Source organism: Oncorhynchus nerka, linkage group LG13, assembly GCF_034236695.1.
Source record: "Oncorhynchus nerka isolate Pitt River linkage group LG13, Oner_Uvic_2.0, whole genome shotgun sequence".
Lineage (NCBI taxonomy): Eukaryota > Metazoa > Chordata > Actinopteri > Salmoniformes > Salmonidae > Oncorhynchus > Oncorhynchus nerka.
The window spans coordinates 39,553,514-39,689,946 of record NC_088408.1 but is presented as its reverse complement, the minus strand read 5'-3'; the positions used below and the strand labels follow the sequence as shown (position 1 = coordinate 39,689,946).

The window sequence follows — 136,433 nt, the reverse complement described above, 5'->3', positions numbered from 1 at the left end:
TAGAGAACATAACACATACACACATCCACCCAAGGCAACAGCAGATAATATTCAATCATATATATGGTAATGGCTATAATGTAAAATAACCCCAAGGGTGTGAAATTTAAGTCCCCCTTTTGACACTCATTATCCTTTATTTCAGTAGTCATAGCATTTCATGAAAATAATAAAAAGTTTATTATTAATAACAAGTGATATATGTCTATTGTTATATGCGTTTCCCCCTTTTGACACCCACAAGGGTGTCACTTATCAAAAACAGGATAAAACTTTATTGTTATTGACATGTAAGATGTAGGATAAAACTTTGGTCATGGAAAACAGAGGAAAGAATTATTAGAAACCATCTGGTCCTCTCAGCTACTCCTATCCTGTATCAGGTGGGCTCATTGCCACCCAGGGACTCTAAACCTTTACAACAGGGAGAACAAACATACTGGAAAGAAAACCTATCATAAAAATTTATAACAAGGAACTGTGGTGGTGTAAAATTATTCTACTACCTCACCCACAGCATACCATGGGTCATCCTCAGTCAGTCCCATCCTCTCCTGAAAGCATGCTTCCGTATCGGCATCTCCAACTGGAGCATCAAGCAAAGGCAACATGCCTGAAGCCTTCACCATATCTGTAACATATTTCTTAGAACACGGTATGATGCAAGCAGCACATCACATCAATAACAAATAATACAAGAATTAGGGTCAGAAATCCAGTAACCATCATATCAGTGTACTTACCAAACCAGGCCAAGAGAACAGACTCCTCCACCCCCCCTGTGGACCTCATCTTATCAGATAGTGCATCAAGCCCGCCCTAGATATCATCTGGACTGGTATTATTAGGAATATACGTGCAACATTGTTTACCAAACATCTTGCAAACGTCCCCCTGACTGGCAAGAAGCATATCCAAGGCAAGTCTATTCTGTCTGGAAACCCCAAATGTGGCCTCAAGCTGTTCAGACATACCAGTGAGTGCATCACGGGAGTAATTCACAAACCGCTGTTGATTATAGTAGATATAATTAATCCATGCAGTCTGTCTAGCATCCACCATGGCTGGACCCATAGTAGGTAGTAAGTGCCAGAGTCCATCATTCCTACCCAAGGCCTGAAACTCATGAGGAACCCCCACTGGCACACCCAACAGGTTAGTGTTTATGTCAACTACATTCTCTGAGCGCTACGTCTATGTCTCCCATGGGATGGAATGTTTTCAGGTCCCTTGGATACAGAACCCAACAGCTGTTCAGCAGTAACATCAACAATGGTCAGTGGAATTATCAAACTGGTCAGAGCACACATACCTTGCCATTCTCCTCTAAGAATGGGTCTCAGCACTCTTGGCTCCACTCATCCACCTCACATCAGCCTGTAACTGGCCAAGTGGAATTAATGGTTATGTTACTACTGCAATCAGCTTCAGGCAATCCCCAATAATCAATGCAATTACCTGTGCCCGTGATGCACTCTTAATTGCCCCCATATGCCTCAACACCCCAAGAGGCCCGATGAGGAGGTACTGCAGGAAACACAAGGCTCAAAGAGGAACAGAGGGTTGAATTGGGCTTAACCTGGTAAAAACTTCTCAGAACACACAACCACCCCTCTCCTTCTCCTACAGCAAATGGGTGTGTAGCCAGAACAGGTCTAGCATGACTACAAATAATGCAGTCCTTTCCTCTCAGGGTTTTAGCTGTGTACCTCATATAAGACAGCCACAAATTGTCCCTACTATCAAAACCAGTCTCAGTTCCTAATTGATCAATAGCCGAATAGTCTCTAACATTAATTACCTGAATGGTATTTTTAACACAGTGGTGGTAGAGGAGTGTGTCCGGTTACCTCTGGTCTTGGCAGTACCTTAATAGAAAACACACCCATCATGTCTGTCCTCGTCCTTTGTAGTCCGAGGGTGTGAGTGCCTGCATCAGAGAGCTTAATAGTTTTGATGGTTAGTAGGATTTCATCACCTTTACAAAGTTCAACATTGCTCCCAGGTTTCCCCATATCATGGAAAACCTATCCACCCTTGTGGGATCCCCCATGCTATAAGGATACCCTCTTCTCCAATCCTAGAACTGTCCGAAGTCGGTTATCATGTAATCTCTACTCTAACTTCTTGTCTATATTTACATTTACATTTAAGTCATTTAGCAGACGCTCTTATCCAGAGCGACTTACAAATACCCAGATCTAGGGATCTCTTATGCCTATTTTGGAACAAAATACACATCACTTAGCCAGAGCCAGACACATCTTCACTTCTATGAACAAAAACAGGGGTGATAGGACAGGTAGGGTTACTTCATTCGAGAGTTGGCCCCCGGAATTCTGTTAATTCCAGTTCTTCTCCCGAACACTGTTTTAATGTCCGACAGTGAAAAAGTGTCTTACCCTTCCGCCGTGCGATATGAATCTGGGTAGCTCTTTCAGCTAGCTGTCACCAGGGGTCATCTATGGTCCCCAAGCCTCTGGGACTGGATTGAGTGACTTCACCTGTAGTTCACCTGTAATGCATAAAATCCTGGACATACAGGCTTGGTTAACAAACAATTTCTCATATGTTTTATCTGATTATATCTTTAACTTCTATGCCCAATTGTTAGCTTACATATTTTTTTATTTTTTATTATTAGTTTCTTATCCAATCGGCCCCATCCTATCCTAGACCACATTTACCCATCCCCCTTTTGATACCTGGCTCTGCCCAGGTAACAACCTTACCTACTCTAAATCATGACTTAGGTAAGATTAGTATATTATCCTTATGTCTGACATCATCATGAAGGAGCGCCCCCATCATTTTCCACATGTCTAACTCTCTCCCCTGTCTCCACTCAGCAACTGTTATCTTTGCCTGTCCTGCCCCCCCTTTTCCAAAACCTCTCCTCTGCTCTCTCCAACTTTCAAGGTCTCTGCAGTGCGGGGGAGGGCCCCTCCGTCTGCCTTTTCCCCTATCTGTAAAATACCATGTCTCTGGGAACGTGAAAATCCCCTTAACCCAAACGTTTACTACAAAAACAAAACCTAATAATTATGATAATCCCCTCAAACTCAAATAATTTGTCTCTGTGTTTCATGTTTTATTCGTGTTTCTCCAAATTGTCTCCCCAAAAATACTTCTTAGATACCCAGCCATTAGACACACAAACAACTGTGATAAACGTGCACTGTCCCTTTAACATAAAAACCTCAGCCTGCAATCCCCTCTGCGGGCCTTTCATTGTTCCCCATAATGAAAACAGATTCTAATGTTAGTCTACCTTAACCTCCTGTTTAATTTCAGTGGTTTTATCTGAACAATCAAACCAAAATCAATAACCGGGAAGAACTTGTGTAAACTAATTAAAAGAACAAAATAAATCTACCTTATTTCTCAGCACTTGGTTAGAACACCACTCCCGTCTTACATCGACCACGCCCGTCGCCCCTTACCTAGTGTATATCTTATCTATTACTCAGTGGCTCAATTAATGTTTATCGTAAGTATGTTCAGATGTTGATTATGTAATTCTACAATATTAGTATAGTTCAAACCTCATAATATAACTCTACACACAGAATTTTACGTTAATAGAGTTGAACACCTTTTCCAACAGTCATGCACACCCCCTCAATATTCTATGATATAACTCTCATCAGCAAGCCTGCGACTTTTTCAACATTCTCACCGGTACCAGCTCCACAAATCTTCATTCTCCCCAGCAAGCAGACCAGTAGGAGATGCAATAGCCCCACCTTCTGTCCATTCTCTGTACAGCTTCTCACCCCGTCTCCTCCACTCCTTGCCCTCTCTGCCTTTATTTAATCCTAGAGTGGACTTCAGCGCTCTCAACACCTTTTCCATTTCCAACGACATTCCATGTACACTACAATACTGCCAACAGCCCATGCCTTTACTGAAACCCAAGTGATACCCTTTCCCTACGGCTAAATCGGCCCCCAATTAGTTGGTGATCACTCGTTACCCACCACTCATACATGTAGTCCCAGACTATCCATTCAAGCTTTGGTGGCCACCCGTTACCCATCATTCATACATGTAGTAAGTGTTCTCTGTTACCACCTACCAGCCAGGCATACTAGTACATCCCATACACAATGCACCATTAAGTATGGTTGATCAATAATAAAATTGCAGTTGCCAATGGAGATATTACTTTCTCAACTATTTTCCAATCTCACACATCATTGTAGTTTAAATTTAGTAACTTACATCAAACATGTATCTCACAAAACTAAATTTGGATAACTCCAATGTGCAGAACTTTAGTTTTTCACAACAGGTGTCTGCTTACCCTTTTTATTTGACCGGTCAAGATTTGTGAGACACACCGTCCGACGACAGTACTGGCCAATCGGCTGGCACACCAATGTCCAGCGATGTCCTTTTACCAGACCACGTCGGGGTCACCATTTGTCATTTATTGTATATTTTAGTAAATATATATGTATATTTTGACCAATTGAAATATATATTCAGACTATCTGAGTATACTTAGCCCGTCACTGGTAAATACCCGTGATGAATTCCTGGAGCCACGTACTCTGCCTTATCTCAGAGCTGCTCCCTCGCACACTCAGAATTTTATATGCGTTGTTTAATTTACACGGCGTTGTGGAATGCGCAACCAATAGATTATATGGCAACACAACTAAAACATTGTTTAAACATTCACTCGATATAGGCAGTACATCTAAAACATCGTTTGAACATTCAGTCAATAAAGTCGACACATCTAAAACATTTTCTAAGCATTCGTTCAATTTATCATTCAGTAGACACTTAACACTTATGCACATACATTTGAGAATTCTCGAACACCCCGAATCTATCAGTTACCGATCTCAGTCGGACCTGTCACAGCAGGACTTATTGAATAGAATTATCACTTAACATTAATTCTATCAGTTACCGATCTCAGTCGGACCTGTCACAGCAGGACTTATTGAATAGAATTATCACTTACAAATTAATTCTATCAGTTACCGATCTCAGTCGGACCTGTCACAGCAGGACTTATTGAATAGAATTATCACTTAACATAGTACAAATTAGTTCTATCAGTTACCGATCTCAGTCGGACCTGTCACAGCAGGACTTGTTGAATAGAATTATCACTTAACATTTAATTCTATCAGTTACCGATCTCAGTCGGACCTGTCACAGCAGGACTTATTGAATAGAATTATCACTTACAAATTAATTCTATCAGTTACCGATCTCAGTCGGACCTGTCACAGCAGGACTTATTGAATAGAATTACGACCACATATGTTTACTTCACTGTCATTCTCATGTCATTTATGCATATAAATTTAAACAAGAATTCATACTCACACCCGGTAATACTGATCAAATTTGGATAGACTATGCGACAATATGCAAAGTTTGATTTAACAGGTTTTGCTTACCTTGTTTATGGTCGACCTTGTGATCAGTTTCCCGAGTTGAGCAGAATTGTTGTCCTCCCCCGAATGTCTTCACCTGTCCTCCGCGAACCGTCCTTTCACCAATTCGCCCCCTCACACCCACACCAACCACTCTGGACTGGGTCGTTAGTTAACCATCCTCTTGCTACCATTTCTGTTGATAATTGGATATGTTAGGGCGAGTCGGTCAAGGATCGATTCGGACAAGGTGGTCAATTATATGACAAGCGACAGTTTATTCAGAGTAAAGATATCTGGTACAACGTATACGGGCTCATTCATTTGGCTACCAAGGAACCAGCAGAACGAAGCCCCGATAACAGATTGTAAGCATGTTATGTACAGTACAAAAAGTGGGTTGAGTCTGAAAGTCCCTGGCTTTTGATTGGCCACAGTTGAGGTGTTGTCTTCTTGGATTGGTCCTGTTGAGCCGTCCGTCGTTCCTCCGGGTCTCGTCGTGTCGTTCTCAGTCACACAATGTTCGGCTAGGAAGGAGATTGTGTGTGTGTGTGCTTGTGTCTGCAAGTCAAGGCTGTCTCTTCCTCCCAATGTGTGGGTGTATGTCTTATCTTTGTGTCCTCGGCAGTTAGTGTGTGTAATGTGTGTGTGGGTGTGGGAGCTATCCTGTATGGGACCTAACATGTTTTACTGTGAAAATACGTTGTCTCAGTTATAGCAATGTGATAGCAGTAAGCTGGTCATTTGCATAAGAAATAGCACTTCCTTACAAGTGGAGAACAGGAGGGTTTCTTAAAGAAAAACTAACAGGTCTGTGAGAGCCGGAATTCTTACTGGTTGGTAGGTGATCAAATACTTATGTCATGCAATAAAATGTAAATTAATTACTTAAAACTCATACAATGTGATTTTCAGGATTTTTGTTTTAGATTCCGTCTCTCACAGTTGAAGTGTACCTATGATAAAAATTACACACCTCTACATGCTTTGTAAGTAGGAAAACCTGCAAAGTCGGCAGTGTGTCAAATACTTGTTCTCCCCACTGTATATGAAATACAAATGGTATAGAGAGAAATAGTCTTATAATTCCTATAATAACTACAACCTAAAACTTTTTACCCGGGAATATTGAAGACTCATGTTAAAAGGAACCACCAGCTTTCATATGTGCTTATGTTCTGAGCAAGGAACTTCACTTTTTTACATAGCACATATTGCCCTTTTACTTTCTTCTCCAACACTTTGTTTTTGCATTATTTAAACCAAATTGAACATGTTTCATTATTTGAGGCTAAATGTATTTTATTGATGTATTACAGTAAGTTAAAATAAGTGTTCATTCAGTATTGTTGTAATTGTCATTGTTCCAAATAAATTTTAAAAAATCGGTATCGGCTTTATTTGGCCCTCCAATAATCGGTATCGGCATCGGCGTTGAAAAATCATAATCGGTCAAGCTCTAATTTCTACCAATCTGTGTGTCAGTTATGATTTTCATATGCACATTTTTGTGGAACAATTTAATTTAATTTATAATAGTGTCTCAAAATGATTGTCTGTGATTAATCTACATTCTATCTAAATCTAAATGAAAATTATACAAATCTAAAAGTAACTTTTATTGCCAATGCCAACTATGTAATTAAAAAAATTGCCTACATAAAACCAGCACAGAAAAACATTGCATTCTGTAGGTAGAAAATATCCTGATAAAAATAAATATCCTAGAAATCACATTGGCTGCACATGGCCTGTCTACAACAAACTTGAAACATTGTATCAACTATCAACTGGGTCAGCGAAACTCGGATAGCAAGCTTGCAACATTGTATAAAATATTCTAGGCCCTCTGTTTCCTGCTCCAGTGAGTTCTGGACAGACACAGCTGTAGGCTATTTATGCAAAGGATAAGAAGTAATCAGCTATTTTATGACATTTCCACTGGATCAGAGCATTACATTTTTCCCCTTTTATGCCGAGTGGTTATCGAAAGGGTGAGAGATGGAAATATTTTACGAAAATACTTTGAGGAACTATTGTCATTCGCAATTGATTTTGATTAGACTTTGTTTACTTGCTGTTTGGAGGTGAAGAAAAAAATACTTTGAAAAGCTCCACAACTCATTAGTGGTGCAGCGTTAAGACAATGGGAAATACTATCAGACATCCCCAAATGGGCACATTTATAGGCCTACATTTGTGTGCAGGCCAGGTAGATTACTTCTATATGGGTAATCAGTTGTGCGTCCTTACTTAACATTGACAGGAGTGTTTCAAACAAAAGACAATGAATAAATTGACAAAACTGACGCATCTTGTAGGGTGAGGGCTGGGTGGTCTGCCAGGGGCCGTTTCATTTAGTATCCGTTTGGCTCGGTTGAGGAATGATTTTATTTCCCCATAGTATGTTGTACCGAAGTTGATCTCTGAAATGCACTCTAACTACATAACATTAAGTGTCTCCTTATGTTACGCTGGGAAAACATTATTCATGGGCACAGAAATCATAGATCATTTCAGAGTTTGCTAAATCCAATGGATCTGAGTCACCTTAACTTTATTGACAACACCCAAATCGATACTGTCATTAAAAAGGTTGATCAATAATTACACATAATTCTTAACACTGTAGCTGTTTAGTTACAGTCACATGTTCCAACTATCATCAGCTGATCCAGGAAATCATCATTTTCTGAATGATGGTAAAAAGACAAACATCACGACATGCAACAACAACCAAAGTGCTTCTTCATGCATTACGTTGGTAAAGACAGTTATGCCGTGCTCCATGTTGGATCCAACATCCCTAACAATATTATTGTCTGCTTGATTTACAGTAGGGTCTCGTTAGTCTGTTTGGACACAGAGATACTTTGCTCATAATGTGTAGAGAACTGTTCCTTGATGGATAGGCTATTATACAACACACAGAGCTATTGTCCTTTATTCAGGACATTTAGAATGACAACACTTTACAGAGTAGCCTAGTGAGATTATTCACAAAATGATCTGGCGATCAGGTTATGAAATGTCATGAAAGACATTTTAGTTTCCATTTTTCACCTGAAATATGAAATGATGTATAGTCCTATGTCTATAATATTGTTAGGTGAATTTATGGGTCCTACAGTAGGTCTATGTTATTGTTACGTGAAGTTATGGGTCCTACAGTAGGTCTATGTTATTGTTTGGGGAAGTTATGGGCCAATTTGTTACCTTCTTTGGGCTAGGGGGCGGTGTTCGGAAGTTCGGAGAGTCTGGCGTGCCCAAAGTAAACTGCCTTTTACTCCGGCCCAGAAGCTAGGATATGCATATAATTGGTTTTATTTGATAGAAAACACTTTGACCTGTTTCTAAAACTGTTAACTGTTAAAATAATGTCTGTGACATAACAGAACTGATATGGCAGGCGAATACCCGAGGATAATCCACTCAGATTTTTTGGGGGGCCATTCCTATGCTTTGCTATTGAAATTTCAGCCAAAAAGCTCCCAGATTGCAGTATCTATGGCTTCCACTGGATGTCAGCAGTCTTTATAAAAGGTTTCAGGCTTGTTTTTTGAAAAATGAAGAAGTAGTTGTAGTTTTTCCAAGGTGTCTCTCATAGAGACTGTAGTCTTGTGGCGCGCTTGACTGAGGGAGCGCTCTTAGTTATTTATCTCCGGTATTGAACATACTACTTTCCGCCTTAAATTTGATAGTTTATTTACATTTTAGGGTACTTTCGCGCTTTGCAATTTCACCAGATGTTGTCTAGGTGGGACGCTAGCGGGACACTGATCCGTAAGAGGTTTTAAACACTTCGTGTACAAACCCTCATTGTCAGGCTAATGGCAAAGCTAGCCAAAGAGCATTTTACTGGTTGAATTGTTTAAAAAAAAAAGAAAGTATAAAGCAGTTGATTTGCGGCAATAACACAATAACACACAGGACATTCAAACAAGCCTTACAATTATTATCCAAAGGTTGTGTGAAATACATTCATAAGCAACCTGGAAATGGAGGCTATTTTTGCTGTCAGGCTATGAGAACTCCCCTGAGTTTTCTCCCACAGTGGTGAATTAGTAAATAGTGTTGGTGTTTCATACTGGAGAGGGAATGCAAAACAACGACGCTGGACAGAGTGGAATCAGGTGTATCAAAAAGGCTGTTTATTGGTCAAAGATATCTTGTCCTGCCGTTTATCGTGCACGGACCTAAGGAATGTGACTCCTGTGAGGAGTCAGAATAGTTAGGCTGCTCAGCCAGAGTTTACAGCAGAATGTATACACAGAATAATGTAGGTGGAGTCTCGTCGTTTTGGTCTTCTGACTGGTCCTGAAGAGTTGGAGGCGGGCCTTGCTCTAGCCAGAGCGGGCCCCCTTGGTGCACAGCAAAGTCCATTGCTCTTGGCACCCGACCAGTAGGGGGGGGGGGTAGAGTGTGTGTGTACAGTGCTTCATGAAATGTGTGTGTGTGTCAAGGAAACGTGGATATTGGTAATGTCTGCTTTAGGCTCAGGTGTTTCCTGTCTTTGCAGGCGTGCATGCAGGGTTCAATGCCAGCGAGATAGCTTGGCACTTCTAAGCTCGTTAGTGTTGCAGGATGCTCTTTGTAGTTTTACAGGGGAGTAATATTTGCGTGATGGCAGCTGTGTGTCCTTCGGATAATCATGTTATTGCACACAGGCTCTAGACTTGGCTGAAGACACTGGGCCCAGAGTTATCTGAGGGCATCCGGTTTAACCAGAGCTTTGGTCTGCTAGTAACGCTTTATATTAGATTATTTATATAACAATAGCGACAGAGCTTAATAACCTCTCTGCGCACCGAACCCGTTAGATTAAATTCGACAACATACGGTGATCGCCACGTAAATAGTCATATTAAACATTCATGAAAATACAAGTGTCTCACATGGGTCGAAAGCCTAGAATCTTGCTAATCCAACTGCGTTGTCAGATTTAAAAAAGGATTTACTGCGAAACAATACGATGCGATTATCTGAGAACAAAACCCCATAAAAAACTATTTCAACCAGCACAGGCGTAATAACATCACAAATTGCAATAAAATAAATTGTTTACCTTTGACGATCTTCCTCTGTTTGCAATCACAATGCTCATTGTTACACAATGAATGGTCTTTTGTTTGATAAAATCCATTTTTATAGCCTAACATGAAACATTTTGTGAACCGCTTGTGTCGGGAATTCCGTCTCATTCCATTTTCGACGACACATTCAATATAAATACACACACTCAACGTGACTTTTCCAGTCATGTTTGGTTTCATTGCAATCAACTGGTTTGTTTGTAACACAACCAAACGTGATGGGTCATTTTGCGGGACGTATTGACTGAAAGAAACCGATTTGAAGACAACAAGTAATGACATCATTGTGCACCAATGATATGACCGCTGTTTCGTTGATTGACTGCATTTTAACCCAATGACCACTGATCGTCTTGAAATCTAGCTGGGTAGATAGCCAATGAGCTGAGGTAAATGGCAATATGTAATGTTTATGTGTTGGAAGACCAACCCATGTAGTAAACTACAGCGTAAAGAGGGTCATTCGCCATTGTAGATTCATACCGGAAGGATCCACGCATGTTACGCACAGCATTGTTTTGGTAAAGGGCATCTTCAGCTGTTTATATATCAATCAGTATGGCGACTAAGTCAGGGAAAGCTAAATCTAAGTCTAGATATACAGATGTTCACACAATTTTAGAAGAAATTGATCTGGAAAGTGAGACAGAGATTGTTGGAGGACGATTCATTTAGCGATTCCCAAATGGAGGAATATTTTTTGAACGGAGAGGACATCGTTTTGGATTGGTAAGTTCTTCTCATGCTAATGCCGTTGTTTGAAATTAATAATATAAAATGTTATTTGTGATTTATTTTAATTTTAATAGCAATATATAAAAATGTAATCTAACGAAATGTGAGATGCGTGTGTCTGCCGCCCCACCCCACCCCCACATGAAATAGCCTATTTGAGGCTGTTGAGGGGAGGGCAGGCCCACAACAATGGCCAAAGTGAAATGGAGACAGTAGATACAGCTGGTCTGTTGTAATATAATAAAGACAGTAGATCTAGCTGGTCTGTCATAATATAATAGAGACAGTAGATCTAGCTGAAATGTCATAATATAAAATAGACAGTAGATCTATCTGGTCTGTCATAATATAAATGAGACAGTAGATCTAGCAGGTCTATAATAATATATTCAACCTTATGTTCCCTGTACTCTATATATATCTCTTTATTATACCTGTTGATACAGGGCTCATATGTGAAACTATTCTAACTGAACATTTTCTTTCACAGTGACACTGACCTTGAATGGGAGCCCCCAGTGCCAAGGTGTCCATCCCCCACTAAAGCTGGTTCATCCAGCTCCTGCCACAAGTGGTGTTCATCTGCCCAAATGTATTTCTGCAGGCATGGATGTGCCTCAGGGCCAAAAGGGCACAGCATGGAGGCGTCGCTGTGTTCTTTGCCAAATGAAGTCCCCCATCACCTGCACCACATGCTTGGTGACCCTCTGCTTTACAGCAGAAAGAGACTGCTATGGCACCTGGCATCAGCAGCACAATATTGTGTAGAGGACTGAGGGTCTTCCAAATATTGAAAGTATTCTTTTGTAAATGTATATATATTTTTTTCATGTTTTTTCTCCATGTTTTGGGATGTGTGTTAGAAAACCATTTTGGTATTTTGTAAATAGTTATTCCATTCAAAATGTATAACTTCGCCAATTTGGCCTCTTGGGTACATTTGGGCTACTTGTGTGGGACACCTGGGTGACACTCATTTTGGAAGTTATCATTCTGAAACTTTGCATAAGTACTGTTGCCCTCTTATGTTTTTCACTGAAATTGTCCCCATCATCCTATCTGAATGCTTGTTTTGTCTTGTTCATTTTAAAGATGATGATATAAAAATGAAAAAACGTATGTTTTTTTCCTTGTATTATCTAAACCAGATCTATTGTGTTATATTCTCCTACATTCAATTCACATTTACACAAACTTCAGAGTGTTTTCTTTCAAATGAAACCAAGAATATGCATATCCTTGGTCCTGGGCCTGAACTGCAGGCAGTTAGATTTGGGTATGTCTTCAGGCGGAAATTGAAAAAAATAGGGGGGTAGCTGTAAGAGGTTTAATGTGAGTTTCCTTGAGTAGCACTCCTGATCTTACGCTGTAATATTCAGAAAACATTGTGAAAAACTCAAATCTTCACTCACCATTTTTGCTCCAGGCAGATATTACTCATCCATAACTAGCGGTTTCCTCATTACCAGGGTGGAGTTTCCTCAGCCAGATATGCTTCGTCCATATCTAGCGGTTTCCTCATTAGCAGGGAGGAGTTTCTGCAACCAGATGTACAGTCGTGGTCAAAGGTTTTGAGAATGACACAAATATACATTTTCACAAAGTCTGCTGCCTCGGTTTATATGATGGCAATTTGCATATACTCCAGAATGTTATGAAGAGTGATCAGATGAATTGCAATTAATTGCAAAGTCCCTATTTGCCATGCAAATGAACTGAATACCTCAAAACATTTCCACTGCATTTCAGCCCTGCCACAAAAGGACCAGCTGACATCATGTCAGTGATTCTCTCGTTACACAGGTGTGAGTGTTGACGAGGACAAGGCTGGAGATCACTCTGTCATGCTGATTGAGTTTTAATAACAGACTGGAAGCTTCAAAAGGAGGGTGGTGCTTGGAATCATTGTTCTTCCGCTGTCATCCATTGGTTACCTGCAAGGAAACGGGTGCCCCCAAAAAGGGCTTCACAGGCAAGGATATTGTTGCCAGTAAGATTACTCCTCAATCTACCATTTATCGGACCATCAAGAACTTCAAGGAGAGCTGTACAATAGCTGTACAATTGTTGTGAAGAAGGCTTCAGGGCACCCAAGAAAGTCCAGCAAGCGCCAGGACCATCTCGTAAAGTTTGTTCAGCTGCGGGATCGGGGCACCACCAGTACAGAGCTTGCTCAGGAATGGCAGCAGGCAGGTGTGAGTGCATCTGCACGCACAGTGAGGTGAAGACTTTTGGAGGATGGCCTGGTTTCAAGAAGGGCAGCAAAGAAGCCACTTCTCTCCAGGAAAAACATCAGGGACAGACTGATATTCTGCAAACGGTACAGGGATTGGACTGCTGAGGACGGGGGTAAAGTCATTTTCTCTGATGAATCCCCTTTCCGATTGTTTGAGGCATCCGGAAAAAAGCTTGTCCAGAGAAGACTAGGTGAGCGCAACCATCAGTCCTGTGTCATGCCAACAGTAAAGCATCCTGAATGTGTGGGGCTGCTTCTCAGCCAAGGGAGTGGGCTCACTCACAATTTTGCCTAAGAACTGTTATGGAATGGACAGGAATTCCCTGTTACACGGAGACAGATTCCACCCTGCACCCCTAAAAAAGATCCTCCCCATCATCCAATAAAGTCGCAAACACAAGATTTGTAGTACACAGAGTGACTATGACAAACATGCCGACTGTCTGGATGAGCATTTCAGACAGCGGGGTTACCAAGAGGAATGGCTGCATGAGTGTTTCAGACAGCGGGGTTACCCAGAGGAATGGCTGGATGAGTGTTTCAGACAGCGAGGTCACCCAGAGGAATGGCTGGATGAGTGTTTCAGACAGCGGGGTTACCAAGAGGAATGGCTGGATGAGTGTTTCAGACAGCGGGGTTACCCAGAGGAATGGCTGGATGAGTGTTTCAGACAGCGGGGTTACCCAGAGGAATGGCTGGATGAGTGTTTCAGACAGCGGGGTTACCCAGAGGAATGGCTGCATGACACAAGGGATTGTTATAAAAATACAATGGTGGAAAAAGTACCCAATTGTCATACTTGAGTAAAGAAAACATTTAAAATGTCATTTCAATTTTGTAAATTTAAAACAAAAACGTAACTGTTTGTACTCATAGGTAACCAAATCGTGGCTACAACTAAGTTACTAAGTCTTTAACCACACTGTGTTGTTACACTGGTGAGTAAAAACTCATGCTCCATTTTGTCTGTCATAGTTGAAATGTACCTATGATGAAAATTACAGGCCTCTCTCATCTTTTTAAGTGGGAGAACTTGCACAATTGGTGGCTGACTAAATACTTTTTTGCCCCACTGTACGTATGGCCTTGGTTAATGTAGTCTATAGAGTATAGAGTATAGCCTGGGTGTCATATGGCCTGGGTGTCATCTTCTCTTAATGTGCATGTCCTTGCTTCTTCAGCCTGGCAACTAGACCTATTTATATTTAATGCTTAGCTCTCCTTAATGCTTAGCTCCAACAGTCCCGACGTGGATAACAATGTCTCTATACTCTCTACACTCGCGAGTTTTAGCTTTAGCCAGCACCATCTTCAGATTAGCCTTAACGTAGGTAGCCCTGCCCCCTGGTAAACAGTGTATGATCACTGGATGATTCATTTTAAGTCTAATACTGCGGGTAATGGAGTCGCCAATGACTAGGGTTTTCAATTTGTCAGAGCTAATGGTGGGAAGCTTCGGCATCTCAGACCCCGAGTAGAAACCAGAGAAGGCTCGGCCTCAGACTCTGACTCGCTGCTTAATGGGGAAAACCGATTGAAAGTTTCTGTCGGCTGCATGAGCGACACCGGTTGAGCGTTCCTACAGCATTTCCCTCCAGAAGCCATGAGAAAGTTGTCCGGCTGCAGGGACCGTGCGAGGGGATTTGTACTAACGTTACTATCTGTACTTACTGGTGGCACAGACACCGTTTCATCCTTTCCTACACTGAAATTACCCTTGCCTAACGATTGCGCCTGAAGCTGGGCTTGCAGCACAGCTATCGTCGCCGTAAGGCGATCGTTCTCCTGTATATTATGAGTACAGCGACTGCAATTAGAAGGCATCATGTTAATGTTACTACTTAGCTTCGGCTGTTGGAGGTCCTGACGAACCATGTCCAGATAAAGCATCCGGAGTGAAAAAGTTGAATGAAAAAAAGTAATCTAACCTCCTTGATCTGTCAGTAAACTGTGTTTACATGGGCATTGGGATCTGACCTCATTAATCTGTCAGTAAGCAATGTTTACATGGGTTTTGGGCTCTGACCTCATTGATCTGTCAGTAAACTATGTGTACATGGGTATAGTGATCTGACCTCTGTCATTTCTTTGGCTATGCTGGATTAAGTGATATGACATGCTATTCTATAAAATAATTTATCGAAAATTAATATCACCTGATTGAGCTAATCATGTCAATGTAATTAACTAGAAAGTCGGGGCACCACAAAATAATATTTATAGAGCAGTTATCTTCCGCATAAACTCTTAAAGACCTAGTAATATTTTACATCAATAGCAGTCAATATTAATCGTCACTTTATTTCAGTCTCATCTGAAAGTTGTAAATTCTTGGTTATCTTCACGAACCCTGGCTAACAAGTTGAATCAGCAATGCAAAATTGGGTTTAATTATTTATTTACTAAATACCTAACTAATTACACAGAATTACATATACACAGAATGAATCATACCTTGATTACAAATTACGTCATAAAGGAAAAGGTCCCTTGCGGATGGAACAGATACGACAGCTGTTTACACAAAGAAAAGGGGGGGTTGGGTTTGAGTGAAAGAGCAGGAAGACTGAAGAACAAAGGAAGAAGCGATGTCTCTATCATAAATACAGTATCTTATGCATTCTAAATTACCGCCCATTTGGAAAAGGAAAATGCAATAAATATTTACTCTGAGCTGCGCTTCGGTAGTTTGGTGGTAGATGGAAGGCCGTGTTGCCCAACAGAGTCCTTTGAAGAATGTCTCTGGTGGTAAATTGGATACATTGTAGTACCGTCGTTGTGTGGTAGATGGGATACTCTGTCTGTTCTTTCCTAGCCCACGTTTGCATATGCTGTTGCTAACTCAACGGCTAGGAGGTATCACTTCTGTAGTGAATAAGAGTTCAAAGTTCATACCATTCGCAACCAAAGCTCACGCGGAGGTTATCTTCGTTCTGTAGTTATTATCTGAACCATTCTGACATCGGACCTACGTCCTCACATCCTCAGAACAGGAGGTTACAAGGCTTTTTATCGTGGAGGGAGAAGGGTGTGTTTGAAAAGTTTTATAACCCATGTCTCTTCACAGGGGCGGGCCACTGATTGAGCAGAGCCCCAACCTTATGAAAACCCAAATCTCTCATTTGGAAGCTAAATTTACATTTAATCTTTTCACCAATAATTTTATATTCAAACATTTAAATTGAACAACAATTCCATGTGAATCCGATAACTACAATGTGCAGACTTTCCACTGTAGAGTTTGTCATCCTATCATCGATGAGAATGTCTCAGATGACAACCGAACTGACATCATATTCATTAAGTACCACCGCATATGTTCAATTGGTCGGATTACCAGAATATAGTTCATTTCCCCCCACCTTCTGATGTTCCCAGAATCTCTATGTTAACCAAAGGATTTTCAAATGTCACATCAGTAGGGTAGAGAGAGGAAAAAGGCCAACGTCATGACACCTCATTAATCTGTCAGTAAGCTATGTTTACATGGGTATTGGGATTTAACCTCATTGATCTGTCAGTAAACTGTGTTTACATGAGTATTGGGATCTGACCTCATTGATCTGTCAGTAAGCTAAGGTTACATGGGATCTAAACCTCATTGATCTGTCAGCAAGCTATGTCTACATGGGTATTGGGATCTGACCTCATTGATCTGTCAGTGAGCTATGTTTAAATGGGATCTAAACCACATTGATCTGTCAGTAAGCTATGTTTACATGGGATCTAAACCACATTGATCTGTCAGTAAGCTATGTTTACATGGGTATTGGAATCTAACCTCATTGATCTGTCAGTAAGCTGTGTTTACATGGGTATTGAGATCTCAGCTGTAGTATAATCCAGCGAAGCAGTCCTACTAGTTTTGAAAGTAATAAGGCAGGCTAGTGGGACACAGCCCAGCTATCAGTAATAAGGCAGGGTAGTGGGACACAGCCCAGTTAGCAGTGAAATTAACCTGGTCCGCTAGCCAATCAACCGTGTCCCGAGCCTGTCGCCTGCAGTCTGCAGAGAAAAGTTGCGAGTTCTTTGGGCGTTTTGAAGAATCTTCTCTGTCCTCCATTGGTGATTCTCATCGTCAGAGGTTGAAGCAGCTCAAAGGGCAAGTACTTTGAAGTAATTTTTTCACCTGGTCAAAATCCTTCCTACATTTGACAATCCCAGGATTCATGCCTGGAAAAAAATGTATTTGCCTCCCCGTTGTGTCGGATCACTCCTTTCTCCTTGAAATGTTTGGCCGCGGTTCTAAGAACTTTCTCTCTGTCCTGGTACCTCAGGAACCGAATGAGGAAGGGATGTGTGTTCTGATCAGGGGATGGGCGAGGGCCAAGTGACCTGTGTGCCCGTTCGATAACCAGAGGTTCAGCTAAATGTTCAGTAGGGAGGGGATAATGGCAGCAGATAAATCAATGGGGTCCATCCCCTCGCAGCCCTCGTGGAGGACGATCATTCTAATGTTGCTTCGCCTACTGTAGTTTTCCAAATGGTCGACCTTATTCATTAGGTATTCGCTGTTTTTGCACAGTTTCTGTAGTTCTGTCCCCATTCAGCAGTGCTGATGCGCTCTTCAGCTTCTTTCATTCGTGATCCTAGCGTGTTGATAGTCGTTGTAAACCTGAGATGGAGTTTTTGATTTCAGCCAACTGTTCTGAGATGGAGCAGCTGAACTCAGCCGTTTTCAAGTTAAATTGTGTTGTGAGGGAGTCATTTCCTTCTTTGATCACTTTGAGGATGTGAGCTAGCCTAGCTTCTTAGCTTCTTCCTGAGATGTCATGGTGCGGTCTTGTGTTTCCAAGGAGGCCATGGTCAGAGGTTCATTCTTTGTCGTTTCTGGGTCTGTTTCGGTGCCTCCCTTGCCTTGTTTTTGTCTCGTAGGCATATCACCACACTTGGCTACAGTGTAATAATCAGTATGTTGTTTTTGTCTTGTAGACATATGAATACACTTGGCTACAGTGTAGTAATCAGTATGTTGTTTTTGTCTCCTAGGCATATCCCCACACTTGGCTACAGTGTAGTAATCAGTATGGGGGAAGTTATCAAGTTTTAGGATAAGTTTGTTAACTTCTTATGGCTGCAGGGGCAGTATTGAGTAGCTTGGATGAAAGGTGCCCATATCAAATGACCTGCTCCTCAGTGATAGTTGCTGATATTTGCATATTATTATTAGTATTGGATAGAAAACACTCTGAAGTTTCTCAAACTGTTTGAATGATGTCTGTGAGTATAACAGAACTCATATTGGCAGGCAAAATCCTGAGTTGAAATCTAAACAGGAGGTCAGAAATCTGAGCTTGTATGTATTCACCAGAGTCCCCAATGAAATCCCCTTGAGATATGAATGATGTTGCACTGCCTGGGGGTTCCACTAGATGTCAACCATCAATAGAAATTATAATGAGGCTTCTATGTTTTTGTGGGAGTGAATGAGAGCAGAATATTTCAGATGTCCATCAAGAAGCCATTTTGTGATCCCACTTTTTCCTCATGGTATTCACTTGCGTTCCATTGCTCACGAAGACAAGGAAGAATACTCCGGTTGGAACTTTATTGAAGCTATATGTTAAAAACATCCTAATGATTGATTCTGTACGTCGTTTGAAATGTTCTTTCGACCGGTAATATCACTTTTTGTCCGATATAACGCTGACCATAATTAGCGTTTGGATATGTATAACAAATGCTCTAACAAAAGAAGGTATTTGGACATAACGGACATTTTCGAACATAACAAACATTTATTGTGGACCTGGGATTCCTGGAGTGCTTTCTGATGTAGATCATCAAAGGTTAAGGGAATATTTATCATGTAATTTGTTGTTTATGTTGACGCCATCTTTGCGGCTGTGGTGTTTTTAAATTGAGCTCCGTCTCAGATTATTGCATGCATTTCTTTTTCCGTAAAGTTTTTTATATTTTTATCTGACACAGCGGTTGCATTAAGGAGAGGTATATCTATAATTCCATGTGTATAACTATATTATCTACATTTATGATAAGTATTTCTGCTGAATGTTGTGGCTATGCAAAATCACTTGATGTTTTTGGAACTAGTGAATCTAACGCGCCAATGTAAACTCAGATTTAAAAAAATATAAATATGAACTTTATCAAACAAAACATGCATGTATTGTGTAACATGAAGTCCTATGAGTGTCATCTGATGAAGATAATTCAAGGTTAATGATTCATTTGATCTTTATTTCAGCTTTTTGTGAATGCTATATTTTGCTGGAAAATGGCAGTGTTTATTGTGGTTTGGTGGAGACCTAACATAATCTTTTGTAGTGCTTTCGCTGAAAAGCCTATTTGAAAACGGACAGTTTGGTGGGATTAACAACGAGAAAAGCTTTAAAATGATATAAAACACATGTATGTTTTAGGAATTGTAATTATGGGATTTCTGTGGTTTGAATTTGGCGCCCTCTATTTTCACTGGTAGTTGTCATATCGATTCCGGTATCAGGATTGCAGCCATAACAGGTTAAAGATTTATCAGGAGCTCTCGGTCACAGCCATAACAGGCTAGCTTCGCTGCATCACGTAACCCCCCCTGTAGGTCTGTGCTATAAAGCCACCCCCCTCCCTCTTAATCAAAAAGTCCAGATAACTTATTTCATGCACATGAAAGGTGAGGGTGAATTTCAGATGTTCACTGCTTGTATTGAAGGAGTGGAATCGATTAAATTCCTCTGCTGTCCCCTGGAATAGATGGAACACGTCATCAATGAAGACTTTTTCAGAGCCTGATAAGCTGCTAGAATGTATTGTTAGGGCTGACAATCATGCTATTTTTTAAACTACAATGACCATAATGACCTGAGCGCCTACTTGTCTTGTCTGTGTTTCTTTTACACCTGCTACGTAAAAGAGACCGAAGAATGTGTAACAGTATAGCTTCCGTTCCTCTCCTCGCCCATGGCCCGAACCAGGGACTCTGCACACATCAACAACTGCCTCCTCCCACGAAAAATCGTTACCATCGCTATTAGCGCGCACCCCGCTAACTAGCTAGCCATTTCACATTGGTTACAAATCCACAATGGTCAATGCTATCTGGGATTCTTGAGACATCCTTAACCCCTACCTTAACCATTTTAAATGTCAACTTCAATGGGCTAGGGAAGTCCCAAGGATGTATCTCTACCTGAAAATACACAATCTAAGTGATTGATAGTTGGTACTCAGCAGTCATAAAACCTTATTTACTTTAATGAACTACTAAAATAGTGATTTGGTCAGACAGCAGCTCTACACTTCATTGACTGACTGATCCATCCCTCAGCCTTCCTCTCCTCTGATGACCCAGTGAGGGTGGAGCTCAGTCAGAGAGCTGTTGAGGGACTGGTTAGGAAGAACACTTCTACAGCCAGAGAGGTGAGAGGTCACAGATGGTTTAGATGGTAAATATTTATGTCCCCTTAGTGGTTCATCACATCAACAAAAGGGAATATGTTCATTTACATTAGTGCAAATTGTCCACTGATATTGGTGTAATTTCTCACCCGTTTTGGCTGTATGAAAGTTAATTTCCCCTCAGGCACACACATTTGTTCTTTGATATTATGAAGGTCATTTGTGTATAATGTACTTTTCCCCCACATCTTTACATTGCTTATGCATATTTGGAGGCCTGACTGCATCCAGACTATGTCAAAGGCCCATCCTGATAGATCTGAACCTCATGCAGCTTGGAGTGATCAGATGACAGAAGTCACATTTAGGTGCCAGGTGTAACTGAGGCCGTAGATAATCCATATCCATTACTTTGAGTGTTTTATATAATATGACTAAATGTGTTTATTTCTGTGTTGCAGGGGCAGTCAAGAAATGGAACAGCAAGGCCACAGAACATGACATAAGCAGAGCTGTGGGAGACCAACTCAAGCCCCTGGTATAGCCGGGGGTGGTGTTCACCACTCCAGCAGGCTGGAAAATTGCGATTGATACTTTTTTTCATACTAAGATGGACCAAGAGTCTATCGATTGGCCGGTCATTGGGTTCATTTGACTTACAATATGTTCAAATCAAGCTTTATTAATTCAGCACATTTCAGACATGGATGCAACCCAATGGAAACAAGAAAAGAAAAAGAAAAACCCACACCAAACTTAAAGACCGGAAGCAAACCAAAATGGTAGCGCAACTAAAGGTGTTGACTCTCCACATCTATCAAGACAACTGGAGCACTGGGCCAGACACTCTTAAATAGAACCTGGACCAGCTCAGGTGAAATACCTTCCCACTTACAAGATGGACAAGCCAGCACAGGTGTAACACATACTGACTAACGGTGACACCAATCAGTGCGGCCTAAGTGCTAACGAGCTAAAGTCCAACCTCAAAACAGAAATGGAAAAACCAAAACCTGTAACACCTTCCCCCTTAAGACAACAAATATATCCTATATTTGTTGGACACGTTTGCTCACCACCAACAGAAAACAACTTCCATTTCACATTATAATCAACTACAATGCTTCACCTTCACCAATATAAACATTGTCTACTGGCTGTCAACAAGAAAACACACGTATTTCTAAATAATAATATACAATCATATCTTTCCTCCTTTTTCTTTCTATAGAATGCTAAAACTCACTAGCTTCTAGAACTCTCATCCCCTTGGAACAAGCACAAAACAAAACTCATCTCCAATACGGAAAATCAAAACTCAAATCAAATTGTATTAGTCACATGCGCCAAATACAACAGTGAAATGCTTACTTACGAGCCCCTAACCAACAATGCAGTTTCAATACGGAAAAGAATAAGAGATCAAACTCATCTCCAACACGGAAAAACGTGCCAAAATAAATTGCGATCCATGATAACACACCGATTAAATGCAAAACAAAAATATTTTTGACTGCCAACCCTTGAGACAATCAGAAACCAAGTTGTCCTTACCACAGACATGTCTGATTTCAAGAGGAAACTCCTGCGATATCCATAGTAACTTTCCACCTCACCGCAGAGCTTCTCTCTCTTTTCAGGGTTCACTAGATAGGCATGTTGTTGGATCGAGACCCAGTCCCCAATGTCATGCTCTAGTACATTTGGGTTGGCACATCTATGAATGATCCCTGATATTCTAAAAGCAGGGCAACAATCTCAATATAATTGTACCCCAAAATTGTCAGTTGGTTACATAAAAAATGATGATATCAAAACCAAATGTACACCCCTTTGTTAATATGTATTGGCAATAACTCACTTAATGGTGTGGCGTGGAATTATAAAACATATCTTTTGTCTGGCTGAATGTTTGAAATATGAGGTGATTTGAGACATGCTTCTTCAGTAGTGGAATAAAGACAATTAGCACTTGAATGTTGTAAAGAAATACTGTAGTGAAGTAGGATTGTTAATAAAAATGATTACAAATGTATTATACTGCGTCCGTATGTATAGGCTGCAAGTAAGTTGAAATTAAGTTGTTTTCAAGTCATTGAAAAAACAACCCGAAAATACATGTTTTCAACTTTCATATATTGGATGTCGGGCATAGTCTTATTTTCAATGTCTTTTCAATTACATTTTGCTAAATGGGAATATCGCAATGTAAAAACACAGTTTTATCATGTCCAAATCAACCAATATGCAGAAACCGTTTGGGAAATATTGAAAACCTAAATAATTTATAGTGTTGCATTTTGATTCAAGTGGGTCACCAACGTGGTAAGTGTAGTAACACAACTAATTTTTTGTTAGTCACTTTCTGTTAAATCTCAGAAGTACTCTTTCAATTCAGAGCCTGGATTTTTCCCCTGAGGCTAATATCAATTGAACAGGGGGCAAACGTTTAGGGTTCTACATTCTAACATTCATTCAAATACTGCAACTACAATGTTAAAACATTCAATATTGTGACATTATTTCATTATCATGAAACAACTCCTTCATGTATTTTCTGATGTTTAATCAGAGATCTTTTATCATAGTATCTCTTCCCACATTGATCACAGCCAAAAGGTTTTTCTCCAGTGTGTATTCTCTGGTGTGATTTCAGGGATTGTAGCCGAATAAAACTCTTCCCACAGTGATCACAGCCAAAAGGTTTCTCTCCTGTGTGTGTTCTCTGGTGTACAGTTAGATAGTTAGATGTAGTAAAACTCTTCCCACATTGATCACAGGTATAAGGTTTCTCTCCTGTGTGTCCCCACTGGTGTACTATCATGCTGTTTAGATGAGTAAAACTCTTCCCACATTGATCACAGCCATAAGGTTTCTCTCCAGTGTGTGTTCTCTGGTGTGTAGTTCGAGAGCTAGATGTAGTAAAACTCTTCCCACATTGATCACAACTATAAGGTTTCTCTCCTGTGTGTCCCCGCCGGTGTACTATCAGGCTGCCTAGCTGAGTAAAACTATTCCCACATTGATCACAGCTGTAAGGTTTCTCTCCAGTGTGAATTCTTTGATGCATTTTAAGGTCTGATGAACTGTTGAATATTTTCCCACAGTCAGAGCAGCAGTGAGATTTCTTCCCTGTGGGTCTCTGCTGGTGTTTCTTGAGGTGTTCTGATCTGGAGAGACTCTTCTCTCCCTCTTCAGCATCATGATGTTGAGGCTCCCCAGAGGATCCACAGTAGTCCTGTGTCTCTCCTGTGTGTACGACAAAGTCAGACAGACGGTTAAAGGCCCACAACAGCAGAAATCCACTGTTTATTTGAGGTAAAAGGTGATGCCCAGAACATACCCGTGAAGTTGCACAACAATTGTCGTCTTAAATTTTACAATTAAGACAGTCAAGCTTGCAACAATAGTCATATTTTGTCTTGTTCTCACATTAGCAGTAACATCAATGATTGTAGGTTAGAAATAAGTTGTTGAGAACCTTTGGTCTCCAATATAGGCTACTTTCTGTGTTTGCTAAAATTGCGGGACGAGGGCGATGCACACGCAATCTGGTTGTAGAAACTCCTCCCTGCTAACGAGGAAACCACTAGTTATGGATGTAGTATATCTGCCTGGAGCAAAAATGGTGAGCGAAGATTTTAGTTTTTCACAATGTATTCTGAATATTACAGTGCAATATCAGGAGTGCTACCCAAGGAAACTCGCTTAAGCTCTGTGTCTATTCACTAATTCACCACCATGGGGAAACCTCATGGGAGTTCTCATAGGCTGACAGCAAAAATAGCCTCCATTTACAGGTTGCTTATGAGTGCATTTCACATTACTTTTGGATTATAATTGCAAGGCTCGTTTGAATGTCCTGCTTAATATAATGTTTGTGTTACTGTTGCAAATCAACTGCTTTATACTTTTTTTTAAACACTTAAAATGCAATTTGGCTAGCTTTGCCCAGTAAGTGTTTGCCAAATTGGACCACAACTTCCCCTAACAACAGACTATATATCAATTTATATTTCAGGTGAAACATGGAAACTAAAATGTCTTTGTCATGACATTACATAACCTGATCACCAGATCATTTTGTGAATAATCCCACTAGCCTACTCTGTAATGTGTTGTCATTCTAAATGTCCTGAATAAAGGAAAATAGCTCTGTGTGTTGTATAATAGCCTATCCATCAAGGAACAGTTCTCTACACATTATGAGCTAAGTATCTCTTTGTGCAAATAGACTAACGAGACCCTACAGTAAATCAAGCAGACAATAACACATTATAAACATCAATTTATTTGAGATATTGGATCCAACGTGGAGCACGGCATAACTTGCTTTACTATGTAATGAATGAAGAAGCACTTTGGTTGTTGTTGCATGTCGTGATGTTTGTCATTTGACTGGCACGCAGAAAATGATTACGGATCAGCTGATGATAGCTGAACATGTGACAAACTAAACAGCTACAGTAATATGTGTAATTATTGAAGAACCGCATTAATGACCGTATCCTTTTGGGTGTTGTGAATCAACTTTAAGTGACTCTCGCTTAGAACCACTGGATTTAGCAAACTCTGAAATGTTATGACTACAACTACTGTTCCCTGAAGGAGGGAAACGAGGCACAACATACTATTAAATCCACACACGTTATGACTACAACTACTGTTCCCTGAAGCAGGGAAATGAGGTACAACATACTATTAAATCCACGCCTCTCTGGAAGCCCCGCCTTTCACAGGTGGATGAGCGTGAGCCTCGGATTTATTCCTTAAATTTAATACCGCAATTCACCGACCCAGGAAGTGGCGGGGCCAAACAGGTGTTGTAACTCGTTCATAACTGGCACGAAGATCGGTAGAAATTGTAAGATAAATTGGCGCTCCAAATGGAAAAGTTTGCCAATTTTATCGGAAACTTCAGCAGCAGAACGTCAGAATTTAGGAAGGCCAGCAGCAGGTCGGGAATATGTTATTTTCTTCTGGTTATATTGATCTGTGGCTTCCTCAAGTCATTTGTGTTATTTATTTAATCAAACGCTTGAAGCATCAGTTCAGTTCAAGTTCCGCACATACAGTTGATTTGATTAAACACATGCCAGTAGCCTATAGTAGGTTGTATCTCTCTAGGGCATGCCAGTAGGCTATTGTAGGTTGTAACTCTCTTGGTCATGCTAGTAGGTTGTAACTCTCTAGTTCATGCCAGTAGGTTACAGTAGGTTGTAACTATCTAGGTCAGGCCAGTAGGCTACAGTAGGCTGTAACTCTCTAGGTCATGCCAGTAGGCTGTAACTATCCAGGTCATGCCAGTAGGTTGTAACTATCCAGGTCATGCCAGTAGGTTGTAACTATCTAGGTCATGCCAGTAGGCTACAGTAGGCTGTAACTCTCTAGGTCATGCCAGTAGGTTACAGTAGGTTGTAACTCTCTAGGTCATGCCAGTAGTCTACAGTAGGTTGTATCTCTCTAGGTCATGCCAGTAGGCTACAGTAGGTTGTAACTCTCTAGGTCATGCCAGTAGGCTACAGTAGGTTGTAACTCTCTAGGTCATGCCAGTAGGTTACAGTAGGTTGTAACTCTCTAGGTCATGCCAGTAGGCTACAGTAGGTTGTATCTCTCTAGATCATGCCAGTAGGTTACAGTAGGTTGTATCTCTCTAGGTCATGCCAGTAGGTTACAGTAGGTTGTATCTCTCTAGGTCATGCCAGTAGGCTCCAGTAGGTTGTAACTCTCTAGGTCATGCCAGTAGGTTACAGTAACTTGTATCTCTCTAGGTCATGCCAGTAGGTTACAGTAGGTTGTATCTCTCTAGGTCATGCCAGTAGGTTACAGTAGGTTGTATCCAAGTGGAAACAATTATCAACCTAATGTAATAAGTGTCGAATTTGGTAAACAACCAAATTAATGGCTTATTTGTTATGTGAGATTTACTTGATCCAACAGAAGTTTCGTAATGCTTAAGTTATGTGGACACGAGACATACAGACAACTTTGATAACACTATAGGAGTTGTCTCCAGATCCCTATGCATATTCATGCTAGTAGCATAGCATCTCTCTCCATTGAATACAGTCGGTTGACGTCAACAACCCTCATAGAATATAAAATATAGATTACAATAATACGATCTATCCACCAATCCAAAGACAGGATAGGCGGGGGCTAGACAACCCGCAGTGCCGCTTTGTGGACAACGACTCCCCTTAGGGCAGAGAGACATCTTGTCAGGGTAGCCTAGTGGTAGGTTGTATCTCTCTAGGGCGTTGGACTAGTAACCGGAAGGTTGCAAGTTCAAACCCCCGAGATGACAAGGTACAATGTCGTTCTGCCCCTGAACAGGCAGTTAACCAACTGTTCCTAGGCCGTCATTGAATATAATAATTTGTTCTTAACTGACTTGCCTAATCTTCGGTGTAGCCAACCCAACTCTCGCATGGCACTATTGGGGGGGCACGGTGTGTAGTAAATCATCACTACATGAAAATCACTATAGGCCGTGCCACGCAGTCTGCAGTAAGGAGATAGACCCTTCTCAAATAAGGGTCTAGTCACTTTTTGGAAACGGAACGGAGAAAACAAGGGGTAGCTTGCTCGCTACGTCTGATTCTAGACATATCAGTCATCATCCTAGGGCCCTCCGTTGAGGTATTGACGAGCGAACTCCGAATATCCAAAGTTAAAAACCAATTGAAGGCGGTACTTACTGGTGTTAATCAGATCTATCTCCACCTCTTCATCCTTCAATGTGACAGTAATCTCCCCTTCCTTCTTTACTTCAAAAACTTCATCCTCCTTTTTCTCTTCTTTCACAGTTACATCCATCTCCTCTTTCACTCTGAATGCGTATTTCTCTTCTTTCACAGTAACATCGTCATCCTCTTCTTTCACTCTGAACGTGTCTTCCTCATCTTTCACTGTGACAGCCTCACCCTCTACTTCTTGTTTTACTGTGACATCTTCCTCTTCCTTCTCCTCTTTCACGACAATGTTCAGCCCCAGAGCTTCTTTCTCCGTCCAGCAGACCTCTCCTTTAACAGGAGGGGAGAAGTTTAGTGAGCTCATGGTCGGGGATATTAGCTAGCTAGCTATCATTAGCGACTAGGCTAGTGCTAACTTAACCAGCCAGCTACTCTAGCTGACTTGTAAAAATAACGTAAGGTTAACAAGTAGATACGACAGAGGTGTCTAAAACACAGTAGGTAATATATACCGAAAGCGTAAAATAGCTTGAATCTTTCCGCTATGTTGGCTAGCAAGCTACGGAGGTGGTTAACGAGCTGTTTATGAAGAACCGTCCACTAGATAATACGTCACGCTAGCAGTATTGCCTGAAAGACGCACATCGCCGTCTGCTGACTGGAGTGAGAAACGCAGTTGAGGATCACATTTTATTTTCAGACAGAGATTCTTTAAAATGGATTTAATTAAATAATACTATTATATTGAGACATACAAAGACAGTAATGTGTTGATTGATTAGTGCAAACAAAAATGTTTTACTACAGCACATTTAAGGCAGTTTCATTCAGTCAAAGTACATTTAAATAAGTACCCAGCTACTGTTGGTTTATACTGCTCCGATATGGTTTATACTGCTCCTACATGGTGTAACAATACATCATGTAGATGTATATAATGAACTGACTAGGTCTATATTGCTCCTACATGGTGTAACAATACATCACGTATATCATGAACAGACTAGGTCTATACTGCTCCTACATGGTGTAACAATACATCATGTAGATGTATATAATGAACAGACTAGGTCTATACTGCTCTTACATGGTGTAACAATACATCATGTAGATGTATATAATGAATAGACTAGGTCTATACTGCTCCTACATGGTGTAACAATACATCATGTAGATGTATATAATGAATAGACTAGGTCTATACTGATCCTACATTTCTTTTAATTCTTTTTTAAAATTTCATCTTTATTTAACCAGGTAGGCCAGTTGAGAACAAGTTCTCATTTACAACTGCCACCTGGCCAAGATAAAGCAAAGCAGTGCGACAAAAACAACAACACAGAGTTACACAAACAAACAACACAGAGCTACACATCAACAAATGTTCAGTCAATAACACAATAGAAGATTGAGATTCTTTTTTTGTTTAGGAATATTGTGAAACACTATCATTCAAGAAAAAAATGGGGGCAATAAACAGCAGGCAAAGTGACAGTGTCAGGACAAAATTAACTCAAATGTTTTACCATTGGAACACTTGATGTAATTAAATCAAACGTTTTACCATTGTCGTAGCTGAATCAGAATTAGTTAGGTAACATTGATAACTAAGATGTTTTATCTACTTTCATAATATGCTTATGTGGGAAAAGTCACTGGGGGCCCAGAGAGGGGAGAGGTCAGGATTGTCTTCATATGTGAGGGTATCTGTTAAACCATGTGAAGGGCTCCATAATGTCTGTACTCCAGTCACTCCCTCCTTTTCCCATTGGGGGGAGGAGTATGGCAGTGTCTGGAACCATTGTATGTCCCCTCTGATGTTGCCCTTATCTTGATCTTGTATATGACCTAGAGGCTCACTACTCTCCGGGAGTTTGTCCAGGGGGGGGGGGGGGGGTGTATTTGAGATGGGAGTCTCTAGAATTGACAATTTATATATGCCATTGGATGAGGTAATGTTTTGGTACTATGTGGTGCCAAGAACGAGATTAGAACCTCGTTTAGGAGACCAAACTGAACGATAATTTATAGCTAATGCTGTCTGGCTATGGGATACTCCTCTCTCAAGTAAAAGTCTTTCTTTGTGAAGTTACTATTATCTGTGGTTTGTCATGTCAACTAGGAGGTAGATCTTTGCTATAAAAAAATCTCAGTTGCCATTATGTTGACACTCTCGGAGAATTAATTTATAGACACTGAATTGATCTGAGAGTCACAGGGCTATGGTGAAGCTCATATTATAAAAAAATGAAGTTTAAGTATAACTCTGACTAGTGTGTGGCTTGTAACTCTCCTTATTTAGTAATACAGGAAATTACCACGACACCATTGGAACACTTGATGTATCCTGCATTCACATTCTCCATGGTTGTCTCCAGCATGCTAAAGCGTTCACAGCTTGCAATCCCTCATTGTGATTGGTTATTCCCCACCATTTGCAACAACGTCACTGAGCACCTTCACTATCTTTCCTTCATGGATCTCCTGCATGTTTACATATCTGGCATTACTCATCTCATATGTATATACTGTATTATATCCTATTCAACTGTATCTTAGTCTATGCATTACTCATCTCATATGTATATACTGTATTCTATACTATTCTACTGTATCTTAGTCTATGCCGCTCTGACATCACTGGTCCAACTATTTATATATTCTTAATTCCCTTCCTTTAGATTGTGTGTATTGTTAGATATTACTTGTTAGATATTACTGGACTGTTGGAGCTAAAAACACAAAAATGTCGCTACACCCGCAATAACATCTGCTAAACAAGTGTATGTGACAAATAAAATGTGATTTGATGTATAGAACACTCTGTGTTTTACTACCCAGGTCTGGTGTGGGTCATTCTACACTCCGTAGACATGGTAGAGCGAAAAGAAAGAAAGAGATACTGCCTGGTGATAATTGACAGGTTCACCAGGTGGGTGGAACCATCCCACTACCAACTGCGTTGTGTGTACAGTTGCAAAATTGCTAGTTAGGGAAATTATACTCGGTTTCGGAGTAGAGGTCGACCGATTAATTGGAGTGATTTCAAGTTTTCATAACAATCGGTAATCTGCATTTTTGGATACCGATTGTGGCAGATTTAAAAAAAAAAAACTTTATTTAACTAGGCAAGTCAGTTAAGAACACATTCTTATTTTCAATGACGGCCTTGGAATGGTGGGTTAACTGCCTTGTTCAGGGGCAGAACGACCGATGTTTACCTTGTCAGCTCGGGATTCAATCTTGCAACCTTCCGGTACTAGTCCAACGCTCTAACCACCTGCCTTACATTGCGCTCCACGAGGAGACTGTGTGGCAGGCTGACTACCTGTTACGCAGGTGCAGCAAGAAGCCAAGGTAAGGTGCTAGCTAGCATTAAACTTATCTTATAAAAAACAATCAATCTTAACATAATCACTAGTTAACTAAACATGGTTGATGATATTACTAGTTTATCTAGCGAGTCCTGCGTTGCATATAATCGATGCGGTGCCTGTTAATTTCTCATAGAATCACAGCCTACTTCGCCAAACGGGTGATGATTTAACAAGCGCATTCGAGAAAAAAGCACTGTCTTGGAACCAATGTACCTAACCATAAACATCAATGCCTTTCTTTAAAATCAATACACAAGTATATATTTTTAAACCTGCATATTTAGTTAATATTGCCTGCTAACATGAATTCCTTATAACTAGGGAAATTGTGTCACTTCTCTTGCGTTCCGTGCAAGCAGTCAGGGTATATGCAGCAGTTTGGGCAGCCTGGCTCGTTGCGAAATGTGTGAAGACCATTTATTCCTAACAAAGACCGTAATTAATTTCCCAGAATTGTACATAATTATGACATAACATTGAAGGTTGTACAATGTAACAGCAATATTAATACTTAGGGATGCCACCCGTTAGATAAAATACGGAATGGTTCCGTATTTCACTGAAAGAATAAACGTTTTGTTTTCGAAATGATAGTTTCTGGATTCAACCATATATAATGACCTAAGGCTTGTATTTCTGTGTATTATGTTATAATTAAGTCTATGATTTGATATTTGACTGAGCGGTGGTTGGCAGCAGCAGGCTCGTAAGCATTCATTCAAATAGCACTTTCGTGCGTTTGCCAGGAGCTCTTCGCTGTGCTTTAAGCATTGAGCTGTTTATGACTTCAAGCCTATCAACTCCCGAGATTAGGCTGGTGTAACCGATGTGAAATCGCTAGCTAGTTAGTGGGGTGCGCACTAATAGCGTTTAAATCGGTGACATCACTCAAACTGAGACCTTGCTCTGCAAGGGTAGCGGCTTTTGTGGAGCGATGGGTAATGATCCTTCGAGGGTGGCTGTTGTCGGTGTGTTCCTGGTTCGAGCCCAGGTAGGGGCGAGGAGAGGGACAGAAGCTATACTGTTACACTGGCAATACTAAAGTGCCTATAAGAACATCCAATAGTTAAAGGTATAGGAAATACAAATGGTACAGAGAGAAATAGTCCTACTAACTACAACCTAAAACTTCTTACCTGGTAATATTGAAGACTCATGTTAAAAGAAACCACCAGCTTTCATATGTTCTCATGTTCTAAGCAAGGAACATAAACATGAGCTTTTTCACATGGCACATATTGCACTTTTACTTTCTTCTCCAACACTGTGTCTTTGCATTATTTAAACCAAATTGAACATGTTTCATTATTTATTTGAGGCTAAATTGATTTTATTGATGTATTATATTATGTTAAAATAAGTGTTCATTCAGTATTGTTGTAATTGTCATTATTACAAATGAATCGGCAGATTAATCGGTATCGGCTTTTGTTGGTCCTCCAATAATTGTATCGGCGTTGAAAAATCATAATCGGTCGACCTCTAGTTCGGAGTGCCTGAGGTTTGTCTGCAGACAATGGGAACCATCTCATAGGAAATATGGTTGCCCATGTGGCCAAAATGATGGGTGTTGACCAGAAGTTTTGTCCATCTATCACCCGTGGAGTAATGGGATTACAGGGTTAGAGGGTTAATTAAATTATCAAAGGGGGGCATAAGCCTGCCATTCCACAAAAATGAGCTGGGTGGAATGCTTGCCCCTTGTCCTCATGAAAATGCCCAACAGCCTTAACAAAGGTATTGGGTGTACACCTTATGAGATGTTAACAAGATTACCAATGAACATACCCTCCTGGGGTGTGGCTGTCCTGGGAAAGTGGGTGAATAATTTAACCTATTCTTTACAGGCCCATATGAATTTAACAATCCGAGGATTTAGCCAACTCTCATTAGATGTCCAAAATCTGAAAGCTGTCGTCGGCCACTAAGAGTTGGCTTTAGATTATCTTTTGGCGAAGGAAGGACACTGTAACGTACTAGGTGTTATTGATCCTGATAATTGTGTTATGCTCCTCCCTGACTTCTCTGAGAATATGACTGCGATAATTGATAAGATTGCTGATCTTAGAAAACTCTCTCTCTCACCCCACCCCACCACCATTCCAGGAACCTCAGGAGTTGTTTCTCCCTGTAGCAGCCCATCCCTGGGAACAAATGGATCCTGGGGTTTTGCCAACTCTGTTTGATTTCAGAGGAGAATATAATGATTGAACCTATGAGACTTATTAGTCTCGGAGGGGGGAATGTAGGAGTGGGTGCCAAAGACCCTCCCCATTATTAATTAAGGGGACTTTAAGATCCATATGTTTTGCTGCAGGCCTTATAATAAGATACTATTGCTATGTGTCTAAAAACTGCCACTATACGTTGCACAAGCATCTATATTAGTCTTTGTGGTTAAGCCCTGGCTGTTGTGAGAGTGTGCCTGCAGGCTGGGTCCGAGTCAGACCGAAACTAGATGAAGAGAAGTAACCACTGTCTGGTTTTGACATTTTGATCTTGTGTGACAGTGGACAATCCTAAGAAATTCAGAGAAGCTACTGTACTAGGTTGTCTTATAAGGTAACCTCAGCTTATTGATACACACATACATTGAAGTAGGTGATCAGACCACCAGGGAGTGATCACGTGTATAAAATCAGCTGTGCCCTTAGGTGGGGTACAGAACTTACTGGGAAACATATGTTATGTTCCTGTTGTCAACTACTGTCTGCAATTGCATTAAATAAAGGTTTGATTGGTTTACTTAAAGAAGATATTGTCTGACTGCTGATTTCACCAATAAGCCAAAGAGGGACAAGGAACCTACCTCGACAACACTAATACGGAAACCGCTAGTTTTGGACGAAGGTTTTGGTTTTCACACAATGTGTTCTGAATATTACAACTATTATTATTATTATAATAATTATAATTGTAAGGCTCGTTTGAATCTCCTGCTTAATATAATGTTTGTGTTATTGCCACAAATCAACTGCTTTATACTTCAACAAGTAAAATGCTCTTTAGCTAGCTTTTCCATCAACCTTACAATGAGTGTCTGTACACTTTGTGTATGCCAAATTGACACATAACTTCACGTAACAACAACTACTTACTGTAGGACCCATAACTTCACCTAACTACAGACCTATAGTAGGAACCACAACTTCCCCTAACAATAACATAGACCTACTGTAGGACCCATAACTTTACCTAACAATAACATAGACCTACTGTATGACACATAACTTCATCTAACAACAACATAGACCTACTTGTCCTGATGACTCCTTGCTGTCCCCAGTCCACCTGGTCGTGCTGCTGCTCCAGTTTCAACTGTTTTACCTCCGGCTATGGAACCCTGACATGTTCACCGGACGTGCTACCTTGTCACGGATCTGCTGTTTTCAACTCTCTCTCTATCGCACCTGCTGTCTCTAACTCTGAATGCTCGGCTATGAAAAGCCAACTGACATTTACTAATGAGGTGCTGACCTGTTGCACCCTCTACAACCACTGTCATATTATTATTATTTGACCCTGCTGGTCATCTATGAACTTTTGAACATCTTGGCCATGTACTGTTATAATCTCAACCTGGCAAAGCAAGAACAGGACTGGCCACCCCTCAAAGCCTGGTTCCTCTCTAGGTTTCTTCCTAGGTTCCTAACTTTATAGGGAGTTTTTAGGCTGGATTTCTGTATAGAGCACTTCGTGACATCAGCTGATGTAAAATGGCTTTAAAAATACATTTGATTGATTACAATGAGCCAATGAGTGTTTGTACACTTTGTCTATGCCAAATTGACCCATAATTTCACCTAACAACAACATAGACCTACTGTAGGACCCATAATTTCACTTAACTACAGACCTACTGTAGGAGCCATAACTTCACCTAACAATAACATAGACCTACTGTAGGACCCATAACTTCACCTAACAATAACATAGACCTAGGACTATAAATAATTTAATATTGCAGGTGCAACATGGAAACCAAAATGTCTTTGTCATGACATTTCATAACCTGATCACAAGAAAATTTTGTGAATAATCCCACTAGTCTACTCTGTAATATGTTGTCATTTTAAATGTCCTGAATAAAGGAAAATAGCTCTGTGTGTTGTACAATAGCCTATCCATCAAGGAACAGTTCGCTACACTCTATGAGCTAAGTATCTCTGTGTCCAATCAGACTAACGAGACCCGACAGTAAATCAAGCAGACAATAACACATTATAAACATCAATTTGTTAAGGATGTTGGGTCCAACGTGGAGCACGGCCTAACTGTATTTACCAGAGTAATGAATGAAGAAGCACTTTGGTTGTTGTTGCATGTCATGATGTTTGTCATTTGACTGTCACTCAGAAAATGATTTCCTGGATCAGCTGATGATAGTTGAACATGTGACTAACTAAACAGCTAAAGTATCAAGAATAATGTGTAATTATTGAAGAACCGTGTTAATGACAGTATCGATTTGGGTGTTGTCAATAAAGTTAATGTGACTCTCGGTTAGAACTAGGGTTGCAAAGGGTCAGAAACGTTCCGGTAAATTGCCAGAATGTTTTCGGAAATTTTCCATGGGAAATTAAGCTCGGGAATTTTGATTACATTCATTTAAAAAGTTAGCTTAGAACCTTTTTTGTGGGATACACATAAAGCAATTCAAGATTCTGTCTGTAGCCCAGACACGCCACAGCATGTTGGACCCCAAGTATGCTAGCAAGAGCTATGGTGTCATCACTACCACGTCTTGCCACCGTGGCCTGGATGAGGGCAAGGTTCTGGGCAGTCTGGCCAAGTACACTTCCAAGCAAGGGCTTTGGGATGGAGATGAAATATGGCAGTTGTGCCAACAAACCAGTTGTTATGTTTACGGTACTCCTCGGCATCAGGAGTTGATGGTAAACCAGTTGTTATGGTTACGTTACTCCTCCGCATCAGTTGACGGAAAACCAGTTGTTATGGTTGCAGTACTCCTCAGCATCAGGAGTTGATGGAAAACCAGCTGTTATGGTTACGGTGTTCCTCAGCATCAGGAGTTGATGGACACTTGATGGGAACATGACATCCATCTAACCAGCCAATCACTCCGGGGAACTGCCCATATTCATAGAATTGCACTTATAGTTGGCTTGGCCAGCAGCATCAGGAAACTTGATGTAAAGACTCCTCAGATCACAAATGGCCCTGCAGACTTTGTGAACGATTAAACACACGGTTGCTTCACTGGCACCACACAAATAAGCCAGTTTCACAATAAAAGACTCCAGATGCCAAAAACCTCAAAGTGATCAGAACTTCGAGAGAATTGGGTAAAGGCCTTCCTCTTTGAGACAGAGAGGAAAGTCTAGGCTCAAGCAGAGATATTATCTCCAATGCATTTTCTTTGTGCATACGAAAGTGGTCTCAAAGTAATTTAATGGATTACTCCTATCCACAAGTACTGGTCTGGCTGGACTCTGTAGTGCATGTTGGCCTTCATTTAGACATTGCAAATAGTCCTTGCTCCCTCACAAACAGCGCGAAGCAGAAGTTAAACCTGCCTCTTTGAAAGATTCATTGAAACTTCCATTTAGACCTAAAGTAGCTCTAATCTGCCCACTTGCAATCGGCTATGTTTAGTCCAGAACAGGCAACATATACCACTATTTTAAGGTAAGTCTGTGCAAGTTGCTTTGAGTTAAGACAGCTCAAACAAGCATTTTGGCCTGGGACTAAGCTTAAGCCTTGTATGTGAAACCGGCCCTAAATTATTTATATAATATGACTAAATGTGTTTCAGGGGCAGTCAAGAAATGGAACAGCAAGGCCACAGAACATGACATAAGCAGAGCTGTGGGAGACCACCTCAAGCCTCTGGTAGAGCCGGGGGTGGTGTTTACCACTCCACCACGCCTTCAGCAGGCTTGAAAAGTGATCGTTTTTCATATTAAGATGGACCAAGAAATGTGTTGCTTTTACACATATTTGTTCATTGGTTTGGCAAGAGTCTTGATTGATCAGTCATTGGGTTCATTTGTTTGTTCAAATCAAGCTTTATTTATACAGCACATTTCAGACATGGATGGAACGCGATGACTTCACAGGAGAAAAACAATGAAAATATACAATATTTAGTACACAACAAACATGAGGATAAAAAAAACAGAAGACTAACAACTGAAAGACTAATGAACATTCTAAGGAAATGCCATTGATTAACAAAAAAAAAATTATGCAATATCCAACCCAAAATATAAGCTTGTTTTACTACATTGTTTTTACGTTCCCCATAAAACAAATCTAAAATGTTGCTCAAACAGAAAAGGGAACTAACAAAGAGTCACTAACAACCACAACTAAACAGGTGGGTTTTTTGGAGGGGTTCTGAAAGACACTATGGGGGTGTCCACTGAAAGTTGACTAGTAACAACAACTGGGACCTAAAAGACACCCACTAAATCTGCCCAAGAAGAGGCATACAAAATAAAAACCCACACCACACTTAAAGACAGGAAGCAAACCAAAAAGGTGGTGGTTAAAATCATTTATTTACAATCAATACCATTCACACTTTACAAAATCATATCTCTCATTCATTCTTAATAAAATTCTATTTACAAAAACATCAAACAAAAACAAACCTCAGGGGAGCATCGTCCCTCCCAGTCATACCTAACCAATACCTAACCCTTTCCCTATCTCCCCTTCCCTAATCTATCCCCTTACCAAACTCACTCTAACACTCCCAGCCCTAAACCCCCTTTCCACCTCTCCCGTGCCGCATGCTTCCCCCACTTCCTCTCCTCCCTCTTCATCCTCCCCCTCAAATCACCTTCCACCCTTCTCACTATCCCTTCCACCCCCAATCTCTCCCTGTCTTGACTAAATTCTTCCTGGCTTCCCACAGTCCCTTTTTAAAGAGACTCATGAGAAGCCAGAACAGAAACCTGTCCCTATCCGTTCCCTTTGCTCTCCCTACGCCTCTCTCTAGCCTATGTCAAAACAAAATCACTCCTAACCACACCTAGCATCACCCGTGCCCTAGCCCATACTAGTCCGGCAAAGGCACAGTCCCAGAAGGCATGGCGCACAGTCTCCTCCCTGCCACAAGCAGATCTTGGACAGGTGGGGGATCGCACCAAACTATACCGGTACAAGATGGAAAGTACCGGCAAACGCTTATGAAGGCTCAACCAATTCAGGTCCTTGAGCCCGTTGTCCAGGCCCCGCGCCTGCACTCCCTCCCAGACCACTGACGAGATGCCCGCTACGGGCGCAGGACTCCCTGCCTGCCTGACCTCCTCGTACAGGTGCCTGTGGTCTAAACCTACTCGGGCAACTTCAACCTCGGGGTGCGCGCACGCAGCCACTTGGCCGCATGACCAAAGTGCCACGGCAGCTGTTCCGCCCGAGGACCCGTGTTAGACCACACCATTACGCTTCTCGCCTGATACGAGAAGAACACCCGCAGGAGGTAACCGGACGGGTGTATCACTGGCTGAGCAAGCTCCGCTAACAAGAAAGAAACAAAAATTTAGTCCAGCTTGAGGGGGAAATGTGGTACCCCCCTACCTCCCACCCCGATGGGACAGATCATGCGTGCCCTGCCACTCCACATAAACTGAAACACAAGCCTCACTAGAGGCCTCCTCAGACAAGCCGGCAATTTGTAGATATATGCCAAATACAAAAGAGACGGCAACACATCCACCTTTAGGACCAGGACTTTGCCCATAAAAGACAAATACCTAGCCTTCCACATTGCTAGCTTCCTCTGTACCACTGCGATACGCATGTTCCAGTTTAGCGTCGCTGAGCCGGAGGTCTCAAAATGAACCCCGAGAATCCTCAGGGCCCCTTCACAGAGAGATAACCCCCAGGCACATCCGTTCTACCGCGCCATCTTCCCGAAAAACTTGACGGAAGACTTTGCATGGTTCAGAACTGCTCCCGACGCCGGGTGAAATCCCCAAAGATGGCAAGGGACCTTGTCAGGCACGAGTCCTTGCACAACAGCAAGGAAGTGTCGTCGGCGTACTGCGTCATCTTAACACGCAGCCCACCACTTCCAGGGATCAACAAGCCTTCCACCCGTGTCTGCCCTAATGGCAGCCCCCAGAGGCTCCATGTACAGAACGAAGAGGAGAGCCGAGAGTGGGCATCCCTGCCTGACCACAGACGAGAGGTCAAAAACGTCACCTAAGTGACTATTTACACTAACTCGACACCCCGCTCCGACATTTAAAGTACGGATCCATCCTATAAACTTCTCCCCAAATCCTAATCTACCTAACACCCTGAATAGAAAATATCTATTCACGCGATCAAAAGCTTTCGCCTGATCTAGCGCTGCTACCATTAAAGGCAGCCCTCTATCTTCAACCCAAGCGATGGAATCCCTGATCAACTGTAGGTTCCATCTTATAGAGCGGCCCTCTACCCCGCACGTCTGATCCTCGTGGACGACGTAGGGAAGGGCTGTCTTTGCGCAACCGGTCTGCTAAAACCTTGCAAGAATCTTGTAATCTACGCACAGCATGGTCAATGGCCGCCAGTTGCCAAGGTCAGTTGCTTCCCCCTTCTTATAAAGAAGTGACAGCACACCAACAGCCATTGATCCCCCCGGGACCCCCGTCTCAAGGATGGCCTTCAAGACTTTGAGAACCACTGGTCCAAGTATACCCCAAAACTTGAGGTAAAACTCAGCCGGCAGCCCATCCATCCCAGGCACCTTCCCTTTTCCCATCCTCCTAAGAGCGCTCTCAACCTCTTCTAGTGAGATCTGGGCCTCCATCACGTCTCTAATGTCCTCTGGCAACCGCCGGGACAAGTGTTCTAAAAACATGTTTCCCTGCTCTACATCTATTTCCCTTTCCTTAAATAAACCTTGGAAATGATCAGTTGTCACCCTGACCATTTCCTCTGGTTTACTTACTATACTACCATTTTCTTCCCTAACTCCATGCATTACCTTCCTACTCTGCCTGGCCCTAACCGACTTAAAGAACATAGAGGAACAAGTCTCATTATGTTCTAGAAAGCCACTATGCGCACGCTCCAGGAAAGCTCGAGCCTTCTGCTCCTGCAGCTCCCTGAGCTGCTCCTTTAGGGCTGCGAATCTCTCACAGTCAATCGACCCGCCGAGGTTGCCTGCCTCGTACTCGAGTTCAATTAACCTTTGGATACGATCCACCTCCCTCCTTTCCTCCCTTTTTTTCCTTCTACAATATCCTATTATAAAAGCCCTAATCCTCACCTTAACTAAATCCCACCACTCTAACACCCCCTCGCACATGGACTGGAGGCCGTCAAGCCTCCGAAAGAAACAAAAGAATGCGTCAACGAAAGCTTGCTCCTCCAGTATATCCCGATCTAACTTCCAGTACCCCCTACCGAAGAGGCAGACTGGCGACCCCACCTGCAGGAACACCCTGTCGTGATCCGTGAAGAAAACAGGCAACAGCCGCCCAGACAACTGACCCAAAGACCTGGATATAAAAATGTAGTCGAGCCTCCGCGCAACCCCCCTGGAGTTGCGCCATGTAGGACCGACCATTCCCGGAGTAGTGTGCAGGCCACCATCAACCAGACCATGGCAAGCCATTAGCCCAGAGATGGCACCTGCACTGCTATCACCGCCTACCCCTAAATATATATTAAAGTCCCCTCCTATCACCAAGTGCCTGTTTGTAACACACAGGGGCGCCAGACAGTCCACCATCTCCCTCCTGTCTGCCGCCACCTGTGGCCCATACACCCCAATTAACCTATATCTAGCTTCTCTAAACTTAACATCTATCCCCAAAACTCTACCCTGCATTATTACAAAAGTGTTCTCTATTTTAACCTCTCTATGCCCACACAAAACCCTACTCCTGTTGAGTGCACCCCTCCTATGCCCCAAAAAGATTCCCCCTTATCCCACTCCCTCTTAAATCTACACACATCCCCACCATCCCTCAGGTGAACCTACTGTAAAAAACAGAAATCAAACCCCACACCCTCTAAATAACAAAAAAACGCCCTCCTTTTAACATTATTCCTTAACCCCCTAACATTTAGACTAAAAAAAGAAACAGAACTATTCATTTAATTATTAACAACAAATAAAACCCCCCAAAACCAAAAAAAAAACAGGAGACTCACCCGATGCTCCCCTGGTCCATCTCCACCGGCGGGGACGTCCTCTCCTCTCCTGACGCCCCCCCCGTCCTCCATCCCAACCCATGACCCAGGCACTGACGCCCCCCCCAGCTGCAGACGCGTATGACCTGTGACGAGCCGGGCAATCACGCCACAGGTGTGCTCTTGAGCCACACCCGTGGCAAGCCTTGGGCTCGTCACATTCCTTGGCCTCGTGCTCTTCCGACCCACAAAATCGACACCTCTTGGCGCTGCACGAGGTCAGGATATGGCCGTAGGCCATACAACGCCTGCAAAATGGAGGCTGACGGGCATAGTATAGGGTTCCCCTGTCAGCCCCCAGGGAGAACATCGCCGGAGGATGGAGGTAGCCATCCTCACTCTTCGGGGACTCCCTGAGTAACGCCTGGAAACCTCTTCTCCCGTCCCAGAAACCCAGGGAGTCCCTGAGGTACCTCGCTGAGGAGACATTGTCCATGTATCTCCCCAGAAAGGCCCTCACTTCTTCATCCTTCACATGCGGATTGTACATGTTTACGGTGACCACCCTGAAGTTGTTCTTTGCCAGGCTGGTCACCGCATAATGGCACAGGGGTCCTTTTTTTCCCGCTTCCTTTGCCATCTTCAATACGTCATCATGTTTCTCTTCCTTGTAAAATGTCACATCAAAACCTTTTTCATTTGGGTTGCCTTGGAGGCAGAGCACTTCCTTCACCTCTATCTTGAGGCATCTCATCAATATGGTCCTTCCAAAAGTTTCCCTGCCCCAAGGCACCATCTCCTTTTCAGTCCATGAAAATCTTACAGTATTTGCTATACCAGTCCCCGGAACCGACCTGGTTTGCTTGTTTGGATTCATTTTTTTTTCTTCTTCAAAATAAAGCTCTCTTCAGTACGAAAACTTCAACCTGAAAAGAAAACATCTTTGACCAAAAAGGTGGTTAAAATAATTTATTTACAATCAATACCATTCACACTTTACAAAATCATATCTCTCATTCATTCTTAATTACTTACTTATATTTACAAAACCAAATCACTAAACACCAAACAAAAACAAACCTCAGGGGAGCATCGTCCCTCCCCGTCATACCTAACCAATACCTAACCCTTTCCCTATCTCCCCTTCCCTAATCTATCCCCTTACCAAACTCACTCTAACACTCCCAGCCCTAAACCCCCTTTCCACCTCTCCCGTGCCGCATGCTTCCCCCACTTCCTCTCCTCCCTCTTCATCCTCCCCCTCAAATCACCTTCCACCCTTCTCACTATCCCTTCCACCCCCCAATCTCTCCCTGTCTTGACAAAATTCTTCCTGGCTTCCCACAGTCCCTTTTTAAAGAGACTCATGAGAAGCCAGAGCAGAAACCTGTCCCTATCCGTTCCCTTTGCTCTCCCTACGCCTCTCTCTAGCCTAGCCCATGTCAAAACAAAATCACTCCTAACCACACCTAGCATCACCCGTGCCCTAGCCCAGACTAGTCCGGCAAAGGCACAGTCCCAAAAGACATGGCGCACAGTCTCCTCCCTGCCACAAGAGGATCTTGGACAGGTGGGGGATTGCACCAAACTATACCGGTACAAGATGGAACGTACCGGCAAGCGCTTATGAAGGCTCAACCAATTCAGGTCCTTGAGCCCGTTGTCCAGGCCCCGCGCCTGCACTCCCTCCCAGACCACTGACGAGATGCCCGCTACTGGCGCAGGACTCCCTGCCTGCCTGACCTCCTCGTACAGGTGCCTGTGGTCTAAACCTACTCGGGCAACTTCAACCTCGGGGTGCGCGCACGCAGCCACTTGGCCGCATGACCAAAGTGCCACGGCAGCTGTTCCGCCCGAGGACCCGTGTTAGACCACACCATTACGCTTCTCGCCTGATACGAGAAGAACACCCGCAGGAGGTAACCGGACGGGTGTATCACTGGCTGAGCAAGCTCCGCTAACAAGAAAGAAACAAAAATTGAGTCCAGCTTGAGGGGGAAATGTGGTACCCCCCTACCTCCCACCCCGATGGGACAGATCATGCGTGCCCTGCCACTCCACATAAACTGAAACACAAGCCTCACTAGAGGCCTCCTCAGACAAGCCGGCAATTTGTAGATATATGCCAAATACAAAAGAGACGGCAACACATCCACCTTTAGGACCAGGACTTTGCCCATAAAAGACAAATACCTAGCCTTCCACATTGCTAGCTTCCTCTGTACCACTGCGATACGCATGTTCCAGTTTAGCGTCGCTGAGCCGGAGGTCTCAAAATGAACCCCGAGAATCCTCAGGGCCCCTTCACAGAGAGATAACCCCCCAGGCACATCCGTTCTACCGCGCCATCTTCCGAAAAACTTGACGGAAGACTTTGCATGGTTCAGAACTGCTCCCGACGCTCGGGTGAAATCCCCAAAGATGGCAAGGGACCTTGTCAGGCACGAGTCCTTGCACAACAGCAAGGAAGTGTCGTCGGCGTACTGCGTCATCTTAACACGCAGCCCACCACTTCCAGGGATCAACAAGCCTTCCACCCGTGTCTGCCCTAATGGCAGCCCCCAGAGGCTCCATGTACAGAACGAAGAGGAGAGCCGAGAGTGGGCATCCCTGCCTGACCACAGACGAGAGGTCAAAAACGTCACCTAAGTGACTATTTACACTAACTCGACACCCCGCTCCGACATTTAAAGTACGGATCCATCCTATAAACTTCTCCCCAAATCCTAATCTACCTAACACCCTGAATAGAAAATATCTATTCACGCGATCAAAAGCTTTCGCCTGATCTAGCGCTGCTACCATTAAAGGCAGCCCTCTATCTTCAACCCAAGCGATGGAATCCCTGATCAACTGTAGGTTCCATCTTATAGAGCGGCCCTCTACCCCGCACGTCTGATCCTCGTGGACGACGTAGGGAAGGGCTGTGCGCAACCGGTCTGCTAAAACCTTTGCAAGAATCTTGTAATCTACGCACAGCATGGTCAATGGCCGCCAGTTGCCAAGGTCAGTTGCTTCCCACTTCTTATAAAGAAGTGACAGCACACCAACAGCCATTGATCCCCGGGACCCCGTCTCAAGGATGGCCTTCAAGACTTTGAGAACCACTGGTCCAAGTATACCCCAAAACTTGAGGTAAAACTCAGCCGGCAGCCCATCCATCCCAGGCACCTTCCCTTTTCCCATCCTCCTAAGAGCGCTCTCAACCTCTTCTAGTGAGATCTGGGCCTCCATCACGTCTCTAATGTCCTCTGGCAACCGCCGGGACAAGTGTTCTAAAAACATGTTTCCCTGCTCTACATCTATTTCCCTTTCCTTAAATAAACCTTGGAAATGATCAGTTGTCACCCTGACCATTTCCTCTGGTTTACTTACTATACTACCATTTTCTTCCCTAACTCCATGCATTACCTTCCTACTCTGCCTGGCCCTAACCGACTTAAAGAACATAGAGGAACAAGTCTCATTATGTTCTAGAAAGCCACTATGCGCACGCTCCAGGAAAGCTCGAGCCTTCTGCTCCTGCAGCTCCCTGAGCTGCTCCTTTAGGGCTGCGAATCTCTCACAGTCAATCGACCCGCCGAGGTTGCCTGCCTCGTACTCGAGTTCAATTAACCTTTGGATACGATCCACCTCCCTCCTTTCCTCCCTTTTTTTCCTTCTACAATATCCTATTATAAAAGCCCTAATCCTCACCTTAACTAAATCCCACCACTCTAACACCCCTCGCACATGGACTGGAGGCCGTCAAGCCTCCGAAAGAAACAAAAAGAATGCGTCAACGAAAGCTTGCTCCTCCAGTATATCCCGATCTAACTTCCAGTACCCCCTACCGAAGAGGCAGACTGGCGACCCCACCTGCAGGAACACCCTGTCGTGATCCGTGAAGAAAACAGGCAACAGCCGCCCAGACAACTGACCCAAAGACCTGGATATAAAAATGTAGTCGAGCCTCCGCGCAACCCCCCTGGAGTTGCGCCATGTAGGACCGACCATTCCCGGAGTAGTGTGCAGGCCACCATCAACCAGACCATGGCAAGCCATTAGCCCAGAGATGGCACCTGCACTGCTATCACCGCCTACCCCTAAATATATATTAAAGTCCCCTCCTATCACCAAGTGCCTGTTTGTAACACACAGGGGCGCCAGACAGTCCACCATCTCCCTCCTGTCTGCCGCCACCTGTGGCCCATACACCCCAATTAACCTATATCTAGCTTCTCTAAACTTAACATCTATCCCCAAAACTCTACCCTGCATTATTACAAAAGTGTTCTCTATTTTAACCTCTCTATGCCCACACAAAACCCTACTCCTGTTGAGTGCACCCCTCCTATGCCCCAAAAAGATTCCCCCTTATCCCACTCCCTCTTAAATCTACACACATCCCCACCATCCCTCAGGTGAACCTACTGTAAAAAACAGAAATCAAACCCCACACCCTCTAAATAACAAAAAAACGCCCTCCTTTTAACATTATTCCTTAACCCCTAACATTTAGACTAAAAAAGAAACAGAACTATTCATTTAATTATTAACAACAAATAAAACCCCCCAAAACCAAAAAAAAAAAGGAGACTCACCCGATGCTCCCCTGGTCCATCTCCACCGGCGGCGGGGACGTCCTCTCCTCTCCTGACGCCCCCCGTCCTCCATCCCAACCCATGACCCAGGCACTGACGCCCCCCCCAGCTGCAGACGCGTATGACCTGTGACGAGCCGGGCAATCACGCCACAGGTGTGCTCTTGAGCCACACCCGTGGCAAGCCTTGGGCTCGTCACATTCCTTGGCCTCGTGCTCTTCCGACCCACAAAATCGACACCTCTTGGCGCTGCACGAGGTCAGGATATGGCCGTAGGCCATACAACGCCTGCAAAATGGAGGCTGACGGGCATAGTATAGGGTTCCCCTGTCAGCCCCCAGGGAGAACATCGCCGGAGGATGGAGGTAGCCATCCTCACTCTTCGGGGACTCCCTGAGTAACGCCTGGAAACCTCTTCTCCCGTCCCAGAAACCCAGGGAGTCCCTGAGGTACCTCGCTGAGGAGACATTGTCCATGTATCTCCCCAGAAAGGCCCTCACTTCTTCATCCTTCACATGCGGATTGTACATGTTTACGGTGACCACCCTGAAGTTGTTCTTTGCCAGGCTGGTCACCGCATAATGGCACAGGGGTCCTTTTTTTCCCGCTTCCTTTGCCATCTTCAATACGTCATCATGTTTCTCTTCCTTGTAAAATGTCACATCAAAACCTTTTTCATTTGGGTTGCCTTGGAGGCAGAGCACTTCCTTCACCTCTATCTTGAGGCATCTCATCAATATGGTCCTTCCAAAAGTTTCCCTGCCCCAAGGCACCATCTCCTTTTCAGTCCATGAAAATCTTACAGTATTTGCTATACCAGTCCCCGGAACCGACCTGGTTTGCTTGTTTGGATTCATTTTTTTTTCTTCTTCAAAATAAAGCTCTCTTCAGTACGAAAACTTCAACCTGAAAAGAAAACATCTTTGACCAAAAAGGTAGCGCAACTAAAGATGTTGCCTCTCCACTTCTATCAAGACAACTGGAGCACTGGGCCAGACACTCTTACATAGAACCTGGACCAGCTCAGGTGAAACACCTTCCCACTAATGAGATGGACAAGCCAGCACAGGTGTAACACATACTGACTAACGAGGTGAAACCAATCAATGCACCGAAGACACATTTCAGTTGAATGCATTCAGTTGTACAACTGACTAGGTATCCCCCTTTCCTATGTGCTAAAGTCCAACCTCAAAACATAAATGGAAAAACCAAAGCCTGTAACACCTTCCCCCTTAAGACAACAAATATATCCTATATTTTTGTTGGAAATGTTTGCTCACCACCAACAGAAAACAACTTCCATTTCACATTATAATCAACTACAATGCTTCACCAATATAAACATGGTGTCTACGGAAGGCAACAATTAAAAACAAGCAAAAACACATTTTAAATATATTTTTTCTACAATCTTTTTTTCTCCTTTTTCTTTCTGAAACTCACAAGTTTTGAAAAACTCACTAGCTTCTAGAACTCTCGTGTTCCTAGAACTCTCGTGTTCCTAAAACTCACTAGCTTCTAGAACTCTCATCTTCCTAAAACTCACTAGCTTCTAGAACTCTGTCAAAATAACGTGCAGTCAAAATCAATTGGGATCCATGGCAACGCAATGGCTAAACGCAAAACACAAACCTTTTTGACTGCCCACCCTTTAGACAATCAGCAACCAAGTTGTCCTTACAACAGACATGTCTGATTTCAAGAGGAAACTCCTGCAATATCCGTAGTAACTTTCCACCTCACTGCGGAGCTTCTCTCTCTCTTTTCAGGGTTCACTAGATAGACATGTTGTTGGATCGGGGCCCAGTCCCCAATGTCATGCTCTAGTACATTTGGGTTGGCACATGTGAGAATGAACCCTGATATTATAAAAGTAGGGCAACAATGTCAATATAATTGTACCCAAAAATGGTCAGTTGATTGCATAAATAATTATGATTATTAAATTGTAAATATGAAATATCAAGTAATTGAAAAAACGACCAGAAAATACATCTTTCAACCGATTGGTCTTCTTTCAACATCTTTTCAATTATATTTTGCTAGGTGGGACAGCCCCAATGACAAAACACAGTTTTAACATGTCCAAATCAATAACCAATATGCAGAAACAGTTTGTGATATATTGAAAACATAACATGTGCTATATACACAAACATCTGCCACAATAATCATATTACTTTTTCTTTTTAACTGCACAAGCACCAGAAACACTGTTGTTTTGACAAGTAGCAATAAATCACTGATATCAATTAGGGGGGAAATCAGGTTGTACCTGATGTTGAAAATAACACAATTAAAAAAAACAAATGGAAGGAGAAATCTTTCACCTCACTGGTTAAAGGACAACCTGCATAAGACAGTCAGCTACATTTTGGAGTGATGCATTTAAATGTAGGGGTCGCTAAACAAAGGAACGCAACACTTATCAGTCATAATTGATTTCAACATGACATCGATGAGTTAAGAGCTTAAAAACCACACAGAATCTGAGAATAATGTGTACAGCATTGGTTAGAGGACAATTTGTAGAAAACAGCTCGCTACATTTTGAAGTGTTGCATTTTAATTAAAGTGGGTCACCAACGTGGTAAGTGTAACACAACTAATTTTTTGTTAGTCAGTTTTTGTTAAAGCTTATAAATAGTACTTTATCAATTCAGAGCCTGGATTTGTCCCGATGCTAATATCCATATCATGCTGAAATCAATAGAACAGGGGGCAAACGTTTAGGTTCTACATTGAGACATCATTTCATTGATATCATGAAACAACTCCATGTATTTTCTGATGTTTAATCAGTGATCTTTTATCAGAGTATCTCTTCCCACATTGATTACAGCTAAGAGATTTCTCTCCTGTGTGTGTTCTCTGGTGTGTCGTCAGACTGCTAGATGTAGCAAAACTCTTCCCACATTGATCACAGTTAAAAGGTTTCTCTCCAGTGTGTGTCCGCTGGTGTACTATCAGGCTGTTTAGCTGAGTAAAACTCTTCCCACATTGATTACAGCTATATGGTTTCTCTCCTGTGTGTGTTCTCTGGTGTATAGTTACATAGCTAGATGTGGAAAAACTCTTCCCACATTGATTACAGCTATACGGTTTCTCTCCTGTGTGTGTCCGCTGGTGTACTATCAGGCTTTTGATGTGTGTAAAACACTTCCCACATTGACTACAGCTATATGGTTTCTCTCCTGTGTGTGTTCTCTGGTGTATAATTTGATAGCTAGATGTAGAAAAACTCTTCTCACAGTGATCACAGCCAAAAGGTTTTTCTCCAGTATGTATTCTATGGTGTGCTTTCAGGGTTTGTAGCCGTATAAAACTCTTCCCACATTGACTACAGACATATGGTTTCTCTCCTGTGTGTGTTCTCTGGTGTATAGTTACATAGCTAGATGTAGTAAAACACTTCCCACAGTGATCACAGCCATAAGGTTTTTCTCCAGTGTGAATTCGTTGATGTATTTTAAGGTCTGATGAAGAGTTGAATCTTTTCCCACAGTCAGAGCAGCAGTGAGATTTCTTCCCTATAAATCTCTGCTGGTGTTTCTTGAGGAGTTCTGATCTGGAGAGACTCTCTGCCTCATCAGCATCATGATATTGTTGAGGATCCCCAGAGGATCCACGATAGTCCCGTCTCTCTCCTGTATGAATGACAAAGTCAGACAGATGGATAAAGTCCCACAACAGCAGAAATCCACTGTTTATTTGAGGTAAAAGATGATGCCCAGAGCATACCCATGAAGTTGTACAACAATTGACGTCTGTTAAATTATTTGACAAGACTGTCAAGATAGCAACAATAGTTATATTTAGTCTTGTTTTCACATTAGTAGTAACCAGAAATAAGTTATTAAAGTTTTTGAAATCCTAAGCAGTGTGCCAGATTACTTTTGGTCTCCAATACAGGCCCCTTTCTGTGTTGGGTAAAATTGCGGCACAGGGGCGATGCACACACAATTTGATTGCAGAAACTCCTCCATGGTAATGAGGAAACCACTAGTTATGGATGTAGTATATCTGGTAATGAGGAAACCACTAGTTATGGATGTAGTATATCTGGTAATGAGGAAACCACTAGTTATAGATGTAGTATATCTAGTAATGAGGAAACCACTAGTTATGGATGTAGTATATCTGGTGATGAGGAAACCACTAGTTACGGATGTAGTATATCTGCATGGAGCAAAAATGTTGAGCAAAGACTTTAGTTTCCACAATGTATTCTGAATATTACAGCTCACTATTATCGCAAGATCAGGAGTGCTACTCAAGTAAGCTCACATTAAGCTCTGTGTCTATTCACTAATTCACTACCGTGGGGGAAAACTCACTGGAGTTCTCATAGGCTGACAACAAAATAGGCCTCCATTTCCAGGTTGCTTATGAGTGCATTTCACATTACTTTTGGATTAGAATTGTAAGGCTCGTTTGAATGTCCTGCTTAATATAATGTTTGTGTTATTGCTGCAAATCAACTGCTTTATACTTATTATTTTTTAAACACTTAAAATGCAATTTGGCTAGCTTTGCCAAAAGCCTGACAATAAGGGTTTGTCCACTAAGTGTTTGCCAAATTGTACCATAACTTCACCTAACAGCAACATAGACCTACTGTAGAACCCATAACTTCACCTAACAACAGGACTATAAATCATTTAATATTTCAGGTGAAACATGGAAACTAAAATGTCTTTGTCATGACATTTCATAACCTGATCACCAGATAATTTTGTGAATAATCCCACTAAATTACTCTGTAATGTGTTGTCATTCTAAATGTCCTGAATTAAGGAAAATAGCTATGTGTGTGGTTCTATAGTCCTGGAGACTTACATTTCCCTCACTAACTTTAAACATCTGCTATCTGAGCAGCTAACCGATCACTGCAGCTGTACATAGTCCATCTGTAAATAGCCCACCCAATCTACCTACCTCATCCCCATGTTGTTTTTATTTACTTTGCTGCTCTTTTGCACACGAGTAGCACTACTTACACACCATCATCTGCTCATCATTATCTGCTCATCTATCACTCCAGTGTTAATCTGCTAAATTGTAATTACTTTGCTACTATGGCCTATTTATTGCCATACCTCCTCATGCCATTTGCACACACTGTATATAGACTTTCTTTCTTTTCTATTGTGTTATTGACTGTACACTTGTTAATTCCATGTGTAACTCTCTGTTGTTGTTTCTGTTGCACTGCTTTCCTTTATCTTGGCCAGGTCGCAGTTGTAAATGAGAACTTGTTCTCAACTAGCTTACCTGGTTAAATAAAAATAAAATAAATATAGCCTATCCATCAAGGAACAGTTCTCTACACATTATGAGCTAAGTATCTCCGTGTCCAAACAGACTAACGAGACCCTACTGTAAATCAAGCAGACAATAACACGTTATAAACATCAATTGGTTGGGGATGTTGGATCCAACATGGAGCACGGCATAACTGTCTTTACCAGAGTAATGAATGAAGAAGCACTTTTGTTGTTGTTCCATGTCATGATGTTTGTCATTCAACTGGCATTCAGAAAATGATTTCCTCGATCAGCTGATGATAGTTGAACATATGACTAGCTAAATACAGTGGGGAGAACTGTATTTGATACACTGCCAATTGTGCAGGTCTGTAATTTTCATCATAGGTACACTTCAACTGTGAGAGACGGAATCTAAAACAAAAATCCAGAAAAATCACATTGCATGATTTAAGTAATTAATTAGCATTTTATTGCATGACATAAGTATTTGATACATCAGAAAAGCAGAACTTAATAATTGGTACAGAAACCTTTGTTTGCAATTACAGAGATTATACGTTTCCTGTAGTTCTTGACCAGGTTCGCACACACTGCAGCAGGGATTTTGGCCCACTCCTCCATACAGACCTTCTCCAGATCTTTCAGGTTTCGGGGCTGTCGCTGGGCAATACGGACTTTCAGCTCTCTTCAAAGATTCTCTATTGTGATCAGATCTGGAGACTGGCTAGGCCACTCTAGGACCTTGAGATGCATCTTACGGAGCCACTTCGTAGTTGCCCGAGCTGTGTGTTTTGGGTCGTGGTCATGCTGGAAGACCCAGCCACGACCCATCTTCAATGGGAAGGAGGTTGTTGGCCAAGATCTCACGATACATGGCCCCATCCATCCTCCCCTCAATACGGTGCAGTCGTCCTGTCCCCTTTGCAGAAAAGCATCACCAAAGAATGATATTTCCACCTCCATGCTTCATGGTTGGGATGGTGTTCTTGGGGTTGTACTCATCCTTCTTCCTCCAAACACGGCGAGTGGGGTTTAGACCAAAAAGCTCAATTTTTGTCTCATCAGACCACATGACCTTCTCCCATTCCTCCTCTGGATTATCCAGATAGTCATTGGCAAACTTCAGACGGGCCTGGACATGCACTGGCTTGAGCATGGGGACCTTGTGTGCGCTGCAGGATTTTAATCCATGACGGCGTAGTGTGTTACTAATGGTTTTCTTTGAGACTGTGGTCCCAGCTTTCTTCAGGTCATTGACCAGGTCCTGCCGTGTAGTTCCGGGCTGATCCCTCACCTTCCTCATGATCATTGATGCCCCACGAGTTGAGATCTTGCATGGAGCCTCAGACCGTGGGTGATTGACCTTCATCTTGAACTTCTTCCATTTTCTAATAATTGCGCCAACAGTTGTTGCCTTCTGACCAAGCTGCTTGTCTATTGTCCTGTAGCCCATCCCAGCCTTGTGTAGGTCTACAATTTTAACCCTGATGTCCTTACACAGCTCTCTGGTCTTGGCCATTGTGGAGAGGTTGGAGTCTGTTTGATTGAATGTGTGGACAGGTGTCTTTTATACAGGTCAAGATTTCAAACAGGTGCAGTTAATGTAGGTAATGAGTGGAGAACAGGGGGGCTTCTTAAAGAAAGACTAACAGTTCTGTGAGAGCCAGAATTCCTACTGGTTGGTAGGTGATCAAATACTTATGTCATGCAATAAAATGCAATGAATTACTTAAAAATCATACAATGTGATTTTCTGAATTTTTGTTTTAGATTCCGTCTCTCACAGCTGAAGTGTGCCTATGATAACAATTACAGACCTCTACATGCTCTGTAAGTAGGAAAACCTGCAAAATCGGCAGTGTATCATACTCCCCACTGTAGCTACAGTATTAAGAATGTCTAATTATTGAAGACCCGCGTTGAGGACAGTATCCATTTGGGTGTTGTGAATACAGTTACGGTGACTCTTGGTTAGAACCATTTAATTTTGCGAACTCTGAATGATTTAGGATTTCTGTGCCCATGAAAACTGTTTTCCCAGCTTAACATAAGGAGACACTAAATGTTACGTAGTTAGAGAGTATTTCAGAGATCTGAATACAAAAAACTGTACTAACAGGACAATAACCTGAACCAGTTACAGTTTGGACATAAATCGTCTTGAAAGTCTATGGCAAGAATTGAAAATAGCTTTCTAGTAATGATCAACAACTAACTTGACAGAACAGTTAGGATTTGAAAAAGAATAATGAATATTCACATTAAGATCTGTCGCCTATTGGATGACATCACGATTTCCCATTAAGCCAACTCCTTGAAGGCCTTACTATGACATCACTCACTCCTTCAAGTTTGCAGTTGTCTAAAAAAAAACACTATTTTGCTCAAAACATTTATTTGTTTCCCTTTAGTGTGTTTATACTTTACTGTATTTATATATCACTTTTCAACAGGAAAAGTTAAAAATCACTGGAGGACGTCATGAACAATTCCGACAGTACAAAAACATATTCAAGTGTGGAATGCCCCTTTAAAAATCACACATTAGTTCAACAACTGCAGAGTTTGTGTCCCTGTTTGATAAGATAGTACTCACTGTATTTACTGGTGTTAATCAGATCAATGTCCCTGTTTTATAAGATAGTACTCACTGTATTTACTGGTGTTAATCAGTTCTCCAGTCTTCTCTTCTTCGTCCTCCTCTAATGTGACAGTAATCTCCCCCTCTTCATCCTCCATTCCAAAAACGTCTTCATCTTCTTTCACTTCATCCTCCATTCCAAAAACTGCATCTTCCTCCTTTTCTTTCACCATAACAGCCCCTTCCTCTTTCACTCTGAAGGCGTCTTTCTCTGTAACGTCTTTCTCTTCTTCTTTCACTGTAACAGCCTCACCCTCTACTTGTTTTTGTATTGTAACAGCCTCTTCTTCTTCCTCCTCTTTCACGAGAACTTCTTTCTCCGTCCAGCAGATCCTCTCTTCTTTAGCAGGAGGAGAGTAGCTTAGTGAACTCATGTTCGGGGATGTTAGCTAGTTAGCATTAGCGACTAGACTAGTGCTAACTTAACCAGCCAGCTAGTTGACTTACAACTTAAATATTAAATTAAATGGGGTAGCTAGTAGTTTCCACATAAGTATGTTTAAATCATTGTGGAAAATGAACCACGAAATTGTCTAAAGAACTTGACTGTTCCGACTTTGTTGGCTAGCGAGCTACCGAGGTGGCTGCAGGTGTTGAAGAAGCGTTCCGTCCACTAGATTATACGTCACACTAGAAACATCGCCTGAAAGAAACATATCGCCATCTGCTGTCTGGAAGGAGTAAACGCAGTTGAGGAGGGATTTTTTTTTCTTCTTCTTCATTGAATTATAATATTATAAAGCAGTTTAGGGAAACGTTTTTTTCTCTCTATTAAATATGAATATTATATCTACACATACAACGAGCAACAAGTGTTGTTTGATTAGTTATGATAATTTAAAACAAACTCTACATCTACTCCACATCTGTATTTCTGATTCAGTCAAATAACTAGATATCAAAATAAGCACCTAGTTATTGATACCCTTGATAAAGATGATTAAAAATGTATGTATAAAATAGATAAATGAACTTTACCCACTACCAGGATATTTTAGCCCAAAACCTGGTTACCTCTCTGCTAGGAGGCTGAAACTTGGCCATAAGTGGATCTTCCAGCAAGACACATCAACATTCACAAATAAATTGTTAATTGGGCACAAAATCAACATTTTCAATGGCCATCTCAGTCTTCGGACTTGAACCCCATTGAAAACCTGTGGTTTGAAATGAACAGGGCAGTCCACAAGCGTAGAAAAAATAAACCAGAGATTATGTATGGAGGAACGGTCTAAGATCCCACCCAATGTGTTCTCTAATCTCATAAAACGTGTCAGTGTAGTTATCCTCCCAAGGGGAGGGTGCTGGAGTATTGAAAACAAGGGTGGCAATAATTCAGACCCCTACCTTTTGAGAATTACATGTTAAACTAAATCTATTTCTCTGAGCAATTGTATCCGTACAAAATAATATAATTTCCTTTTTTTTTGGTGTAACAATACATCATGTAGATGTATATAATGGACAGACTAGGTCTATACTGCTCCTACATGGTGTAACAATACATCATGTAAATGTATATAATGAACAGACTAGGTCTATACTGCTCCTACATGGTGTAACAATACATCATGTAGATGTATATAATGAACAGACTAGGTCTATACTGCTCCTACATGGTGTAACAATACATCATGTAGATGTATATAATGAACAGACTAGGTCTATACTGATCCTACATGGTGTAACAATACATCATATAGATGTAAATAATGAACAGACTAGGTCTATACTGCTCCGACATGGTGTAACAATACATTATGTAGATGTATATAATGGACAGACTAGGTCTATACTGCTCAGAAATGGTGTAACAATACATCATGTAGATGTACAGTTGTGGCCAAAAGTTTTGAGAATGACACAAATATTAATTTCCACAATGTTTTCTGCTTCAGTGTCTTAAGATATTTTTGTCAGATGTTACTATGGAATACTGAAGTATAATTACCACCATTTCATAAGCGTCAAAGGATTTTATTGACAATTACATGAAGTTGATGCAAAGAGTCAATATTTGCAGTGTTGACCCTTCTTTTTCAAGACTTCTGCAATCCGCCCAGGCATGCTGTCAATTAACTTCTGGGCCACAACCTGACTGATGGCAGCCCATTCTTACATTATCAATGCTTGGATTTTGTCAGAATCTGTGGGCTTTTGTTTGTTCACCCGGCTCTTGAGGATTGACATGAATAATTAGACAAATGTAACTATTAGTAATTATTAGATTATGTAACATGTATAATGAATAATTAGAGTGATAAACTTAAGTCCAATAAGGTTTGGTCGAGACAAGTAAGGGAGATAAATGTGTGTGTGTGACTAAGAAAATACAGAGGACAATTAAACTATGCATGACCTGACCTGGTTGGAACTTTGAAAAACTTACGACAGGAAAGAGACCTTGTCAAGGTCCCTCTAATCTAGGGAGGGAGGAAACGGCATGGAACTGCCAGCTTGGTAGTGATAAACGAGGAATGTGGACGTTGGGGAAAGATACATCACACACTACTGTGTGTGTATGTGCATGTAAGTAGGTGGGGGTGGGAGTTATAAAATGACATGTCTTTGCATATTTAACTTATTCAGAACGTTCTCTGAATAAACCTTACGGACCTTTTGCAGAATCAGAGTCTTTGCCTAATTAATATTAAACCCAGGTTCTTACAAACCTCGGGGATTGGTCAAAGCTTAAATAATTGTTTAGTTATCATCATTGGGATTGAAGATTCTCGTGACAGTACCAGTGCCCCCTGTATATAGCTTCCTCATTAACTCGGTACCGGTGCTCCCTGTATATAGCCTCCACACTGACTCAGTACCGGTGCCCCCTGTATATAGTCTCCACACTGACTCGGTACCGGTGCCCCCTGTATATAGCCTCGTTATTGTTTTTCCGCACTGTGTTACTTTTTATTATTACTTTTTATTTGTGTCTACTTTGTAAACGTTTTCTTCTTCTTGAACTGCACGGTTGGTTAAGTTCTTGTAAGTAAAGCATTTCACAGTAAAGTCTAAGTTGGTGTCTTGACGGATTTGTAAAAAACAGTTTGTCATAAAACACTATATGTCACGCGAGACTAGGTGGGTGAAGGAATCAGGCGCAGAGAGTTCCACTGGGGAAAAGTGCTCTTTAATACGGCACACAAAAATGACAAGCCCAACAACACAGGGCGCGGAAAACAAAGTGACTACCCAAAAACACAGGGTGCCAAGTCCGTAACACGTAACAAAAACGTAACAAAAAGACAATCCCACACAAAACAAAGGCGGGACACGTACGTAAAATAGGGAAGCTCATTAAGCCATACAACAGAACACAGGTGAAACTAATAAGACAAAACAAACAGACAAACGAAAAAGAGATCGGTGGCGGCTAGTAGGACGGTGACGACGACCGCCGAGCACAGCCCGAACAGGCATGGGAGCCAACTTCGGCGGAAGTCGTGACAGTACGCGCGGCTCCCGCAGCGCGAGGACGACCCGGAGGGTGATGCGCCGGGCGATCCGGGTGGAGGCGGTGGAAGTCTCTCAGCAGAGAAGGGTCCAAAATGTCCCCCACCGGAACCCAGCATCTATCCTCCGGACCGTACCCCTCCCAGTTCACGAGGTACTGTAGGCCCCTCACCCGGCGTCTCGAGTCCAGAATGCCACGTACTGTGCACGCCGGGGACCCATCGATGTCCAGAAGGGGCGGAGGGACCTCAGGCACCTCACCTTCCTGCAGGGGACCAGGAGAGACACATGAAACGAGGGGACAATCCTGAAACCTTGGAAAGTGTAACCTGTAACACACCTCGTTTATTCTCCTCAGGACTTTAAATGGCCCCACACACTGCGGCCCCAGCTTCCGGCAGGGCAGGTGGAGGGGCAGGTGGAGGGTCGAGAGCCAGACCCGGTCCCCCGGTGCGAACATGGGGGCCTCACTGCGGTGCTGGTCAGCGCTCCTCTTCTGCCTTTCTCCCGCTAGTCATAGCGACTCCTGGACGGCTTTCCAGGTGACCTTGGAGCGCTGTACCCATTCCTCTACTGCAGGAGCCTCGGTCTGGCTCTGAAGCCATGGGGCCAGGACCGGCTGGTAACCCAACACACACTCAAAAGGGGACATGTTCGTTGAGGAGTGGCGGAGGGAGTTCTGAGCGAGCTCAGCCCAAGGAACATACCTCGCCCACTCACCAGGCCGGTCCCGGCAATATGACTGCAGAAACCTGCCCACATCCTGGTTTACGCGCTCCACCTGCCCATTACTCTCGGGGTGAAAACATGAGGTCAAGCTGACCCAGACCCCCAGTCTCTCCACAAACGCCCTCCAAACTCTGGACGTGAATTGGGGGCCCCGATCAGAAACGATGTCCTCAGGCACCCCATAGTGCCGGAAGACATGCATAAACAAGGCCTCCGCAGTCTGCAGGGCCGTAGGGAGACCGGGCAACGGGATGAGACGGCAGGACTTAGAAAACATAAAATAGGAGACATAAAATCTCACGTCCTTAGCCAACGTGGGCCACCAGTATCTCCCTCACCACCTTCCGGAGACACCTGAAACCCCACCTCTTTAAGGAATACCTAGGATAGGATAAAGTAATCCTTCTCACCCCCCTTAGATGCACTATTGTAAAGTGGCTGCTCCACTGGATGTCATAAGGTGAATGCACCAATTTGTAAGTCGCTCTGGATAAGAGCGTCTGCTAAATGACTTAAATGTAAATGTAAATGTAAGACTCAGCACTGTCCTCTCGATGCCAGGATGACCCGAGGAGGGTAGAGTATGAGCCCAACTGATTAGCTTATCCCGGACACCACTCGGGACTAATTGAGCCCCCGCTGGACGGTTAGGGGGGGCCGGCCCTCTCTATCTCCGCGTGTCCACCTCCCATACTACCGGTGCCACGAGACATGAAGGTGGAATGATGGGAGTTGGCTCAACGGACCGCTCCTCGGTATCATAAAGGCGGGACAACGCGTCGGCTTTGGTGTTTTGGGAGCCTTGCCAGTACGAGATGGTGAACCGAAACCGGGATTTAGTCTCCTCGCTGCCCGGATATACTCGAGATTACCGGTACAATGGTCAGTCTAGATGAGAAAAGGGTGTTTCGCCCCCTCAAGCCAATGTCTCCACACCTTCAGAGCCTTGACTACAGCTAACAACTCCTGGTCCCCCACGTCATAGTTCCTCTCCGCCGGACCGAGCTTCCTCGAAAAGAAGGCACAAGGGCTTGGGTGGGTGGCACGCCCGAGCGCTGGGGCAGCACTGCCCCGACCCCCACCTCGGACGCGTCCACCTCCACTATGAACGCTAAAGAGGGGTCCGGATGCGCCAACACGGGCGCATTGGTGAACAGCTCTTTCAGACGACTGAAAGCTCTGCCCGCCTCTGCTGACCAACGCAAGCGCACCGGTCCTCCCTTCAGCAGTGAGGTAATGGGAGCAGCCACCTGACAAAACCCCGGATAAACCTCTGGTAGTAATTCGCAAACCCTAAAAACCCCTGCACCTCTTTGACCGTGGTCGGAGTCGGCCAATTACACACGGCTGTAACGCGGTCACACTCCATCACCACCCCGGAGGTGGAAATACGATAACCCAGGAAGGAAACGGCCTGTTTGAAGAACACACATTTCTGTTCTTGCAATATGGGTCATGCCCCAGCAGTCCCCCAAGTACCTTACGCACCAGAGACACGTGTGGCAGAATAGATCAAGATGTCATCGATGTACACTACCACTCCCTGCCCGAGCAGGTCTCGGAGAATCTCATCTACGAAGGATTGGAAGACGGCTGGAGCATTTTTCAACCCATATGGCATGACGCGGTACTCATAATGGCCAGATGTAGTACTAAATGGGGTTTTCCACTCATCTCCTCCCCAGATACGCACCAGATTATACGCACTCCACAGGTCCTGTTTTGTGAAGAAGCGCACCCGGTGAAATGATTCCACCACCGTAGCGATGAGAGGTAGTGGGTAACTAAACCCCACTGTGATGGAATTTAGACCTCGATAATCAATGCACGGACGCAGACCTCCCTCCTTCTTCTTCACAAAAAAAGAAGCTTGAGGAGACAGGTGATGCGGAGGACCGAATGTACCCCTGTCCCAGCGATTCAGCAACATATGTCTTCATAGCTACTGTCTCCTCCTGGGACAATGGGTACACGTGACTCCTAGGAAGTGCAGTGTTCTCCAGCGTTCTCCAGGAGGTATATCCCCTCAACGATGGGGTGGTAATTGGGTCGCCTTCCTTTTACTGAAGGCGATAGCCAAATCGGCATATTCAGAGGGAATGCGCATGGTGGAAACCTGGTCTGGACTCTCCAGCGTAGTTGCACCAACGGCAACCCCTATACACCTGCCTTAACACTCCTCTGATCACCCCTTAATAGCCCCCTATCGCCAGGAAATCACTGGGTTGTGCTGAGCTAGCTAGGGAATTCCCAACACCACTGGAAACGCAGGTGAATCGATAAGGAACAGACTAATCTGCTCCTTATGACTCCCATGAGTTACCATGTCCAGCGGCACCGTGGCCTCCCTGACCACTCCTGACCCTAATGGTCGGCTATCTAAGGAGTGCACGGGGAAAGGTAGGTCTAACGACACAAGGAGAATCCCTAGCCTTAACGCGAGCCCCCGATCCATGAAATTCCCAGCTGCGCCTGAATCGACTAGCGCCTTATGCTGTAGAGAGGGAGAAAACCCAGGGAATGAAGGTAACACATACATATGACCGACAGGAAGCTCTGGGTGAGTCTGGTGCTGACTCACCTGGGGTGATCGAGTAGTGCTCCGCCTGCCCTCCCAACTCCCAGACGAGTTCTTCCAGCACCGGTCGGCCGTGTGTCAACGCCGACCACAACTGGTGCAGGAGGAAACTCCTCCTCCGGTCCCCCTCGAAGCCGCCCCCATCCAGCGTGAGGGTGGTGTCCCGACACGCTAGCTCCCTGCGGACGTCCTCCCTGAGGTTACATCGGAAATGGTCTATCAAGGCCCTGTTGTTCCACCCCGCTCCTGCGGCCAAAGTCCTGAACTCCAGGGCAAAGTCCTGCTCGCTCCTCGTCTCCTGACGCAGGTGGACCAGCCGTTCACCCGCCGCACGACCCTCTGGTGGGTGATCAAATACAGCTCGGAATCGGCGGGTGAACTCGGGGTAGTGATCCCTCGCCGAGTCTGGGCCATTCCACACTGCGTTTGCCCACTCTAGGGCTCGTCCAGTCAGACAGGAGACGAGGGCGCTCACGCTCTCCTCTCCGGAGGGAGTAGGACGAACGGTCACCATCTCCCCAAAGGAACTTTGGAGCTCTGTCAGAGTGACCATCAGGTTTTTGGGTCACCTCCCTGACCAAGGCCCTTCTCCCCCAATCACTCAGTTTGGCCAGGTGACCAGCTCTAGGAAGAGTATTCCATTTAAGAATGATGGAGGCCACTGTGTTCTTGGGGACCTTCAATGCTGCAGAATTTGATTTGGTACCCTTCCCCAGATCTGTGCCTCGACACAATCCTGTCTTGGAGCTCTACGGACAGTTCCTTCTACCTCATGGCTTGTTTTTTGCTCTGACATGCTCTGTCAACTCTAAATAAGGTTTCTCAGTTTTTTGCCTGTTTTCACATTTTCATTATTGTGTGTAGATTAATGAGGATTCTCTTAAAAAAAACAATTGTAATATAAATCTGTAACGTAACAAAATGTGGAAAAACGGAAGGGGTCTGAACTTCCTGAATTAACTGTTTTATTTCATTTAAAAAAATGTAACCTTGATTTAACTCCAAATCACATCCGGTTGTGGACTCAAACTGGGGTGTCTGTGGTGACGCCTCAAGCACTAAGATGCAGTGTCTTAGACCGCTGCGCCACTCAGGATCCCCAAAATAATGCTCTAGTGCTGTCCCCACCTAAAATAAATCTTGGTCAACCAAGAGTCGTCTGTTCATTCTACCAATCGATTGGTTGAAATGTTATGTGTGGTTTTCCATATATAAACACACTCCATGTGTTTTAATAAATCAACTATATGTACTGAACTGGTCTGATGCTTTAAGCACACTATTTGATTAAATAATTAAGACACACAAATGACTTGAGGGAGCCAGAGATCAAGATAACTTAACCAGAAGGAGAAAAATTCTGCCGTTATGCTCCTGAAGTTTCCGGTAATGGGCTACACCAGCGGTCGGCAACCTTTTCCATTTGGAGTGCCAAGTTATCTTACCATTTCTACCTATCTGCGTGCCAGTTAGGATTTTCATATGCACATTTTCATGGAACTGTTTCATGTCATTTATAATAGTATCTCAAAATCATTCTATCTAAATCTAAATGAAAATTATACAAATCTAAAAGTAACTTTTATTGCCATTGCCAACAATGTAAAAATTGCCTACATAAGGCCAACAAATAAAAACATTGCAGCCTGCAGGTAGAAAATATCCTACAAATCACATTTGCTGCACACTTGAAACACTGCATCAACTATCAACTGGGTCGGCCCAAAACTCGAGAGAGCAAGCTTGCAACATTGTATAAAATATTTTGGACCCTCAAAGTTTCCCACACCAGTGAGTTTGGGACAGACACAGCTCTAGGCTATTTGTGCAAAGAATAAGAAATAATCAGGTATCTTATGACATTTCCACTGGATCAGAGCATTATATTTTCCCCTTTTATGACAAGTGGTTATCGAAAGGGCGAGAGCTGGAAATATTTTACGAAAATACTTTGAGGAACTATTGTCATTTGCAATTGATTTTGATTAGACTGAAGAAAAAATGACTTTGAGAAGCTCCACAACTCATTAGTGGTGGTGCGTTAAGACAATCAGAAATTCTATCAGACATCCCCAAATGGGCACATTTATAGGCCTACAGTTGCGCGCAGGCCAGGGAGACTAGTCCTACTTCTATATGCGTAATCAGGTGTGCATCCTTACTCAACATTGACAGGAGTGTTTCAAACAAAAGACATTGAATACATTTACAAAATGTATTACGCATCTTGCGGGGTCAGGTCTGGGTGGTCTTCCATAGGCTGTTTCATTCAGTATCCGTTTGGGTCGGCAATGATTCTATTTCTCCATAGTATGTTGTACTGAAGTTGACCGACTGAAAGGGAGTGTAACTTTAATTATAATTACTCTTCCCTGAAGGAGGGAAACAAGGTATAACATCTGTTTGGCCCCGCCCTTTCCTGGGTCAGTGAAGAGCGATATTAAATTGAAGGAGTGAATCAAAGCCTCACGATCATTACCTGTGGAATGCGGGGCTTCCAGCGAGGCACGGATTTGAATAGTATGTTGTACCTAGTTTCCCTCCTTTAGGGAATAGTATTTATAGTCATAACGTGTGGATTTAGTAGTATGTTGCACCCAGTTTCCCTCCTTCAGGGAACAGTAGTTATAGTCATAACATGTTGATTTAATAGTATGTTGGACCTCGTTTCCCTCCTTCAGGGAACAGTAGTTATAGTCATAACATGTGGCTTTAATAGTATGTTGTACCTCGTTTCTCTCCTTCAGGGAACAGTAGTTATAGTCATAACGTTAAGCTTGTCATATGATGAACTACATCTTAAATATTGGATCTTGCTGTCGGACAGTTTTTTGTATTCAGATCTCTGAAATGCACTCTACCTACGTAACATTTAGTGTCTCCTTATATTAAGCTGGGAAATCAGTTTTCATGGGCACAGAAATTAAAAATAATTTCAGAGTTTGCAAAATCCAATGGTTTTAACTGAGTCCCCTTAACTTTACTTAACTTTACTTTACTTAACTTAACCCTTAACTTTATTGACAACACCCAAATGGGTACTGTCATTAACGCGCTTCTTCAATAATTACACATAATTCTTAATACTGTGGCAATTTAGTTACAGTCACATGTTCAACTATCATCAGCTGATCTAGGAAATAATTTTCTGGATGCCAGTCGAATGACTAACATCAATACATGCAACAACAACCAAAGTGCTTCTTCATTCATTACTCTGGTAAAGACAGTTATGCTGTGCTCCACGTTGGATCCAACATCCCTAACAAATTGATGTTTATAATGTTATTGTCTGCTTGATTTACTGTCGGGTCTCGTTAGTCAGTTTGGACACAGAGATACTTAGCTCATAATGTGTAGAGAACTGTTCCTTGATGGATAGGCTATTATACAACACACAGAGCTATTTTCCTTTATTCAGGACATTTAGAATGACAACACATTACAGAGTAGCCTAGTGGGATTATACACAAAATTATCTGGTGATCAGGTTATGAAATGTCACGACAAAGACATTTTAGTTTACATGTTTCACCTGAAATATTAAATGATTTATAGTCCTGCTGTTAGGTGAAGTTATGGGTCCTACAGTAGGTATATGTTGTTGTTTGGTGAAGTTATGGGTCCTACAGTAGGTATATGTTATTGTTTGGTGAAGTTATGGGTCCTACATTAGGTCTATGGTATTGGTATAACTAGTGTTTTCCGCATTAGCAGGGAGGAGTTTCTACAACCAAATTGCGTGACCATCGCCATCGTGCCGCAATTTTAGCAAACACAGAAGGGAGCCTATATTGGAGACCAAAAGTCGTCTGGGACACTGCTTAGGATTTCAACAACTTTAATGACATATTTCTAGCCTACAATCGTCAATGTTACTACTAATGTGAAAACAAGACAAATATGACTATTGTTTCTCATTTGACTGTCTTAAGACAATTCAACATTTGTATTTGAATTTAAGACAGCAATTGTTGTACAACTTCATGGGTACGCTCTGGACATCACCTTTTACCTAAAAAAACTGTGGATTTATGCTTTTGTGGGCCTTTAATCATCTGTCTGACTTTGTTGTTCACACAGGAGAGAGAAGTGACTATTATGCAACCTCTGGGGAGCCTCAACAACATCATGAAGCTGAAGAGGCAGAGAAGAGTCTCTCCAGATCAGGACACCTCAAGAAACACCATCAGAGACCCACAGGAAAGAAATCTCACTGCTGCTCTCACTGTGGGAAACGTTTCAAATCTTCATCAGAACTTAAAAAACACCAGCAAATACACACAGGAGAAAAGCCTTATAGCTGTAATCAATGTGGGAAGAGTTTTACTCAGTCAAGCAAGCTGGTATCATACCAGAGAACACACACAGGAGAGTAGCCATATAGCTGTGAGCAATGTGGGAAATGCTTTTCTCGGATAGACCACCTTAAAGGACACCAGAGGACACACACAGGATATAAATCTTACAGCTGTAATCAGTGAGGGAAGAATTTTATTCAGTCAAACAGCCTGAATCGACACCAGAGAACACACACAGGAGAGAAATCTTATAGCTGTGATCAATGTGGGAAAAGCTTTGGTTGAACTTATTATCTGACTGAACATAAGCAAACACACCCAGGAGAGAAACCTTACCACTGCTCTGACGGTGGGAAGAGCTTTGCTTCCCTGAGGAACCTGACACAACACCATATGTGTCCTCTTTGGACACATGGAAAAAAGAAGGAGCAGACATTTCTGAACTCTTAACCAACAGGCCTTTACACCTATGAAGGAGTATCAATAATGAGACACTATTTCTGAGGCTACATGATGTATCGTTCAGCAGATTTACTTTGTAATATTATTTTTGTTTGTTTTTATCACTTAATTTACTTGACAGATTGCCAATAGTCTTAAAACGTATTTTCTTCTGTTTAAGCTATTCTGATGTTAATTTACTTCTGTGTTTTGGGTCGTTGTCCTGTTGCATCACCCAACTTGACCTTCAATTGGCGGACAAATAGCCTTACATTCTCCTTTAAAATGTCTTGATAAACTCGGGAATTCATTTTTCCCTAGATGATAGCAAGCTGTCCAGGCCCTGAGGCAGCAAAGCAGCCACAAACCATGATGCTCCCTCCACCATACTTTACAGTTGGGAGGAGGTTTTGATGTTGGTGTGCTGTGCCTTTTTTCCCCCCACACATAGTGTTGTGTTTTCCTTCCAAACAACTCAACTTTAGTTTAATGTATCCACAAAATATTTTGCCAGTGGAGCTGTGGAACATCCAGGTGCACTTTTGCAAACTTCAGACTTGCAGCAATGTTTTTTTTGGACAGCAGTGGCTTCTTCCTTGGTGTCCTCCCATGAACACAATTCTTGTTTAATGTTTTACATATTGTAGACTCGTCAACAGAGATGTTAGCATGTTCCAGAGATTTCTGTAAGTCTTTAGCTGACACTCTAGGATTCTTCTTAACCTCATTGAGCATTCTGTGTTGTGCTCTTGTAGTCATCTTTGCAGGACGGCCACTCCTAGGGAGAGTAGCAACAGTGCTGAACTTTATCCATTTATAGACATTTTGTCTTACCGTGGACTGATGAACATCAAGGCTTTTAGAGATACTTCTGTAACCCTTTCCAGCTTTATGCAAGTCAACAAGAGATCTCTTTTGTTCGAGGCATGGTTCACATCAGGCAATGCTTCTTGTGAATAGCAAATTCACATTTTGTGAGTATTATTTATAGGGCAAGGCAGCTGTAACCAACATCTCCAATCTCGTCTTGATTGGACTCCATGTAAGCTCACTCCAGACTCCAATTAGCTTTCAATATAGACAAGAAAAATACAATAGTGTGTGTGTTATTAGTTGAAGCACACTATGTTTGTCCATTGTTGTGACTTAGATGAAGATCAGATCAAATGTGATGACCAATTTATGCAGAAATCCAGGTCATTCCAAAGGGTTCACATACTTTTTCTTGCCACTGTAGATGTCATGTATTGTCATGTTATGTTATGCTCTCTATAATGAAACATCACCAAGTGAAATAAAGTTGATAAAATACTCTTAATAGTCATTAAATAAAAAATGGTTGTTCAGAAATCATTATTTATCATGTTGCTCTCATGAAATGAACAAAATATTTTACAATCATTACCACTACTGATATTCACATAGAATAATATAATTACAAGGATCATATTTCTCAGTTGCAATGACCTGCAGACATCAGACACTCTCCCGTATGCACATATGACTGAAATGTAACCAATCACAAAAATCACTAAGACAGCTTTGATGGCTCAATAAAAATTAAACTGCATGTTTCTGCCAGCCAATGGGATAATTCCAGTGCAGTACATGTATAAAGAGATAATTCCATTGCAGTACATGTTTAAAGGGATAATTCCAGTGAAGGACATGTGTAAAGGGATAATTCCAGTGCAGGACATGTGTAAAGGGATAATTCCAGTGCAGTACATGTGTAAAGGGATAATTCCAGTGCAGTACATGTGTAAATGAATAATTCCAGTGCAGTACATGTGTAAAGGGATAATTCCAGTGCAGTACATGTGTAAAGGAATAATTCCAGTGCAGTACATGTGTAAAGGGATAATTCCAGTGCAGTACATGTGTAAAGGAATAATTCCAGTGCAGTACATGTGTAAAGGGATAATTCCAGTGCAGTACATGTGTAAAGGGATAATTCCAGTGCAGTACATGTGTAAAGGGTGTAGAGGGATAATTCCAATTCAGGAAGTTCCTACCCCCTTCAACTTTTTGCCTGAACATTATAATATACATTTTGCTCAACTGCGTTACCCACTCCAGTCAGCAGATGGTGGTGTGGGATTTTAAGGTTATGCTGCTAGTGTGACATATAATCTAGTGGACGTAATGCTCCTTTCAACAGCAGCAACAGTTAGTCAGCCACCTCGGTAGTTTGCTAGCCAAAATTGATGAACCAATAAAGCTCTTTAGACGCTTTAGTGTATATTAGACTCTGTCTTTTAAAACCACTTAAGTCGTCTAGTTAGTTATCCAAATAAATTTCATATTTACTGTGTTGTTGTTATTAGTCAGCTAGCGGACTAAGTTAAGTTAAGTTAGCATTAGCCTAGATAGCTAACGTCTCCAACCATGAGGTCACTAAGCTACTCTCCTCCTGCTAAAGAAGAGGGGGTCTGCTGGACGGAGAAAGAAGCTCTCGTGAAAGAGGAGGAGGAAGAGGAGGCTGTTACAGTAAAAAAAAGTAGTAAGTGAGGCTGTTAGAGTTTTTTAAAAAAGAAGAGAAAGATGTTTCAGTGAAAGAAGAGGAAGATACGTTCAGAGTGAAAGACGAGGAGGGTAATTACAGTAAAAGGAGACGAGGATTCAGTTTTTGGAGTGAAAGAGGAGGAGGGGGAGATGACTGTCACATCGAAAAAGGAGGAGGAAGAAGATGAGGAAACTGGATATCTGGGCCTGGTTTCTCAAACGCATCTTAAGGCATCCAATGGTTCTAACGGTGAACTTTTGAGAAACCGGCCCTGATTAAAACTAGTATGTACGGTCTTAAATACAGAGGCACAAACTCTGCAGTTGTTGAACTGATGTGTGGTGTTAAAGAGAAAATACGCAATTGCTACATCAATTTTTGGACTTTAAAATGATTTATTCATTGCTATTGATTCTTGAAGAATATAACACATGCCTCATGAGCTTAGTTCAACTCTTGTACCCCATCAGAACCCCAAATAAGCTTTTTTTACTCCAATGTTTAGAAGCAATGTAAATCAACACTGTATAGCCTCAACATGGTTAAAACTATAATGTTGATATCATGGATGGTCAGGCCTTGCATTCGTAGGTCTGTCTATGAATTTGAAAGTAGTTACATTTCTCCAGCCCCATCCATCCCCATCCATCATCTTATTACCAAAACAGTATTTGAACTGCAGATTGGTTGATTGATTGATGTGAGTTTTTTTTTAAACAGCAACAAAATGGCTGCCCAGAGACTTGGTTTGGTAAACAGCTGAGGGATGGGGGCTGGAGAAATGTAACCACTCTCAAATTCATAGAGAAAGCTATTGTATCAACCTTAACCCAACACCTAGCGACCTCGTCAAGAAGTTCAGACATCTTGGTCTAACAGTTATAAGGTCTCGGCGAAACATACCTAGATTCAGTTACATTCATGAATTGGTTGGAAACGTTTGTTTTAAACCCTTCTCAAAGTTGGGTCCTTGACTGATTTGTAAAAAACTATTTGCCATTAAACAATATTTGTTATTTATTTTAAATGTAACCTTTGATTAACTAGGCAAGTCAGTTAAGAATAAAATCGTATTTACAATGACTGCCTACCCCAGACGACAGGGAGCCAATTGTACGCCACCCTATGGGACTCCCAATCACTGCCGGTTGTGATCAAATCAAAGTTTATTTGTCAAGTGTGCCGAATACAACAGACCTTACAGTGTAATGCTTACTTACAGGCTCTAACCAACAGTGCAAGAAAAGGTATTAGGTGAAAAATAGCAGTAGCGAGGCTATATACAGTAGCAAGGCTATAACAGTAGCGAGGCTACATACAGGCACTGGTTCGTCGGGCTGATTGAGGTACTATGTACATGTAGTAGATATGGTTAAAGTGACTATGCATATATGATGAACAGAGAGTAGCAGTAGTGTAAAAGAGGGGTTGGCGGGTGGCAGGACACGATGCAGATAGCCTGGTTAGCCAATGTGCGGGGGCACTGGTTGGTCAGACCAATTGAGGTAGTATGTACAGTTAAAGTGACTATGCATATATGATAAACAGAGAGTAGCAGCAGCGTAAAATAGGGTTTTGGGGGGCACACAATGCAAATAGGCCGGGGTAGCCATTTGATTACCTGTTCAGGTAATAGCCACCGTGCTTCTACACCTGCATTGCTTGCTGTTTGGGGTTTAAGGCTGGGTTTCTGTACAGCACTTTGAGATATCAGCTGATGTACGAAGGGCTATATAAAAAATATTTAAAATAAAAAAATATATATATATTTTTTATTTGATTTAATTCAGGAGTCTTATGGCTTGGGGGTAAAAAAATATTGAGAACCCTTTTTGTTTTAGACTTGGCACTTCGGTTCCGCATGCCATGTGGTAGTAGAGAGAACAATCTATGACTGGGGTGGCTGAGGTCTTTGACAATTTTTAGGGCCTTCCTCTGACACCGCCTGGTGTAGAGGTCCTGGATGGCAGGCAGCTTAGCCCCAGTGATGTACTGGACCGTACACACTACCCTCTGTAGTGCCTTGCTGCCGGAGGTCTAGCAATTGCCGTACCAGGTAGTGATGCAACCAGTCAGGATGTTGCAGCTGTAGAACCTTTTGAGGATCTGAGGACCCATGCCAAATCTATTTAGTTTCCTGAAGGGGAATAGGCTTTGTCGTGCCCTCTTCACGATTGTCTTGGTGTGTTTGGACCATTTAGTTTGTTGTTGATGTGGACACCAAGGAGCTTGAGGCCCTCAACCTGCTCCACTACAGCGCCGTCGATGAGAACGGGGGCGTACTCAGTCTTCCTTTTCCTGTAGTCCACAATCATCTCCTTAGTTTTGGTTACGTTGAGGGATATGTTATTATTCTGGCACCACCCGACCAGGTCTCTTACCTCCTCCCTATAGGCTGTCTCGTCGTTGTCGGTGATCAGGCCAACCACTGTTGTGTCGTCTGCAAACTTAATGATGGTGTGGGAGTTGTGCCTGGCCATGCAGTCATGGGTGAACAGGGTATACAGGAGGGGACTGAGCACGCACCCCTGGGGGGCTCCAATGTTGAGGATCAGCATGGCAGATGTGTTGCTACCTACCCTCACCACCTGGGGGCGGCCCGTCAGGAAGTCCAGGATCCAGTTGCAGAGGGAGGTGTTTAGTCCCAGGATCCTTAGCTTAGTGATCAGCTTTGAGGGTACTATGTTGTTGAATGCTGAGCTGTAGTCAATGAATAGCATTCTCACATAGGTGTTCCTTTTGTCCAGGTGAGAGAGGGCAGTGTGAAGTGCAATAGAGATTGCATCTGGATAAGAGCGTCTGCTAAATGACTTAAATGTAATGTAAATGCATCATCTGTGGATATGTTTGGGTGGTATGCCAATTGGTGTGGGTCTAGGGTTTCTGGGATAATGGTGTTGATGTGAGCCATTACCAGCCTTTCAAAGCACTTCATGGCTATGGACGTGAGTGCTACGGGTCTGTAGTCATTTAGGCAGGTTGCCTTCGTGTTCTTGGGCACAGGGACTATGGTGGTCTGCTTGAAACATGTTGTTACAGCCTGGATTCGAACCAGGGTGTCTGTAGTGGCGCCTCAATCACCAATATTTTCTTTTTTACCTTTATTTAACTAGGCAAGTCAGTTAAGAACTAATTCTTATGTTCAATGATGGCCTAGGAACAGTGGGTTAACTGCCTGTTCAGGGGCAGAACGACAGATTTGTACCTTGTCGGCTCGGGGATTTGAACTTGCAACCTTCCGGTTACTAGTCCAACGCTCTAACCACTAGGCTACGCTGCCAACCTAACCTGACTAGAGGGAGCCAGTCATCAACATAACCTGACTAGAGGGAGCCGGTCATCAATATAACCTGACTAGAGGGAGCCGGTCATCAATATAACCTGACTAGAGGGAGCCGGTCATCAATATAACCTGACTAGAGGGAGCCGGTCATCAATATAACCTGACTAGAGGGAGAAAAACTCTTCCTGACTGCCGTTCTGCTCCAGGCAGTTTTCAGTAATAGACTACACCAGCGGTCGTCAACCTTTTTCCATTTGGAGTGCCAAGTTATCTGACCATTTCTACCAATCTGTGTGCCAGTTATGATTTTCATATGCACATTTTCGGGGAACAGTTTAATTTAATTTATAATAGTATCTCAAAATTATTGTCTGTGACTAAGCTACATTCTATCTAAATCTAAAGGAAAATTATACAACTTTAAAAGTAACTTTTATTGCCATTGCCAACTATGTAAAAATAGCCTACATAAAGCCAACAAATAAACATTGCAGACAGCAGGTAGAAAATATCCTATAAATCACATTTGCTGCACATGGCCTGTCTACAACATGAAACATTGTATCAACTATCAACTGGGTCTTCTGAAACGTGATAGCAAGCATGCAACATTGTATAAAATATTTTAGGCCCTCAGAGTTTCCCACGCCAGTGAGGTCGGGACAGACACAGCTGTCGGCTATTTGTGCAAAGGATAAAAAGTAATCAGGTATTTTATGACTTTTCCATTGGATCAGAGCATTACAGTTTTCCCTTTCATGCCGAGTGGAAATATTTAACGAAATTGCTTTGAGGAACTATTGTCGTATGTAATTGATTTTGATTAGACTTAGTTTACTTGCTGTTTGAGGTGAAGAAATATTTACTTTGAGAAACTCCACAACTCATTACTGATGGTGCATTAAGACAATTAGAAATACTATCAGACATCCCCAAATGGGCACATTTATAGGCCTAGATTTGCACACAGGCCAGGTAGACTAGTCCTACTTCTATATACGTAATTAGGTGTGCGTCCTTACTCAACATTGACAGGGGTGTTTCAAACAAAAGACAAAACTGGCGCATCTTGCAGGGTAAGGTCTGGGTGGTCTGCCAGGGGCCGTTTCATTTAGTATCCGATTGGGTCGGAATGGGGAATGATTGTATTTTCCCATAGTATGTTTTACAGAAGTTGACCGACTGAAAGGGAGTGTAACTTTATGACTATTGTTGGATTCTAAACATTGACATTGAGATATTAAAGACATGCTAGTTCAGAGTATATAAAGGAGTGAGATCTGTAGAAAGATCGAGTGGCTGTGGAATGTGCTGGGTGGACGGGAGGAGATCACAGGATTGCTATAAGGGAAGGGGATGGACATCCTGTGGATAAGGCGAAGGAGGGGTTGAGGTCAGGAGGTCAGGTCAGATCCCCTAAAGGGAGTAATAAGGGTTTAGTGTCTTGTTACCCTCTTCCTCTGGAACCAGGAGATGTAAGGATTGGAGAGAAGGAGTGTCCAAAGTTTGGTATATATACAGTGCCTTGCGAAAGTATTCGGCCCCCTTGAACTTTGTGACCTTTTGCCACATTTCAGGCTATATATAAGATATAAAACTGTATTTTTTTGTGAAGAATCAACAACAAGTGGGACACAATCATGAAGTGGAACGACATTTATTGGATATTTCAAACTTTTTAACAAATCAAAAGCTGAATAATTGGGCGTGCAAAATTATTCAGCCCCCTTAAGTTAATACTTTGTAGCGCCACCTTTTGCTGCGATTACAGCTGTAAGTCGCTTGGGGTATGTCTCTATCAGTTTTGCACATCGAGAGACTGAAATTTTTTCCCATTCCTCCTTGCAAAACAGCTCGAGCTCAGTGAGGTTGGATGGAGAGCATTTGTGAACAGCAGTTTTCAGTTCTTTCCACAGATTCTCGATTGGATTCAGGTCTGGACTTTGACTTGGCCATTCTAACACCCGGATATGTTTATTTTTGAACCATTCCATTGTAAATTTTGCTTTATGTTTTGGATCATTGTCTTGTTGGAAGACAAATCTCCGTCCCAGTCTCAGGTCTTTTGCAGACTCCATCAGGTTTTCTTCCAGAATGGTCCTGTATTTGGCTCCATCCATCTTCCCATCAATTTTAACCATCTTCCCTGTCCCTGCTGAAGAAAAGCAGGCCCAAACCATGATGCTGCCACCACCATGTTTGACAGTGGGGATGGTGTGTTCAGGGTGATGAGCTGTGTTGCTTTTACGCCAAACATAACGTTTTGTATTGTTGCCAAAAAGTTCAATTGCGGTTTCATCTGACCAGAGCACCTTCTTCCACATGTTTGGTGTGTCTCCCAGGTGGCTTGTGGCAAACTTTAAACAACACTTTTTATGGATATCTTTAAGAAATGGCTTTCTTCTTGCCACTCTTCCATAAAGGCCAGATTTGTGCAATATATGACTGATTGTTGTCCTATGGACAGAGTCTCCCACCTCAGCTGTAGATCTCTGCAGTTCATCCAGAGTGATCATGGGCCTCTTGGCTGCATCTCTGATCAGTCTTCTCCTTGTATGAGCTGAAAGTTTAGAGGGACGGCCAGGTCTTGGTAGATTTGCAGTGGTCTGATACTCCTTCCATTTCAATATTATCGCTTGCACAGTGCTCCTTGGGATGTTTAAAGCTTGGGAAATCGTTTTGTATCCAAATCCGGCTTTAAACTTCTTCACAACAATATCTCGGACCTGCCTGGTGTGTTCCTTGTTCTTCATGATGCTCTCTGCGCTTTTAACGGACCTCTGAGACTATCACAGTGCAGGTGCATTCATACGGAGACTTGATTACACACAGGTGGATTGTATTTATCATCATTAGTCATTTAGGTCAACATTGGATCATTCAGTGATCCTCACTGAACTTCTGGAGAGAGTTTGCTGCACTGAAAGTAAAGGGGCTGAATAATTTTGCACGCCCAATTTTTCAGTTTTTGATTTGTTAAAAAAGTTTGAAATATCCAATAAATGTCGTTTCACTTCATGATTATGTCCCATTTGTTGTTGATTCTTCACAAAAAAATACCGTTTTATATATTTATGTTTGAAGCCTGAAATGTGGCAAAAGGTCGCAAAGTTCAAGGGGGCCGAATACTTTCGCAAGGCACTGTACTTGTGATGGTGAGAACATATCAGAAGTCAGAAATACACTCAATTAGTATTTGGTAGCATTGCCTTTAAATTGTTTAACTTGGGTTAAATGTTTTGGGTAGCCTTCCACAAGCTTCCCACAATAAGTTGGGTGAATTTTGGCCCATTCCTCCTGACAGAGCTGGTGTAACTGAGTCAAGATGTCAGCCTCCTTGCTTGCACACGCTTTTTCAGTTCTGTCCACAAATGTTCTATAGGATTGAGGTCAGGACCCTATGATCACTCGGCTACACATTTGATGCCTCCCAGACTCTTCACCAAGACGACTAGAAGCCACTACATCACCGGATTCCTGCCTCGTTTTATGTCTCTCTAATGTCAAAATGCCTTGTATACTGTTTTTTATGGTAGTTATCATTGTTTTATTTTACTACGGAGCCCCTAGTCCCACTCAACATGCCTCAGAGAGCTCTTTTGTCCCACCTCCCACACATGCCGTGACCTCAACTAGCATAGCTGGTGCCTCCAGAGATGCAACCTCTCTTATCATCACTCAATGCCTAGATTTACCTCCACTGTACCCGCACCCTACCATACCAGTCTGTACATTATGCCTTGAATCTATCCTACCACGCCCAGAAGTCTGCTCCTTTTATTCTCTGTTTACAACGCACTAGACGACCAGTTCTGATAGCCTTTAGCCGAACCCTCATCCTACTCCTCTGTTCCTTGGGTGATGTAGAGGTTAACCCAGGCCCTGTGTCCCCCCAGGTGCTCTCATTTGTGGACTTCTGTAACCATAAAAGTCTTGGTTTCATGCATGTTAACATCAGAAGCCTCCTCCCTAAGTTTGTTTTACTCACTGCTTTAGCACTCTGCCAACCTTGATGTCCTTGTCATGTCTGAATCCTGACTTTGGAAGGCCACCAAAAATTCTGAAATTTCCATCCCCATCTATAACATTTTCCATCAAGATAGAAATAACAAAGGGGGAGGAGTTGCAATCTACTGCGGAGATGGCCTGCAAAGTTCTGTCATACTTTCCAGGTCCATGCCCAAACAATTCGAGCTTCTAATTTTGAAAAAACAAATCTCTCCAGAAATAAGTCTCTCACTGTTGCTGCCTGTTATAGACCCCCCTCAGCTCCCAGCTGTAGCCTGGACACCACATGTGAATCGATTGCCCTGCATCTATCTTCAGAGTTCATTCTATTAGGTGACCTAAACTGGGATATGCTTAAAAAACTTATTGGTGCACCCATCCCGTTAGCGGGATCTTTTTCGTCAACATCCGCTGAATTGTAGAGCGACAAATTCAATTTAAATTACTAAAAATATTTAATTTTCATGAAATCACAAGTGCAATATAGCAAAACACAGCTTCGCTTGTTGTTAATCCACCTGGCTTGTCAGATTTCAAAAAAGCTTTAAAGCAAAAGCAAACCAAGCATGTATGTAAGGACCTCTCTCAGCAGACAAAACATTACAAACAGCTAGCAGAAAAGTAGATTGGTCATGAAAGTCAGAAAAGCAATAAAATGAATCGTTTACCTTTGATGATCTTCAGATGTTTGCACTCACGAGACTCCCAGTTACACAATAAATGTTCCTTTTGTTCCATAAAGATTATTTTTATATCCAAAACACCTCCATTTGGTTGGCGCGTTATGTTCAGTAATCCACAGGCTCGAGCGGTCACGACGGGGCAGACGAAAATTCCAAATAGTATCCGTAATGTTCGTAGAAACATGTCAAACGTTTTTTTATAATCAATCCTCAGGTTGTTTTTACAATAAATAATTGATAATATTTCAACCGGACCGTAGCTTTTTCAATAGGAGAGAGAAAATGTCTGCTTCAGGCTGTTGGCGCATGCAAAACTCTGCTGGCACCCAGCCATCCACTGACGAGATGTGATCGTTCTCGCTCATTTTTCAGAATAAAAGGCTGAAACTATGTCTAAAGACTGTTCACACCATGTGGAAGCCATAGGGTAAGGAATCTGGTTGATATCCCTTTAAATGGAGGGAAGGCATGCAATGAAACATGGAGATTCGTTTCTCTTAGGCACTTCCTGGTTGGATTTTCCTCAGGTTTTCGCCTGCAATATCAGTTCTGTTATACTCACAGACAATATTTTGACAGTTTTTGAAACTGTAGAGTGTTTTCTATCCTAATATGACAAATATATGCATATTCCAGCTTCTGGGCCTGAGAAATAGGCAGTTTCATTTGAGTACGTTTTTCATCCAGACATCAAAATACTGCCCCCTACACTCAACAGTTTAACACCCCGGCCATCCTACAATCCAAGCTAGATGCCTTCAATCTCACACAAATTATCAAGGAACCCGGCCAGGTACAACCCTAAATCCGTAAACATGGGCACCCTCATAGATATTATCCTGACCAACTTGCACTTTAAATACCTCTGTTGTTTTCAATCAGGATCTCAGCGATCACTGCCTCATTGCCTGCATCCGTTATGGGTTCGCGGTCAAACGACCACCCCTCATCACTGCCAAACGCTCCCTAAAACACTTCTGCGAGCAGGCCTTTCTAATCGACCTGGCCCGGGTATCCTGGAAGGATATTGACCTCATCCCATCAATAGAGGATGCTTGGTTGTTCTTTAAAAGTGATTTCCTCACTATCTTAAATAAGCATGCCCCTTTCAAAAAATGTAGAACTAAGAACAGATATAGCCCTTGGTTCACTCCAGACCTGACTGCCCTCGACCAGCACAAAAACATATTGTGGCACACTTAAAATGGTTAATGAAGGGTTTAGGGTAGGGATGTCCCAAGGATCCCAGAATAGCATTAACCATTGTGCATTCTTCTGTCTCTTTTACATAGCAGGTGAAGGGTTCTGACTTCTGAACTTGACAAAATGAAAAATCTTTATTATGTGAAATTGAATGAAAAAAAAATGTATGTTGATGTTCTTTATTTTGATAGTTTATAGTTTATTCGCCGTTAGTCAGCACCTCCACACAAACTACTTTCTGGGTGTGTGCCAGCTCATGTTTTTTAAGGGTAGGTAACAACATATCCGCCACACTGATCCTCAATTCAGGGGTGCGTGCTCAGCCCCCTCCTGTACTTCCTGTTCACTCATGACTGCACGGCCAGGCACCACTCCAACACCATCATTAAGTTTGCCGATGCCACAACAGTGGTAGGCCTGATCACCAACAACGACGAGACAGCCTATAGGGAGGAGGTCAGAGACCTGGCCGTATGGTGCGAAGAAAACAACCTCTCCCTCAACGTGATCAAGACAAAGGAGATGATTGTGGACTACAGGAAAAGGAAGATCGAGCACGCCCCCCATTCTCATCGACGGGGCTGTAGAGGAGCAGGTTGAGAGCTTCAAGATCCTTGGTGTCCACATCACTAACAAACTTTCATGGTCCAAGCACACCAAGACAGTCATGAAGAGGGCACGACAAAATCTATTCCCCCTCGGGAGACTGAAAATATTTAGCATGGGTCCTCAGATCCTCAAAAGGTTCTACAGCTGCACCATCGAGAGCATCCTGTATGGTTGCATCCGGGCCTGGTATGGAAACTGCTCTACCTCCGACCGCAAGGCATTACAGAGGGTAGCGCGTACAGCCCAGTACATTACTTGGGCCAAGCTTCCTGCCATCCAGGACCTCTATACCAGGCGGTGTCAGAGGAAGGCTCCGCCCCACTCTCTGTCATAATCTATGCATAGTCACTTTAACAACTCTACCTACATGTACATATTACGTCAATTACCTCGACTAACCAGTGCCCCCGCACATTGACTCTGTACCGGTAACCCCTGTATATAGTCTAGCTATTGTTATTTAACTTCTACTCTTTAATTACTTGTTCCTTTTATTTCTTATTCATACTTTTTTAAACTGCATTGTTAGTTAGGGGCTTGTAAATAAGCATTTCACTTGTAAGATAAAATTCCATTTGATTTGATTTGATAGACTCATAGTACAGAATGAATGACTGACTGCCCAGTTCAACATCGGTTCACCGTCTCACCTCATACAGTATTGGAACAGCAGCATCTGACTGCCCGGTTCAACATCAGTTCACCGTCTCACCTCATACTGTATTAGAGCAGGAGCAGCTGACTGCCCGGTTCGACGTCAGTTCACCATCTCACCTCATACTGTATTGGAGCAGCAGCAGCTGACTGCCCGATTCAACATCAGTTCACCGTCTCACCTTATACTGTATTGGAGCAGAAGCAGCTGACCGCCCGGTTCAACGTCAGTTCACCATCTCACCTCATACTGTTTTGGAGCAGCAGCAGCTGACTGCCCAATTCACCGTCTCACCTCATACTGCATTGGAGCAGCAGCAGCTGACTGCCCGGGGCAACATCCGTTCACCGTCTCACCTCATACTGTATTGGAGCAGAAGCAGCTGACCGCCCGGTTCAACGTCAGTTCACCGTCTCACCCCATACTGTATTGGAGCAGCAGCAGCTGACTGCCCAGTTCAACATCAGTTCAATGTCTCACCTCATACTGTATTGGAGCAGCAGCAGCTGACTTCATCGTTGATGCTAATCAGCATGTTTGAATCTGAGAGTAAATAGAGCCGACTACACTCTAAAAATGAAGGGTTCAACTGGAGTTGTTCTCAGATCCCCTAACTTATTTGAAAATGCATTACATTGTTCAACATTTTCTTAACATTTGTCATAATCAGTTAAAGCAATGAATTTGTATCGGCTCTCGTCGGACTTCGGCTGCATATTTTCCGCCATTTTCTTCAAATCTGAAAAAGATGCGAAGCCACGCCCATTTCCTGAAGAATTGCATTATGGGTCCTAAAGTATTGTGTGTATAAATCATATTTTTGCGAATTTAGTACGACATCCGGGAACTTTTGGCATACTAACAATATCATACTATGACCAATAAGCATACTATATACTCAATTCATGTCGCAAATAGTACGGTTAGTATGAGTATTCTAACACAGCTAATAACTTATCAACAGCTCTAACAATTTGACCCCCACAGGAAATCTACACTGGCAGTTATAGAAAGACCCATTTACTATATAACCATTGATTATTGAAAAGTATAACTTTTCAAATGTTTCAACTGTATTACCCCACCAGAAACCAAAACATATGCATGTATAACACCACTGTTTTTAAAAAAGCACTGTATAGCCTTGAAATCTTGTTTAAAATTATAAGTTTGACCTTATGGATGGCCAGCCCTTGTATTTATAGTGAAGTCAATTCAAGGGGTAGCCCTGAGCTGAACTCAAACCTGGGTCCAGTGACTGTCAAGCCAATACCTTATAACTGTTACGCCAAGATGTCTGAACCTCTTGACGAGGTCGCTAGGTGTTGGGTTACGGTTGCTACAATAGCTTTCTCTATGAATTTGAGAGTGGTTACATTTCTCCAGCCCCCATTCCTCAGCTAATAGCCAAACCAAGTCTCAGGGCTGACATGTTGTTGCTGTTTAAATCCTAGGTTACCCCTATGAAATTGCCACACATCTATCAACCAATCTGCAGTTCATACAATAACAACGCTGTCATTCCACCACTAGTTTGGTAATAAGAAATTCATAGACAGACCTACAGATGCAAGGACTGACCATCCATGATATCAACATTATAGTTTTAACCATGTTGAGGCAAACATTGTTGCTTTACATTGTTTCTAAACATTGGAGTAAAAAAAACTTATTTGGGGTTCTGATGGGATAAAACAGTTGAACTAAGCTCAGGAGGCATGTGTAATATTCGTCAAGAATCAATGGCTATGAATAAATCATTTTAAAAGTCTAAATATGGATGTAGCTATTGCATATTTCCCCTTTAACACCACACATCCGTTCAACAACTGCAGAGTTTGTGCCTCTGTATTTAAGACAGTACTTACTAGTGTTAATCAGGGCCCGGTGTCCCAATAGCACTTTATGGCTAAATTCATCGTTAGAACAATTGGATGCCTTAACATGCCTTTGGGAAACCGAGCCCAGATATCCAGTTTCATTCTTTCATTGTTTTTGTATTGTAACAGCCTCCTCTTCCTCTTTCACAACAACGTTTAGCCACAGACCCTCTTTCTCGTCCAGCAGACCTCATCTTCTTTAGCAGGAGAGTAGCTTAGTAACCGCATGATCGGGGATGTTTGCTAGGCTAATGCTACCTTAACCAGCCCGCTAGCTGAATAATAACAACAACACCGTAAATATGAAATTAAATAGGATAACTAACTAGACGACAGAAGTTGGTTTAAAACAGTGGCTAATATACACTAAATCGTCTAAAGAGGTTTATTGGTTCAGCTATTTTGGATAGCAAGCTACCGAAGTGGCTGACTAACTGTTGCTGTTGTTGAAAGAAGCGTCCCGTCCACTAGATTAAACTTCACACCAACAGCATTGTCTTAAATTCCTACACCGCCATCTGCTGACTGGAGTCGGTAACGCAGTTGAGTAAAATGTATATTTAATTTTCAGACAAAAAGTTAAAGTGTAGGAAGCATGAGTTTTTACTCACCAGTGTAACAAAACAGTGTGGTTAAAGACTTAGTAACTTAGTTGTATTCAAGATCTGGTTACTTATAAGCACAAACATTTATGTTTTTGCGTTATTACATATTTATTCACTTATTTCCAGATATCTTTTAAACTACCCACAATGCACTATTTCTCAACGTCATATGAAGGATCTACTCTGTGCTACAGAGTTTGTATTCTAGCTCGGTAGCTAGCTCAAGCTTGCAAACATTAGCCCCACCTCATACATTTCATGAACTGTGTGGTTGTGTTATCTAGTGGGAACTCGTTAGCATGGTAGGCTCTGGTGCCTTCTTGCCGTGGGCTCAAAAGGAAAGAGAAAATCATACCCACTTGCTCCTTTTTGTTTTGTCAACTTTTCGGTAGGGATGTTACATTTGATCCCGGAGCTACGAGGCATCCGTCGAAATTGCTAAGCAGTAAACTTCAAAGCAGTGTGCTGATGCCTGTATCACTTTATCAGCAGCACGTGATCAATGATGTCTGAAGCTTCATTTCGTCGAACAACCACCTGATTGGTTTGGTATTGGGCTTGTTCGACACTGCAGGCGACTGCCAACTGACTTATCTACAGATCACCTTGCATCATAAATAACTACTCATTACTTTTTATAAATCAGTCAGTCAGTCAAGCACATTTTAGCATGGTTTTCATGCTCTCGAACATGGCCAGTGGTTTAGTAGATGACAAAAAGGCGATGCTGCGCACGCTCTAGGGCATGTGGGACGTCATCTATAATAATGTGACTGTTCTAAATTCCGTGTTGCTCAAACCTGTTGAACCTTCATTACCGTTCAAACGTTTGGGGTCAATTAGAAATGTCCTTGTTTTCCATGAAAACAGACATGAAATGAGTTGCAAAATGAATACGAAATAAAGTCAAGACGTTGACAAGGTTATAAATAATGATTTATAATTGCTATAATAATTGTGTCCTTCAAACTTTGCTTTCGTCAAAGAATCCAAAGGGTATGGCATGGCGTTGCAAAATGGAGTGATAGCCTTCCTTCTTCAAGATCCCTTTTACCCTGTATAAATCTCTTACTTTACCACCCTTAAAGCACCCCCAGACCATCACATTATCAGCCACCATGCTTGATAGAAGGCGTCAAGCACTCCTCCAGCATCTTTTCATTTTTTCTGCATCTCACGAATGTCTGTTCATAACACTTTTTCCAATCTTCCTCTGCCCAATGTCTGTGTTATTTAAAAAATATATATAAAAACGGTCTGAGTTATGGATTTTTCTTTGCAACTCTGCCTAGAAGGCCAACATCCAGAGTTGCCTCTTCACTGTTGACGTTGAGACTGGTGTTTTGCGGGTATTATTTGATAAAGCTGCCAGTTGAAAACTTGTGAGGCGTCTGTTTCTCAAATTAGACACTAATGTACTTGTCCTCTTCCTCAGTTGTGCACTGGGGCCTCCTACTATTCTGGTTAGAGCCCGTTTGCGCTGTTCTGTGAAGGGAGTAGTACACAGTGTTGTACGAGATCTTCAGTTTCTTGGCAATTTCAAGAATAGACTAACGATTTTCAGAAGAAAGTTATTTGTTTCTGGACATTTTGAGCCTGTAATCGCACCCACAACTGCTGATGCTCCTGATACTCAACTAGTCTAAAGAAGGCCAGTTGTATTGCTTCTTTAATCAGAACAACAGTTTTCAGCTGTGCTAATGTAACAGTAGCTTCCGTCCCTCTCCTCGCCCCTACCTGGGCTTGAACCAGGGACCCTCTGCATACATCAACAACAGCCACCCTCGAAGCATCGTTTATCCATCTCTCTTGCAGAGCAAGGGGAACAACTACTTCAAGGTCTCAGAGCGAGTGACATCACCGAGTGAAATTTTATTAGCGCGCACCCCGCTAACTAACTAGCCATTTCACATCGGTTACACCAGCCTAATCTCGGGAGTTGATAGGCACAAACAGTCACAAACAGCTCAATGCTTGAAGCACAGCGAAGATCTGCTGGAAAACCCACGAAAGTGCTGTTTGAATGAATGCTTACGAGCATTTGCTCTATCAAATATCAAATCATAGACTTAATTATTACATAATAACACACAGAAATACGAGCCTTAGGTCATTAATATGGTCAAATCCGGAAACGATCATTTCGAAAACAAAACATTTGTCACGTGGGACTAGGTGGGTGAGGAAGGAATCAGGCGCAGAGAATTCCACTGGGAAAAGGTGCACTTTAATGCAGCACAAAAAATAGCAAGCCCAAAACACAAGGCGCGGACAATAATGTGGACCACCCAAAACACAGGGTGCCACGTTGTAAAGGTTTTCCTCCTCTTCGTCTGGAAGCCCATTAAGCACATACAACAGGACACAGGTGAAACTAATAAGACAAAACAAACAGACAACGAAAAAGGATGACTTCTCGATGACTTCTGGATGATAGCGGGGTGAACAGGCAGTGGCTCAGGTAATAACAAAGAACAAATATGTGTGTGCCTGGGGGGAATTTGCACTAATGTAAATAAACATAGATGGAACATATTCCCTTTTGCTTACGTGATGAACCGCTAAGGGGGCATAAATATTTACCATCTAAACCATGTGTGACCTCTCACCTCTCTGGCTGTAGAAGTGTTCTTCCTAATCAGTCCCTCAACAGCTCTGTGACTGAGCTCCACCCTCACTGGGTCTTCAGAAGAGAGGAAGGCTGAGGAGGGATGGATCAGTCAGTCAATAAAGTGTAGAGTTGCTGTCTGACAAAATCACAACTTTAATAGTTCATTAAAGTAAATAAGGCTTTATGACTGCTGAATACCAACTATCCATCACTTAGATCATGCATTTTCAGGTAGAGATATATCCTTGGGACATCCCTAGCCCATTGAAGTTCACATTTAAAATGGTTAAGGTAGGGGTTAAGGTTAGGGGTTAGCTACAGTGAGGAAAACAATTATTTAGTCAGCCACCAATTGTGCAAGTTCACCCACACTTCAACTATGACAGACAAAATGAGGGGGAAAAAATCCAGAAAATCACATTGTAGGATTTTTTTATGAATTTTTTTGCAAATTAAGGTAGAAAATAAGTATTTGGTCAATAACAAAAGTTTATCTCAATACTTTGTTATATACCCTTGGTTGGCAATGACAGAAATCAAACGTTTTCTGTAAGTCTTCACAAGGTTTTCACACACTGCTGCTTGTATTTTGGCCCATTCCTCCATGCAGATCTCCTCTAGAGCAGTGATGTTTTGGGGCTGTTGCTGGGCAACACAGACATTCAACTCCCTCCAAAGATTTTCTATGGGGTTGAGATCTGGAGACTGGCTAGGCCACTCCTGGACCTTGAAATGCTTCTTGCGAAGCCACTCCTTCGTTGCCCGGGCGGTGTGTTTGGGATCATTGTCATGCTGAAAGACCCAGCCACATTTCATCTTCAATGCCCTTGCTGATGGAAGGAGGCTTTTCACTCAAAATCTCACGATACATGGCCCCATTCTTTCCTTTACACGGATCAGTCGTCCTGGTCCCTTTGCAGAAAAACAGCCCCAAACCATGATGTTTCCACCCCCATGCTTCACAGTACGTATGGTGTTCTTTGGATGCAACTCAGCATTCTTTGTCCTCCAAACACGACGAGTTGAGTTATTACCAAAAAGTTATATTTTGGTTTGATCTGACCATATGACATTCTCCCAATCTTCTTCTGGATCATCCAAATGCTCTCTAGCAAACTTCAGATGGGCCTGGACATGTACTGGCTTAAGCAGGGGGACACGTCTGGCACTGCAGGATTGGAGTCCCTGGCGGCATAGTGTGTTACTGATGGTAGGCTTTGTTACTTTGCTCCCAGCTCTCTGCAGGTCATTCACTAGGTCCCCCCGTGTGGTTCTGGGATTTTTGCTCACTGTTCTTGTGATCATTTTGACCCCACGGGGTGAGATCTTGCGTGGAGCCCCAGATCGAGGGAGATTATCAGTGGTCTTGTATGTCTTCCATTTCCTAATAATTGCTCCCACAGTTGATTTCTTCAAACAAAGCTGCTTACCTATTGCAGATTCAGTCTTCCCAGCCTGGTGCAGGTCTACAATTTTGTTTCTGGTGTCCTTTGACAGCTCTTTGGTCTTGGCCATAGTGGAGTTTGGAGTGTGACTGTTTGAGGTTGTGGACATGTGTCTTTTATACTGATAACAAGTTCAAACAGGTGCCATTAATACAGGTAACGAGTGGAGGACAGAGGAGCCTCTTAAAGAAGAAGTTACAGGTCTGTGAGAGCCAGAAATCTTGCTTGTTTGTAGGTGATCAAGTACTTATTTTCCACCATAATTTGCAAATAAATTCATAAAAAATCATACAATGTGATTTTCTGGATTTTTTTTCCATTTTGTCTTTCATAGTTGAAGTGTACCTATGATGAAAATTACAGGCCTCTCTCATCCTTTTAAGTGGGAGAACTTGCACAATTGGTGGCTGACTAAATCCATTTTTGCCCCACTGTATATGCAGTTATCTTAGTCAGCCAGCTAACATTAGCTATATAGCCAACTAGCTATGGTCAGCAAGCTGGAGCCCAACTACCGGAGACCAGTTAGAACCCGATTAACAAAACCAAACTAAAACATGACTGCAGATCAAAAGAGCAGACACAGATTGATGGCAGGGAAAGTCCCCCAAATCCAAAATAGATTCCAGATGTCAGCTAGTGCTCTAGCAGTAAGCCACGGTTGTAAAAGTTACAAAACTCCCATAGTCTACTTCACAGAGAATTTGCTGAAAAGTAGTAATGGGGGAACAAAGATTCCTAAAGCATTGACGCTTTCCAGGCAATTGTGTCAAAAATAGGTTCATTACTCAAGGCTTTGAGAAACATAGAATTTATAACAACCACATAGATGACATCCCACACCGTAGCAGCATAGCCTTTATGTCATTATTATAGATGACAGTCCCACACCGTAGCATTATTATAGATGACAACCCACACCGTAGCACGTAGCAGCATAGCTTTCATGTCATTATTATAGATGACAACCCACACCGTAGCACGTAGCAGCATAGCTTTCATGTCATTATTATAGATGACATTCCACACCGTAGCACGTGCGCAGCATAGCCTTTATGTCATTATTATAGATGACGTCCCACACCGTAGCACGTGCGCAGCATCGCCTTTATGTCATCTACTAAACCACTGGCCATGTTCGAGAGCATCATGCTGCATTGTGGGTAAATGGTCACTGGCTGACTGATTTATAAATAATAATGAATAGTTATTTATGATGTAAGATGATTTGTAGATCAGTCAGTTGGCAGTCGCCTGCAGTGTCGAACAAGTCCAATACCAAACCAATCTGGTGGTTGTTCGATGAAATGAAGCTTCAGACGTCATTGATCACGTGCTGCTGATAAAGTAATACAGGCATCAGCACACAGCTTTGAAATATACTGCTTAGCGATTTCGACGCATGCCTCGTTGCTCCGGTATCAAAAGTAACATCCCTACTGGCAAGAAGGCACCGGAGCCTACCGTTCTAATGCGTTCCCACTAGATATCACAACCACGCAGTATATGAAAGCATGAGGTGTGGCTAACTTTTGCAAGTTTGAGCTAGCATACAAACTCCGTAGCACAGAGTAGATCCTCCATATTACGTTGAGAAATAGTGCATTAGTAGTTTAGCAGATATCTGGAAATAAGTGAATAAATATGAAATCATGCAAAAACATAACTATTTGTGCTTATAGGTAACCATATCGTTATTACAACTCAGTTACTAAGTCTTTAACCACACTGTATTGTTACTCTGGTGAGAAAAAAACTCATGCTTCCTACACTTTAACTTGTCTGAAGATAAAATAAACATGTTTACTCAACTGCGTTACCCACTCCAGTCAGCAGATGACCATGTGCGACTTTAAGGCAATGATGCTAGTGTGACGTATATTCTAGTGGACGGAACGCTTCTTTCAACAGCAGCAACACTTAGTCAGCCACCTCGGTAGCTTGCTAGACAAAATAGCCGAACCAGTAAAGCTCTTTAGACACTTTCGTGTATATTAGCCACTGTGTTTCAAATCCAATTCTGTCGTCTAGTTGGTTATCCGATTTCATTTCATATTTACGGTGTTGCTGCTGTTAGTAAACTAGCGTGCTGGTTAAGTTAGTATTAGCCTAGCTAGCTAACATTCCTTACCATGAGCTCACTAAGGTTCTCTCCTCCTGCTACAGAAGAGGTCTGCTGGACGGAGAAAGGTCTTTGGTTGAACGTTATTGTGAAAGAAGAGGAGGAAGAAGAGGATATCGCAGTAAAACAAGTAGAGGGTGAGGCTGTTACAGTGAAAGAAGAAGAGAAAGATGTTTCAGTGAAAGAAGAGGACTCGTTCAGAGTGAAAGAGGAGGAGGAAGAGAAAGAGGAGGATGGGGAGATGACTGTCACATGCAAAAAGGAGGAAACTAGATTTCTGGTCCCTGTTTCTCAAACGCATCTTAAGGCATCCAATGATTCTAATGATGAACTTAGCCGTAAGATGGTTTTGAGAAACCAGGCCCTGATTAACACTAGTAAGTACTGTCTTAATTAAATACAGAGGCACAAACTCTGCAGTTGTTTAACTGATGTGTGGTTGGTTGATTGATGTGCGGTTGGTTGATTGATGTGTGGGTTTTTAAAGGGGAAACCTAGTTTTTAAACAGCAACAAAATGGCTGCCCAGAGTCTTGGTTTGGTAAACAGCTGAAGGATGGGGGCTGGAGAAATGTAACGTAACAGTTATAAGGTTTTGGCTTGACAGTCGCTGGACCCAGGTTTGAATTCAGCTCAGGGCTACCCCCTGAATTCACTACACTGTGAATACAAGGACTGGCCATCCATGATGTCATAATGATAATTTAACCAGGTTTCTAGGCCATATAGTATATTCTAGAATTCAGCCATGATGTCACAATGATAGTTTAACCAGGTTTCTAGTCCATATAGTATATTGTAGAATTCATCCAATATTGTCATAATGATAGTTTAACCAGGTTTCTAGGATATATAGTATATTCTAGAATTCATCCATGCTGTCATAATGATAGTTTAACCAGGTTTCTAGGATATATATATATATATATATATATATATATATATATATATATATATATATACACTGCTCAAAAAAATAAAGTGAACACTTAAACAACACAATGTAACTCCAAGTCAATCACACTTCTGTGAAATCAAACTGTCCACTTAGGAAGTTACACTGATTGACAATAAATTTCACATGCTGTTGTGCAAATGGAATAGACAACAGGTGGAAATTATAGGCAATTAGCAAGACACCCCCCAATAAGGTGATAACAACAGACCACTTCTCAGTTCCTATGCTTCCTGGCTGATGTTTTGGTCACTTTTGAATGCTGGCGGTGCTTTCACTCTAGTGGTAGCATGAGACGGAGTCTACAACCCACATGTGGCTCAGGTAGTGCAGCTCATCCAGGATGGCACATCAATGTGAGCTGTGGCAAGAAGGTTTGCTGTGTCTGTCAGCGTAGTGTCCATACCATGGAGGCACTACCAGGCGACAGGCCAGTACATCAGGAGACGTGGAGGGCAACAACCCAGCAGCAGGACCGCTACCTCCGCCTTTGTGCAAGGAGGAGCAGCACTGCCAGTGCCCTGCAAAATGACCTCCAGCAGGCCACAAATGTGCATGTGTCTGCTCAAACGGTCAGAAACAGACTCCGTGAGGGTGGTATGAGGGCCCGACATCCACAGGGGGGGGTTGTGCTTACAGCCCAACACCGTGCAGGACGTTTGGCATTTGCCAGATAACACCATTATTGGCAAATTCGCCACTGGCGCCCTGTGCTCTTCACAGATGAAAGCAGGTTCACACTGAGCACATGTGACAGTCTGGAGACGCCGTGGAGAACGTTCTGCTGCCTGCAACATCCTCCAGCATGACCGGTTTGGCGGTGGGTCAGTCATGGTGTGGTGTGGCATTTCTTTGGGGGGCCGCACAGCCCTCCATGTGCTCGCCAGAGGTAGCCTGACTGCCATTAGGTACCGAGATGAGATCCTCAGACCCCTTGTGAGACCAGATGCTGGTGCGGTTGGCCCTGGGTTCCTCCTAATGCAAGACAATGCTAGACCTCATGTGGCTGGAGTGTGTCAGCAGTTCCTGCAAGAGGAAGGCATTGATGCTATGGACTGGCCCGCCCGTTCCCCAGACCTGAATCCAATTGAGCACATCTGGGACATCATGTCTCGCTCCATCCACCAACGCCACTTTGCACCACAGACTGTCCAAGAGTTGGCGGATGCTTTAGTCCAGGTCTGGGAGGAGATCCCTCAGGAGACCATCCGCTACATCATCAGGAGCATGCCCAGGCATTGTAGGGAGGTCATACAGGAACGTGGAGGCCACACACTACTGAGCCTCATTTTGACTTGTTTTAAGGACATTACATCGAAGTTAGATCAGCCTGTAGTGTGGTTTTCCACTTTAATTTTGAGTGTGACTCCAAATCCAGACCTCCATGGGTTGATAAATTTGATTTCCATTGATCATTTTTGTGTGATTTTGTTGTCAGCACATTCAACTATGTAAAGAAAAAAGTATTTAATAAGAATATTTCATTCATTCAGATCTAGGATGTGTTATTTTAGTGTTCGCTTTATTTTTTTTGAGCAGTGTATATATAAAAATATATATATATATATATATATTTCATGCCCTTACATTAAAGGCAAGACATACCTAGATTCAATTACATTCATGAATTGGTTTGAAACCTTTGTTTTAAATCCTTCTCAAAGTTGGTGCCTTGACGGATTTGTAAAAAATGGTTTGTCATAAAACACTTTTTTATTTATTTAAATGTAACCTTTATTTAACTAGGCAAGTCGGTTAAGAACAAATTCTTATTTACAATGACTGCCTACCCCGGATGACGCTGGGCCAATTGTTTCGCCGCCCTATGGAACTCTCAATCACGGCCGGTTGTGATACAGCCTGGATTTGAACCAGGGTGTTTGTAGTGACGCCTCAAGCCCTGAGATGCAGTGTCTGCTGTGCCACTCTGGTGCCCCAAAATCATGTTCTAGTGCTGTCCCCAACTAAAAAAAACATCTTGGTCAACCAAGAGTCATCTGTTCTTTCTACCAATCGCCCCATGTGTTTTTATAAAATCAACTATATGTACTGAACTTGTCTGAACTTGCTATGAAAAGCCAACTGGCATTTACTCCTGAGGTGCTGACCTGTTGCTACCTCGACATCCACTGTGATTATTATTATTTGACCCTGCTGGTCACCTATGAACATTTGAACACCATGTTCTATTATCATCTCCACCCGGCACAGCCAGAAGAGGACTGGCCACCCCTCACAACCTGGTTTCTTCCTAGGTCTGGCCTTTCTAGGGAGTTTTTCCTAGCCACCATGCTTCTACTCCTGCATTGCTTGCTGTTGGGGTTTTAGGCTGTGTTTCTGTACAGCACTTTGAGATATCAGCTGATGTAAGAAGGGCTTTATAAATACATTTTATTTGATACTTTAAGCATGGTGTTTGATTTAATAATTAAGACACACAAATGACTCGAAGTCATAACTAGAGGGTTCCAGTCATCAATATAAACTAACTAGAAGGAAACCCCACCCCCCCCTCCTCCCGCTGCCTGACTTCGTAAATTCTGCCATTTTGCTCCTGAAGTTTTCAGTAATAGACTACAGCAGCAGTCTGCAACCTTTTCCAGTTGGAGTGCCAATTTATCTGACAATTTCTACCAATCTGTGTGCCAGTTATTATTTTCATATGCACATTTTCTTGGAACAGTTTAATTTAAAAAAAATAGTATCTCAAAATCATTGTCTGTGACTAAGCTACATTCTAAATCTACATAAAAAATGATACAAACCTAAAAGTAACTTTTATTGCCTTTGCCAACTATGTAAAACAGCCTAAATAAAGCCAACAAATAAACATTGCAGCCAGCAGGTAGAAAATATCTGGATAAAAATAAATATCCTCTAAATCACATTGGCTGCGAATGACATGTCTACAACAAACTGGAAACATTGTATCAACTATCAACTGGGTCAGCCCGAAAGGAGATAGCAAGCTTGCAACATTGTATAAAATATTCTGTGCCCTCAGTTTCCCGCGCCAGTGAGTTCGAGACAGACACAGCTGTCGGCTATTTGTGCAAAGAATAAGAAGTAATCAGGTATTTTATGACATTTCCATTGGATCAGAGCAATACATTTTCCCCTTTCAATGCTGAGTGGTTATCAAAAGGGTGAGAGCCAAAAATATTTTACTAAAATAATTTGACGAACTATTGTCCGGTAGACTAATCCTACTTCTAAATGGATAATCAGGTGTGTATCCTTACTCAACATTGACAGGAGGGTTTCAAACAAAAGATAATGAATAAATTGACAAAACTGACAAATCTTGCGGGGTCAAATCAAATGTTATTGGTCACATACACATGGTTAGCAGATGTTAATGCAAGTGTAGAGAAATGCTTGTGCTTCTAGTTCCGACAATGCAGTAATATCTAACAAGTAATCGAATAAATTCACATCAACTACCTTATACACACAAATGTAAGGAATATGTACATATAAATACATGGATGAGCAATGGCCGTGCATCATAGGCAAGATGCAGAAATGGTATAGAATACAGTATATACATATGAGGTGAGTTATGTAGGATACAGTATATCATAAAAGTGAGTACACCCCTCACATTTTTGTAAATATTTGAGTATATCTTTTCATGTGACAACACTGAAGAAATGACACTTTGCTAGAATGTAAAGTAGTGAGTGTACAGCTTGTATAACAGTGTACATTTGCTGTCCCCTCAAAATAACTCAACCCACAGCCATTAATGTCTAAACCGCTGGCAACAAAAGTGAGTACACCCCTAAGTGAAAATTTCAAAATTGGGCCCAAAGTGTCAATATTTTGTGTGGCCACCATAATTTCCCAGCACTGCCTTAACCCTCTTGGGCATGGAGTTCACCAGAGCTTCACAGGTTGCCACTGGAGTCCTCTTCCACTCCTCCATGACGACATCACGGAGCTGGTGGATGTTAGAGACCTTGCACTCCACCTTCCGTTTGAGGATGCCCCACATATGCTCAATAGGGTTTAGATCTGGAGACATGCTTGGCCAGTCCATCACCTTTACCCTCAGCTTCTTTAGCAAGGCAGTGGTCGTCTTGGCGGTGTGTTTGGGGTCGTTATCATGTTGGAATACTGCCCTGCGGCCCAGTCTCTGAAGGGAGGGGATCATGCTCTGCTTCAGTATGTCACAGTACATGTTGGCATTCATGGTTCCCTCAATGAACTGTAGCTCCCCAGGGCCAGCAGCACTCATGCAGCCCCAGACCATGACACTCCCACCACCATGCTTGACTGTAGGCAAGACACACTTGTCTTTGTACTCCTCACCTGGTTGCCGCCACACACGCTTGACACCATCTGAACCAAATAAGTTTATCTTGGTCTCATCAGACCACAGGACATGGTTTCAGTAATCCATGTCGTTAGTCTGCTTGTCTTCAGCAAACTGTTTGCGGGCTTTCTTGTGCATCATCTTTAGAAGAGGCTTCCTTCTGGGACCATAGCCATGCAGACCAATTTGATGCAGTGTACGGCGTATGGTTTGAGCACTGACAGGCTGACCCCCCACCCCTTCAACCTCTGCAGCAATGCTGGCAGCACTCATACGTCTATTTCCCAAAGACAACCTATGGATGTGACTCTGAGCACGACTTCTTTGGTCGACCATGGCGAGTCCTGTTCTGAGTGGAATCTGTCCAGTTAAACCGCTGTATGGTCTTGGCCACCGTGCTGCAGCTCATTTTCATGGTCTTGGCAATCTTCTTATAGCCCAGGCCATCTTTATGTAGAGCAACAATTCTTTTTTTAAGATCCTCAGAGTTCTTTGCCATGAGGTGCCATGTTGAACTTCCAGTGACCAGTCAGTATGAGGGAGTGTGAGAGCGATGACACCAAATTTAACACATCTGCTCCCCATTCACACCTGAGACCTTATAACAATAACGAATCACTTGACACTGGGGAGGGAAAATGGCTAATTGAGCCCTATTTCACTTAGGGGTGTACTCTCTATGTTAGTGATGGCTGTTGAACAGTCTGATGGCCTTGAGATAGAAGCTGTTTTTCAGTCTCTCGGTTCCAGCTTTGATGCAACTGTACTGACCTCGCCTTCTGGATGATAGCGGGGTGAACAGGCAGTGGCCCGGGTGGTTGTTGTCCTTGATGATCTTTTTGGCCTTCCTGTGACATTGGGTGGTGTAGGTGTCCTGGAGGGCAGGTAGTTTGCCCCGTTGATGCGTGGTGCAGACCGGACCACCCTCTGGAGAGCCTTGCGTTTGAGGGAGGTGCAATTGCCATACCAGGTGGTGATACAGCCCGACAGGATTCTCTCGAATTGTGCATCTGTAAAAGTTTGTGATTGTTTTAGGTGAGGAGCCAAATTTCTTTAGCCTCCTGAGGCTGAAGAGGCACTGTTGCGCCTTCTTCACCACACTGTCTGTGTGGGTGGACCATTTCAGCTTGTCTGTGACGTGTACGCCGAGGAACTTAAAACTTTCCACCTACTCCACTACTGTCCTGTCGATGTGGATGGGGGGGTGATCACTCTGCAGTTTCCTGAAGTCCAGACTCCGAGGGCCCTCGCCTCTTCCCTGTAGGCTGTCACGTCGTTGTTGGTAATCAAGCCGACCACTGTAGCGTTGTCTGCAAAGTTGATGATTGAGTTGGAGGCGTGCATGGCCATGCAGTCATGGGTGAACAGGGAGTACAGGAGAGGGCTGAGAATGCACCCTTATGGGGACCCAGTGTTGAGGATCAGCGGGGTGGAGATATTATTTCCTACCTTCGCCACCTGGGGATGGCCGGTCAGAAAGTCCAGGACCCAGTTGCACAAGGCGGGGTCAAGACCCAGGGTCTTGAGCTTAATGACGAGTTTGGAGGGTACTATGGTGTTAGATCCTGAGCTGTAGTCAATGAACAGCATTCTTACATAGGTATTTCTCTTGTCTAGATGAGAGGGCAGTGTGCAGTGCGATGGCGATTGCATCGTCAGTGGACCTATTGGGGCGGTAAGCAAATTGGAGTGGGTCTAGGGTATCGGGTAGGGTGGAGGTGATATGCTCCTTGACTAGTCTCTCAAAGCACTTCAGGATGATGGAAGTGAGTGCAATGGGGCAATAGTCATTTAGTTCTTAGCTTTCCTTGGAACAGGAATAATGGTTGCCATCTTGAAGCATGTGGGGACAGCAGACTGGGATAGGGATTGATTGAATATGTCTGTAAACACACCAGCCAGCTGGTCTGTGAATTCCTTGAGGACGCGGCGAGGGATGCCGTCTGGGCCGGCAGCCTTGCGAGGGTTGACACGTTTAAATGTTTTAAGTCAGCCACGGAGAAGGAGAGCCTACAGTCTATGGTAGCGGGCCGTGTCGGTAGCACTGTTTTGTCCTCAAAGCAAGCAAAGAAGTTGTTTAATTTGTGTGGTAGCAAGACGTCAATGTCTGTGACGGGGCTGGTTTTCTTTTTGTAATCAGTGATTGACTGTAGACCCTGCCACATACGTCTCGTGTTCGAGCCGTTGAATTGAGACTACTTTGTCCCTATACTTTGCTTGTTTGACGCTTTGCTTGTTTGAAGCTTTGCTTGTTTGATTGCCTTGTTGAGGGAATAGCTGCAGTGTTTGTATTCGGTCATATTTCCGGTCGCCTTGCCATGGTTAAAAGCGGTGGTTTGCGCTCTCAGGTTTGCGCTCTCAGTTTTGCGCGAATGCTGCCATCAATCCACGGTTTCTGATTAGGAAACGTTTTAATAGTCACAGTGGGTACGACAGCTCTAATGCACTTGCTAATAAACTCGCTCACCGAGTCAGCGTATACATCAATGTTGTTGTCCGATGCTATCCGGAACATATCCCAGTCCACGTGATCGAAGCAATCTTGAAGCGTGGAATCCGATTGGTCAGATCAGGGTTGAATAGACCTGACTGGGCGTTTCCTGTTTGAGTTTCTGTTTATAAGCTGGGAGCAACAAGATGGAGTCATGGTCAGGTTTTCCGAAGGCAGGTCAGGGGAGGACTTTCTATGCATCGCGGAAGTTAGAGTAGCAGTGATCCAGAATGCTAGCAGCTCGAGTCGCGCAGTTGATATGATGATAGGATTTAGGAACGCTTGTTCTCAGGTTAACTTTGTTAAAATCCCCAGCTACAATAAATGCAGCCTCGGGATGTATGGTTTCCAGTTTCCATAGAGTTCAGTGAAGTTCTTTCAGGGCTGACAACGTATCTGCTTGGGAGGGATATACACGGCTGTGACTGTAATCGAAGAGAATTCTCTTGGAAGATAATGTGGTCGGCATTTGATTGTAAGGAATTCAAGGTCCGGTGAACAAAAGGACTTGAGTTCCTGTATGTTGTTATGATTACACCATGAGTCGTTAATCAAAAGGCATATATCCCCTCCCTTCTTGCCGGAGAAATTTTCATTTCTGTTGGCGCAATGCATGAAGAATCCGGGTGGCTGTACCAACTCTGACAACGTATCCCGAGTGAGCCATGTTTCCGTGAAACAGAGAATGTTACAATCTCTGATGTCTCTCTGGAAGTCAACTCATGCCCTACTTTTGTCCACCTTGTTGTCTAGAGATTGGACATTGGCGAATATGCTCTGAAGGGGTGGATGGTGTGCTCACCTTCTGAGTCTGACCAGTGGGCCGCTCCGTCTGCCTCTCCTGCGATAATAATACATAAAACAACAAATAACTGCATAGTTTAAGGACCTGAAGCGAGGCGACCATCTCTGTCAGCCCCATCTTGCATGGTCTGCGTGGTCTGCCAGGGGCCGTTTCATTTAGTGTCCATTTGATTCTATTTCCCCATAGTATGTTATACCAATGTTGACCGACTGAAAGGGAGTGTAACTTTATGACTATAATTGCTGTTCCCTGAAGGAGGGAAACGAGGTACAACATCTGTTTGGCCCCACCCCTTCCTGGGTCAGGGAAGAGCGGTATTAAATTTAAGGAATAAGTCCATACCACACGCTCATCCACCTGTGGAAGGTGGGGCTTCCAGTGAGGCGCGGATTTAATTGTATGTTGTACCTAGTTTCCCTCCTTCAGGGAACATTAGTTATAGTCATAACATGTTGATTTAATAGTATGTTGTACCTCGTTTCCCTCCTTCAGGGAACAGTAGTTATAGTCATAACATGTTGATTTAATAGTATGTTGTACCTCGTTTCCCTCCTTCAGGGAACAGTAGTTATAGTCATAACGTTACGCTTGTCATATGATAAGCTTCAACTTAAATATGGGATCTTGCTGTCGGACAGTTTTTTTTTGTATTCTGAAATGCACTCGAACTATAACATTTAGTGGCTTCTTTTGTTATGCTGGAAAAACAGTTTTTGTGGGCACAGAAATACGAAATCATTTCAGTTTGCTAAATCCAATTGTTTTAACTGAGTCATAAGTTGATTGACAACACCCAAATGCATACTGTCATTAACGTGGTTCTTCAATAATTACATATAATTCTTAATACTGTAGCTGTTTAGTTAGTCACGTGTTCAACTATCATCAGCTGATCCAGGAAATTGTTTTCTGAATGCCATTCAAATGGCAAACAACACGACATTTGTTGTTAAGTGAAATTATGGGTCCTACAGTAGGTCTATGTTATTGTTAGGTGAAGTTATGGGCCAATTTGGCAAACACTTAGTTTACAAACCCTCATTGTCAGGCTGATGGCAAAGCTAGCCAAAGAGCATTTTACTGGTTGAAATGTTATTTTAAGTATAAAGCAGTTGATTTGCGAGGATGACACAAACATTATATTAAGCAGGACATTCAAACGAGCCTTACAATTATAATCCAAAGTAGTGTGAAATGTACTCATAAGCAACCTGGAAATGGAGGTTACTCCCCTGAGTATTCCCCTATACATATTCCGAATACATTGTGAAAAACTAAACATTTTGCTCACCATTTTTTGCTCCAGGCAGATATACTACCATCCATAACCATCGGTTTCCTCATCAGCAGGAAGGAGTTTCTACAACCAAATTGCTTGTGCATCGCCCTCGTGACGAAATTTTATTAAACACAGAAAGGGGCCTATATTGGAGACCAAAAGTCATCTGGCACACTGCTTAGAGTTTCAACAACATGATTAACTTATTTCTAGCCTACAATCATTGATGTTACTACTAAAATAAGACTTTTCTTGCTAATTTTAAGACAAATAATTTTTACATTCATTAGAGACGTCAATTGTTATACAACATCATGGCTACGCTGTTGGCATCACCTTTTACAGTGGATTTCCGCTGTTGTGGGCCTTTAACCATCTGTCTGACTTGTTGTTCACACAGGAGAGAGATGTGACTATCATGGATCCTCTGGGGCGCCTCAACAACCTCATGATGCTGAAGAGGCAGAGAAGAGTTCCTCCAGATCAGAACACCTCAAGAAACACCTGCAGAGATCCACAGGGAAGAGAACTCACTGCTGCTCTGACTGTGGGAAGAGATTCCCCTCCTCATCAGGCATTAAAATTCATCAGAGGATCCACACAGGAGAGAAATCTTTTAGCTGTACTCAATGTGGGATGAGTTTTACTCGTTCAACCAGCCTGATATCACACCAGAGAACACACACTGGAGAGAAACCTTATAGCTGTGATCAATGTAGGAAGGGTTTTACTACATCTAGCTATCTAATTGTACACCAGAGAACACACACAGGAGAGAAACCTTACAGCTGTGGTCAATGTGGGAAGAGTTTTGGTCAATCTAGCTATCTGACAGTGCACCAGAGAATACACACAGGAGAGAAACCCTATAGCTGTGGTCACTGTGGGAAGAGTTTTACTGATTCTAGCAATCTGACTCTACACCAGAGAACTCACACAGGAGAGAAGCCTTATAGCTGTGGTCATTGTGGGAAGAATTTTGGTCAGTCTAGCGATCTGACAGTGCACCAGAGAACACACACAGGAGAGAAACCTTATAGCTGTGATCAATGTGGGAAGAGTTTTACTGCATCTAGCAATCTGACTCTACACCAGAGAACGCACACAGGAGAGAAACCTTATAGCTGTGGTCATTGTGGGAAGAGTTTTGGTCAATCTAGCGATCTGACAGTGCACCAGAGAACACACACAGGAGAGAAACCTTATAGCTGTGATCAATGTGGGAAGAGTTTTGGTCGATCTGGGCAGCTGACTGTACACAAGAGAACACACACATGAGGGAAACCTCTTAGCTGTGAACAAAGATAATCTGATTAAAGATCTCTGATCAAATATCAGAAAGTACATGCATGAAGGAGTTGTTTCATGATATCAGTGAATTAATGTCACAATGTAGAATGTTTTAACATTGTAGAAGGAGTATTTTAATGATGTCACAATGTAGAACCCTAAACGTTTGCCCCCTGTTCTATTGATTTCAACATGATATGGATATTAGCCTCAGGGGAATAATCCAGGCTCTGAATTGAAAGAGTACTATTTATGTGGTATAACAAAAAGTGACTAACAAAAAAATAGTTGTGTTGCACTTACAGTGTTGGTGACCCACTTGAATCAAAATGTAGCTAGCTGTTTTCTACAAATTGTCCTCTAACCAGTGATGTATTCATTATTCCCAGATTCCGTGTGATTTTTGAGCTGTTAGTTTTAACAGGACATGCAACATAATCTCCCTCCTCTCGCACAAATGATTTTAACATGATATCGATGGGTGATGACAAATAAGTGTTGCGTTCCTTTGTGTAGTGACCCCTACATTTAAATGCATCACTCAAATGTAGCTGACTGTCTTTCATGTTTGTTTTTTTGTTTGTTGCGTTAGTTTCCTGATTTCCCAATTAATCGATATCAGTGCTTGTGCAGTCTATAAGGAGCTTGCTTAAAAAATACAAGTAATATGATTATTGTGGCAGATGTTGTGTATATAGCACATTTTACGTTTAGGTTTTGAATGTATCCCAAACTGTTTATGCATTTTGTTTATTGATTTGTACATGTTAAAACAGTGTTTTGACATTGGGGCTATTCCACCTAGCAAAATGTAATTGAAAATAAGACTATGCCTGATGTCCAATATTCGGTTCGGTTGTAGTTGAAAGTAAAAGATGAAAAGATGATTTTTGTCAGTGACTTGAAATTAATTTCAATGTACTTGCAGCTTATACACATGGACACAGTGTAAAGAATTGGTCTGTAATCAATTTTATTAACAACCCTACATCACTCCAGTATTTCTTGACAACATTCAAATGCTAATTGTCTTTATTCCACTACTGAAGAAGCATGACTCAAATCACCTCACATTTAAAATATTCAGCCCGACAAAATGTACATTTGTATTATTCCATGCCTCACCATTAAGTGAATTATAGCCAATACATATTAACAAAGGGGTGTACATTTGGTTTTGATATTTCATATTTACAATTCATGTAACATTTAATCCTAATTATTTATGCAACCAACTGACTGAGAGCTCTTGAAGCTAGTGAGTTTTTCAAAAAACACTTTTTGTGTTGTGTTTTTAATTGTTGACAGCCATATTGTAGAATGTGAATCATTGTAGTTGATTATCATGTGAAATGGAAGTTGTTTTCTGTTGGTGGTGAGTAAACTTGTCCAACAAAAATATAGGATATATTTGTTGTCTTAAGGGGGAGGTGTTGCAGGATTTGGTTTTTGCATTTATGTTTTGAGGTTGAACGTTAGCACGTATAGCTCGTTAGCACATAGGGAGCACTGATTGGTGTCACCTCGTTAGTCAGTATGTGTTACACCTGTTCTGATTATAATATTTTAATAAAATGGCATTTTCCTTAGGATGCTCATTAGTCTTTAAGTTGTTAATCTTCTGTTGTTTATCCTCTTATGTTTGTTGTGTACTAAATAGTTTTTTATTTTCATAGGTTTTTCCCCCTGTGAAGCCATTGTGTTGCATCCATGTCTGAAATGTGCTGTATAAATAACTTGTTTTGATTTGAACATATTGCAAAACAAATGGACCCAATGACTGACCAATCAACAGACTCTTGCAAAACCAATTAACAAATATGTGCAAAAGCAACACATATCCTGGTCCATCTTAGTATGAAAAACAGTATAAATTCAGTATATCTTCCACTATATCAATATAGTGCATGGTATGTACGTTTCGTATCACTTTTCAACCAACCCAGTGCATTTGTTGAAAATGAAAATCTTTGAAATCAACAATACGTCGAAGGTTTCAACTACTGAGAACTGAAATCAACAAATGGATCAAACAGATCAATCCCACTTTTCCAGCCTGCTGAAGGCGTGGTAGAGTGGTAAACACCACCCCCGGCTCTACCAGGGGCTTGAGGTGGTCTCCCGCAGCTCTGCTTATGTCATGTTCTGTGGTCTTGCCGTTCCATTTCTTGACTGCCCCTGCAACACAGAAATAAACACATTTATTTATATTTTATAAAACACTCAAAGTAATGGATATGGAGCATCTATGGCCTCAGTTGCACCTAAATGGGACTTCTGTCATCTGATCACTCCAAGCTGCATTAGGTTCAGATCTTCCAGGATGGGCCTTTGACATAGTCTGGACGCAGTCAGGCCACCGAATATGCATAAGCAATGTAAAGACATGAGTGGGGAAAAGTACATTTGACACAAGTGACCTTCATAATAAATCAAATCAAATGTTATTTGTCACATACACATAAATGCAGTAATATCTAACAATTTCACAACAAATACCTAATACACGTAAATCTAAGTAATGGAATAAAAATATATGGACGAGCAATGTCAGAGCAGGAAAGACTGATACAGTAGATAGTATAGAATACAGTTTAAGTTGGAAGTTTACATACACTTAGGATGGAGTCATTAAAACTTGTTTTTAAACCACACCACACATTTAGGACATCTACTTTGTGCATGACACAAGTCATTTTTCTAACGATTGCTTACAGACAGATTATTTCACTTATAATTCACTGTATCCCAATTCCAGTGGGTCAGAGGTTCACATCCACTAAGTTGACTGTGCCTTTAAAACAGCTTGGAAAATTCCAGAAAATTATGTCATGGCTTTAGAAGCTTCTGATATGCTAATTGACATCATTTGAGTCAATTGGAGGTGTACCTGTGGGTATATTTCAAGGCCTACCTTCAAACTCAGTGCGTTTTTGCTTGACATCATGGGAAAATCAAAAGAAATCCACAAGTCTGGTTCATCCTTGGGAGCAATTTCCAAATGCCTGAATGTACCACGTTCATCTGACCAAAAGAATAGTACGTAAGTATAAACACCATGGGACCACGCAGCCATCAGATGCGTTCTGTATCTTAGAGATGAATGTACTTTGGTGCAAGAAGTGCAAATTAATCCCAGAACAACAGCAAATGACCGTGTGAAGATGTTATATCCACAGTAAAATGAGTCCTATATCGACATAACCTGAAAGGCTGCTCAGCAAGGAAGAAGCCACTGCTCCAAAACCTCCATAAAAAAGCCAGACTACGGTTTGCAACTGCACATGGGGACATGGATCATACCTTTTGGAGAAATGTCATCTGGTGTAATGAAACAAATATAAAACTGTTTGGTCATAATGACCATCGTTATGTTTGGAGGAAAAAGGGGGATGCTTGCAAGCCGAAGAACACCATCCCAACCGTGAAGCACGGGGGTGGCAGCATCATGTTGTGGGGGTGCTTTGCTGCAGGAGGAACTGGTGCACTTCACAAAATAGATGGCATCATGAGGGAGCAAAATGATGTGGATATTTTGAAGCAACATCTCAAGACATCAGTCAGGAAGTTAAAGCTTAGTGGCAAACGGGTCTTCCAAATGAACAATGACCCCGAGCATACTTCCAAAGTTGTGGCAAAATGGCTTCAGGTCAACAAAGTCAAGGTATTGGAGTGGCCATCACAAAGCCCTGACCTCAATCCTATAGAAAATTTGTGGGCAAAACTGAAAAAGCGTGTGTGAGCAAGGAGGCCTACAAACCTGACTCAGTTATACCAGCTCTGTCAGGAGGAATGGGCCAAAATTCTGTCAACTTATTGTGGGAAGCTTGTGGAAGGCTACCCGAAATGTTTGACCCAAGTTAAACAATTTAAAGACAATGCTACCAAATACTAATTGAGTGTATGTAAACTTCTGACCCACTGGGAATGTGATGAAAGAAATAAAAGCTGAAATAAATAATTCTCTCTACTATTATTCTGACATTTCACATTCTTAAAATAAAGTAGTGATCCTAACTAACCTAAGACAGGGAATTTTTACGAGGAATACATGTCAGGAATTGTGAAAAACTGAGTTTAAATGTATTTGGCTGAGTTGTATGTAAACTTCCGACTTCAACTGTATATACATCAAATCACATTTTATTTGTCACATACACATGTTTAGCAGATGTTATTGCAGGTGTAGCTAAATGCTTGTGTTGCTAGTTCCAACAGTCCAGTAATATCTAGCAAATAATATCTAACAATACACAATCTTAAGGAAGGGAATTAAGAATATATAAGTATTTGGACGAGTGATGTCAGTGCATCATAGACGAAGATATAGTAGAATAGGATAGGATACAGTATATACATATGAGATTTGTAATACATAGACTAAGATACAGTAGAATAGTATAGAATACAGTATATACATATGAGATGAGTAATGCATAGACTAGGATACAGTAGAATAGTATAGAATACAGTATATACATATGAGATGAGTAATGCCAGATATGTAAACATGCAGGAGATCCACGAAGGAAAGATAGTGATGGTGCTCAGTGACGATGTTGTAAAAGGTGGGGAATAACCAATCACGATGAGGGATTGCCAGCTGTGAACGCTTTAGCATGCTAGAGACAACCATGGTGAATGTGAATGGAGGCTACATCAAGTGTTCCAATGGTAAAACGTTTGATTTAATTACATCAAGTGTTCCAATGGTAAAACGTTTGATTTAATTACATCAAGTGTTCCAATGGTAAAACGTTTGAGTTAATTTTGTCATGACACGGTCACTTTGCCTTCTGTATATTGACACTTCGGGATGCAACCTTTGTTCGTTGTCCTTTTTTTATACATGTTTTATCATTTCCCCCCGTTTTTTGACCTTCGTAGTCTTTGTTTTCTTTATTGTTTTGGTTAGGTCAGGGTGTGACATGGGTGATGTATGTGTTTTGTACTGTCTAGGGGTTTTGTAGGTTTATGGGGTTGTGTACTATCTAGGTGTTTATGTATGTCTATGGTTGCCTAGATTGGTTCTCATTTAGAGGCAGCTGTTTATCGTTGTCTCTGATTGGGAACCATATTTAGGCAGCCATCTTCTTTGGGTATTTCGTGGGTTATTATTTATGTCTAGTTGCCTGTGTCTGCACTAGTTTTATATAGCTTCACGTTCGGTTTGGTAAGTGTTCATCGTCTTCATTAAAAAGTATGCATTCTAATCACGCTGCGCTTTGGTCTCCTCTTTGCGACGAGCGTGACAGATGGCTATCTAAGTGAATTAAATATCACCAGCTACCTAACATCATTTTAGCTATCTATCTATTTATCACTGTAAAAAAAACTAACTCCAAATGCATTTGTAGATAGCTAGCTAACAGCCATGGAGGATGGTGACAGGATAGCAGCCTCAACTGTCAGTGAGAGAGAGGAGGCTATTCTGGATAGGGCAGGTACTTTTGTGTTGTTCCTGTCCCTAGAAGTAAGGACGGAGATAATAGTAACATAATATTCAGTGTGGTGTAATTTGACTATAAGGAAGTCTGATTCCTGTGAGGTTCTCTCCCCTTCTCCCTACATCCTCTAGGTTATATCAGCTGTTTAGGTCAACCCCTCCTGCATCTGAACTGGCTACATAGAGGGCACAGCATGATCAGATGTGAGAGGTCACTTGGTCAGGTCAACAGGAAGTATTATTAAAGAGATGCCTTACATTGAAATACAGATAGATGCAGTAGTCCCAGAGTTAATGATCCAAGGTCAGTTTTGCATTTCACCTCCTGATTGACTAACAATGTTAAAATAAAAACAAGGCTTAAACATGCTCTCTCCTTCTGTCTCTCGTCTGCAGATATGTTTTGATGTGAGAGGATGCCAACCCCCAGTCCCATCATCGCCACCTCACCTGCTTTTGAGATCACCTTTGGGCCGACTAGAGACACCATGTAATTGTGATGAACTGAGAGAATATTTAGCTGCCTTCCCTGCTCCTATGCACATTTCTTTGCCATGGTAGAGTACATTATCAGTGAATATATTAAATGTACAGGCTACAATGTGGGGCTCATGCATGGTAATAACTACATGTATATATGACTTGCATCCTTGGCACAACATGATATTATATTCTACTCAATCCATAGGCTTCATAAATGTCATTCAGGCTGTTTTGAAGTTGATACAACTGGCTATGATAGCTGAGGTTCATAGCTCGGTTCTGAACTAATATGTATACCAAACGTTTGGGTCCATACACAGATCGCCTAGATAGCTAGCTACACATCCATGGGCATACAGAGATTTTAATCATCCACTGCACAATAAGCAATAACTTAGTATTGGGACTTTTTCTGTGCATATGTGGCAATTACTTATTTCAGAAGGAGCCATGAAAACTAGTCTTCTCTGTGCTCTAGGTCATTGGACACCATTAGATGTGGTTATTCCTGTTGAGTGCCATGGTCTGTTGCTATGGTCCTACATGCATGAAACTATTTGAGACTCTATAGGTTCCATGTCCTAATATGAAGGCAATATGATGACGGTGGCTAAATGTCAGAGGTGATGAGCCAATAAGAGGAGTTACTGTGAGTGTGACGTAAGAATGACATGTATAAAACGTGTGTGCTGGAAGGCAGTTGTCCGGCTCGGCTTTTATTATGAAGTAATAAAAACTCAATTTGAACTCACATGCTCCGGTATTTGTGATTTGTGAATGAAGTCTATGATTTAAAAAACATGCATAATCGGTTGTCTCTACATTAACTAAGATGCGATGGAACGGTTGACGAAAAATGAAACCACAGAAAAAATATATTGACTGAGCGTTAGCCACTCCTCAGAATATGACGATGTGCGACTTTAAGGAAATGCTGCTTGTGTGACGTATAATCTAGTGGACGGAACGCTTCTTTCAGCAGCAGCAACAGTTAGTCAGACTGGCTCGATTTCCCAAACGCATCTTAAGGTGTCCGATGGTTCTAACGGTGAATTTAGCCATAAGATGGTTTTGAGAAACCGTTCCCTGATTAACACGAGTAAGTACTGTCTTAAAAACAGGCACAAACTCTGCAGTTGTTGAACTGATGTTTGGTGTTAAAGCGAAAATGTGCAATTGCTACATCCATATTGTGACTTTAATTATTTATTTATAGCCATTGATTCTTGAAGAATTACCTCATCAGATCCCCAAATAAGCTTTTTATGTTTAGAAACAATGTAACAACTGCAGTTTGCCTGGTTGTGTGTTTTTTTTTAAACAACAACAAAATGGCTGTCCAGAGGCTTGGTTTGGTAAACAGCTGAGGAAGGGGGAAGGAGAAGTGTAACCACATTCATGAATTTGTTTGAAACCTTCGTTTTAAACTCTCTTCGAAGTTGGTGCCTTGACGGATTTGTAAAAAAGGGTTTGTCATGAAACACACTTATTTAAATGTATTTAAATGTAACCTTTATTTAACTAGGCAAGTCAGTTAAGAACAAAATCTTATTTACAATGACTGCCTACCCCGGACGACGCTGGGCCAATTGTGCGCCACCCTATGGGACTCCCAATCACGGTCGGTTGTGATACAGCCTCGATTTGAACCAGGGTGTCTGTAGTGACACCTCAAGCCCTGAGATGCAGTGTCCGCTGCGCCACTCGGGAGCCCCAAAATCATGTTCTAGTGTTGTCCCCAACTAAAATACATCTTGGTTAACCAAGAGTCATCTGTAATTTCTACCAATCACCCCATGTGTTTTTATAAAATCTATATGTACTGAAGGTAATGATGCTTTAAGCACGCTGTTTGATTAAATAAATAAGACACAAATGACTAGAGGGAGCCGGTCATCAATATAACCTGACTAGATGGAGCTGGTCATCAATATAACCTGACTAGATGGAGCCGGTCATCAATATAACCAGTCTAGATGGAGCCGGTCATCAATATAACCTGACTAGATGGAGCCGGTCATCGACATAACCTTTTTTATTTATTTATTTATATTTTACTCTGCAAGTCAGTTAAGAACACATTCTTATTTTCAATGACGGCTTAGGAACAGTGGGTTAACTGCCATGTTCAGGGGCAGAATGACTGATTTGTACCTTGTCAGCTCGGGGATCTGATCTTGCAACCTTTTGGTTACTAGTCCAATGCTCTAACCACTAGGGTACGCTGCCGGCCCAACTTAACCAGGAGAACCTGCCCCCTTCATTTAGTATCCGTTTGGGTCGGCATGGGGAATGATTGTATTTTCCCATAGTATGTTTTACCAAAGTTGACCGACTGAAAGGGAATGTAACTTTATGACTATTATTGGATTCTAAACTTTGAACATTGAGATTTTAAAGACATGATAGATCAGACGCAGAGTATATAAAGGAGTGAGATCTGTAGAAAGACAGAGTGGCTGTGGAATGTGCTGGGTGGACGGGAGGAGATCACAGGATTGCTATAAGGGAAGCGGATGGACATCTGTGGATTAGGCGGAGGAGGGGTTGAGGTCAGGTCAGATCCCCTGAAGGGAGTTATGAGTTTAGTATCCTGTTACCCTTTTCCTGTCAAACCATAAGATGTAAGGATTGGAGAGAAGGAGGAGTGTCCAAAGTGGGGTATATATACTTGTGATGGTGAGAACATGTTTTTGTCTGAACTACGGCTGGAATGACCCTTTGGGAATATTTAAACTTGGTTAAGCTTCTCTAGTGTCCGTGAGTTATTTATTCACGGACACTCACTTACTCAAAATTAGAACCTAACACTATAATTAGTGTTCCCTGAAGGAGGGAAACAAGGTACAACACCTGTTTGGACCTACCCCTTCCTGGGTCGGTGAAGAGCGGTATTAAACTTAAGGAATAAATCAGAGCCTCACGCTCATCACCTGTAGAAGGCGGGGCTTCCAACGAGGTGTGAATTTAATAGTATGTTGTACCTAGTTTATCTCCTTCAGGGAACAGTATTTATAGACAAAATGTTACGCTTGTCATATGATAAACTTCAACTTAAATACTGGATCTTGCTGTTGGATAGTTTTTTTGTATTCTGAAATGCACTCGAACTATGTATCATTTAGTGGCTCCTTATGGTGCGCGTGGAAAACAGTTTTCGTGGAAACAGAAATACTAAATCATTTCAGAGTTTGCTAAATCCAATGGTTTTTAACTGAGTCATTTTGTAATCCAAGATGGCATAGAAGTAAGACGTGTTTGTTGTAAATGTTATGTTTTTTTTGTCTTTTTGTATATATTACAATCTCTTTTTCCATTTTTTTATTAAATATACCTTCCGGCAGCCCGCTTCACCCAATGTGATACGGATCTGCTATTTTTTTAGACCTCCATCAGAAGCTAACCAGCTAATTATCTACTAGCTGTTTAGTCATTGTTAGCCACTGCTAGCAGCCTTTATCTTTTTTAGCTCAGACACCAGCCGCTTTTAGCTTGTCAGTCTACACAGTGTGATATCATCCATGAGCATATCGGACTGTTTTTCTCCACCACATCACCATATTCCTGCCGTAAACTCTGGACCATTACACTGGATAATCACATCTAGCTAGATGATACCGAGTGGCCCAGCCCCGAAGCTAGGCTTGAGCAACTTTTCAGAGAAGTCAGGAACCAATACACACAGTCAGTTAGGAAAGCAAAAGCTAGCTTTTTCAAACAGATATTTGCATCCTGTAGCTCTAACTCCAAAAAGTTTTGGGACACTGTAAAGAATAAGAGCACCTCATCCCATTTGCCCACTGCACTGAGGCTAGGAAACACTGTCACCACCGATAAATCCACGATAATCAAGAATTTCAAGAAGCATTTCTCTACGGCTGGCGATGCTTTCCTCCTGGCTACCCCAACCCCGGACAACAGCTCCCCACCCCCCGCAGCTACTTGCCCAAACCTCCCCAGCTTCTCCTTCACCCAAATCCAGATAGCTGATGTTCTGAGTTGCAAAACCTGGGCCCGTACAAATCAGCTAGGCTAGACAATCTGGACCCTCTCAATTTATCCGCCGCCATTGTGGCAACCCCTATTACTAGTCTGTTCAACCTCTCTATCGTCAGAGAGGAGTCAATCACCACAGCGGAGTCAATCACCACCTTCCGGAGACACCTGAAACCCCACCTCTTTAAGGAATACCTAGGATAGGATAAAGTAATCCTTCTCACCCCCCTTAAAAGACTTAGATGCACTATTGTAAAGTGGCTGTTCCACTGGATGTCATAAGGTGAAAGCACCAATTTGTAAGTCGCTCTGGATAAGAGCGTCTGCTAAATGACTTAAATGTAAATGTAATGTAAATGTCAGAGATTCCTAAAGATTGGAACACTTCTGCGGTCATCCCCCTCTTCGAAGGGGGTGACACTCTAGACCCAAACTGTTACAGACCTATATCCATCTTGCCCTGCCTTTCTAAAGTATTCGAAAGCCAAGTTAACAAACAGATCACTGATCATTTTGTATCCCACCGTATCTTCTCCGCTGTGCAATCCAGTTTCCGCGCTGGTCACGGGTTGCACCTCAGCCACGCTCAAGGTCCTAAACAATATCATAACCGCCATCGATAAGAGACAATACTGTGCAGCCATCTTCATCAACCTGGCCAAGGCTTTCGACTCTTGTCAATCACCGTATTCTTATCGGCAGACTTAACAGCCTTGGTTTCTCAAATGACTGACTCTCCTGGTTCACCAACTACTTCTCTGGCAGTCTCTATGGGGGTACCACAGGGTTCAAATCTCTGGCCGACTCTTTTCTCTGTATATACCAACAATGTTGCTCTTACTGCGGGTGATTCCTTGATCCAGCTTTACGCAGATGACACCATTCTGTACACATGTGGCCCTTCTTTGGGCACTGTTAACAAACCTCCAAACGAGCTTCAATGCCATACAACACTCCTTCCGTGGCCTCCAACTGCTCTTAAACGCTAGTTAAACTAAATCGCTGCCCGTACCAGCATCACTACTCTGGACGGTTCTGACTTAGAATATGTGGACAACTATAAATACCTAGGTGTCTGGTTAGACTCTCCCTACAGACTCATGTCAAGCATCTCCAATCCAAAATTAAATAAAAAAATGGCTTCCTATTTTGCAACAAAGCCTCCTTCACTCACGCTGCCAAACATACCCTCGTAAAACTGACTATCCTACCAATCCTTGACTTCGGTGATGTCATTTTCAAAATAGCCTCCAACACTCTACACTGGATGAAGTCTATCACAGTGCCATCCGTTTTTTCACCAAAGCCCCATATACCACCCATCACTGCGACCTGTATGCTCTCGTCGGCTGGCCCTCGCTACATATTCGTCTCCAAACCCACTGGCTCCAGGTCATCTATAAGTCTTTGCTAGGCCGCCTTAACTCAGCTGACTGGTCACCATAGCAACACCCACCCATAGCACGTGCTCCAGGAAGTATATCTCACTGGTCATCCCCAAAGCCAACGCCTACTTTGGCCGCCTTTCCTTCCAGTTCTCTGCTGCCAATGACTGGAAAGAATTGCAAAAATCACTGAAGCTGGAGACTCTCCCGCATCAGCTATCTGAGCAGTTTACCGATCGCTGCAGCTGTACCCAGCCCATCCAACTGCCTACCTCATCCCCGTGTTTTTATTGACTTTTTTGCTCTTTTGCACAGCAGTATTTCTACTTGCACATCATCATCTGTACATCCATCACTCCAGTGTTAATTTGTAATTACTTCGCTACTATGGCCTATTTATTTCCTTACCTCCTTACTCTATTTGCACACACTGTATATAGACTTTCTATTGTGTTATTGACTGTACCTTTGTTTATCCCAAGTGTATGTAACTGTTGTTTTTTGTCTCACTGCACTGGCCAAGTCGCAGTTGTAAATGAGAACTTGTTCTCGACTGGCCTACCTGGTTAAATAAAGATGAAATACAAAAAAATCTTAACTTTATTATTAGCATCACCCAAATGGATACTGTCTAACGCGGTTCTTCAATAATGACACAAGTCTTAATACTGTAGCAAACATATTAAGCAGGACATTCAAATAAGCCTTACAATTATAATCCAAAGTAGTGTGAAATGTACTCATAAGCATTCTGGAAATGGAGGTTCCTCCCCTGAGTTTTCCCCCATTCACATTCAGAATACATTTGCTCACCATTTTTGCTCTGGCAGATATACTACATTCATAACTATTGGTTTCCTCATTAGCAGATATACTACATCCATAACTAGCGGTTTCCTCATTAGCAGGGAGGTATTTCTGCAATCAAATTGTTTGTGCATCGCCCTTGAGCCGCAATTTTATTAAACACAGAAAGGGGCCTATATTGGAGACCAAAAGTCGTCTGGCACTCTGCTTAGAGTTTCAACAACACAAATAACTTATTTCTAGTCTCCCATCATCAATGTTACTACTAATGTGAAAACAAGGCAAAATATGACTATTCTTGCTCATTTTAAGACATTGTCAAATAATTTTAGCATTCATTACACACGTCAATTGTTGTACAACATCATGGCTACTCTGTTGGCCTCACCTTTCTTTTACAGTGGTTTTCCGCTGTTGTGGGCCTTTAATCATCTGACTTTGTTGCTCACACAGGAGAGAGACGGTACTATCGTGGAGCCTCAACAACACCATGATGCTGAAGAGGCAGAGAAGAGTCTCTCCAGATCTCTTCCGACAGTGAAGAGAACTCACTGCTGCTCTGACATTGGGAAGATATTCACCTCACCAGGCATTAAAATTCACACAGGAGAGAAATCTTATAGCTGTGCTCAATGTGGGAAGAGTTTGGGTCAATCTGTGGAGCTGACAGTGCACCAGAAAATACACACAGGACAGAAATCTTATAGCTGTGGTCAATGTGGGAAGAGTTTTGGTCAATCTGTGGAGCTGACAGTGCACCAGAGAATACACACAGGAGAGAAACCTTATAGCTGTGATCAATGTGGGAAGAATTTTGCTACATCTAACCATCTGACAGTGCACCAGAGAATACACACAGGAGAGAAACCTTATAGCTGTGATCAATGTGGGAAGAGATTTGCTTCATCTGGCAGTCTGAGTCAACACCAGATAATACACACAGGAGAGAAAGCTTATAACTGTGATCAATGTGGGAAGAGTTTTGCTACATCTAACCATCTGACAGTGCACCAGAGAATACACACAGGAGAGAAACCCTTTAGCTGTGATCAATGTGGGAAGAGTTTTGCTTCATCTGGCAGTCTGAGTCAACACCAGAGAACACACACAGGAGAGAAATCTCATAGCTGTGACCAGAGATAATCTGATAAAGGATCTCTGATTGAATATTAGAAAATACATACATGAAGGAGTTGATTCATGATTTCATGTCACAATGTAGAATGTTTTAACATTGTAGTAAGAGTATTTTAATGATGTCACAATGTAGAAGCCTAAACGTTTGCCCCGGGGGAAATCCAGGCGAAAAATCCCAGCTCTGAAATGGAAGAGTACTATTTATGTGATTTAACAAAAATTGACAAACAAAATAAGAGATCAAATCAAATGTATTTATATAGCCCTTCTTACATCAGCTGATATCTCAAAGTGCTGTTCAGAAACCCAGCCTAAAACCCCAAACAGCAAGCAATGGAAGTGTAGAAGCACAGTGGCTAGGAAAAACTCCCTAGAAAGGCCAAAACCTAGGAAGAAACCTAGAGAGGAACCAGGGTGGTGGCCAGTCCTCTTCTGGCTGTGCCGGGTGGCAACCCAGACAGGAAGATCACATCAGTGACTCAACACACTCAAGTGACGCACCCCTCCTAGGGACAGCATGAAAGAGCACCAGTAAGCCAGTGACTCAGCCCCGGTAATAGGGTTAGAGGCCGAGAATCCCAGTGGCGAGAGGGGAACCGGCCAGGCAGAGACAGCAAGGACGGTTCATTGCTCCAGAGCCTTTCCGTTCGCCTTCACACTCCTGGGCCAGACTACACTCAATCATAGGACCTACTGAAGAGATGAGTCTTCAGTAAAGACTTAAAAGGTTGAGACCGAGTCTGCGTCTCACATGAGTAGGCAGACCATTCCATAAAAATTTAGCTCTATAGGAGAAAGCCCTGCCTCCAGCTGTTTGCTTATAAATTCTCGGGACAATTAGGAGTTGTGTTACACTTACCACGTTGACGACCCACTTGAATCAAAATGTAGCTAGCTGTTTTCTACAAATTGTCCTCTAACCAGGGATGTACACATTACTCCCAGATTCCGTGTGGTTTTTGAGCTGTTCGTTTTAACAGGACATGCAACATAATCTCCCTCCTCTCGCACAAATGATTTTAGCATGATATCGATGAGTGATGACAAATAAGTGTTGCATTCCCTTGTTTAGCGACCCCTAAATTTAAATGCATCACTCCAACTGCAGCTGACTGTCTTCTGTAGGTTGTCCTCTAACCAGTGAGGTAAACTATATCTCCCATTTCCATGTGTTTTTTATGTTGTGTGAGTTTCAACAGCACATACAACCTAATTTCCCCCCTAATCAATATCAGTGTTTTATTGCTACTTGTCAAAACAACAGTGTTTCTGGTGCTTGTGCAGTTTATAAGGAGCTTGTTTTAAAAAATACAAGTAATGTGATTATTGTGGCAGATGTTTGTGTATATAGCACATGTTAGGTTTTCAATTTATCCCAAACTGTTTCTGCATATTGGTTATTGATTTTGACACGTTAAAACTGTGTTTTGACATTGGGCTATCCCACCAAGCAAAATGTCATTAAAAAGACGTTGAAAATATAACGATGCAATCAAAGTTCATATTTACATTTCATGTAACATTTGATAGTGATATTTATTCATGCAACCAACTGACAATTTTTTGGTACAATTATATTGACATTGTTGCCCTGTTTTTAGAATATCAGGGTTAATTCTCACATGTGCCAAACCAAATGTACTTGAGCATGATATTGGGGACTAGGCCCCGATCCAACAACATGCCTGAAAAGAGAGAGAAGCTCTGCAGTGAGGTGGAAAGTTACCACGGATATCGCAGGAGTTTCCTCTTGAAATCAGACATGTCCGTGGTAAGGAAAACTTGGTTGCTGATTATCTCTGGGGTAGGCAGTCAAAAAGATTTGTGTTTTGCGTTTAGCTAGTGTGTTACCATGATCACAATTTATTTGGAGTTTTGTCTCTTCTTTTTTTCCGTATTGAAACTGCACTGTTGGTTAGGGGCTCGTAAGGAAGCATTTCACTGTTGTATTCGGCGCATGTGACTAATACAATTTGATTTGAGTTTTGTTTGGGCTCGTTCAAGGGGACGAGAGTTCTAGAAGCTAGTGAGTTTTAGAATTCTATAAAAAGAAAGAAAGAAAGAAAAATGAGAAAAAAATAATACGATTGCTTATTATTATTTAGGAATAGGTGTTTTTTCTTGTTTATATTGGTGAAGGTGAAGCATTGTAGTTGATTATAATGTGAAATGGAAGTTGTTTTCTGTTGGTGGTGAGCAAACTTGTCCAACAAAAATATAGGATATATTTGTTGTCTTTAGGGGGAAGGTGTTCCAGGCTTTGGTTTTTCCATTTATGTTTTGAGGTTGGACTTTAGCACATGTAGCGCGTTAGCACTGATTGGTGTCACCTCGTTAGTCAGTATGTGTTACACCTGTGCTGGCTTGTCCATCTCGTTAGTGGGAAGGTGTTTCACCTGAGCTGGTCCAGGTTCTATTTAAGAGTGTCTGGCCCAGTGCTCCAGTTGTCTTGATAGATGTGGAGAGTCAACTTTTGTTTGCTCCACCTTTTTGGCTTGCTTCCTGCTTATAAGTTTGAGGTGGTGGGACGGGTGCGCCATCGTCCGTGAGGAGATGGCGCAAAGTACATCTGGACCGTCGGTTCCGGGGATTGGACTGGCCAACACGGTGCGCTTTTCTTGGCGGGAAAAAGAGATGGAGCCTTGGGGGAGAGAAACCTTCGGGAGGAACATCCTAATGGGGCACCTAAAATTGAAGGTTAAAGATGTTCTCTGCCTTCAGGGGAACCCAATGGAGAAGGGGTTTGATGTAACCCTATATTTGGAAGAAAAACACTGAGATTATGAAGACGGCTTCCAGGCGTTACTCAGGGAGTCCCCGAAGAGTGTGGATGGCTACCTCCATCCTCCGGCAATGTTGTCCCTGGGGGCTGACAGGGGAACGTTGTATTATGCCTGTCAGCCCCCGTTCTGCAGGCGTTGTATGGCCTACGGCCATACCCTGGCCTCGTGCAGCACCAAGAAGTGTCACTTTTGTGGGTCGGAAGAGCACGAGGCCAGGGAGTGTGACGAGCCCAAGGCTTGCCACGGGTGTGGCTCGAAAGTACACCTGTGGCGTGATTGCCCGGCTCGTCACAGGTCATACGCGTCTGCAGCTGGGGGGGAGCGGGGGATGGGGGGAGGAAAGAAAGGACGCGTGCGGATTGTACGGATGGCACAGGGGAAAAGGCAAGAGAGGAGGATGGAAAGAAGGAAGAAATGAGAAGAAAGAGGCGGGAAGAAGGAAAGAGTGGAAAAGAAGAGGAGAAGGAAAAGAAGGCAGAAGAACGTAAAGGAGCGGTGAAGGGGACAGTGGTGTGAGAAGGAGTGGAAGAGGGAACGGGGACAGTGACGGAGAAGGAGGGAGGAGTGGAGGTGGGAGGGGGAGGGAGATGGGGGAAGGAGTGGGGGACAGCCTGCCAGTCTTCCTCGAGGTCGAAATGAGGGATTTGGTGGAGGAGTTAGCGGGGATGGGACGTTGTGTCTCCCCGGTACCTCATTCACCAAAGAAGAAAGGGATGAAGAGGGGAGCTTGGCAGGAAGTGAGAGGGAGGGTGTGTGGAGGGGGCTAAGAGAGTGGCGGGCGGGGGGGGTAATTTGTCCTCCCGGTTTGCCTCAGCCCCTTGCATTTTAGTGGATGACTCCAGTAAGGGGTCGGTGGGCTGTTTGCTAGAGGGATCCCAACTCCTGTTTGAGGAGATGGGGTCCCCTACATGCAGCCCCGAGGTAAACAGGGAGGGGGATGGTGGGTGGGGAGGGAGGACCCAACACACTGCCTGGGTCATGGGTTGGGATGGAGGACGGGGGGGCGTCAGGAGAGGAGAGGACGTCCCCGCCGGTGGAGATGGACCAGGGGAGCATCGGGTGAGTCTCCTGTTTTTTCTTTGGTTTTTGGGGTTTTTATTTGTTGTTAATAATTAAATGAATAGTTCTGTTTCTTTTTTTAGTCTAAATGTTAGGGGGTTAAGGAATAATGTTAAAAGGAGGGCGGTTTTTTGTTATTTAGAGGGTGTGGGATTTGATTTCTGTTTTTCACAGGAGGTTCACCTGAGGGATGGTGGGGATGTGTGTAGATTTAAGAGGGAGTGGGATAAGGGGGAATCTTTTTGGGACATAGGAGGGGTGCACTCAACAGGAGTAGGGATTTTGTGTGGGCATAGAGAGGTTAAAATAGAGAACACTTTTGTAATAATGCAGGGTAGGGTTTTGGGGATAGATGTTAAGTTTAGAGAAGCTAGATATAGGTTAATTGGGGTGTATGGGCCACAGGTGGCGGCAGACAGGAGGGAGATGGTGGACTGTCTGGCGCCCCTGTGTGTTACAAACAGGCACTTGGTGATAGGAGACTTTAATATAGATTTAGGGGTAGGCGGTGATAGCAGTGCAGGTGCCATCTCTGGGCTAATGGCTTGCCATGGTCTGGTTGATGGTGGCCTGCACACTACTCCGGCAATGGTTGGTCCTACATGGCGCAACTCCAGGGGGGTTGCGCGGAGGCTCGACTACATTTTTGTATCCAGGTCTTTGGGTCAGTTGTCTGGGCGGCTGTTGCCTGTTTTCTTCACGGATCACGACGGGGTGTTCCTGCAGGTGGGGTCGCCAGTCTGCCTCTTCGGTAGGGGGGTACTGGAAGTTAGATCGGGATATACTGGAGGAGCAGGCTTTTGTTGACGCATTTTTTTGTTTCTTTCGGAGGCTTGACGGCCTCCGGTCCATGTGCGAGGGGGTGTTAGAGTGGTGGGATTTAGTTAAGGGGAGGATAAGGGCTTTTATAATAGGATATTGTAGAAGGAAAAAAAGGGAGGAAAGGAGGGAGGTGGATCGTATCCAAAGGTTAATTGAACTCGAGTACGAGGCAGGCAACCTCGGCGGGTCGATTGACTGTGAGAGATTCGCAGCCCTAAAGGCGCAGCTCAGGGAGCTGCAGGAGCAGAAGGCTCGAGCTTTCCTGGAGCGTGCGCATAGTGGCTTTCTAGAACATAATGAGACTTGTTCCGCTATGTTCTTTAAGTCGGTTAGGGCCAGGCAGAGTAGGAAGGTAATGCATGGAGTTAGGGAAGAAAATGGTAGTATAGTAAGTAAACCAGAGGAAATGGTCAGGGTGACAACTGATCATTTCCAAGGTTTATTTAAGGAAAGGGAAATAGATGTAAAGCAGGGAAACGTGTTTTTAGAACACTTGTCCCGGCGGTTGCCAGAGGACATTAGAGACGTGATGGAGGCCCAGATCTCACTAGAAGAGGTTGAGAGCGCTCTTAGGAGGATGGGAAAAGGGAAGGTGCCTGGGATGGATGGGCTGCCGGCTGAGTTTTACCTCAAGTTTTGGGGTATACTTGGACCAGTGGTTCTCAAAGTCTTGAAGGCCATCCTTGAGACGGGGGTCCCGGGGGGGATCAATGGCTGTTGGTGTGCTGTCACTTCTTTATAAGAAGGGGGAAGCAACTGACCTTGGCAACTGGCGGCCATTGACCATGCTGTGCGTAGATTACAAGATTCTTGCAAAGGTTTTAGCAGACCGGTTGCACACAGCCCTTCCCTACGTCGTCCACGAGGATCAGACGTGCGGGGTAGAGGGCCGCTCTATAAGATGGAACCTACAGTTGATCAGGGATTCCATCGCTTGGGTTGAAGATAGAGGGCTGAGATAGAGGGCTGGTAGCAGCGCTAGATCAGGCGAAAGCTTTTGATCGCGTGAATAGATCTTTTCCGAAGTTGAAGTTGCCCGAGTAGGTTTAGACCACAGGCACCTGTACGAGGAGGTCAGGCAGGTAGGGAGTCCTGCGCCCGTAGCGGGCATCTCGCCAGTGGTCTGGGAGGGAGTGCAGGCGCGGGGCCTGGACAACGGGCTCAAGGACCTGAATTGGTTGAGCCTTCATAAGCGTTTGCCGGTACTTTCCATCTTGTACCGGTATAGTGGGGCGGCAGGGTAGCCTAGTGATTAGAGCGTTGCACTAGTAACCGGAAGGTTGCGAGTTCAAACCCCCGAGCTGACAAGGTACAAACAAATCTGTCGTTCTGCCCCTGAACAGGCAGTTAACCCACTGTTCCCAGGCCGTCATTGAAAATAAGAATTTGTTCTTAACTGACTTGCCTGGTTAAATAAAGGTAAAATAAAAAATAAATAAAAAATAGTTTGGTGCAATCCCCCACCTGTCCAAGATCCTCTTGTGGCAGGGAGGAGACTGTGCGCCATGCCTTCTGGGACTGTGCCTTTGCCGGACTAGTCTGGGCTAGGGCACGGGTGATGCTAGGTGTGGTTAGGAGTGATTTTGTTTTGACATGGGCTAGGCTAGAGAGAGGCGTAGGGAGAGCAAAGGGAACGGATAGGGACAGGTTTCTGCTCTGGCTTCTCATGAGTCTCTTTAAAAAGGGACTGTGGGAAGCCAGGAAGAATTTAGTCAAGACAGGGAGAGATTGGGGGGTGGAAGGGATAGTGAGAAGGGTGGAAGGTGATTTGAGGGGGAGGATGAAGAGGGAGGAGAGGAAGTGGGGGAAGCATGCGGCATGGGAGAGGTGGAAAGGGGGTTTAGGGCTGGGAGTGTTAGAGTGAGTTTTGTAAGGGGATAGGGAAAGGGTTAGGTATTGGTTAGGTATGACGGGGAGGGACGATGCTCCCCTGAGGTTTGTTTTTGTTTGGTGTTTGGTGATTTGGTTTTGTAAATATAAGTCATTAAGAATGAATGAGAGATATGATTTTGTAAAGTGTGAATGGTATTGATTGTAAATAAATTATTTTAACCACCTTTTGGTTTACTTCCTGTCTTTAAGTTTGTTGTGGGCAGATTTAGTGGGTCTCATGGTAGGTGTCTTTCATGACCCAGTTGTTGTTACTAGTCAACTTCCAGTGAACACCCCCATAGTGTCTTTCAGAGCCCTCATAAAAAACAAGCTAATATTTTGGGTTGGATATGGCATCCAATTAATATTTCAATCAATGGAATTTCCTTAATGTTCATTAGTCTTTCAGTTGTTAATCTTCTGTTTGTTGTGTACTAAATATTTTTGTTTATTTTCATTTCATTTTTTTCCTGTGAAGCCATTGTGTTGCATCCATGTCTGAAATGTGCTGTATAAATAAAGCTTGATTTGATTTCAACAAATGAACCCAACGACTGACCAATCAACAGACTCTTGGTCCCTCTTAGTATGAAAAACAGTATCAATCCCACTTTTCCAGCCTGCTGAAGATGTGGTGGCGTGGTAAACACCACCCCCAGCTCTACCAAGGGCTTGAGGTGGTCTCCCACAGCTCTGATTATGTCATGCTCTGTGGCCTTGCCGTTCCATTTCTTGACTGCCCCTGCAACACAGAAATAAACATATTTTGTCATATTATACAAAACATAAGTAATGTCTATGGCCTCAGTTACACCTGGCACCTAAATGTGACTTCTGTCATCTGATCACTCCAAACTGCATTAGGTTCAGATCTACCAGGATGGGCCTTTGACAGTCTGGATGCAGTCAGGCCACTGAATATAAATAAGCAACATAAAGAGGTGGGGTGAATGAGTGGGGAAAAGTACATTCTACACAAATGTCCTTCATAATAGCAAATAACAAATGTGTGTGCCTGAGGGGAAATGAACTTTCATACAGCCACAAGGGGTGAGAAATTACACCAATATCAGTGGACAATTGGCACTAATGTAAATAAACATAGATGATGGAACATACTCCCTTATGCTGACGTGATGAACCACTAAGGGGACATAAATATTTACCATCTAAACCATGTGTGACCTCTCACCTCTCTGGCTGTAGAAGTGTTCTTAACCAGTCCCTCAACAGCTCTCTGACTGAGCTCCATCCTCGTTGGGTCTTCAGAGAAGAGGAAGGATGAATGGATCAGTTAGTCAAAGTGTAGAGCTGCTGTCTGACAAAATCACTATTTTAATAGTTCATTAAAGTAAATAAGGCTCTATGACTGCTGAATATTAACTATCAATCACTTAGATTGTGTATTTTCAGGTAGCTATACATCCCTGGGACTTCCCTAGCCCATTGAAGTTGATATTTAACATGGTTAAGTTAGGGGTTAGGGTTTAGGGTAGGGATGTCCCAAGAATCCCAGATAGAAATGTACAATGGTTAATGCTATCAGATGTGAAATGGCTAGCTAGTTAGCCGGGTGTGCGCTAATAGCGATGGTAACAATGTTTCGTGGGAGGCAGTTATTGATGTGTGCAGAGTCCCTGGTACGAGCCCAGGTAGGGACGAGGAGAGGGACGGAAGCTTTTCTGTTACACATTCTTCGGTCTCTTTTACGTAGCAGGTGTAAAAGAAACAGACAAGACAACTAGGCGCTCAGGTCATTACGGTCATTGTAGTTAAAAGAAATAGCATCTAATTATGCGTAACTGTATGTGGGGTTGTTAGAGAAGAATGTGAGTGTCAGCCCAAACAATCTATTCTAGCACCTCATCAGGTTCTGAAAAAGTCTTCATTGATGATGTGTTCCTTCTATTCAAGGGCACAGCAGAGGAACTTCATAGATTCTACTCCTTCATCAATACAAGCAGTGAACATCTGAAATTCACCCTCACCTAGGCATGAAACAAGTTACCCGATGGTTGGACTATACTTTTCTCGTCAATCATTTTAAATACTATACTTAAATAGAAATCAACCAATCCTCCATTGTTACCGCAATAGAAAGGTCAAATGCTTTGTTTATCTAAAAATGTAAAGTGCTGGGCAATGGTGAGAAATAAAATGGTGCAGTTTGAGGCCATGTGGCGGACAGTGATGCAGGAGCTGGAGATGGAGGTATGTTCTAGTGGGTCTGGGCAGGTGTGATGTAGTTAATGGAGATGGAGGTGTGTTCTAGTGGGTCTGGGCAGGTGTGATGTAGTTTATGGAGATGGGGGTGTGTTATAGTGGCTCTGGGCAGGTGTGATGTAGTTTATGGAGCTGGAGGTGTGTTCTAGTGGGTCTGGGCAGGTGTGATGTAGTTAATGGAGAAGGAGGTGTGTTCTAGTGGGTCTGGGCAGGTGTGTTGTGTTAATTTTTATTTAACCAGGTAGGCTAGTTAAGAACAAGTTCTCATTTACAACTGCGACCTGGCCAAGATAAAGCATAGCAGTGTGAACAGACAACACAGTTACACATGGCGTAAACAATAAACAAGTCAATAACACAGTAGAAAAGAAAAAGAGTCTATATACATTGTGTGCAAAAGGCATGAGGTAGGCGAATAATTACAATTTAGCAGATTAACACTGGAGTGATACATGATCAAATGGTCATGAGATACTGGTGTTCAAAAGAGCAGAAAAGTAAATGAATAAAAACAGTATGGGGATGAGGTAGGTAAATTGGGTGGGCTATTTACCGATGGACTATGTACAGCTGCAGCGATCAGTTAGCTGCTCAGATAGCAGATGTTTAAAGTTGGTGAGGGAGATAAGTCTCCACCTTCAGCGATTTTTGCAATTCGTTCCAGTCACAGGCAGCAGAGAACTGGAAGGAAAGGCGGCCAAATGAGGTGTTGGCCTTAATGGAGATGGAGGTGTGTTCTAGTGGGTCTGGGCAGGTGTGATGTAGTTTATGGAGATGGGGGTGTGTTCTAGAGGGTCTGGGCAGGTGTGATGTGGTTAATGTTTGTATGATGTTGCTGTTTGTATGTGTGTTTTGTAGTGTTTATAAAATATCAAATAAACTTCAAATTCAACCAATCGTTTGCACTCATGACTTGAGTGATTAAAGTAAACCACAGTTTTGGAAATACATAACGCCATCTAACTAAAAATCAAAGATTGTTAGCTATATGCAGTTATCTTAGATGGCCAGCTAACATTAGCTATTTAGCGAGATGGAGCCCAACTACCGGAGACCAGTTAGAACCCGATTAACAAAACCCAACTAAAACATGACTGCAGATCAAAAGAGCAGAGACATACAGAATGATCGCTGGGAAAATCCCCAACATCGAAAAATTACAGATGTCAGTCAGCTAGTGCGCTAGCAGTAAGTAAGCCAAGGTTGTAAAAGTTACAAAACTCCCGTAGTCTACTTCACAGTGACTGGCTTATTTATTAATAATAGGTAGCTATTTATGATGCAAGGTGATTTGTAAATTAGTCAGTCAGCAGTCATCTGCACTGTCGGCTGCAATGTCGAACGAGCCCAATACCAAACCAATCAGGTGTTCGACTAAATGATTCTTCAGACGTCATTGATCACGTCCTGCTGATAAAGTGACACTGCTTTGAATTATACCGCTTAGTGACTTCAGTACATGCCTCATAGCTCCAGTCTCAAACTTAAACACGTTCCTGCTGAAGAAGAGGAGGTCTGCTGGATGGAGAAAGAAGCTCTCATGAAAGAGGAGGAGGAAGAGGAGGCCGTTACAATACAGAAACAAGTAGAGGGTGAGGCTGTTACAGTGAAAGAAGAAGAGAAAGACGTTTCAGTTAAAGACGAGGAAGACGACGTTTCAGTGAAAGAAGAGATGACTGTCGCATCGAAAAATGATGAAGAAGAAGAGGGGGGGAAACTGGATATCTGGGCCCGGTTTCCCAAGGGCATCTTAAGGCATTCAATGGTTTTAACGATGAACGGGCCCTGAATAACACTAGTAAGTACTGTCTATAAAACAGAAGCACAAACTCTGCGGTTGTTGAACTGATGTGTGGTGTTAAAGGGGAAATTTCCAATTTCTACATCCATATTTTGACTTTTAAATTTATTTACAGGCATTGATTCTTGAAGAATATAACACATGCCTCATGAGCTTAGTTCAACTGTTGTACCCCATCAGAACCACAAATAAGCTTTTTTTACAACCAATGTTTAGAAACAATGTAAACCAACACTGTATAGCCTCAACATGGTTAAAATTATAATGCTGATATTATAGATGGTCAGTCCTTGCATCCATAGGTCTGTCTATGCATTTGAGAGTAGTTACATTTCTCAAGCCCCATCCATCATCTTATTACCAAAACAGTGGTGGAATTACACATTTGTTATTGGTTGAACTGCAGATTGATTGGTTGATTGATTGGTTGTGTGGCTTTTTTAAAGGGAAACCTAGTTTTAAAACAAACACAATGGCTGCCCAGAGTCCTGAGCTGTGTTAGAATACTCATACTAACCGTACTATTTGTGATGTTAATTGAGTATATAGTATGCTTATTGGTCATAGTATGATGTAGTTAGTATGCCAAAAATTCCCGGATGTCGTACTAAATTCGCCAAAATATGACGTATACACGCAGTACTTTAGGGCCCATAATGCAATTCTTCAGGAAATGCGCGTGGCTACACAGCGTTTTCAGATTTGAAGAAAATGGAGGAAAATATGCAGCCAAAGTCCAACAAAAGCCGATACAAATTCATTGCTTTAACTGATTATGACAAATGTTAAGAAAATGTTGAGCAATGTAATAAGTTAATGACTTTTCAAATAAGTTAGGTTACACGTTATGTTAGCTACACTATCCTTACAAAACGCATAGCATATCTTTACAGCAGTATGTATCGGTATGTTAACTAGCTACCTAACGTTAGTTGGCTACTTATACATCAAACTTGTCAGTATAGTAACTATATTCTAACTAACTACCCAATGTTTAATGACTTGATTAGAGCTCAGAATAACTGATGAATTTAATAACGCTCAACAGCCATTGAATATGGCCGGTGTCAGTAAACATCTGCAAAAAAGCTCAAATTAAATTGTTGCCAGCAGCACAGTTAGTCACCAACGTTCTGGATAACATGAAAACAGCCTAACCAGCTCTGCTAGGGCAAGTAAAATGGTAAGATTGAGGTTCTCTGATTTGTGTTTAGCAAGCTATCCAACGTTAGCCAGTTAGCTTGGGTGCTTTACTGTTGAATGAATCAGATCCAATGATTTACCGCCTGTAGGGTGGGGTACCGCTAGTCATCATTATTATAATCACCATCTCAATGATTATCATACCATCATAGACTTATTCTTCTGTACCTGAGACTCATCTGACACTACCTTAGACATTGCAGTCTGCAACTCAATACACTGCCCCTGCATGGTGTTCAGCGTCCCCTGCATGTGGTTAATCGAATGCTTAACATCGTTCAGCAGGATCTGAATCTCAAGCCTGCAAGAAATCAGGTGGTACAACATACTGAGATGACGAGAGGCTTCAGACCATGCCCATTGGACCATCTTTAGGATTCTTTCTCACTTAACACCAATCTTATTAGGAATGTAACTTTGTGCAGAAGTTGTTACTATAGTGTTATTTAGAAGAAAAAAAGTGTTCTTTATCAGGCGCCAAAAGGATGACGGCATGTCTCCCTGCTCCAGTGAGCTCTGCTGGCAGGTCTTGCTCACTGTTGGAGGAACAGGAGCCAAATTAGAGGAAAAATATCTATGGTTGTTCAGCAATGAAACGTTCATGGCATAATGGGGATTGTCCTTCCCCGTGAAAAGAATAACAGCTGGGGTTTACTTTCTCACTTTTGGATAATGTAATACAATTTTTAAACCCATCAGAAGTGTAGTGCTTACCTCCATGAAAATATTGGTCCATGTTATTTATAGCTGTATTGTCCCAATGTTGACCACTAGTTCCAACTTGTGATGAGAAGGTCTTGATGAAACGATCAAGTCAACATTTTGTTAGACATTTCAAAGATAGCATTAACAATTGTATATGAGACAGTGCTTCCAGATATTGAGGTATCTTCCTTCTGAGGTATGTAAAAAAAAATCTGGTGTGTAAGTACTCACATGAAAGGTATCCATGATTCTAGATTAAGCCAATCATGTATGTGATTACCATCCTATGGGTCAGCAATGGAATGATTGCTACACAGCTTTCAGGAGACTTTATGTCTTGGGCCTGGATGAATCATTGAAATACAAGTAATATTGTGAATTTGTGATGCATAATTGCCATTGTAATTTGGAATATTCCATCAAAGTTATTTGTTTTGACAGTCAAAACAACTAACTCTTACGATGAATCACTTGACTTGAGTAACTTGAGTTGACGGAAGTAGCAACTTTATATTCTGACCTTGACACTGACTTTTGCAATGCCTAATGCATAATCTATGCGTGTTATTGGCTCATCATAGTATATAGCCGAGGGTCTCATAGTCCAAAAACAGCATTGGCCATTGGACTGCTCAGTCAAAACAACTAACTTTTAAGATTAATCACTTGACTGGAGTAACTTGAGTTCGGAACTAAAACATTAAAAGTAGGCTATAGCTTGACGCATATCCTTACCTTGGACAAGCGTGTCCAAAAGGCCTATCCAGTCGTGCGTGAAGATACCTTTAGGCAGATAAAAGCGTGGTACGGGTTGAGACACGCTCGGTATTGTGAATCTGTAACGCAGATTGTAACGCAGTGTCATTTACACTGTAGAATGACCTGCAAGCCAATCAGAATCTAGTTTTAAACAATACCGTGGGTTCCATGGAACGTCACAGATTACAGTCACTGATCATGGGTTTAATAGCTATAATGGCTACATGTACAGTATTTGCACATCGTATTGAATTGAGAATACATATACTGCACCACTGTAATTATGTAGCCTAATCCTATGAGGATCATATGTGAAATGTCAGAATCATGGCACATGAAAACATAATGAAATTGACTGCAGATTATAAAATTCACTGTGACACAATTTCCATGTAATTTCAATTAAATTACGTTGAACCAACGTGGAATAAACATTGAATTGATGTATGTGCCCAGTGGGAAGTGATCAATTCGAAATGATTGAATACATACAGTATTACAAAGAAAGAGATACAAAAATTGATTCGAAAAGCTTGAAAAAGTCTAATTTCCCTGGGCCACTCAAACATAAAATGCATGTACGCATTACTGTTCGTCGCTTTGGATGAGAGCGTCTGCTTTCAAATCTCTGACTCTCACACATATTTACAATCTCGCGATGTTTATTTCTGGGGTTTGTTCTGGAGGAACAATTTTAGGGTTTTCTCACAAAGTTTATAGTTTTACTGCAGTTGCAATTTTTTTTTTCACAAAAAAATATATCTAACCATACAATGAATAATTGTGTAATTATTCAAACCATGACTTATTTTTGACGATTTCCAACGAACAAGCTAGCTATCGAAAAGTTTCAGCGTGTGTAAGTAAGCGTGTTAAGTAAGCCTGCTAACGTCGTCAAAGCTAGTAGCATGTAATCAGGACATGACCAAACTGTTGCTGAGATAATGGATGTTGAAACTTCCAATGAGAAAAGAGGCATTGTTGAAACTCACTCATATGCTTGCAGTGTAAAAAAGGGGAGGGATGTGATTCATACCCGAACACCCCAACCAAGGAGCAACTTCCAAAGAAGTTGAGAAGTGAACCATCAATGAGCCAGCTACAGGACAACATCGTCCGCATCCTCACGGCTAAAATCAAAGAGAGCGCAGATAACATCATGAATTTGGTGTAAAAGAACACTGTCAGTATCGTTAACCTGAAGAAATCGATTGATTTCAGTGCTGAGAAAGTAAAAACTCTGAAGCAGCAGAATGTTTCAGTATGATATGTTAGATAAAGGAATAACGACAGACACCAATGTCAGGTTCAATAGCCTTGTTTGTGCATTGTACGAATCCCTACAACTGGAGTCCGGGGAACAGTCCGGCTAGTCGATTACCTATCAACTAGACTCCGTAACATCATCCTTTTCAATAGAAAGTGCAAACATAAAGGCATAACATTAAATTCTTAACAGTCAGGTCATAACAATAGAAAAAGCATTACATTTTCTTTTTTACTTCAGTTGTCATCTTCCTTTTTTAATTTCAATTTAATTATTTAAGAACAAATATAGATTTGAATTAACCGAGGGCAAGTTAACAGTCCCTTGCTTACAGAGTAAGCCTGTCCGGTGGCTTGCACAGCCGACCCACCCGTGAGTACGTATTGGCTCTTACAGGGGTAGGATTAGGGGCACGAGCTGGAGAGCTTGGTGGGGTAGAAGCCTCACCTTCAGTTGGGCCATGTCTCAATCCGGCACCCCTTACCCTTAGGCCTGGACTGTGATCCAGCTCATCTAGGTGAGTGTATGGCGTGTTCTGGTTTGTCTGCTCTGCTACGCGCAGATCCACCCGATTGCGACGATAGAGGGAGCCACCAACATCCACCAGGTAAGAACGTGGTGCAACTCTCTGCAGGCATGTGCCCAGCCTCCAAAGTCCTGTGTGGTCTCCCGGCAGCGGTTTCATCCTTATCGTTTCACCCACCTCCAGCTCTGGTAGGTCCCGAGCAGTCCGGTTGTAGAAGCACTTAGCGAGCTGCTTTCTGTGACGCAGTTTGTCCGTGACGCCAACCATGACGCAGGGCTCAAGTAGCTTGTTAGCTACGGGGATGGTAGTCTTCAGACATCTGGACAGAAGGCGTTGTGCTGGGCTGCTGTCCATGTTTTCAGTGGGTGTGTTCCTCCACTGTAAGATCGCTTTCCATGGGTCGTTGCTGTCGCGCAAGGCCCTGCTTAACAGGTTTTTTGCAATCTTGACAGCTGATTCTGCCTTGCCATTTGCTTTTGGGTGTCTTGGAGAGGAGGTCACGTGGTCAAACTCCCATTCTGAGGCGAAACGCTTGAACTGTGCAGTGAATTGTGGGCCATTGTCCGTGATTACCTTGTCAGGCTGACCTTGCCTTGCAAACTGCGCCTTGCAGCGCTTTATGACCGTCTCTGCAGACAAGTCAGGGAGCAGTTCAATTTCCCAAAAGTCAGAGTAGTGAACAACGATGAGAAGATAGTCCTTTTGTCTGTGGCTGAATAAGTCCATGCTGACGATTTGCCAGGCCCTTGTGGGCAGTTTGTGTGACATCATGGTTTCCTTTTGCTGTTCATGAGCGTACTCGTTGCATGTGGTACAGTTGCTGACAAAGTCTTTAATTTCTGCTTGCATGTTTGGCCAGTATAATGTTTCACGAGCCTGGCGGTAGCATGCATCACCTCCAACGTGACTGGAGTGTATGCGGGTAAGCATCTCTGGACGTAGTGATTTGGGAATAATGACCTTCTGACCTCTGAACAAGACGCCATTTTGCACGCTGATCTCATCTCGAAAGGTCCAGTATTCTCTCACTGTGAAAGGTGTCTCCTCTTTCAGGTATGGCCAACCTCGAGTCGATTACCTATCAACTAGACTCCGTAACACAGAACGCAACATTGAACATTCAGGTTGCAAAGCAGGAGAAGAAACTCAAATGGAGTCAAAGGTAAACGAGAATGACCGGTATAGTCGGAGATGGAGTCTAAGAATTTATGGAATAGCAGAAAAATCTGACGAGAACATCAAAGCAAGAGTGAAGGACATTTGCAGGGCAATAGTCCCGGTGGAGGAGCGAAATGTTGTTGCAGGTTCTCTGGATGTAGTGCACCGCCTGGGTAGACTGAGAGATGGGGAAAACAACCAGCCACCACTTTAAAAAAATAAAAAAATATTTCACCTTTATTTAACCAGGTAGGCTAGTTGAGAACAAGTTCTCATTTACAACTGCGACCTGGCCAAGATAAAGCATAGCAGTGTGAACAGACAACAACAAAGTTACACATGGAGTAAACAATAAACAAGTCAATAACACAGTAGAAAAAAAAGAGTATATACCTTGTGTGCAAAAGGCATGAGGAGGTAGGCGAATAATTACAATTTTGCAGATTAACACTGGAGTGATAAATGATCAAATGGTAATGTGCAGGTAGAGATACTGGTGTGCAAAAGAGCAGAAAAGTAAATAAATCAAAACAGTATGGGGATGAGGTAGGTAAATTGGGTGGGCTATTTACCGATGGACTATGTACAGCTGCAGCGATCGGTTAGCTGCTCAGATAGCAGATGTTTAAAGTTGGTGAGGGAGATAAAAGTCTCCAACTTCAGCGATTTTTGCAATTCGTTCCAGTCACAGGCAGCAGAGAACTGGAAGGAAAGGCGGCCAAATGAGGTGTTGGCTTTAGGGATGGTCAGTGAGATACACCTGCTGGAGCACGTGCTACGGGTGGGTGTTGCCATCGTGACCAGTGAACTGAGATAAGGCGGAGCTTTACCTAGCATGGACTTGTAGATGACCTGGAGCCAGTGGGTCTGGCGACAAATATGTAGTGAGGACCAGCTGACTAGAGCATACAGGTCGCAGTGGTGGGTGGTATAAGGTGCTTTAGTAACAAAACGGATGGCACTGTGATAAACTGCATCCAGTTTGCTGAGTAGAGTATTGGAAGCTATTTTGTAGATGACATCGCCGAAGTTGAGGGTCGGTAGGATAGTCAGTTTTACTAGGGTAAGTTTGGCAGCGTGAGTGAAGGAGGCTTTGTTGCGGAATAGAAAGCCGACTCTAGATTTGATTTTAGATTGGAGATGTTTGATATGAGTCTGGAAGGAGAGTTTACAGTCTAGCCAGACACCTAGGTACTTATAGATGTCCACATATTCTAGGTTGGAACCATCCAGAGTGGTGATGCTAGTCGGGCGTGCGGGTGCAGATAGCCACGACCAGTGATCATGAGATTCATCTCCAGGACAGCGAGGGAAATGACATGGAAAAGTGCAAAGAAAAATGACTATTTAAAGAAGAACAACCTGAGGTTCAAGGAGGATCTGACAGCATTTGACAAAGAAGCTCGGAATCGTCTGTGGCCGATGATTGAGAGAGCAAGGAAGGAGGGGAAAAGTGCATACTTTGATGGGAGCTAAGGCTTTTGTTAATGGAAGGGAAATTCACGCTGACGCCTAGTTTGTTGACTGCTGGATTTATCAAGTGAGTTGTGCAGGACTGAGTTTTATTTGCATCTGATAAAACTTTATATTTCTTGAGGAAAGAGCATTGTTTGTGTGAGCCAAACGTTTATATATATATATATATATATATATATATATATTTCTTTTATGGCAGGGAAATTCGCACTGACACTTAATGTTAGCTTGATGGCAATTTTATTTGTAATTGTATAAAAATATATATATATAATTTAGGTCAACCACTTGCGTGGTGCAAAGGACTGTTTTTATTTGCAACTAGTAAGAACTTTGCTTTTTGTGAGACCCTGATTCTTGTGAACGTATACAAGTTTAATATTCTTCATATAGTCACTGTGATAGTAAATGTCCATTTTAGTTTTTTTCTATTAATGCCAGGGGAATCCGTAATTTTTTAAGAGACAGGAATGAGGTTTCTAAAGCAGTTACCTGTATTGATTACTTTTCCTTAGTTTCCGGTTTGAAAATGAATATCAGTCAGTCAGTCTTATTTCCACTCAAGGATTGTGTTTTACAGGAAGTATATGGTATCCCAATTAAATATAAGGTTACTTATCTTGAAATTGTTATATGCAAGGATGAAAACAAAGGAGTGAATTGAACTTTAACTCCATTGAGAGAACAAAGAAGAAATTGAACCTCTGGTTGATGAGAGATATTTCGTTATACGGTCGGATATTATTATCCAGGGAGGAACAAGCCTCACTATCTATGAAAATATATTCTCACTAATACCCAAGAACAAGGTCTTGAGGTTTTAGATTTCAATACTCTAAATAATACTTTTATAATAAATTGGATTCTGAAGTATGTTAAGAACCAGAACAGTATTTGGAATGTCTTCCCGAAGTATTTATTTGACTCTGTTGGTGGTTTAGAATTTTTTCTTCGATGTAATTTTGATATTGATAAAATCCCAGTAAAGTTGGCCAAATTCCATAAGCAGGAAAATTTAGCTTGGATGTTAGCGTATAAACACAATTTTTACCTCTCACAGATACTATTTATGGAACAACAAAGATATACGATTTTAAAAATAAGTCTCTTTTTCATAACTGGTTTGAGAATAAAATTATTTTGGTTGGTCAGTTACTGAATAAGGATGGATATCTACTCTCATATGGGGAATTTCTTGACAAGTTTATAATTCCAATAACCCCTAGAGAATATGCAATTGTTTTTGATGCGATTCCAAGGGGGGGTTGTCTCTTTTAAATTCCTCTGTGGTTGATGTAAGTAACATAGATTTACATGAAAATATATTAATTGGCAATATTAACATCAAAGATAAATGTAGTAATAAACAGATTAGGAATATTGTTTGCGATCCTACAATTCCCTCAGCAAGATTATTTTGGTCAGATATCTATGGTGATATACAATGGGGGAAAGCATGGAAAAATGCTAACAAATATTTTATCAGTGTTACGGATACAAGTATCCTGTGTGTGTATCCTGTGTGTGTGTTTCTTTTCTCTCCTTCTCCCTTCACAGGTGAAAATCATCACTTCCCAATCAGTCAACCATCATCAATCAGAAGACACACCTCCTCCTGTTTCCTACCCAATCACAGTTCCTTTCCCTTGGTTTAAAAACCCCATCAGTTGGTTGCTCTAGAGCTCAATCTCTCTGTAAATGCCATGTCTGTAGATCTCGCTGTTTCACTCGCTCTTTGTGTATTAACCTCTCTTTTGTTTGACCACCTCCATAGCACTTTGTCCTCACCTGTGAGTATTGTTTTTGGTTATGGTGTTTGTTTGCTGGTGGGAAAAGGGGAAACCAAAATAAGTCGCCCATGGGCATACACTACCCGTAGGTAGACTTTGTTAAATACACTAGTTAGAACTGGGTGGACCACCCACTGTATTTTTGGTTAGTTAGCTGTTAAAGTAGGCTAGTCTAGCTTAGTTTTTTTTTAATACTTATTGTTTATTTCCTTGGGTCCAGCTCAGCCCCTTTTCCTGCTCCCCCCATTACTGTGTGTTTACAAATAAACCTTGAGTTTGACGGTAGATTTCAGTTGTCCTGGTTATTTCGTTCACACTTATACTTTGTCACTATTATAATTTGCATGAGTTATGTTACGGGTCTCATTACCACCCCCCCCCCCCCCCCCCCCTAGACTGTCGGGCCAAAAGGGATTCGTAACAATCAGTAACAAAGTAAAGGAAGTTTCATTTAAAATGTTACATAGAATTTATCCTGTGAAACATGTTTTGGAAAGATTCAAGCTGAATATTGAATATCTGTGATTTCTGTGGAATGGAGGAGACTATTTTGCCTGTTTTTATAGCAGAATGTTTTAGATTGACATACAGCATTTTGTTACAAAAAATAGGACCGGTTGTACTATTTAATGGTTTTGATATGATTTATTTCAGAAATTCTGACCTAAATAAAGATGTAGTATATTTAATTCAACTGCTAATAATACTAGGTCAATTTCATTTTCACAAATGCAATTGGTCTAATTCAAAACCTAACTTTTTTTCACTTTATAAATGAGTTTAAACAATATGGCACCACTTTAACTAAAATTAAAAAACAAAAAGGCAATTAAAACGTGTAATGAATATTGTTTGTTTAGAATTCCTGGCAATGTAAATAGTTTGTTTGTATGCTTGTTTGCATGTGACTATTCCTCGTTTGTTGATATTTGTTAAGAATATATAATAATAAAGAGCATGACGCTTGCAACGCCAGTGACCGCCCATAAGTAAATGACAGCAGGTTTTATTGTAAGTCACTTTGGATAAAAGCGTCTGAATGACATTATTTTGATATATTCACTTAGTGCTATACAATTTTTTTATTTAATTTTTTTATTTCACCTTTATTTAACCAGGTAGGCTAGTTGAGAACAAGTTCTCATTTGCAACTGCGACCTGGCCAAGATAAAGCATAGCAGTGTGAACAGAAAACACAGAGTTACACATGGAGTAAACAATTAACAAGTCAATAACACAGTAGAAAAAAAATGGGCAGTCTATATACAATGTGTGCAAAAGGCATGAGGGAGGCGAATAATACAATTTTGCAGATTAACACTGGGGTGATAAATGATCAGATGGTCATGTACAGGTAGAGATATTGGTGTGCAAAAGAGCAGAAAAGTAAATAAATAAAAAATAAAAAACAGTATAAAAACAGTATGGGAATGAGGTAGGTGAAAATGGGTGGGCTATTTACCAATAGACTATGTACAGCTGCAGCGATCGGTTAGCTGCTCGGATAGCTGATGTTTGAAGTTGGTGAGGGAGATAAAAGTCTCCAACTTAAGCGATTTTTGCAGTTCGTTCCAGTCACAGGCAGCAGAGTACTGGAAGGAAAGGCGGCCAAATGAGGTGTTGGCTTTAGGGATGATCAGTGAGATACACCTGCTGGAGCGTGTGCTACGGATGGGTGTTGCCATCGTGACCAGTGAACTGAGATAAGGCGGAGCTTTACCTAGCATGGACTTGTAGATGACCTGGAGCCAGTGGGTCTGGCGACGAATATGTAGCGAGGGCCAGCCGACTAGAGCATACAAGTCGCAGTGGTGGGTGGTATAAGGTGCTTTGGTGACAAAACGGATGGCACTATGATAGACTGCATCCAGTTTGCTGAGTAGAGTGTTGGAAGCCATTTTGTAGATGACATCGCCGAAATCGAGGATCGGTAGGATAGTCAGTTTTACTAGGGTAAGCTTGGCGGCGTGAGTGAAGGAGGCTTTGTTGCGGAATAGAAAGCCGACTCTTGATTTGATTTTCGATTGGAGATGTTTGATGTGAGTCTGGAAGGAGAGTTTGCAGTCTAGCCAGACACCTAGGTACTTATAGATGTCCACATATTCAAGGTCGGAACCATCCAGGGTGGTGATGCTAGTCGGGCATGCGGGTGCAGGCAGCGATTGGTTGAAAAGCATGCATTTGGTTTTACTCGCATTTAAGAGCAGTTGGAGGCCACGGAAGGAGTGCTGTATGGCATTGAAGCTCGTTTGGAGGTTAGATAGCACAGTGTCCAATGACGGGCCGAAAGTATATAGAATGGTGTCGTCTGCGTAGAGGTGGATCAGGGAATCGCCCGCAGCAAGAGCAACATCATTGATATATACAGAGAAAAGAGTCGGCCCGAGAATTGAACCCTGTGGCACCCCCATAGAGACTGCCAGAGGACCGGACAGCATGCCCTCCGATTTGACACACTGAACTCTGTCTGCAAAGTAATTGGTGAACCAGGCAAGGCAGTCATCCGAGAAACCGAGGCTATTGAGTCTGCCGATAAGAATATGATGATTGACAGAGTCGAAAGCCTTGGCGAGGTCGATGAAGACGGCTGCACAGTACTGTCTTTTATCGATGGCGGTTATGATATCGTTTAGTACCTTGAGCGTGGCTGAGGTGCACCCGTGACCGGCTCGGAAACCAGATTGCACAGCGGAGAAGGTACGGTGGGATTCGAGATGGTCAGTGACCTGTTTGTTGACTTGGCTTTCAAGACCTTAGATAGGCAGGGCAGGATGGATATAGGTCTATAGCAGTTTGGGTCCAGGGTGTCTCCCTTTGAAGAGGGGGATGACTGCGGCAGCTTTCCATTCCTTGGGGATCTCAGACGATATGAAAGAGAGGTTGAACAGGCTGGTAATAGGGGTTGCGACAATGGCGGCAGATAGTTTCAGAAATAGAGGGTCCAGATTGTCAAGCCCAGCTGATTTGTACGGGTCTAGGTTTTGCAGCTCTTTCAGAACATCTGCTATCTGGATTTGGGTAAAGGAGAACCTGGAGAGGCTTGGGCGAGGAGCTACGGGGGGGGCGGAGCTGTTGGCCGAGGTTGGAGTAGCCAGGCGGAAGGCATGGCCAGCCGTTGAGAAGTGCTTATTGAAGCTTTCAATAATCGTGGATTTATCGGTGGAGACCGTGTTACCTAGCCTCAGTGCAGTGGGCAGCTGGGAGGAGGTGCTCTTGTTCTCCATGGACTTCACAGTGTCCCAGAACTTTTTGGAGTTGGAGCTACAGGATGCAAACTTCTGCCTGAAGAAGCTGGCCTTAGCTTTCCTGACTGACTGCGTGTATTGGTTCCTGACTTCCCTGAACAGTTGCATATCACGGGGGCTATTCGATGCTATTGCAGTCCGCCACAGGATGTTTTTGTGCTGGTCGAGGGCAGTCAGGTCTGGAGTGAACCAAGGGCTGTATCTGTTCTTGGTTCTGCATTTTTTGAACGGAGCATGCTTATCTAAAATGGTGAGGAAGTTACTTTTAAAGAATGACCAGGCATCCTCAACTGACGGGATGAGGTCAATGTCCTTCCAGGATACCCGGGCCAGGTCGATTAGAAAGGCCTGCTCACAGAAGTGTTTTAGGGAGCGTTTGACAGTGATGAGGGGTGGTCGTTTGACTGCGGCTCCGTGGCGGATACAGGCAATGAGGCAGTGATCGCTGAGATCCTGGTTGAAGACAGCGGAGGTGTATTTGGAGGTCCAGTTGGTCAGGATGACGTCTATGAGGGTGCCCTTGTTTACAGAGTTAGGGTTGTACCTGGTGGTTTCCTTGATGATTTGAGTGAGATTGAGGGCATCTAGCTTACATTGTAGGACTGCCGGGGTGTTAAGCATATCCCAGTTTAGGTCACCTAACAGAACAAACTCTGAAGCTAGATGGGGGGCGATCAATTAACAAATGGTGTCCAGGGCACAGCTGGGAGCTGAGGGTGGCCGGTAGCAGGCGGCAACAGTGAGAGACTTATTTCTGGAGAGGGTAATTTTCAAAATTAGTAGTTCGAACTGTTTGGGTATGGACCTGGAAAGTATGACATTACTTTGCAGGCTATCTCTGCAGTAGACTGCAACTCCGCCCCCTTTGGTAGTTCTATCTTGACGGAAGATGTTATAGTTGGGTATGGAAATCACTGAATTTTTGGTGGCCTTCCTGAGCCAGGATTCAGACACGGCAATGACATCAGGGTTAGCAGAGTGTGCTAAAGCAGTGAGTAAAACAAACTTAGGGAGGAGGCTTCTGATGTTGACATGCATAAAACCAAGGCTTTTTCGCTCACAGAAGTTAACAAATGAGGGTACCTGGGGACATGCAGGGCCTGGGTTTACCTCCACATCACCCGCGGAACAGAGAAGGAGTAGTATGAGGGTGCGGCTAAAGGCTATCAAAACTGGTCGCCTAGAGCGTTGGGGGCAGAGGATAAGAGGAGCAGGTTTCTGGGCATGGTAGAATATATTCAGGGCATAATGCGCAGACAGGGGTATGGTGGGGTGCGGGTACAGCGGAGGTAGTCCCAGGCACTGGGTGATGATGAGACAGGTTGTATCTCTGGACATGCTGGTTGTAATGGGTGAGGTCACCGCATGTGTGGGAGGTGGGACAAAGGAGGTAACAGGGGTATGCAGAGTGGGTCTAGGGGCTCCATTGTGAACTAAAACAATTATAACTAACCTGAACAACAGTATACAAGGCATATTGACATCTGAGAGAGACATACAGCGAGGCATACAGTAATCACAGGAGTTGAATTTGGAAAGCTAGCTAAAAACAGTAGGCGAGGCTAATCCGCTAGCACAACAAACAGCAGGTAAAATGGCGTTGACTAGGCAACGGGGCCGACAGGTAAGACAAACAAGCAGAAAGGAGTACCGTGATTAATGGACAGTCCAGCGTGCGTCAGCTATGTAGCCAAGAGATCAGTGTCCAGGGGGCAGCGGTGGATGGGCAGGGGGGCTGGGCTGGCGAGTGTTATCCAGGTTTTTAAAAAAAAACTAACAATGACTAACTAGCTTGTAGCTAGTTAGCTGGTTAGCGTCTGGAGGTTCTTGAGTGTGTCATAAAAATAAAAATAAGAGTAAAAGTAATAGCGATTCCGTATCACATTGGGTGAGGCAGGTTTCCGGAAGGTATAAACAAATTAAAAATCAAAAAGAGATAGAAAGTAAATGGGGTCAGAGAGTGATTGGGACGCGGTGGTTCAGACGGTTAGCAGGCCTGTGCTAACAAGCTAACAGTTCGTAGGCCCGAGCTAGACAAGGTAGCAGTTAGCGGACCGGAGCTTGACAAGCTAGCCGTTAGCAGGCCGAATTAGCAAGCAGGGAGATAGCGAGGGCTAGAGAGTTAACCTTTGGGGGACGTCGCGATGGGGTGAGTCTGTTTATTCCTCTTCATGCGGTGAGCTGGAGATACAGCGATTCAGAAAGCTCGCGGGCCTTGGCCAGCAGATGGATCTTTGGCGATGTCGCAGCGGAAAAGCCTGTTGAAACCCCCTCGGACGATGATGTCGGCGGACCAGTCGTGATGGATCGGCGGGGCTCCGTGTCGGCAGTAGAGGGTCAGTAGAGGGTCCAGGCCAATTGGCAAATTAGGTATTTTTGGACCTCTTCGGCTAGTCGGGAGATGGGCTTAGCTCGAGGCTAGCTCCAGGCTAACTGGTGCTTGCTCTGGGACAGAGACGATAGCCAGGAGTAGCCACTCGGATTGCAGCTAGCTATTTTCGATGATCCGGTATAAAGGTTCAATGTAGAGAGAAAAAGGGTCAATTCAAAAGGGAGCTACGAAATTCATGTCCAAACGTCGTTTTCTTTGCCTGATGTCATTAGAAATGACAGAATTTAAAAATTAGCTTGCTCTCTACACTGTTATAACTTTCATATACTTGTACTTGACAGTGTTAATGAAATAATAACGATCATTTGCTCTGACCATTACTAGTTCAGACTGCACCGCACTTGGTTGTATGTGTTC

General features: G+C 42.6%; 4 protein-coding genes and 2 long non-coding RNA genes across 7 annotated transcripts; 3 read left to right on the top strand and 3 right to left on the bottom strand.

The window, feature by feature from the left end:
* The first annotated feature begins 18,891 nt into the window (after positions 1-18,891).
* On the top strand, positions 18,892-22,854 carry LOC135574691 (uncharacterized). Its single transcript, XR_010465568.1, has 2 exons — positions 18,892-19,252; positions 21,281-22,854. It is a non-coding gene; the product is annotated as an uncharacterized LOC135574691 (long non-coding RNA).
* Positions 21,482-28,108, bottom strand: LOC135574690 (zinc finger protein 239-like). Its single transcript, XM_065026420.1, has 2 exons — positions 27,521-28,108; positions 21,482-24,068 (listed from the first exon to the last, which is right to left on the bottom strand). The coding sequence occupies exons 1-2, from the start codon at positions 27,876-27,878 to the stop codon at positions 23,350-23,352; spliced, it is 1,077 nt and encodes a 358-aa protein (XP_064882492.1). The 5' UTR covers positions 27,879-28,108; the 3' UTR covers positions 21,482-23,349.
* A 19,460-nt stretch (positions 28,109-47,568) lies between these two features.
* Positions 47,569-54,090, bottom strand: LOC115139535 (zinc finger protein 664-like). Its single transcript, XM_029677034.2, has 2 exons — positions 53,500-54,090; positions 47,569-49,225 (listed from the first exon to the last, which is right to left on the bottom strand). The coding sequence occupies exons 1-2, from the start codon at positions 53,861-53,863 to the stop codon at positions 48,342-48,344; spliced, it is 1,248 nt and encodes a 415-aa protein (XP_029532894.2). The 5' UTR covers positions 53,864-54,090; the 3' UTR covers positions 47,569-48,341.
* Positions 54,091-56,611: 2,521 nt separating this feature from the next.
* Positions 56,612-86,718, bottom strand: LOC135574689 (uncharacterized). 2 transcript variants are annotated; one of them, XR_010465566.1, is made up of 3 exons: positions 86,614-86,718; positions 83,036-83,127; positions 56,612-57,210 (listed from the first exon to the last, which is right to left on the bottom strand). It is a non-coding gene; the product is annotated as an uncharacterized LOC135574689 (long non-coding RNA). The 2 variants fall into 2 exon arrangements; XR_010465567.1 differs by lacking the exon at positions 86,614-86,718 and adding an exon at positions 86,295-86,339.
* On the top strand, positions 86,348-100,188 carry LOC115139527 (zinc finger protein 664-like). Its single transcript, XM_029677023.2, has 2 exons — positions 86,348-86,981; positions 96,852-100,188. Exons 1-2 carry the CDS (start codon positions 86,615-86,617, stop codon positions 97,727-97,729), a joined length of 1,245 nt encoding a protein of 414 aa, XP_029532883.2. The 5' UTR covers positions 86,348-86,614; the 3' UTR covers positions 97,730-100,188.
* A 10,036-nt stretch (positions 100,189-110,224) lies between these two features.
* LOC135574773 (zinc finger protein 135-like) lies at positions 110,225-111,001 on the top strand. Its single transcript, XM_065026977.1, has one exon. It carries the CDS (start codon positions 110,225-110,227, stop codon positions 110,999-111,001), a length of 777 nt encoding a protein of 258 aa, XP_064883049.1.
* The last annotated feature ends 25,432 nt before the right edge of the window (positions 111,002-136,433 follow it).

Bases quoted from the DNA above. Each gene is read 5' to 3' on its own strand.
- LOC135574690 (XM_065026420.1), bottom strand. From the start codon at position 27,878: ATGAGCTCACTAAACTTCTCCCCTCCTGTTAAAGGAGAGGTCTGCTGG. The intron at 24,069-27,520 runs GTAAGTACCGCC...TCGTACACACAG, and splicing joins GATAGATCTGATTAACACCA to GAGAGACACAGGACTACTGT.
- LOC115139535 (XM_029677034.2), bottom strand. From the start codon at position 53,863: ATGAGTTCACTAAGCTACTCTCCTCCTGCTAAAGAAGAGAGGATCTGC. The intron at 49,226-53,499 runs GTGAGTACTATC...TCATTCATACAG, and splicing joins GATTAACACCAGTAAATACA to GAGAGAGACGGGACTATCGT.
- LOC115139527 (XM_029677023.2), top strand. From the start codon at position 86,615: ATGAGCTCACTAAGGTTCTCTCCTCCTGCTACAGAAGAGGTCTGCTGG. The intron at 86,982-96,851 runs GTAAGTACTGTC...TTGTTCACACAG, and splicing joins CCAGGCCCTGATTAACACTA to GAGAGAGATGTGACTATCAT.
- LOC135574773 (XM_065026977.1), top strand. From the start codon at position 110,225: ATGGCTACTCTGTTGGCCTCACCTTTCTTTTACAGTGGTTTTCCGCTG.